Raw genomic sequence first — 144,179 nt, 5'->3', positions numbered from 1 at the left:
TATGTACCTAGGGGGGATAATATGGGGTACCAAGGGTGGTACCCAAGGTAATAATGTAATAATGGGATGGGCCATAGTAATAAATAAGGTGGTTAACCCATGTCATGTAAGGGACCACAAGTAGTTAATAATAATGTAATGGGCTCATGGTATTAGTAGATGGTATAAGGAAACCATGGTAATGGTACATGGTATTGTATGTATGAGGCCTATATAAAGGCTAGTGACTCCACACATGAAGAGGAAGAGAATTATTATTGTATGAACAGGCATATGGCTTGTGGAGTGTTCTCCTTCCTTAAGGAGTGAATGTATGGTGTTGCCCTACCTTAAGGGTTTGATAATAAAGTGAATCATTTCTATCTATATTCAGATCTTGTTATTTCTTGGGTTATTTTGCATTATCTTGTATTTTTGTATCAGATCTGGGTTAGATATACAACAATTGGTATCAGAGCTCTTTCTTGGGCAAACGGTGGGAGAATTTTTTTTCATTTTTGCAGGGATTTTTGGGTGGCGAAATTGCAGATCAGATATGTATGTTTTGGTGCCAGATATACAGAATCTAATTGCAGATCTGTATTCTTGGTGAAAAAATAGCCGATTTCAAAAAAAAAATCGGTTGAATCGGAGTCCGGATGAAGAAGATATCGCTGATTTAAAAATCAGTGGGGTTGTAGACAATTTTCAGGGCAGCGATTTTGCGGCGCAGATCTAGAAGTCCTGGTGCCAGATTTGCAAGATATAATTGTAGATCTGGAATCTTTGTGAAAAAACACATGATTTCAAAAAAAAAATCAGTCGAATCGGAGTCCGGATGAGGGAGATATCGCTAAATTAAAATCAGCTCTTCTTGCAGAAATTTTGGGTGACGGCGGGAGAGTAGCAGCGCAGATCTGAAATTTCAAGTGCCTGGATCAAGATTTCTACCACATGGGTAGATGCAGAGAGGTTGTTCCATTTCTAAAAACAGGTTATAATAGATATTCTGAGCAATATTGACGGATCTGTGACCATTTAAAATTTTCGCCAATTCTTTTTGTGATGGCGGGCCACGATTTGAGTTTGGGGGACTTATATGACTTTGATGGCTCTCACCCAGCCAAATGGCTAGCACAAATGGAGAAATGTTTTAGTGTGTATCACATCAGGGATCGGCTGAAAATGGGACAACTGTACTTGGACAATGAAAGACGACAATGGTGGCAAGAGCATCAACGTTCCAATGGAAGGTTTGTGACTTGGGATGCCTTCAAAAAAGCTCTTCTAGAGCGCTTTGAACGTAAATCAAATCTTGTGGATAAGCACACACAGACAGACACACAGCCTAGCAAAGCTTTTATTTTTACAGAAAAGAAGGAAACCAAGGAACCAAAAGAGTTATTTTTGGCTGGTATCTCTGTATTGCAGGTTCATGGATTGATTCAGAAGGAGAAAATCATTGTGTCTATCAATCCGAGTTGCAAACAAAATCTTATAAATGTCAACTTGGCAAAGAAATTGCAAGTCCCAGCAAAACAAATTGAACATACAAAGGTTGATGATAAGGATGTTCAAATCTATAAGGATTTGAAGCTTTCTATGGATAAGTATGCATTTCATGGTGATTTTTATGCTTCAGATATGGATAACATGGATGTTGTTTTGGGATACCCTTGGATGGAATCCGTGGGTACTATCAATATTAATGTGCAGAAGAAATTCCTGAAGCTATGGTATAAAAAGAAGAAAATTACATTACAGGATATTTCCATCCATAAACATGTAGAGCACATGGAGGTTGAAGCAGAAGATGTTCAAGGGACTGACATATCAGATGATGAGCCTTTGATGATCGATAATCAAACACAAACAGAGGCTGCAGAAGAAAAGGTTACAGGTGATGATACATCAGAGGAGGGCTCAGTGGTTGAAGTCATATTGAAAAAGAAGACACCACAGCAGGCACCACAGCAGGGTGAAGTCAAGCAAAAGCCATCGTGGGTTAAAACTTCAACATATCATCACCCACATCACCCCGCAAGACAACCATCATGGAAACCAAGTAGTCACATGATGGATATAAAGGAGAGAAGATCCACCCACAACACATCAACACAGAAGAGCTGCCACGGTCAAATTCCATCTCAAGTGAGCGAGGCACCAGCGAGATCGAAGGTTCACCTTTCTCTTGGATGGCTAGATGCACGTGCATGGTATCAGTGGACTACTCTTTTGAGTAGATCTTATTATTTATGTTCTTCCCATGTTTCGGGGACGAAACATGTTTAAGGGGGTGGAATGTTATGTACCTAGGGGGGATAATATGGGGTACCAAGGGTGGTACCCAAGGTAATAATGTAATAATGGGATGGGCCATAGTAATAAATAAGGTGGTTAACCCATGTCATGTAAGGGACCACAAGTAGTTAATAATAATGTAATGGGCTCATGGTATTAGTAGATGGTATAAGGAAACCATGGTAATGGTACATGGTATTGTATGTATGAGGCCTATATAAAGGCTAGTGACTCCACACATGAAGAGGAAGAGAATTATTATTGTATGAACAGGCATATGGCTTGTGGAGTGTTCTCCTTCCTTAAGGAGTGAATGTATGGTGTTGCCCTACCTTAAGGGTTTGATAATAAAGTGAATCATTTCTATCTATATTCAGATCTTGTTATTTCTTGGGTTATTTTGCATTATCTTGTATTTTTGTATCAGATCTGGGTTAGATATACAACATGAAATGAGGTGCTCAACTCAATAATTACCAAGAACTATTGAGCTCCAAAAACTTTGTTCATATGCTTAATTTGATCTAGATTAAGCTCATTGACTTGATCAAGCCACTAAATCCACTTCATGAAGGATATTCTTCACTTTAACCATTATTTGGAAGATCAATAACCTTTTTTTTCCTTTACATGATTAGTTCCAAACAAGACAAGCCAGAAAAACAAATAAACACCCACTGTGTGTGAGGAATGCAGAGAAAAACTCACTTTAGGTCACAATCACTGACACAACACTAGCTGATCTCGACTGGAGCCCTCAGTCACATGCATAAGCTAGCTTCCTAGAGATTGGAGCCTTTAAGCCACTCCCACAAGCCTGCATCGCTACAACTGTGGCAGGGGATAAGAAAACTAAAACTAATTCAGGCCAGATCGCTTCCAAAAATCTTAGACACCTTCATCAACTCCAAAACACACCTCCAAATATCTATGACAAGTATACAACTGATGACATAGGCCAATACTATCTGTGACAAGTTAATGACATGTAGGCACTAGTATGTCGAAATCCTCATCAGTACCAAGACCTCTAGCTCCTCACGCAGCAATAACAACATGTCCAAACACCTCTAGCTCCTGTAGCAACAAATCTAGCACCTGTAGTAGCATCTCCAACACATGCAACAACAAGATCAATTCATCCAACTACCTCCAATCATCCAACTACCTCCAACTCTAGTAGAGGTACCTCTAACACATGTACCAACACATACAATGCTTCCAACACATGTAGAAGCATATGCAAGACCTGTAGACAATCCAACCACCTATCATAACAATACAACCACCTATCGAACAACATATTCAACCAACACAACATGTCTTGAATCCATCTCTACTTAGCCTCCAATTACTGCACTAGGTCATGTCATAAGTATGTTCACATCATTTCCAACCAAAAAGATCAATAATCCAAACACTCATATCACAACATGAGTACCAAATTCATCATTAGGTAGACATAAGACATATGACGAACAACACCAAGACCATATTGACATTAATGCCAACACCAAAATGCCAATAATTTCCCCCTTTGGAATTAATGTCAACCTCAATCAGATCTCTAACATCTGAGGACAATCTCCATACACTCTCCAATTTTGAAGCTACAATACTCCAAATTCTCTCCCCCTTTGATATAAATGGGAAAGGGCCATATCAACACTGAAAATAATGCCAATAATGTGTTATATGAGAGAATCACTCACCCTATCATACTCAACGCCATATAGATGCAAAATAACAAGTCTCTCCTACAAAATAAGCATGTGAAACAAGAAACTTTGTTGCCAACACCTCTAGGAAAATATCATGCAATATTCGAAAATTGAACATGCTCCCCCTAAGCATGTAATGCAGCTGCAAACACACTCTCTTTGCTGTTGAAGCAACACATCCTCTTCATTGTAATAAGCCTCCTTTCCAAGTGCAAGATACTACTCCTCATGAAACATGACTCTAACTGACTTTGATCAATGATTTACAATGAAGTACAATACATATACAATGTTTCATGGAGAATATACATAGTTGTGACAAGTACATAGGACTAACATATGACTCCATTATAACAAACCTGTCTCCAACCAATTACTCTAATGACCCAATTTTATATCATGCACCCGATGTAGTGGGGCTAAATCAATGATATACAAAATAGAACACGACTTGGACTTCCAATGTCCCATACATGGTTGATTCGACACATGTTACAACACATACTAGACACTATGGGTCCCTCTATGACAAATGCACCCAATAGATGAAACAATTATAATACATATATTTTTTAATCACACAAAAATTTGCGCTCCTCTATGCATCCCAATATAGTAATATAACATGAATACATGGAACCAATACAATGATGTATGCTCCATATATAAGCACCAATAAAAATGCAATATTTGGCTTCCGCAACAAATATATGTTCTCCATGAGAAATGATATAATATTTCGATGTGTAGAAGCAATAATAGAAGAACTAACAACATCATATGCTAGTGCATGTTCACTCAACACCTTGGCCATCACCATCTCAATAATGAATATCCTGCAACGATAATCATGATAACCACAAGCAACCACACCGTGCTCCACATGTGCATAAAAACCAAAATCAACTGATAGCAGCAAGATAACAATATTTCATAGAAGTAGCATTAAATACATATCCTTAACATGACAAAGCATCCATGAGTCTCATCAATATAGTAGCATCAACATAATCGCTGAGCAAAAAATGAACAAAGAACAACACCATCACTAGCATCATACGAATCAATATGCATTGTATCCAAGAATCATCAATAAGGAACTATGCATCAATAGTAGCAGTATAAAATTTAGCAATATAGCACCATTAGTAGAATATAATCATCAAAATTCAGCCATCCATATGAAAATCATATCAATAGCATCATGAATCATACCTTTAGAAGAATAAGACATGAGTCACCATGAGTGCACTTCTAGACGATTCCAACTCCAATTTACAACTAGCTAATCTTGATAACATCTATGTAAATATGATAAAACATGTCATAACTAAGGTCTAGAAATGAGAATAGTAGTAGCATGCCAATTTTTCCATTCAACCATACCATCTCTTCCAACTAGTAATGTTTGGCATTAGCAATAAAAATCATCTTGCATCAAATCAACATCAAGCATATGCACAACAAGCTACTCAATAGAAACACAATTCCAACACTCTCCAAGTTCATTTGGAAGCACAAATTCTCCCCTTGAATGTGTGATCCTCCATCACACGTAAACGATGTGCATAAAAACAACTACATGGCTGTCATGACATCAGGAATATCAATAGGAACCAAACATGAAAATTCTCCAAGCCTAACAATAATGCATATAAGTTTGATCTGAAATGATAACAAACTGAGAATAAGAATAGATTAGAAATGAATCAATACTTTAAACCTATTGAACTCTCCCTAAACACATGCATCTTTAAAAAATGCATATTTTTCTTCATTAACACTTTCCGATATGGTTGCACAATTAAAGATTTGCATGCAACTCAAACTGTAACCATATGCTCCCCCTTAGACCATGCGGGCCTTAGTTTTTTATGGGAGTTCCTTGTTGTTCTTTTCTCCTCCAAACTTTCATCTGTTGATCCTTCTTCTTCTTATGTGGTTGGCCTTGAATATTCTCGTATATTTGGTTGGATTTTTACTGTAACACATGGGAAACTTGAAATCCTTGGACTTATGACCAATTTTGTCACACACAAAACATATAATGTGACCAAGGAAACAAGGAATATTTTGATATCTTCTGTTGATCTGAATTATATTGATTCAGATCTTGGGGGCAAGCCCCCAAGCTCTAAAAAATTGAAATGGATCTTGGGGGGGGGGGAGGGGGGGGGGGGAGATCTGAAAAATTGAAATACCAGAAGAAAATAGGAGAGCACACATTAAACAAAACCACCAAGAAACTTTGTATTAAAATAGAGAATAATTGTAAAAGCTACATTGTGGTGGACAATATGTCCTTTTACAAAATGTGACTTGTTACTTATATCATTTTTTTTGTTACAATACCATAAGTAAATTCTATGCAAGCTCCCTCATAAATATTAAAAGTGTGTTTAGGATCATCTCAAATTAACCAAAATGTGAGGAATTATGTGTCAAGTATTGAGTGTCTTTTATGAGAAATTTATGAGATTAATTAGCTATTTAAAACACATATACAACAAGTAAATTATAGAGAAATAAAACACAACTAACTCATAAACACAAGGCTGATAAAGGAGTTCACCCCTCTTGGGCTACATCTCCTTGGAATTGTTCAATGGCTAGGCCCTCTTTTGATTAATGGTCAATTCGATTATTACATGAACCTGCAATTATCCAATGGCTTTGCAACCTACTCCGTTGGATTCAGAAGACCCAAAAACCCCAAAAATGACTCTCCAAGCTCTGCAATTGGACTTTAGCTGATCTAGGCTTGACCTCCTCTTCTGGTGGCCCTATACTTCCTTAAACTTCAACGTAGAAAAATCATGTACAAAAATGCCTTTCTACCTCTGCAAATTGTTCCATTGTGTTCAGAGCATCCAAATAATATAGGAATGACTCTTTCTGAGCCAAAATTGGTCGAATAATGAAGAAGTTATGGCCTCTTCAGTTTGCCCTAGGAAAACTCCACCAAAACTGGAGAAACTCCAGTTAACCCCGCCAAATTTGGAGTGGTGCTAGATTTAGTGAACTTGCAAAAACTGCCGCTAGCACACTCCACATTAGCACTGGTCATATGGTGCCCATGGAACCAGGGTTGGTCCCCTTGGACTGGCCCCTTACCTCCAACCTTCGGCGCTTTAAAATTTAAATAGAAAGTGAGCCCACCATATGTTAAGTAACATGGTGGTGGTATAGTGGTAATGCGTTGGGCTTGTGTGGTTGAGTTCGTGAGTTTGATTCCCCAGCTTGCCAAAACAACATTTTACCCACCCTTTGAAAGGGCACAAGGCGACCTTCGAGCTTGCCATGTGTCAGACTCTCATTGGTCCACCTACATGCCTTTGACCAATCCGATGTTGAAACTTGTCACATCCCAATTGAGCCACCAGTGGGAATATTCTTGGAATATTCCCTAAAATATTCTAAGGAATATTCCCTAGAATATTCCAAGGAATATTCCTTAGAATATTATTTTTACTGAGTCGGTTGTATGGATGCTTAGTTAGCATCCCAGTCAGCTTGTACCTAGAATTTGCCTGTTTGATAAAACGATTAGAATGCGGTATCTTTCTCATACGAGCTCCGTTTTGAGTGAAATGAGTTGCATTGGGATCGTATTATTGAGATGGATGCGGTTTTTCAGGTTTTGAGTGATTCTGAGCACTTTGATTTTTGAGCAAATTTTTGCCCCTAATCCAAATTCCAATCACTCCTTCCCACTGACAGGATTTTGGACCCACAAAAGCTGGTTATCTGATGAGAGTTGAATACTCTTCTCCTTTCCAAGTTCTATCCATTTATTCTACTTTAAAAATCTCCATGACATCCATTGGGGTTCATTGACATGTCTTGCCTTGGAAATGGCTTGGCACTTCAACGAATGTTCTCCTTTTGCTGCTAACCCAATGCAAGACTTGTTGGGTGTTTGCTGATTAAACACCCTGTTGTACCAAAGTGATCCCTTGGTGCTTGGAAAGCTGACTGATGGCCTTCCCACTGAGAATCATGTTCCTCCTTTGCAACACATGCATTCGATGCAAGCTTCTCCTTGGAAACCACTTTTCCAAGTTAATCCCATCTGAGTGAACTACAACAATGAGTTCCAATATCAGTAATAACAAGAAAATAAATGACCATTATTTTACCTCCACGGTTCCAAATTCCACATCTGGAAGAATGCATTCGCCATCTCTTTCGCTTCTTAGCGTCAACACATCAAATGGTCTACAATGGATGCAATTTTTTTCTTAGCACATTTGTCCACTTTCACTTCTTGATTCCATCATCCTCCAGTATTAACATGATGCTCATGTCATGATTTGAGAATGAAGGCTAACCATGAGCCTCTTTCTCAAGCGTAGACCTTCCAAAATCCCGCGATGTTTTGTCACAAGAAACACCATTAACCTTGAAAAACGCTCATGCAAGAATATAACTTGACGACCTCTTCCTTTTGCTTCTTCAAAGAAACAAATGTCACATCATGTGAACATCGCCATGTACTCTTAAATCTTGGTGTATAAACCATCGACTAAACAAAAGTTGACAAAACATGCTTCTTCAAACAACTGACTTTCAAATCAAGCAAAAGCATGTACAACAACTTGACGATTTACAACAAGAATTTCACATTCTCATGAAACAATTCGTCACATCTCCCTTTCATGTTTGGAGACAAAATTAGCTCTTCCAAGTCGATATAACATACATGTAACAATCAATCGACGACACAAGCCTACACTCATGCATGTGCAAATGATCAACATTCTCAAGTTGACAACATAAATGTTAACAAAGCAATCAACCAACACAAGTCAATCACTCGTGCATGTTCAAGCACAATGAAACTATAAAAATTCCATTGTTCACACACACAAACTCTCATGCATGTATAACAATTCTTAACTCTCTCACAAGTACAAGAATCCCATTGGTATGTACGAGTACTTAAATAGTTGAAATGACCAAATTTGTTGCAATAAAGTGAGTCAACATACTCCACTTTCGAACACCATCCTGGTGTAAACATGCAAGTTCAAAAATGCAACATGCATGAAAATTTGTAGTTGCAAATTTCCATATTTGCTGCATCTAAGTGAGTCAACATAACTCTACCTTTCCAACATCTTGCTTCATGCAATATGCAACATACTTTCAGGAGAAATGAAATGTATCGAAATAACAAGGAAATGCATCAATAAGGCAAGATTTGCATCAATTATCAAAAGAAATGCAAGGCCTTAATTGGTTAAGAAATCTAACCATCTCTTTTCAAACCATCTCAATGGCACTTCTTCCAGCTACACTTCATCATGTGTATCATCCTGACCCACATCAATTATGAAATCATCTTTTCCATTCTTGCCAAAATCTCTCTCCACCTTCTTCAAATGTCATGGATGAATTTTTGGATGCAAAGTCCAACACTTGTCTACAAGATGACCCTGCTTATGGAAATGAGCGCAAAATAATTGCATCTTCTTTTCAACATGGTTTCCATTATCCAATGGACCTTTGGCTTCCTGTCTCTTTTGTTTCTAAAGATTCCTGTGTACGGCTATCATCTTCCAACACCTCGAAACAATGTGGTTATTCAAACCACAAAAGGAACATGTAAATTTTCTCCAAATCTTATGTGAAGATTTATCATGTTTATCATAATCAAAAGAAACTTGATTAAAGTAAGATTTATACCTTGCACATTCACCTTTGTCGCCTTCTTGAGGAGGTGAATTTGATGAGGTAGTGGGTCTCTTTGGAATAACAACAATGGTTTCAATGACCTTAGAGCTTTCAACATCCTCTTATTTGCCATTTCCACCAGTTGCATGCTTATGAGCATCTTCTTGCAAAGTGGGTATAAAACTTTTGCATTCCTCATGAACACAAACTTCAAAAGCTTGAGGTAATGAAAATGTAATGAAATTCCTTCTTGGAACACCTTTATGTGCCTCCTTGTATTTGGAGCATTCTCCATCATGTTTTCCATAACCAAGACCCAAATACCTAGGCCTTTCCTCAACAACAATTGGCTTAACTATGCCTTGTGCATGGTTGCCTAACCCTTTACCTTCATAGCCCATCTTCATCAATAACTTGGACCCTATTCCTCTAGTGTGCCTTTCAAAAGCACCAAAACATTCATTTTGAGAGGAAATTGAAGATAAAATTGAATTGCATACCTCATTTTCATGCACATACTTGGCTAGGGTTTCTTTGGCATCATGGAGTTGAATCTCCATCTCATGCATCTTTTCAAAAAGTTCTTTCTTCTCCTCCATGGCCATCAACTCCTCTTGAGGTATAGTGTTCTCCTTCCTATCTTCATTCATCTATTGCACCATATCTCTCATGATGATAAGCTTTTGAAACATCTCTAAATCAAAGAGTCTTGCTAAGGAAGATGGATTAGAAACATCACTTGTTGAAGCTTCCATCACACTTGTAATGCATCAAAAAGCTTCACAAAGCTTCAAAAAGTTTCTCAACAAAGAATTATCTTCTTTCTTTAGCTTACACACATAAACTTGCAAATAGTTAAAATCTCCTTGCACAAATACAAAACCAATAGCTAATTTTATAGCTAACCCCGACAAACCATCTCAAGGTTAAAATGAGCTAACAATGCTTTGATACCAACTTGATCTGAATGTTGGGAAAACTTGTTAATGCTATGCAAGCTCCCTCATCAGTATTAAAAATGTGTTTAGGATCGTCTCAAATTAACCAAAATGTGAGGAATTATGTGTCAAGTATTGAGTGTCTTTTATGAGAAATTTATGAGATTAATTAGTTGTTTAAAACACATATACAACAAGTAAATTGTAGAGAAATAAAACAAAACAAACTCATAAACAACTAATTAATCTCTAAGTTCACCTCCACTGGGCTACATCTCCTTGGACTTGATTCAATGGCTAGGCCCTCTTTGGATTAATGGTAAATTCTCTGATTACATGCACCTACAGTTCTCTAATGGCTTTGCAACCTATTCCATTGGATTCAAAAGACCCAAAAACCACAAAAATGACTCTCCAAGCTCTGTAATTGGACTTCGGTTGATCTAGGCTTGACCTCCTAGTAGAAATTTTGAATAATAAACACTTATTCACAGAGATTATCTCGATTATACACTATCGCGGAATACATGCATAATACATAACCTCCTCTACGTTGATCATCAATTTAGCAGCATTAAAATCAATGAAACATCAATCGCATGCACACATTAACACAGTATGTAACCCGGGGAAAGCTTACAGCTGAAAACCCCACACTATCTATATATTATAATGATTGAGAACATGTAACAATACATAGTACAATACTCCTCACAAGTACTCAGTACTATCTCCACCTGTTACACACAAAACTAGCTCAGTTTCGAACAAGTCACAGGTTTAAATCTTCTCCGCTGCTTTGCCTGCCTCCACTCCACAATCCAAAGTGAAAATCACGTGAGCACAGGCTACAATTACCTTGGTATTGGCCCACACTGCGCAGTCCTCATTGGCATAACTCAATCCATGCATGTGCAAATCTCATGCACAACTGATAGTCACAACTCACCCTTTTACTTACCTCTAACACCTGTCTCTGTTGAACTGTCCATGCACTGAGTTAACTGATGTATTCTTTAGTGTCTTTATGAGTTAATAATTAGTGAATTAATTAACAATCAATTCACACAACTCATCACTAGTGTATTCTTTAGTTAGACTAAATACAACTAGTTCAACTAAGTCAAATTGAACACAACTCCACATCCAACTCCACAGAACTCACATGCATGAGTTCTAACTGAAGTCCTCCATGTAATAACTCAACTAACGCATAAGAAAACACGTTATTCCTTTTGTTAGCTGCATGTGCCACATCCGTAGCTCGAACTGAAGTGCTCCAAGAGAATAAGATAGTGTTTAGAGTCCAAATATTACTAAGGGCTAATAATATTTGACTGTTTCTATTTTTAGCCTGGCAGTCTAAAAATAGACTCTGATCACTCCGCTATGAACCAAAAATAGAAGTCCATCTATTTTTCCCAACATGACCAATCATCCATAAAAAGCATCCTGCAACTCATAGACCATGATCCATATGTCTAAAAATAGCCATAGTCTAAAAATAGACTGTGCACCAAAAATAGCCTGCGGGCCCACTTAGTGAAGGCGACTCCTTTCCACTAAGCTCCATCATCTTGTTGCATTTTCAACACTCCTCTCCTAGTGGCCCTGGGCTTCCTTAAACTTAAATGTAGAAAAATCTCATACATAAGTTCCTTTCTACTTCTACAACCCGTTCCATTATGTTCATATCATCCAAATCATCTAGGAATGACTCTTTCTGAGCCAAAATTGGTCGAATAATGAAGAAGTTATGGTCCCTTTAGTTTTCCCTAGGAAAAATCCACCAAAAATGGAGAAACTCCAGTTAACCCCACCAAATTTGGAGTGGTACTGGATTTAGCGGAACTTCCAAAACCACCACCAACTTCCACTAGCATCCTCCGCATCAGCGCTAGTCATATGGTGCCCATGGAACCGGGGCTGGCCCCTTACCTCCAACCTTCGCCGCTTTAAAATTTAAATAGAAATGCGCCCACCATATGTTAAGTAACATGGTGGCAGTATAGTGGTAACCTGTTGGGCTTGTGTGGGCAAGGTCACAAGTTCAATTCCCTGGCCTGCCAAAAAAATATGTTACCCAACCTTTGAGAGTTCCTGACTAACAATAAGCCAAATAAATCTCCTATAATATCCTACCAATCCCATGAATGATCTAACCTCATCTACATTCCTTAGAGTTGGTCACTCATTTATGGCTTTGATCTTATCAAGATCGACCGATACGCCTTCCTTGGAGATGATGTGCCCCAAGTAGTGTACCTGTGACTGGAAGAAGTCACACTTACAATATTTGCATAGAGTTTATGTTCTCAACAATTGTAGCACAACCGTGAGTTGTTGTTCATGTTCTTCTTCTATTTTTGGACAAACCAATATTTCATCGACGAATATAATGACCAAATTGTCAAATTATGGTCGTAACACCCCATTCATCAAGCACATGAACATGTCAGGAGTGTTAGTAAGCTCAAAGGGTACCAATACAAATTCATAGTGTCCATGCCTTGTTCTAAAAACAGTCTTGTGAATGTCCCCTTCCTTGATTCCAACTTGATGGCAGCTTGACCTCAAGTCAATTTTGGAGAAGATTGCTATTCCACTTAGGTGGTCAAAAAGATCATCAATCCTGGGTAATGGGTACCTATTCTTTATGGTTACCTTGTTCATTTTTTTGTAATCAATGCATAATATCCAGGTTCCATCTTTCTTCTTCACAGACAATACTAGTGCTCCCCAAGGAGTCATAATTGGCCTTATATATCCTTTGTCAAGCATCTCCTTCAGCTACAGTTTTAGCTCAATCAACTCTAGGATTCTCATTCTATACGAAGCCTTAGATGTTGGTTTTGCTCCAGGTATCATCTCGATAAAGAAATCTCTCTCTCTATGAGGAGGCAGTCCAGGAACCTCTGATGGAAAGACATTCGCATACCATTGTGAAACATGATACCTTTGGAGTAACTCGGCTTCCTCATATTCTGTTGCTCCATCAGCTCACTCATTCTTGGAAACTTGTACTCCAAACAACATACACCCCTTCCTATTGTTGCATTTGGCTTGCATATTAGTTGTTAGCTCTGCTACAACTTCAGTGTTTAAAGGTTAAATTTAGGTTTGGTGGCTGGTTTGTGCCGAGAAATCAGCTCGCAGCAGTCGTTCCCCTTCTGCTCCTTCAAGTTTCCTTATACCCTCTTAACCCCTCAGTCTCTGTTTTTCTTCTGATAACTTCAAATCCTTTGTAAACCCACTTTCCCTTTCATCCCGCTCATATTTCCTAACCCCCCCCCGCTATCTCTATTTATTCCAAAACCGCGCATAAACCTGTTTGCTTTAACTCCCGGGCGCCAAGATCATACTACCTTGTAGCCCCTTTTCCTTAGTCCCCGGGCGCTTAAGTCATGTAATCGCGCCCATATAACCCTCCATCGCTTCTTTAATTGCGGCCGTTGATCATCCTGATCCAATGGTCCCCGTTGCCCCAGCCCGCGCATTAAACCTCGTGCTTATCCCCTGTCATTTGGCCGTTCATTGCGAGATCAACGATGGACGTTTCCCCCGATCGCGCCACTTGCGCGCGCGTTAACCCGCGGGGGCGGCGGTTTTCGTCCACCACGCGGCGCTTTCTTATTGGATCGCTGCCCGTTATATGGAAACCGCCTTGCGCTGATAGGTGGTGCGGGGAATACCGCTCGCCGCGCAAAACCATCGTCCCCGCCATTTAAACTTCACGCACCTTCTGATCCCGATCGTCGTCGGATCTGCCCGCCTGCGATCCAACGGCTGACGATTGTCTTCACCTGTCCGCCTCCCGATAGCTCCTCCCGATGTGATCTCCATCGTTGATCTACGCGATCCAATGGCTGAGCTTTATTCTTGCCCTGTGCATGCTTCCGCCATGAAATCTCAACTCCTTTTGACTGTCTCAAGCCCACGAAGGACATCAACCATCAATTATCTGTACCCGACACATTCAATCTGCAACCAAATGCATTTAAAGAAGAGCATGGCCGAGAGGAAAATGGACGACCTCGGGCAGATAACAACATTTATCAGTTATGGGTTTGTATCAGTCAGTACTCCACCTGATCAGAGGAGGACTGCAGAGCACCAGAAAAGGTCGATTTTGTCCATTAAAATCAGCAGTGTGCAGCAGAGACCATATCTAATTGTAAATGTGGTTGGTGGTCCATTAAGACACCTCCACGCATAGGTTAGCAGAGATTTTTTGTATTCAACCTCCATATATACTCAGAAGATAGAATGTAATAGGTTGATGAATGTTATTTTGTTGTAAGCTTCAACTTCTGGAGACTGTAACTACTGTAATACCTGCAGCGTTTGGTCTTCATTTTCAGCTAATGCAAGCTTCTTTTGTTGTTAATTGCTCACTGTCCACTTCTTCTTCTTTGTTCCAGGTTGTGCCTGTTATGCATTTATTCATGTGTTGTGGATGTTTAGCATTAGAGGGGTTGTCATCCCACCTCTGTGTTTGAATCTAGCATGTATCATTGAATTTGTATGCAGGTTTATGTTATTTTAATGCCAGAGAGCTGTCATCGTGTCTGCGTATTAGGAAACAGATTTACAGACCTTTTAACTGGTTACAGCTGGCCATCATAGGGTCCTATGCATCTACTGGTGTGATCTGTATTCTCCATCATCACATTTTATTTAAAACTTTGAGTAATTGGTGGTCTAAAGCCTTGTAGTCTGGGGGTGTTCACCCATGTCTGGGGTTAAGCATAGTAGAAGTGGTTATCTGGCTTGAATATGCATCATTTCTTTCATTCATCCACCATTTATCCAACATTTTGTTGAGTTTGTAATGTTCTCGAGCATCTCTGATATACAACCTAGGAGAGTTTCTTGGGGTGATAACATTAATTGGCGTCGTTGCCGGGGAGAGGAGAATTGAAGCTCAGCTTCCCTGGGAGAACAACACAGTTCAATCTTTGATGATAGACAAGGTTTGAACACAGTTTTTGGTTGTAATCATCTATCTGGTGACTCCATTGGAGGAAGACCAACCTTTGGCGACTCCACATTGCAGTTCTGGCGCAGTTGGTGAGGCATGTTCAGAGATATCTTCAGAAATCATCAGCTGAACCATTGCCTGATCCTGAGAAGATCATTCAGCAGAAGAAAATATCGCAGTAAGGAGCATCAGGATCAGGTAAGCCTTGGAATTTTTATGTATCTCTGCTAGTGTAGAAATACCTTCAGAGATTCATACAGCTCCTTGTTATTCATTTCCCTTCGGATTCCAGTTCAAAGAAAAAGCATCCATGTTGTCCATCATATTCCTCTATTTCTGTCATTCTTTTCATTGATTCATTCCACTCAGTCCACCAGTATCCCTTTCGTATACCTCAGTCATGGCAGGCCAGCAAGCCCTCACAAAGATAGAAAGAATAGTTGCTACTAGGTATGGACCCCTGGTCTTGCTTGTCCCTTTGAATGTCATGCCTGCAAGAGATTATCAAGAATTTATGCCAAAGTTTACTGGTGCAGAAGGAGTAACAGCTGAAGAGCATTTAGAGTCCTTTTACAGCTATGCTGATAACTTGGATATCAATGAAGAGGATGTCTGGATGAGGGTTTTTGTCCAAAGCCTAGATGGGGAAGCTAGAAAATGGTTCAGAAATTTACCCCCTAGGTCTATAGCAGACATTGAGGCCCTAGATGATGTATTTTTAAAGCACTGGGGAAATAATAAAGATCTGCTCTTTTATCATGATGAATTTGGGAACTTGCAGAGAGAATATGGTGAGCTGATGTCTGATTTCAACAAAAGATTCAACCTTTTGTACAGTAGAATGCCAGCTAAAGTAAGGCCCACCCCTTCTTCTGTTATGATCACTTATGCTCAGGCCTTCGATTCTCAATTCTGCCTACTGTTAAGAGAAAGAAGATGCACTTCTTTGGTTGATATGCAAAATGCAACCTTTGAAGTAGAAGCAAATATCATTGCTGCAAGAGCACTCAAAGGTGATGCTGAAAGGAGAAGACAGGGAAGTGAATCCTCATCATCCTCAAAGCCTGAGATCGATGAATTAGCTAGGATGATTGATTTTTTGGACTCTGAAGTTTCCAAAATAAAGGCTAAGCAGTTTTCTGAAGAAGCAGGTGTTCCTTGTGACTTTTCTCTTCCAAAGCCAAATCCACATAGAGGAGCACATAAACATTTGCAGATTTTTCAAAGAACTAAAGTTGCAAATGAAGATAAAGGGGTGAAAACCCTTTTACAAAATATAGTCATGGAAGAAGAGCAGCTTGAAGAAGAGGAGGAAGTCCATGGTTTGGAAGGTGCTCCTTTCCTAACCAGAGCTGCATATGAAGAAGCATTATCAAGAGGCACTGCTTGTCAGTTTGTTGTGCCTGTAGAACAACAAGCTTATCAACAGCAGCAATCAGTAGAAGGCACCTTCATCTTCCAAGAATCTGTGCTCGATGATATCTCACCTTCACATGGCTATGCAGATCTGCCAATTTTCCAACCTGCTTTTGTCCCCAGTCCAGTGAATTTTCCAACCTGCTTTTGTCCCCAGTCCAGTGATCAATAAGGGATAAGAAAGCTCCCCATCATCTTTTGCCTCTCTGCCTGCTCAAGTAAAAATCCCTCAAAGTTGTCACTTAAACATTGAGGCAGAAAAAAATTCAATGCTCAAGGCTGAAACTGATCAACTCAGTCTTGATATTCTGAATCCTGCTCAGATGGCCTCCACACAGAATGAAGGGGCAGCTTTTCAGATGGCAGAGGAAGAGGATGATAGTTTTGGGACTCTTCCTTGGATGAGCATTGTTCAAAGAAAAATTCAGGAGCAGATAATGTTTCTGTGTCCCCTACAAATGAACATATTGGTGCCCAGTCCAGTGATCAATAAGGGAGAAGAAAGCTCCCCATCATCTTTTGCCTCTCTGCCTGCTCAAGTAAAAATCCCTCAAAGTTGTCACTTAAACATTGAGGCAGAAAAAAATTCAATGCTCAAGGCTGAAACTGATCATCTCAGTCTTGATATTCTGAATCCTGCTCAGATGGCCTCCACACAGAATGAAGGGGCAGCTTTTCAGATGGCAGAGGAAGAGGATGTATAGTTTTGGGACTCTTCCTTGGATGAGCATTGTTCAAAGAAAAATTCAGGAGCAGATAATGTTTCTGTGTCCCCTACAAATGAACATATTGGTGCCCAGTCCAGTGATCAATAAGGGAGAAGAAAGCTCCCCATCATCTTTTGCCTCTCTGCCTGCTGAAGTAAAAATCCCTCAAAGTTGTCACTTAAACATTGAGGCATAAAAAAATTCAATGCTCAAGGCTGAAACTGATCATCTCAGTCTTGATATTCTGAATCCTGCTCAGATGGCCTCCACACAGAATGAAGGGGCAGCTTTTCAGATGGCAGAGGAAGAGGATGTATAGTTTTGGGACTCTTCCTTGGATGAGCATTGTTCAAAGAAAAATTCAGGAGCAGATAATGTTTCTGTGTCCCCTACAAATGAACATATTGGTGCACCCTTCATATTAATTGTGCAGGCCTTAGATGATAAAGATAAGTACACAGCAGCAATGATTATTCAGCAGGTGTACAAAGGCTCATATGAAAAACATCCAAGGAGGAGAATACACAGAGGGGAAATGAAATTTGATCAATATCTACCTCTTAAGCTCAAATGTCCTAAATTGTTTGAGGTAGATGATCAAATCAATCATGTTTTGTAGCTCTATGATGAAGGGGCCGAGAGCAGGAGAAACAATTTTGATGGCCTATCAGTTGGCCAATTTTTGAGTAATTGTGTTGATTGTAAGCGGTTTCTTTTTCAGGTTTTAGTGTAGACTTGGTTTGACTCCATGCCCAATGGATACTAGGACATGTTTTGGAAGTTGGTTTTGTATGAAGGCATTGGTCTGTAGTTCTTGAGACCTCACAGGGAGGATCTCATCCCCAAAAGGAGCCAGTTTTAGCTCTGCTACAGCTTCAGTGTTTAAATATTAAATTCAGGTTTGGTGGCTGGTTTGTGCCGAGAAAGCAGCTCGCAGCATTCGTTCCCCTTCTGCTCCTTCAAGTTTCCTTATACCCTCTTAACCCCTCAGTCTCTGTTTTTCTTCTGTTAACTTCAAATCCTTTGTAAACCCACTTTCCCTTTCACCCCGCTCATATTTCCTAACCCCCCCGCTATCTCTATTTATTCCAAAACCACGCATAAACCCGTTTTCTTTAACTCTCGGGTGCCAAGATCATACTGCCTTGTAGCCCCTTTTCCTTAGTCCCCGGGCGCTTAACTCATGTAATCGCGCCCATATAACCCTCCGTAGCTTCTTTAATCGCGACCGTTGATCGTCCTGATCTAACGGTCCCCGTCGCCCCAGCCCGCACGTTAAACCTCGCGCTTGTCCCCTGTCATCTAGCCATTCTTCGCGAGATTAACGGTGGATGCTTCCCCCGATCGCGCCACTTGCGCGCGCGTTAACCTGCGGGGGCGGCGGTTTTCGTCCGCCACACGGCGCTTTCTTATTGGATCGTTGCCTGTTATACAGAAACTGCCTTGGGCCGATAAGCAGTGCGAGGAATACCGCCCGCCACGCAAAACCGTCGTCCCCGCCATTTAAACTTCGCGCACCTTCCGATTCCGATCGCCGTCGGATCTGCCCGCCCGCGATCCGACGACTAACAATTGTCTTCGCTTGTCTGCCTCCCGATAGCTCCTCCTGATGTGATCTCCGTCGTTGATCTAAGCGATCCAACGACTTAGCTTTATTCTCGCCCTGTGCATGCTTCCACCATGAAATCTCAACTCCTTTTGACTCTCTCAAGCCCACGAAGGACATCAACCATAAATTATCTGTACCTGGCACATTCAATCTGCAACCAACTACATTTAAAGAAGAGCATGGCCGAGAGGAAAATGGACGACCTCGGGCAGATAACAGCGTTTATCAGTTATGGGTTTGTATCAGTTAGTAATCCACCTGATCAGAGGAGGACTACAAAGCACCAAAAAAGGTCGATTTTGTCCATTAAAGTCAGCAGTGTGCAACACAGACCATATCTAATTGTAAATGTGGTTGGTGCTCCATTAAGACACCTCCACGCATAGGTTAGCAGAGATTTTTTGTATTCAACCTCCATATATACTCAGAAGATAGAATGTAATAGGTTGATGAATGTTATTTTGTTGTAAGCTTCAACTTCTGGAGACTGTAACTACTGTGATACCTGTAGCGTCTGGTCTTCATTTTCAGCTAATGCAAGCTTCTTTTGCTGTTAATTGCTCACTGTCCACTTCTTCTTCTTTGTTCCAGGCTGTGCCTGTTATGCATGTATTCATGTGTTGTGGATGTTTAGCATTAGAGGGGTTGTCCTTCCACCTCTGTGTTTGAATCTAGCATGTATCATTGAATTTGTATGCAGGTTTCTGTTATTTTAATGCCAGAGAGCTGTCATCCTGTCTGCGTATTAGGAAACAGATTTACAGACCTTTTAACTGGTTGTAGCTGGCCATCACAGGGTCCTATGCATCTGTTGGTGTGATCAGTATTCTCCATCATCACATTTTATTTAAAACTGTGAGTAATTGGTGGTCTAAAGCCTTGTAGTTTGGGGGTGTTCACCCATTTCTGGGGTTAAGCATAGTAGAAGTGGTTATATGGCTTGAATATGCAGCATTTCTTTCATTCATCCACCATTTATCCAAAATTTTGTTGAGTTTGTAATGTTCCCGAGCATCTTTGATATACAACCATGGAGAGTTTCTCGGGGTGATAACAGTAGTAATCAACCTCACCGATATAGGATTTTTCTTTCCTTGCAACACTATTTTCATTCCTTGCTCATCCAAGAATTCTATTTCCTTTTCATAATAGTCTACCTTGGTTCGTTTTACGTACAACCAGTCCATACCTATCAATATTTCATACCCACCCAATGGAAGCACATTCAAGTGCGTTGTTGTGAGAATGACACTAAGTTCAAATGCACATGACTTCACCCAATGGTTGATTCTTCTCCTAGTCCCCATTTCTAATTGAACCAGCCAAGGTTCCCTATGAAATTACTTATCCAATCCACACTTTTTGACAAGTTATGGCTTTACATAGCTATAACTAGAACCTAGATCAATAAAAATAGAAACATCTATCTCTTGTAGCTTACCTTCCATCTCAATTATGGATGCCTGGTGATATGCTTTGTGGTTTTCCAATGTTGCATAAACCCTTGGCATACTCCGGGATGCTTTGCCCACCGTGATTTCCTCCTTAGCACTGTAGATTTTGGGTTCAAGCTCCTATTTATGTGGACAATCCCTTCTCCTATGGTTCCATCCATTGGTCCAACAGTTGAGTGGTTCTCAACCTTCAATCTTGGGTGGTGCTGATGTTTGTTGTTGTACATTTCACTTAATGGCAACACTAGCCTTCTATTGAGACTGTATTGTATAAGCTGGGTATCTCCTCTCTTTTCCTTTTGGGTTCTTCCTAGACCAATTCGTATTTTTTCTAGTGATGCTTTTAGCTAGCCAATTATTCCTAATCACAGGCCTAGGCCTTGCTTTCTCATAGCAATGCTCTAATTTCTTGATCGCGTCCTTCTGAGTCCAGGGTTAAAAAAAATCAATTTTCTCTCTGAGTACCATAGGAAACCCACTGATGAACCTCTAAATTTTAACTTTCTTATCCTTAAGATATGGGACATACCTCAATAGTCCCAAAAACTTGGTGACATATTCATCACTAGTCATCTGACCCATTTTGAGTTCATAGAATTCTTTTTCCTTATTGTCATAGTAGCATTTAGAGAGGTATTGCTCTCTAAAAATATTCTCAAACCCTTCCCATGTCAACTCCTTCTCAATTATGGCTCTTGTATTCTTCAGGTCCTCCCACCAGATGTCGAATTTTCATTTTAAGTTATAAGATGCGACTCCGGATTTCATATTCTTAGAGTAGTCATGTATTCTAAAGAAATTCTTCATCCCTAGTAACCATGCTTTAGCATCCTCTACATTCTTCACATCCCAATCAAATGTGGGTGGATTTTCCTTTTTAAATTCTTCATCCCTTTCCTTGCTCTTTGATCGATGATGGTGGCGAGAGTGATGATGTCTCCGGGTAGTAGAACTAGACAGTTTTCTCGAGTAAGGCACTTGCGTTCTAGCCCTTCTTCCTGGAGTACTCAAAAGTTCTCCCCTTGGCACAATGTCCTCACTTCCCTAGTTAAGCCTCTTTCTGGATCTGCTACCATCTGCTTTGTTGGTGTTTTCTTCTGACTCACAGAGGCTTTTCTGTCTCTATGATTGGTCCTCATTTCAAATTTCCTTTGTCTCTACTAGTCTGAGAGACTCTACAAGATGATTGTGTTATTCTCAACCTGCCTTTCTTGGGCTCTTACCAGCCTCTCATTATCAACATTAAATCTCCTCACCTCATATTGAATACTTCTCAAGGTGTCCATCTAATATAGGGGGTGATTTCCTGCCCCTTTCCAAATTGATCTCTCTTCTTCATTGATTTTGACTTCATCACTTCCATGTTGGGACTGATCAGAACTATATTCAACCATTCTGGTCCTCATCACTATATCTTTTCTATGTTATGCTACTTGTGATGTGTTGTCAATCACACACATTGTTAGACATTTTAAAACAACATTTAAACACAAAATTGAGATCATGAGTTTGCATTCATAGATTGTCATGGGGGTTCCCGTGGTAACAAAAAAACCATGTTAACATACATGCCATTTAAAAATCACATGCAATAATCATTCGATCGTGCAATTAGTACTTAACTAATGATAGCAAAGTATTCATAGACATAACTCTTGCTCCCATCAAGTCGTTATTCATCAGCTAACTTATCTTAGCATAATTTCAATAACTATCAACAAGCACAATCTAGACTGACTCAGTACCCTACCATTACTTCAAAAAACTTCCTCACTTGCCTGTGACGAAGCCCATCCAATCCAGTTATTGAATGTGGATGATTTGATACCACTTTATAATGTAATCGTCCCCTTATTTATATATTGGAGGAATGGGACAAAATATTACTACTGATAGTACCTTCTTGTTTTTTCGTTGAATTATTTAGGTGCGGCTCCAGGACCTTCAGGATGTATTGAATTTCCAAGTCGAGATCCCCTCGGAACCTAAACTATCAACAGCAATAAACCCTCTCCCACTAATGCCCTGTTGTTTTGATGTGGGTCCAGCCACCCAACCTCCATCCATCCCAATTCCCGGTTCTCCAGATATTTCTTCCACAATGGTTATGGGCTTCTAGTGTTCCAGGGTGTCACGTAATTGTCCACGTACTATCCACCAGTGTCCTTGTGGCCCCTCCATCTGATCACTTTCGAGTAACCACCCCTAAGGTACAAAGAAATATACGTCAACTAGGGTGTCATCAACTAACAGTCCTTAGTCCCTGGGATTCCCCGAAACATTCTACCATCTGCATTTATGGGGTTTCCAACCTCTGGGGTCTAACCATTTCTCGGGTGACATCATCCACACCACGTGTTGACCTGTGAGAGTTCCACATGCCAACTATAATTGGTTTCTTTGGGTGTTCAAAACTCACAACTGTTTGCCACGTGTCCTTCAAAATGTTATGTTGATCTCATCTCCACTCTAGCAATAAGTCACCACGCGTTCAGGCCATAGAGAGTGAAGAATCCCTTGGCGACTGGACTCACACTTGGTTCTCAAGTAGGAAATGCCCTTGAACACAAAACCATATAAGAAATTGTTCACACAATTCCCTGGGGCTCCAACCTTTCGGGCTTCCACGTTGACCACCTTTGGCACCTTCTTCACGTGATGGATTCATGTGAAGGAAGGAACCTTCATTGTCGTCTCTCGATAGAATACTAATTCCATTTACTGTTAAGCCTTGACTCTCGTTTAAATTATCATCCATGCTTCAGGTGCTATGGCATTTTCTACCCCATCATTTTGACCAATTACATGAAGGGAATTTTGTTCCACCAATCAGAAGCCTCCTTTGACTAGGGTTTTTAACCGCCAAAGGATAAGGTTAACCCACTTTTTCTATAATTTCATGGCCTCATTCCTATGAATCTATTACAATGCTTTCCTCCTAGTTCCCACCATGACTTGGTCAAGCAATCTTGACTCTACATTGTGTAGTGTCTTAGGCGAAGAGCTCTGCAGGCTCCCCAACTACAAGCTCCACCGCCGCACAGGCTTCTTCAAACTAGCCTTGCCAACCATGGTTCATCCTCATGAATTTGGTATACTACCACTTGTGCTTCATGGTTCTATAACGATACCCTTGGTTTCCTAGGGTGATCTACGATGTTATCCCTCTTGAGCTTGAGTGATCGACTCTCCAACAATTTCCTGGCCCGCGAGTCTTCCCTTCCCACGAGGAGGGAATGCCACCCTGGGAGGCATAGGCACTCCTACATGGATTACCTGCGATGGGCTTGGCGAAGACTCCTGAGAGGTTCCCACCTCTCCTGCCACACATCGATGGTACTTGGTCCTGTGTCGGGCCCGCAAACAACTCCATGCCAATACATAGAGCCATTAAGTGCCTCGACAACCACCTTAAGATGCCAACAACAACTATCTAGCCTACTGAGAATGCAAGGCTGAAGGGAATTCAGGTAAATCTGGTGGCTCAACTAATACCAAGTAAAAATCCCCTTTGACATTAATCCAATGCTTGTCGTGTAACATAGCAACTCGTAACTTATCAAAAAAATGACACGCAAGTGAATATAGAACTTGCCATGCAAAGTGTATTCCATGAAATCTTATATTAATAAAAATGGTCTTAGAACCCACTATTCTTTGAGTGTTAATCTATTCTCTCATGGCTCAGCCATGATTTCTAACAATCTTTGTCTCTTTCTTAATAAGTTAATTAAGTGATTCTTTCTTCACTATTTAGCATGTATATAATTCTAGACTCAACACAACATTGTGGCTCAGTCTCTATTGTCATGCAGTTTATTATGCATCTTATGAATCAATATTCAGTGCTTACCATTAATAATCGTTAGATACATTTTTATTTCATCTTTCACACATAGGAATCTGTACATTCAACACACATATATACATATCAATAATTTATTCCCATTGGGAGGTACCACATAAGCAAGCATAAGTGACACAATACAGTCCCAAAACCCTAAACCATTATTCACGACATAGAAACATGATCCATCAGAAGATAAACAACATAAAAGACACTTATATTTAAACGTACATGGAAACTCGGTTTGGGACAAGGACTCTCCACCCAACCATAGATAGTTGCAACCACACTTACTTACAATAGTCACCCGTTGCCAGATTCCAGAGTCTAGGGGGGTTGCTTGCTTAAGGGATTATCAAACAAACTGCCACTAATTCTGGGACTCTAGAGGACTTTCTTCCTACTTCCCACCAACTGAAAACTACTTTATTATTCAATGCTGCGAGTCCAGAGGTTCCCAACCTCACCCCCAAGTGTACACACCGTAATTCACCCCCTTCTAGGGAGTCCAAAATCTATTGTACCATCAGGGTGGTAACTGCACGTCTTCATTCTTGTCTTCCTCCACTCTTGCTTCAGGATGGTCTCTTCCCAAGCTGTTATAGGGATCCAAAGTCTGTTATCTCAACCCACAACCTCCAAGGGACCCAAACTATTACAGGGCTTTAGATATTCCTTCCCAACCCATAGTTCGCATGGACCCAAGCTGTTACAAGGTTCCAGAGAACTTTGCCTCAACCCACAGCCTCCAGGGACCCAAGATTTTACAAGGCTCCAGGGATTCTATCTCAACCAATAGCCTCCAGGGACCCCAAGCTGTTATAGGGCTCCAAAGACTAGCCACTCCACCCACAACCTTGAGGGATCGAGAGCCAATCCCTTTCTCTTCTCTTCTCTTCTCTTTACTGTTGCTTGTGAGAAGCTCCTACTGAATCTCTTTTTCGCTACCATTTCTCTTATATTCCCCATCATCATCGTGCACTCCCCCTTTATTCCGCGTCCAAAAAATTTTCTTGGCCTCTTCCTCAGCCACCATTATTGTTGCGTCCTTCTTGGCCTGCAGTGCATAGTCTCTCCATAAAAGTTCCTATCCTTTTTCTGGCAGTTTTTCCCAAGCAACATGGGCCTGCATATGTCCTCTTATAGTTCATTTAATTTCAATATATCCCTCATCATTTCATGCATCAACCATCCTCTAATGGTTGTCCTACATTTTTAGGTTTCTCCTTTGCACAAGAAACTAGAATGTCCCAAGCAAGCGACTTCCTCCCAACTTTGGAATATGTGTCCCTTGACTCAGTCCCCTTTTTTCTGATTTCACTTTGTTGCATAATGTTTAGAATATAGTGTGTACAAGGACCTAGATGTGGCCGTCACATGCACATTATCTGGACAATTGAAAAATAAAATGTTTGACTTGCTTTTGTTAATCACCATACTGGAAGCGTCCATGAAAACTTGTAATAATTTTTCCACTCTTTTTGCCTCTCGCCATGTAGTAAGTGAAAATAATATGACATCATCAAAAAATTGTTGATGTGAGATGGGAAAGTCTTTACCATATAAATGAAGACCATGAATAAAACTCGTTCCAGTAGCTTTGGAGAACAACCAACATAAACCTTCCATTGCTAGGATTAAAAGAAAGGGTGATAAAGTGTCCCCTTCCTAAGCCCTCGAGAAGGTTGGAATGTGAACAATGACACACCATTTATGAGTATGGAGATAAAATTTGATGAGACCAGAGACCCTATCCAAACTATCCACTTCTCAGAGAAACCAAAGGCTTGTAGGACATAATATAAGTATTTCCAACTGAGCCTATCATATGCCTTCGAAAGGTCTAATTTTATGATCATACTAGGACATTTGGATTGTCGTAAGGAGTGTATAATTTCCTACACAACAATAATACCATTTGTTATCTGTCTCCCTTGCACGAAATTGGTTTTATTTGGAGAAAATAGAAGAGGTAGGATTAGCTTCAGTCTATTGACTATGACAAAGAGAAATCGATCTAAATCCATCTGGGTTATTAGATTGACCTGTTTTTGGTGCCAATGTGAAAAAAGTTTCATTTATTGCCATAAATACCAATCCTGCTCATCTTGATTCCTCCACTAACTCGTGGATTTCTTCCCCAAAGAATCCCAACATGCCTGAGAGAAGTCATTTGTGAACCCGTGTGGACCTGGAGCCTTGTTCTTTCGCATATTTGGTATTGGAAATTCTACCTCTGAAAAGGAAATTGATCTCTTCAATGCTATATTTTTTTCCTCCATTATAATGATTGGAATGTGTTGTATCACTGTTTCTATAAAATGGTTTCTCCTATTATTGTTTTATGTATATAAATCCTGAAAATAGGTTACAAGTTCCTGCTCTATCTCTTTGTGTTGTAGTTTTCTTTCTCCATCTTGACCCTTGAGAGAGAAGATCAGATTATGTTAACGACGTTGAGTAATGACATTATGAAATAATTTAGCATTGCATTTTCCCTCTTTCAACCACTATATTCTGGACTTCTATTTCCAAAGAATATCTTCTTGTTTTCTTCGTTTCTCTAGATTTTGTAGAGTGATTGCCTCTTCATTCAACAACTCTTCAGATCTACCCTCTAGGATAATACTTGTATGTCTATCATTTTCCTCTCCAAGGCTATTTTTTCCCTAAAGATGTTCCCAAAAATCTGCTTGTTCCAACATTTAACCCTGTATTTTATGGCTTTTAATTTCAGGTTAAAAGTATTCATGTAGTTCTCACCTTGAATATTAAATCCCAACCACCACTACTGCATTAGTTCTACCAAATTTGTGTCCTTCAACCAGAAACCTTCAAAACAAAATGGCCTATTGAGAGGGGCTACCTTCAGGTCCATATTGAGCCTTATGGGCTAGTGGTCGGATCCCATGTATGGAAATATTGATGCTTCCAGGAAAATATCTCTTTGTATAATTTGCTCAGATACCAGAGAATGATCTAAATGAAAAGCTATTTGGTTTTCCCCTCTGTGACGATTATTCCAGGTGGAGGTCCCACTATTTGTATTTATATCTACAAGATGAAGGCCCTCTATGTACTAATAAAATGATGCCAAAGCCTGATCCAACTTACTGAAACCTCCTTTCTTTTCTTGGAAGGATCTAATGAGGTTGAAATCCCCTCCTACAACCCAGAGGTTGTTGTCTATCAATTTTTTTGTTTTTTCATTTTTTCTAGAAAATTTGACTTCTCTTTAACATTTGAGGGTCTATACATTGCCGACAATACCACTTCTTCTTTGGTACTAATATATATTCTGTAAGGATTCGTTCTGAAGCTAAATAATCACTAAAGATTACCTCCTTGGGATTCCACCAAACTGCTAAATCGCCTACATTTCCTCTAGCATCCACCAACATTTGTTGGCATCCTTTCCAACATATATCTGCTATTTGTGACATTTTGTCTCCTCCTAGTTTGGTTTCTTGTAGTAAAATAATAACTAGTTTATCTTTCTAAATTTGTTCTCTTAGATATCTATGTATACCTTTACTCTGGATTCCTCTAACACTCCATGATAGGATCCTCATGATGATGGATTATGAGGGATCAACGAGCTCTCAGTCGGGGCAAGGGGTTGGTTCATGATTTTCCTCGCTTCTTTATTGGGTTTACTCACTTCATTTTCATCTCGTGTGAGATCCTTCAGAAGAATCTCTTTTCCTTTATCTTTGGAATTATGGAAAGAGTATGCTATTGGGTCCTCAATTAAGTTTCTTTTCTTTGTTTTCCAAGCTAAATAAGCTTTGGAATATGATTCTTGTGCTTCAGGGGATAACACGTCCAAGTCCTATTGTGCCCATTCATGTACCATAAAAACTAACTTTCTTTCTTCCTCCGATAAATTTGTCTCATCTTGAAACAACAAATCAGTGGCCTCCTCCACAAAACTAGGAAGGGAATATAAGTCAAAATCCTTTGTCGGGTTCTCATCCTCTAATTTTCTTTTTATACGGGCTGAAAGCATGATATATTGTTTTTTGTTTTAGCCAAAAAGGCTTGACTTTCAATTAGTTTTGAAATTTCTAATTAAATTTTATAAAGTTCATTAAAGTATTGAAAAAAATAAGTATTAAATTAAATATTTTGAAAATAAAAAATAAAATTTGAAATTTTTTAAATTTAAATTTCTATTTTCTGATTGGTTCATTTACATGAAATGACTAATTTCACAGTGTTTAAAATTGAACTGTCAAAAAAATATTATTTAAAAAACAAAAAGTAAAAAAAATTTGTATGGAACCAAGTGCCATAACATTTAATAAATAGTACACCTGTCAAATCTAAATATTTATGAAAATAAATTGTCATTGTATAGAGTGCCAAACCAAGTGTTATAACATCTAATAAGGAGTACACCTATCAAATCAAAATATCTATACTTAGTAATTTATTTTTACATCTCACCTTTTTAATATTTATTTTTACTATATATTTTAGTAATAAAAATGTGCAAGGCAATAAATATAGACATTCATATTATATTATATTATTTTTAATTTGGGAGTTCTTAATTTTTTAATTAATAATTGGATAATGAATTAATATAAAATAAATAACCACATATTTTTTAGTTACAATATTTATTTAAATTAATTTATTTGCATAAAATATTTAGATTTCTTTTTAAATATAATTTATTTATTTTTTATGTTTTTTATATGAAAAATATTGATGTTGCATTTCAAAATTTATATATTTTTAATTTTTAATAATTTCTTTAGGTAATAATAATTTAATTTTTAAGAGATATAAATATGATATTATATGTAAGGTTATTTTAAATTGTACTTTATCATTACTTTGTAGCATATTTTATATGTACATGGTTTTAGAGGTTTTTAACTCTATAAACATTTTAATTAATCTAAATTAGCTATCAATTACATGGTTTTGAAGCTTTTAAACTCTAAACATTTAAATTAATATAAATTAGCTACCAATTACTCAGTTACACGATTTTGGAGGTTTAACTCTAAAGGTTTAAATCAATTTAAATTAGCTATCAATTACTTTTTACATAAAAAGCAGGGATTAAACATCAACACTGCATATTACACTTGTTAGAATATTGTTCTCAACTATGATTTCTGAAATTGAAAGTGAATATAAATGTTATTTATTATTATGTTTTTTATCTGACAATATAATAATAATAATAATAATAATAATAATAATTATTATTATTATTATTATTATTATTATTAAAATTAAGTGGTGTTGTTGGGAAAAATGTATTTATTTTCTTTATTTAATTTTTATATATGATGTGAGCTTATAATGAGTATATCTTTGTAATAATTATATATATATATATATATATATATATATATATATATATATATATATATATATATTTAAATAATTATTTATTAAAATTAAATTATAAAAAATTGCTTGAGTGAATGTAGATTTTTTATATTTAAATAATTATTTATTAATTATATTTTTCTTATATTTAAATAACCATTTATTAATATTAAATTATAAAGAGGTGTTTTAAGTAAATGTAGATTTTCATAATTATTCATATCATTAAAAATAAACTTCGCAAAATTCAAGACATGTTTTCAAATATTTTGAGATTAATGGTTCACTTCTGTTACAAAGAGAATTTGGAAAGCATGTAAAAAAGTAACCAATGTTCTCTCTTGGTATTGAAATGATTAAAATGATTTGAATTTGTTAACCTTGCAATATATATTATTAACTTAATAAGATTAGTTAAGGAAGAAATTTTAGTGGAAGACACATTTACAAGGACAAGGATATTTTTTTTTCTCGTTAAAACTATTCTATTATATACATAAACAGAAAACAGTTACATCATTTCAAGACAGAAAGAACCAGTTGCCTGTAATGGCAGCTTGGAACAGCTGAGACTGCAATGTCCGAGGACTTAACCAGACCAAAAATAAACCAGCCCTCGCAGGGGCGCCAGCAGAACATCAGATTAATCCCGCGCAGGGGAAACAGACACTTCCCAACCATAGAAAAAGATCCCGGTACCCAAGACCCAAACATAGACAGTATGCCATCATAACATAAACATAAAGACCAAAACATAATCAAAACAGCGAGAGAGGCCGAAAGTCCTAACAGATGTGCCGCAGAGACCTGGAACGAAGGTGCCGCTATTCGTCAGGTTCCTCCTCAACCACCCGGCACCACCCGTATTCCTCCACCTCCACTGCAGTGGGAGCGGTTTCCATGTTGACGTCTTCTCCTTTGTTGATCATCGCCTCCTGAGCCAGAGGGCGATTTGAGACATTCTCTGGTTCTGCAGCAGGCGTCTTCATGACTTTCTCTGAGCCGTCAGCTGGCTGCTTCCCCCGACTGTCTTGAGTATCGCTGCCATCCGGGGAGTCTTCGATGAAGAGAACCGACACATGGGCACTGATCCGGGGGCAGTTCAAAGAACTGTTGAAATTGAAAATGGTAGAGCCGAAGGCGGGCGAGGAAGCAGAATCAGGAGCACTTGAGTCTAGGAATTGACTTGACTGAAGGGGGTTGGCTTCAAGGGTACGATGGCAATTGCAATGGCAGCAATGGGGATAGGTAACATCTACAGGAGGGCGCGAAGACCCTCCACGGGAGGTGCCTCGACGGCTGAGCATTCGCTGTCGAGGCCTAACCATAATTGCAGGGTCCAAATGGATAATGCGCAGCGCGAAATTGAGTATCAAACCAGTCCCGGGGATACCACAAACAGACGACGAATTGGCCCAGACGGAAAGACAGCCGCTTGGAGCTGCTCGCAGCTCCAGAGGTTGCATAAACATACCCTGAGGAAGAACCATGAACAGACCATGAACCGGCGTAGTGAGACCCCACCATTGCTTTTATCATAACTGCCTCCACCTCGAAACCCGTCCGCCATTACTGCAACCTCCATGCGAGCCGAAGAGCCGGACAGAGCATTTAAGCTCTTCTGGTAAATATCAAACAGACCACTCCCGCGCGGCCGAAGACAGGCCTGCGCCCATGTGTTTTCCTTGCGACGACGCATGGCTGGCATGTGGCCACATTTAAACGCGCGTCCCATCCGTGCTATCACCCGCATCCGGGGGAGCCGCATCTCTTTGGACCAGACGAGTGCATTCCTGTGCCTGATCATGATTCGATATAATATCCAGTTTTCCTGTGAGTAGAGTATTCTCATTTTCCACCCCTATATTGGCCAGGAGGTCAGCGACCTTGTTGCCTTCCCTTTTTATGTGATTGAAGGTGATGGCCCTGTTACTGTGGAGCGCTTGTTCTATGGCTTCCAGTCTCGCTTCGAGCCTCCAACTGGTGGCTATTTTCCTTGCATGAGATCCATTTAGGAGATGCTTGGCCATATTTATAAGGATCTGGGAGTCTCCTTCCACTTCCAGGGGTTGGAAGTTGTGTTTCCATGCGAGAAGGAGTCCTTGCCAGAGTCCCTCTAACTCAGCCGAGTTATTGGTATCCCACCCAATGTTCCCAAAGTAGAGCAGCAGGGGTGTGCCTTCGTGATTCCTTAAAATTCCGCCAAAGCCTGCAATTCCAGGATTTCCTTTTGAGGCACCATCAAAGTTGAGCTTGAAGGTATGCTTTGGAGGGGCAGTCCAGGAGACCTTTTTTAGGTTGCTGCCATTAGAAGGGCTGTTATTGTGAGATCCCTGAGGAAGATGCATTTGCCAGTTTTCTAAAATGGCTTTCTCATTGTCTAGAGTCGGAAAGTCCTCCTCAGTCCATGAGCGGAGCATCAGCGTCTCTTTGAGATTCCCACAAAGCGTACTCCAGATACTATCTATCGGGGAGCGTTGATCTTTGAATATGCGTTTGTTCCTTTCCTTCCATATGCTCCATAGGAGGAACCCGGGGATTATGTTCCATAAATGGTTGAGAATTTCACTTTTGTAAGGATTCTGTTGCCAATGACGTAAAGAGTTGGTGATGTCGTCCTCAAGTCTGCATCTTCTTTGACATCTGAAGCTTGCCTTTTCCCATAGCTGATTGGCTAAGGGGCAGGAGTCCAGGAGGTGTTGGAGAGTTTCCTCATGGGAATTGCAATTAAAACAAATGGAGGGGCCATGAAAATTTCTGCGCCTGAGTTTATCCCATGTGAGGATTCTCTGATGTCCTACCAACCAAAGGAAGTAGGAGACTTTGGGCCAAGATCCGAAACCCCAGATTTTGCTCCAAATTGGTTCAGGGGGAGCAGGGTTATTGCATATGATTTTTTAGGCCTCAGATGTGGTGAAGGCACCTTTAGGCTGGTACCCCCATCGTAGAATGTCTCTGCCTTCGTCATGTCTGATGCTTCTTTTTCGTAGCTCCTTTTCCAGCTCCTCAGCGATTTGGTGATTTTCATTTGCGATTAACTGGTTACCCTGTTTCCATTTCCTGAAGCCTTGCTCTGTCTCTTGAGTCCAATATTGCCGAATCTTTTCTTGCTGTTGTTCCTCCCTAATGAAGTTCGGAGGTGGATTAAGAATGCGGCTGAGCTGTGGCATTTGGTTCCAGGCATCTGTCCAGAATCGTGCAGTTCTGCCATTTCTTACCTCATAAAAACTATGATGCTGTATCAATTGGAAGTGTTGTTTGGCCGCATTCCAAATTAGCGAGCATTTTTCATTGGGAGTGAACCTGATGAGCTCCTCCTGGGGTCTGTGATTGGCGTATTTGGCCGTCCAAATTGTGGCCCAAGGTTTTTCTGGGTTAGAGAGCCATTGCCACCAGATTTTTGCGCTCATGATGGCGTTGCTATGCGCGGGGTCTCTCAGGCCAATGCCCCCTTTTTCTTTGGGCGTGCATACAGTGGTCCATTTTACCAGGGCCCATTTGCAGTTTGTTGCCGTGTTTCCCCAGAGGAATCCTCGCTGAAGATCCCTAATTCTTTTTAGAACCCATTTTGGCGCCGCTAGGATTGAGAATAAGTAGAGCGGCATTGCCTGAAGAACTGACTTTATGAGCACTACACGACTGGCCAAGTTCAGAGCTCTGTGCGTCCAGAGGTTGAGACGGGATTCGAGCTTCTCAATGAGAGTACGCCAGGAGGAGTGCTTGATGGCTGAGGCAGAAAGGGGGGCTCCAAGGTATTTAGAGGGGAGAGTTGCAATGGGGAATCCCAGGATTCGAGCAACAACAGTCTTAACGACAGGAGGGGTGTGAAAGAAAAAGATCTGCGATTTGGAGCTATTGATGCTGGTTCTGGAGGCTTCAGAGAAGTCATTGAGCAGGGCTTTAAAGCAGGAGGCTTCCTGGACAGAAGGGTAGCCAAAGAGCATGGTGTCATCAACAAACTGCTGATGAGATATAGCTGGGGAGTGGTGAATGGAGAGACCTTTGAGCTGTTGAGAGAGGAGGGCTTGTTTAATGTGACGACCCAGGCCTTCAGCCATTAAAACAAAGAGGAAGGGGGAGAGGGGATCACCTTGCCTGATTCCACGGGAGGGTTTGAAGGGGCGAGAAGGGATCCCGTTCACGAGAATGGAGAAGAAAGAGGAGGAGATAAGACTCATGATCCAACGGATCCACATGGGACAGAATCCAAAGGCAATTAGCATTTGCTGAATGTAAGTCCAACTGAGCTTATCAAAAGCCTTAGAAAGATCAAGCTTTAGAATCATACCTACCTGATTGGACTGCTTGAGGGAGTGTATGATCTCATGCGAGAGGATAATGCCATCCATGATCTGTCTCCCTTCCACATATCCAGATTGTTCCAGAGAGATGAGCAGTGGCAAGAGGGGCTTTAACCTGTTGGCGATAACTTTGGAGATGACTTTGTATATGACGTTGCAAAGAGCAATCGGCCTGAATTTGTCCGGGGTGATTGAATCCGCCTCTTTTGGTATAAGGGCAATGAAAGTTGAATTGAGTGAGGGAAGCAGCCAATGAAGAGCTCTCGATTCCTCTACAACTTGCCAGACCTCCAATTTTATCAGCTCCCAGAAAGTGTGAAAGAAAGTTGTGGTGAAGCCGTCCGGGCCAGGGGCTTTTCCTTCCTTGAGCTGGGACATGGCCGTATCCACCTCCTGAGTAAGTATAGGGCGGAGGAGAAGTTCATTATGTTCCTCCGTGATTAACTTTGGCACATTATGTGTAATTCTATCTATTGCAGGTCGCCTGTCTGCATCGGGCTCTAGATGAACTTGCTTGAAGTGATTAAGGAACTCCTCCTCAATTTCCTCATGTTGTTCTGCTTTTGCCCCTCCTTGTTTTTGAATGAAAGGGATGTTGTTGTGCATTCTTCGTTGAACAGTGGTTCGGTGGAAGAATTTGGTGTTTCGTTCGCCCTCTTTCAGCCATCTGATCCTGGACTTTTTCTTCCAATATATCTCCTCCTGCTTTCTCCTCTCCTCCAGCTGGTTGTGGATGCACTGCTCCTGCTCCAGGGTCCCCTCAGTGTGACCCCCTGTGCTTATTTTTTGCTGGAGTTCCGCCATTTCCTTATTTAAGTCATGTTGCGCCTTAAAGATGTTTCCAAAGGTCTCACTGTTCCAACGCTTTAGATGGTATTTTAAATATTTGAGTTTCTGTTGGAACTGGAACATCTTGGAGCCTTCTGGCGGAGTGAAGGTTGTCCAAGTTGTTTTGACAAAGTCTTTGAAAGATGGATGGGTGAGCCAGAACTCTTCGAAGCGAAAGGGTCTTCTGGTGGAGTTTCCTGGTCGTTGCCACTGGAGGGCAATTGGCCAGTGATCCGAGCCTGAGTGGGGAAGAATGGCAGCTGTTATGTCTCCTCCTAAGTGAACCGAATTATCTGATATGAGGAAACGATCCAGTTTGGAAGCGATTTGATGCTTTCCTGCTCTTCGATTGCTCCAAGTGAAAGTGCCATTGCAAAAATGCAAATCTATAAGAGAGGTGTTCTGGATGAAGTCTTTGAAATGGGTGTTTTCCTGTTCCAATCTAGTTCTTCCCCCAATCTTTTCCTCCAACTTAGTGATCATGTTAAAATCCCCTCCAATAATCCATAGTGGATGCCTCCTATTGTTATTCAGAGCTTCTATGGTGTTGAGAAGAGCTATTTTGTTTCCTGCTTCCTGCGGGAAATAGACATTTGAGAGGTTTCCATGAATATTGGTGCCTAAAATGTGGAAGGCAGCCTGGATGAGATGATGAGAAGCATGGAAATCTGAGAGAGTAAGCGCTTGTGTGTTCCATGCAATGGCAAGCCCCCCTGATGTGCCAGATGCATCCACTGCCACCGATTGACAACCTGGCCATGCTTTAGAGAGGATACTGCCTAGTGTAGAGCTGTTACACTTGGTTTCCTGGAGAAAGCATAGTTGCGGCTTTTCCATTTTTATCATATTTTTTAACATTCTGAGTTTTCCTGGGCTGTTGAGCCCCCTTAGGTTCCATGAAATGAGCTTCATGATTCACTATTAATAGAGGGTTTATAGTACTTCGTCAATTTAGCATACCTGCCTGAGTCCACCAGGATTTTCCCTATCGCTATTGTTCGCTGGAGATCAGTTCTTCTTCCCCTCTTTTTGGAGTCTTTTGGGGGAAGGCCTCCATCCCATTGACTTCCTGGCTGGATGCCTAGTTTTTGCTGCTGATAAGCCCTAGAGATGACCACTTCTAGTTTGTTGAGTTGAAGCTCTGGGATATTGTCGTAAGCCTTCATTTTGCATGCTAATTCTAGTTCTAAAATGTCTAGTCCGTGCAGATCTATACTTTTTGGTTCTTCATCCATCTGTTGCACTTGGCTATTTCCTTCAGTGGAAATATCTAAGCTTTGGAGGGGATCTGGAGTTCCATCTACGTCCATTTCATTGTCTTTTTCTGCAGGTTCCTTTCGACCTTCCTTGGGGTTCGCTAGTGTAACTTTGGGGGTTTGATGTTCAGAGGGGGAGGCTGAAGGAGGAGGCTGGGAGGAGGAGGAAGGGGGTGCAGAGCTGGGCTTGGAGAACGGGATTTTCTCTTCCGAGGTCTGAGCTAGAATTTCAAAGTTGTTCCTTAAAGCAGGGCTGGGGGCATTGTCTTGCTGGGGCTTTTTCCCGGTTGAAGGTTTTTTGTGCGCTCGTTTGCGGCTAGGAGCTTTGGTGAAGCCATCATGGGTCAAGGAGTTTGAGGGTTCAGGAGCATTAGCTTTGGCATTTAGGGGACAGTCCCTGAATAGATGCCCGAGAGCGTGGCATTTTCGGCAACGAAAAGGGACATGTTCATAATCCAAGGGTTGAATCCATTCATTGTCACGGTGAGAGAGACTTACCGATTCTGGCAGGGCTTTGTCCAGGCGCATAAAGACGCAGATGCGAGCATAGGATGTGTATCTGCACATTTTTGTTTCTTCTGCCGCTTTTATGTATTCCCCTAATCCATTTCCTATGTCTTTGAGAATATCTTCATCCCAGTACTCATCTGGAAGTGAGTACATTCTGATCCAGACTGGCGCCCAGGTGAGGTCTTCCTTGTCCGGATTAAATCTGGCTATCCATTCCCTTAAATACAGACCAGCTGAGTTGAAAAAGTAAGGCCCTTCACCCAGGATTCTGTATTTGTCTTCAAGGCAAAAGAAAATCGCAGTAAAGAACCCTTTCGGCCCTAGCTGCAGAGTCACGTCTCCTTTGGGTTTCCACTTCGCTGCAATCCAACCATATAGGGCTTTTTCTGTCGGCCAGAACCCTATAAATTTCCCGATGAGGGCATGATCCCTCATGTATTGGATTCGTTCTTCAATCTTCTGTCCCGGTAGCTCTATTCTGGGTCGTTCGGTTGCTATTGGTTTGCATGTAGTCGAAGAGACCTTCGGAACTTCCTCTGGTTTGTCCTTTCTTCCCGGTGTGACGCGGGTCTTGTCCCCCTGACTGCCTGTCTCATTGTGCCCATATCGTTGCAGGTTCTCCTTGTTTATCACTTCCTCATCAACAAAACCAAACACAATCGTCCGTTCAAGTCCTTGTTGTGAGGTGTTTGCTTTGGGGGAGGGCGTTGACGCCCCCCCCTGGGGTGAGTCCATTGCCCTACGATAGAACCCTGAACTGCTTAGTCGAAACAGAGCTAGAGGTCAGGTCCGTGATGGTAACCTGATCTGTGCAGACTGCGTCGTCTGAGTTGTGATCAGAACCCTAGCAGTCGAGCCCTCCGTCTCTGATCTCTTGAATCAATCCCCAAGGACAAGGATATCAAATAATGGAAAACTTGGCTTTTTATTTAAACTATTACAAAAGTTAACTTCTTTATTGGCCACAACCACAACTAGAACAGTCATCAAAAAAACACTTCAAATTGTGACCAGAACATATCCTGAGAACCCAAAGGTGTTTTATTTCATGTAATCTGTTTGGACTTGCTTTGTATTGCAAATAAGTTTAATATTTGCACTCCCAGGTCCATTTGGTTTATGTTGACTTGTCCAATGTAGTTTATAAGTTCAATATTTGTGCTTCTGAGTCCTTTTGGCTGGATTGGTCATAATGATAAGACACACTTATGGGATATAAAGCTAAAAAAGTATATACATATAAAATTATTCAAAAAGTATATACATATAAAATTATTCATTATTTCTACGTATTAAAGTATTTTATAGAAATGAAACTATACATTTTGCTTAAAATGTAGTTTAATTTTTTTTTGGAAAAACTAGAACTACCAAAATTAAAAGCAAAGTGAGTTCCTTCTTAAAAAAAATATAATCCTTTATCAATTGGACAATTTACAAAAATTAATTACCAAAAATAAGATTTATAAATCATTTATATTTATTATTATGAATTTATATTTTTTCACCGTGATAAATTGGGAATTTACTGAAATAATTTGAGTGAGGTTCAAATTAGATTTAGTGATTACCACTATATATTTTTAACTTAACTTATTTAGCTTTCTATATAACTATACTTAGTAGTTTTCCCATATTTTCAAACAAATTAATAAAAAAAAAAAATTCAAATGAAATGAAAGACCATTCAAACCATTAACATGATATATTGTAAGTAAAGATCATGCCCTACCTCTCATCCTTTACAGTATTAATAGTTTCTCTCTCTAATGCTAATCCTTGTGATTACAATAAACACTAAAATCTATGCACAAAATTTTTCCATTATACAAAAATTACAATCAATACACTGCATACCAATGTTGTAGCGAACAACTTACTTGGAAATTATTGACTTTACAACAACTAAAATCTATGTAATATAATGAAATTAATGCCTGAAGCATAAATGCACTAAACCAACTTGACTCATTATACAAACACTGAAATCAATGCACTACACAAGAACAATGCAACAAACAACTTAGCCCATTATAGAAGCATTGAAATCATTGTTGGCATCCATTGTATAACATTGAAATCAATGTTAGAATCTTTTGTATAACACTGAAATCAATGCACCATCAATTTTATCCATTATACATCTTGAACGTCAACCACACAAGCCTCATTATAGGGTTTTAGGTTTTAAATTGCTCCTTTCATTGTTTCTTAAGTTAATGCATTGTATCATCACTAAAATCAATGCACTAATCAATAAGAGCAATGGAAAGGAAAGATTGGAAACCATTATGGGAATCTTCATTGGAAGATTAATGGCCTAAGATTCTTCCACCTTCACAGGGGTGATCTATGTAGAGATGTTATCAACTACAAAGCTACTATTGTCTCCATCATTGTCCTTGATGATGAAGGTAATATTACCAGTAAACCTTATGCTACCCGACTCCTTTACCATACTTTCAAAAAATTCACCATGTTAATCATTGAGCTAAGAGGTTCATTCTCATGGGTAATTTCGTTTGTGTTCAATGTCAAGTTGAAATCTGCCCCTTTTAAAATAAAAACAAAATATTCTTCAAATTAAAAAAAAAATATGTTGGCTATTATCAAAATAAAAAAAACAAAGATACATATTTGGCTAGTTTTACTTAAAAGTATTATTAAACATAGTCTCACTCTAACTATGTTTGCTTTATTGGTTATTGATATTACAACGCAATACAAAGGAGATGAGGTAAAAATATTTCACTTATTCTCAGTTGTAAATAAAATATTTCCATGTCCATAAACAAAAACAAAAAAAGGTTGATATTATTTATATTTTCATATTTCAATTGGATACATAAATAAATCATTTTCATATCCATGTTAGCTAATTTATTTTAATATATCAACTTTAGAAAAAGCATAAACATATATGTATATATGAACCACAATAAAATATTTCAATGTGTAAAGAGAAGAAGTGTAGAAATTCCTTGTAGATTAAAACTGTAGATTTTAATATGCTAAAACAATTGACTTGAATCTACAAAACTCATCAATGGAAACAATAAACGATCGATGAATTCACGAAGCATAAAAAAGAAAGAATTCAATCACACATAACACAATAATTTTCTAGGGAAAGCCACAGCTAAAAACCCCCGCTATCTGTATATTGCATTAATAAAAAATATGAGAAGATTACAATGCTTTGCTCAAGCTTGAACAACCTCTGCACTATCTCACTTCTTCACAAACCAGCTCAAGCTAATACTTATCCAATTCTGCTGCCTGCCAAGCTCCTATTTCCTTGTGCAGTTTCCTATGGAATTAGCCCATATTTAATTCGGAAATTCCACAAATATGAATTGTGAAATCCTCATAGGCCTTCCTCTGATTTCATGCATCACCTATACAATTTAGATGATTATACAACGGATAGTACATTGTCTCAGAACACTAATCTCAACTGGGTATTTAATGATCTGACATGCATTAGTTAACTATGAGTGAATCTTCAGTTACTAGTTGATCATTGCTGGTTACACCCCACTACTATAGGTTACACCCTAGTACTGGATCTCCCAATAAGTCCTCCATCAGTTGGAACTAGTTTAACTGAATTTAACTAAGTTAAATTGAATTAAATAATTACAACTCAAAATAAACTCAATGAGGGATCCTAAAAAGTATGATACACTCTACATGACTCTAGTTATACTACCAAATCGAATTAACTAAGCCAACTAAGTCAAATTAACTTAGTTAACTATTACAAGTTGTCATGAGATGTGGAATTACAATTTAATTCCTAAATTAATTCAAGGACAAAATTAAATTAGGATTTTCTTGTTGCATTTTCAACACTCCCTCTCAACAAGAAAGGGATTATCTACTACCATGATCCTTCCTCTGTGGAACTCCAATTTGCATCTTGGCAATGCCTTTGTCAAAATATCAACATCCTACTCCTCTGCAGGAATGTACTCTAGCAACATGATTCTCCTCCACAAACAATCTTGTATATGGTGATACTTGATGTCGATATGCTTGGACCGATCATGAAAAACTGGATTCTCAGAGAGTTTGATACAACTATGATTGTCATAGTAAGTTGTTGTAGGATCCATCTGCTAGCCAAATAACTCAACAAGAATATTCCTCATCCAGATAGCCTCACAAGATGATTGACTAGCAGCCATGTACTCTGCTTCTACTGAACTAAGTGCAACTGATCTCTGCTTCCTACTATACCAAGAAACTATTGTTGACCCAATATTGAAGATTCCCTTGATGTTCTCTTCATGTCGAATGGACTCCCTGCCCAATCTGCATCTGTGAAGCCTTGAAGCTTCACTCCCTCTGTTTGTTTGTACCAAAGACCAAACTGAGTGGTGCCTCTGAGGTATCTCAACACATGTTTAGTTGTCTTCCAATAAATTTTGGTTGGCTTAACCATGGCTTGACTAAGCTGGTTAACTGAAAAACACATGTTTGGTCGTGTGTTCACTAAATACATAAGTGAACCCACAAGATGTCTATAAATAGTAGCCTCCACTACTTCACCTGAAGTAACATATTCCTTCCTCCAATTACCTGCTAGAGGAGTCTCCATGGGTTTGTTTCTCTCCATGTGGAACTTCTTCAGTATCTCGTTGGCATACTTTCCCTGAGAGACAAACAATTCCCCATCTCCTTGCCATACTTCCATACCAAGAAAGTAATGCATGAGCCCCAGGTCCTTCATCTCGAATTCTCTTGCAAGATCCTCTTTGCAAGATTTTATCAGATTCTCATCACCTTTTAGAATTAAATCATAGACATATAATACTATAATCAACATTTTACCCTTACCCACAATATGGTAAAGGTTCACATCTGCCTCACTTTTGGTGAACCCCAACCCAGTGAGATAGTTGTCAATCCTTGTGTACCAGGCACGCGGTGCTTATTTTAGTCCATATAGTGCTCGCTTGAGTCTGCACACATGCATATCTCTATTGAAGATCTCAAATCCTTCCGGTTTCTCAATATAAACCTCTTCCTCAATCATGCCATTGAGGAATGTTGTCTTCACATCCATCTAATGTATCTTCCACCCCATTTGTGGTGACAGTGCTAGAATAGATATGATTGAACAGTACCTTGCTACTGGAGAAAAGATCTCCTCATAATCAATTACCTCCACCTGAGAGAATCCTCTAGCCACAAATCTAGCCTTGTGATTCTCCACACTCCCATATGTTGCTTTCTTTACCTTGTAAATTCATCTGGAACTCACCACTGACTTATCTGCTGGTCTTGTGACCACTTCCCAAACACTGTTTCTAATAATGGATTCATACTCCTAAACCATGGCATCAATCCATACTGGTTTCTACACTGCTTCCTCAAATGAGGATGACTCAACCTGTACACTCTCGCTCATTAGAGCCATGTAGATAGTGTATCGATCTTGTGACCTCATCTTCCTGTGTTGTGATGTGGGTGCTACCATATTCTCTCTTGCATCATGATCAAACTGTCAGCCTCTCTGGTGTGCCTCCTTCAATCTTTGGAAGTATCTACGTGAGTGGGTACTTCCACTCTCTACTCCTTTGCATGTGGCTACTCCACATCATCCCGAGGTTCCTCCTTTGGAGCTAAAATATCCTCATCTGCATGTAACTAAAGCTCCCTCTCAAGGGAACATCTCATGGCCTTCTCTTCATCAAACTTCACATCTCTACGAACCACTGTCATCCTGTTGGATGGAAGGTACACTCGATAATTGTGAGGTGTATTAGTGTACCCCACAAATATGCCCAACTCAGTTGTTGGCTCTAGCTTTTTCCATGCATCCTTGGTAACATGACAGTAGATTGATGAACCAAAGATCCTGAAGTGTGCCACATCTGGTTTCTTACCTGAAAAAGCTTCTTCTGGTGTACTCATCCCGAGAATTTGATGAGGGATTATGTTATGCAAATAAATAGTTGTGTTGCATGTTCTAGCCCACAAGTGCAATGGTATGCCCTAATCATGTAACAATGCATGTGCCGCTCCCACAATACTTTTTTTATTCCTTTTAACCACCACATTATGTTGTGGGTTATGAGGAGCTATTAACTCCCACCGAACACCTTCTGATGCACAGAAGTTCTTGAATTCATTTGACACATATTTTCCACCGTTATCACTTTTGAGAGTTTTAACTTTCTTGCTAGTATATTTCTCGAAAATTCCTTTAAATTGACAAAATTTAGCGAATGTCTGATCTTTCTTCCACATGAAGAAATCTAGCACTTAAGAAAAAAATCATCAACAAATATTACATAATACCTGTGCTTGGTCATGGATGTTGTCGAGAACGGTCCACACACATCTGAGTGAAATCAATCAAGGTTTGCTTGCACTCAACTGTATTTATCATGAAAGGAAGCTTTGGTGTAATTTCCTAATGTACACCCTTTTCATGTGTCTCTCTTCTCTAGTGTACCCTTGGGAACTCCTGTAAAAATTCGCTACATGACCTTCAAAGCTCCATGGTGCAAGTGACCCAATCTTCTATGCCACAACTCACCAATGTCTCGACTCTGCACCTTCTCTACCTTTTTGCTCAAAGCAACACAGTCTTCTACATCCAATTGGTAGAGGTTCTTCACCCAAAACCTGATCCATTTCACTTGTCAAGAGGCTATGTGACGAAGGAAATCCTTTCCCTTGCTAAATATTGCATCATAGCCACGGTCCTCCAACATGGCAACTGAAACCAAATTCTTCTTCAAACCTGGAACATACATGACATATTTTAATGTGAGAGGAGAACCAGACCCCCTTTGAAAGGTAGTAGTACCGATATTAGTCACGTTATACCTCCCATCATCTCCCATCTCGATGTGCATTGATAGGTCCTTCTCCTCCAAGTCACTGAAGAACTCTTTATTTCCAGTCATATCGAATGAGGCTCCACTATCTAGGTACCACATACTACCCATCACCAATGTCACCATGAAAGTGATGAGGGTGAAATGCAGTTCGAATTGTGAAGCAAGAGCTTCGCTTGCCGCTCCCCCCAAGGGCTTATTACCAACCTTCTCGTGCAAACACTTTGTGGCATAGTGTCCCAGTTCGCGACAATGAAAACATTTAATCTTCAACATGTCCTTCTTGATGCCTTGATCAAAATCTGATTTGGAATGGGATGAATTTCCCTTCCCTTTCTTTGCACATTTCTCCTCATCATCATGCTTGGATGAGGATCCATCTCTGGTGTTCCTCCAAATCTCTTCTTGTACCAGGTCGGACCACAATATCTCTCAATTTGGTAGCTTATCCCTCCCATTAACTGAGTCCTGGTAGTTATGCCAACTCTTGGGAAGTTTTAGAAGTGTTAGGCTTACCAAATGGTCTTCAACAAATATAACACCAACACTTCCAAGCTCATCCCGACATTAGGTGAACTTGGTCAAGTACTTCGGTATTGTGTCGCCCTTCTCCATCTTAATATTTTTGAGCTTGTCCTTTAGTGCCAACTTCCTTTGGTCATTTCTATTTTGAAATAGATCCGTTAAGGCCTTCCACATTGCAAATGGAGTTTCCTTACCATGGAGGTTCGAGACAATATGATCTTCAACTCCTTCTAGGATAATTCTTCTCACCTTTGCCACACAATTTCTCCACTTTTCCAGATCTTGAGCATCAACTGGCTTAGAAATATATTTGTCTACGAATTTCTTAAGCCCGTTGCCTTTCAACACTGCCTCTATCTTATCCTTCCAAGCAATATAGTTCGAACTAGCCTCAAGGGCATATTTGAGTCTCAATATGTAGAATGACATCCTCGTGGCTCTAAAGTATGATGCTTCAAATTCGATTTCTCCGACAAAAGACAAACTCGTATTCTCCTCTTCTATAGTGATTCTAGCTCTAATGCCATGTAGAAATTCCTTGTAGATTAAAAAATACACATTGTAATATGCTAAAAAATTGACTTGAATCTACTCTACTCATAAGCAAAAACAATAAATGATCGATGAAATCACAAAGCATAAAAGAGAGAATTCAATCACACATAACACAATAATTTTTTGGGGAAATCCACAACTAAAACCCCTGCTAGCTCAATATTGCATTAATCAGAAAATATGAGAAGATTACAATGCTTTGCTGAAGATTACTATATCAATCTATCTCACTGCTTCACAAACCACCTCAAGCTAATACTTGGCCAATTCTGTTGCCTCCCAAGCTCTTATATCCTTGCATAGCTTCCTAGGAAATTAACCCATATTTAATGGGGAAATTCCACAAATATGAATTGCACAATCCTCATAGACCTTCCTCTGATTGCATGCACCACCTGTACAATTTGGATGATTATAAAATTGATACTACATTGTCCCTAAACTCCAATCTCAACTGGGTTTTTCTCTGATCTGACATGCATGAGTTAATTATGAGTGAATATTCAGTTTACTGGTTGATCACTGCTGGTTAGACCCCACTACTGCAAGTTACACCCCACTACTGGATCTCCCACTAATTCCTCCATCACTTGGAACTAGTTTAACTGAATTTAACTCGGTTAAACTGAATTAAATAATTACTACTCAAAATAAACTCAACTAAGGATCCTAAAAAATAGGATACACTCTACATTACTCTAGTTAGACTCCCAACGCGAATTAACTAAGCCAACTAAGTCAAATTAACTTAATTAACTATTACAAGTTATCATGAGATGTGGAATTACAATTTAATTCCTAATTTAATTCAAGGACAAAATTAAATTAGGATTTTCTTCTTTTATTTTCAACAAGAAGTAATTGAAAGCAAAAAAATTCAATTCCTTCCTTATAATATTAATAAGAGGGATATGTGTAATTAATTCAATTCTCAATATAAAATTAATATGACTTTTAAAAGAGTGGGTGTTTGAAATCACTACATTTTTTTCTTGGATAGAAAGCGATTAGGTAGTACAAACCATGGTTAAAACATTGATAAAATCACTCTATGTTGCATAAAGAAGGAAGGAATCACGATAAGAAGACCTACACTATAATTAGGTCCTTTCCTATATAATAAAAATTGTTGGGTACTTAGTTTGTTGTGCGACGAGAGTGTACAGGAGACAAGTTTCAGACTTTGAACTAGGGTTATGTCCTGGTCGTTGCTATGGCAGCGTCAGGAAGGGGGTTCGAAAGCCCCCTCCTTCCAAAAAATTGTTGCTGGGAAAGGAAAGGAGAAAGATTCCTCGTTCTTCAACAAACTCACCACATATAACATCTTCAAGAAGCCCTTAGCCAATCACTCAGGAGAGGAAGGGGTAGGCAAAAGCAATGACAATCAGTCAAACTCTTAGCATGTACGCTCTAGTGGAAAAGCTCGAACTTAGCCACAAGAAACCAAACCCTGCAAGCCCAAAACTAAGAAAATACCAACATTAGAGATAAAATACCTAGATGTTGCGACATACAGAGATTACATGTAGGAGAACGCAATCATTTGTAAATTTATGGGCTATTGGTTTGCGGAGAAATCCATAAGTTGGTGCATCCAAGATAAATGCGCTCGAAAGGAGAGATTAGACTTTAGCAAGGTTCTAAGGGGTTCTTCACAACGATTTTTGATCTATTGGAGGAAAATGATCATTTATTTAAGGGAGGTCCATACTTTTTCAACTCAATTAGCCTCTATATGAGATATCAGAAAGAGAATTTCACCCCAGAGAAGGAGGATTTCACAAGGGTCCTAGTATGGATTTGGATTTACTCCTTGCCCAAAGACTATTGATCTCCCTCTATCCTCAAAGGAATTAGAGACAAAATACGAGAATACATCAAGATGTTTGAAGGAACCAAATCAAAGAACTATGTTTCATAAGCTCACATTTGTGTTTACCTGGATGTTTCAGGTGCCCTCCCAGAAGCCATCAAACTTTTGTTTAGGGATGAAGTTTGGCTCCAAACTATAGACTATGAGCACATACCCTTCAGATGTTATAAATGCAATGAACATGGGAACCTCTTCTAGTACCACATATAGAATATCTCCCAGTTCACCAACCCTAAAACTCAAAAGAAGTCGGATGAACCAGGCTTCACAAGAGTAGCTCACAGGAAAAAAAATTGAAATCCCCAAGGGAAACAAGCTTCAACGTCCCAAATCAATAGGAAAAAATTCAAAGTGCTAAGTGAGGATCAAGAGGGTCAAGAAAAGGAGGAAAATGAAACAGAAGGAGGCACAAATGACCAAACACCACCCCCTCAAAGGAGTAAAGAACAAGAAACAAACCCCAAAAAAATCCTCAATAACTTCAGATAGGGAACTAGAGACATAGAGATGGATCAAGAATGAAACAACAACATAGAAGAGGAGGAGGCAATAGAAGAGGTTCTAGGAGACATGGATCTCAACAAAATTGAAAACGTTTAGGAAAAACGAGGACTGACAACCATCTTGGAAGAGTACATTCAAAAAATAGAGGTATCATACCTTTACCAAGAAGAGCTTAAGCAAGAAACAACAAAGATAGAGTTCAGAGGCCTTAATAACATATGCATCAAATCCAATATCCCAACAGATCAATACAATCAGAAAGGAGGGAGAACGAAAAGAGGCAAAGAGCCCACCAGTCAAATACTGCAACAGTTTAGAGCTATATTGATCAACAAAGGAAAGGTAAAGAGCCTAACCCTAACTCAAAAATATTCTCAATGAATTTGATCTCACAGAATATTAGAGGTCTAAATGAAACCACCAAAATAAGTTTTCTCAAGTAGAAAATAATGGAAAGTAAATGAGAGATAGTGTCTATTCATGAAACAAAGGTAGGAATATAGGATATACTTTCTCTTCAAAAGTAGTGTTGGAAAGGCTATAATTGCATTACAAATGTTGCCAGAGGCACAAAAGGTGAGCAGCTAGTAATATGGAATGAAAACTTATTGGATCTTAAAACATCCATAACCACTCAAAACTCTTTAACTACAGTCTTTCCACCTATTGGATCTCCAAAAACTATGTATTACTAATGTCTATGGACCACATAGAGATGATGACAAAATCAACATGTTGAACACACTAAGGAAAATCCATGAAGATCTGTATTTCTCCCACAAAATTATTAGTGGTGACTTCAACATGAACCTCAATCTCTCTGAGGAAAAAGGGGGTATCAGAAGATTGGATAGAGATGTGGAGGCATTTTAGAAAGGTTTTAGAGCTTATGGAAATGATGGATGTGCAAAATACCAATGGAATCTACACCTAGAATAAAAAAAGAGGCGGTGAAAGAAAAATTTCCTCTCGCCTCGATCAATTCCTAATATCAGAATCCATACTCCTTGCAACCACAGAGATGGATGGAAGAATATTACCTCATGCTCGTTCAGATCACTGGCCCATTTTATTAAAGATCCATCTCTTATGTGCTCCTAATAACAAACCCTTCAGGTTTAAAGCTTTTTGGTTCGACCACCCAAATATATAAGAAAAAATGGAGTGGTGGAAAAAGGTGCTCCCCCTAAGAGGATCCCAAATCTCATACTTTATGCTTCTGTGATTCATGATATATTTTAGATCTTCTGGAAAAATCACATTGAGAACAAAGGGTCGATGCGTTTTGAACCTAAATCAAGGTTCATCCTGGTCCTGATGATGAATCTTGATTTGGGTTCGAAATGCGTCGACCCCAAAGGATCCCAAATTTTTAGATTCCAGCATCAACTAAAGCATCTCAAAACTCGAATCAAAGAGTGAAACAAGAAGTCTTTGGAAACATATTCAAGGAAAAAAGGACCTTGAAAGGCATATGGAAGAACTTCAACAAATCATCATCCAAAATTGCATCATAGAGAAAATGAAGAAAAAGGAAACAAATTTGTAATGAAAATGGGAAGAAAGGGAAAAACAAGAAGAGAAACTGTGGAAAAAAAAAATATAGGATCCAATGGTAAAAATATGGGGAATGCAACACCAAGTTCTTCCATAAATCCATGATCCAACACAGAAAAACAAACATTATCCTCTCCCTCATGAAAGAAAATGGAGAGGTGATATGCTCCCATGAGGATATATCTGAAGAACTGAATACCTTCTTTGGGAACCTCCTTGTTGAGCCCAACATGGATAGGACTCCTGCAATCCTAGAAATAGTTAAAAACATTCCCACCATTTTGGATCAAGATCATAACACAATGATGCTCAAAGAAGTCACTGAGAAAGAAGTAGAAGAGGTTGTCATGTTAATGCCCTTAGGCAAGGCTCCTGGACTAGGTGCCTTCACCACCAATTTTTTCAAATATTGTTGGCCAATAATAAAGGAAGAATTCCATGATCTTGTAGAAGATTTAAGGAGAAACGAAACGGTATTGGGTGACCTTAATGTAACCTTCTTAACTCTTATTCTAAAGGAATAGGGACCGAACACCCCAAAAAGGTATTTTCCTATAGCTCTTTCTAATGTCATATACAAGATCATCTCCAAATTTATAGCCAACCGACTCAAACTGTTGCTTCCTCTCTTGGTTTCTCCTAGTCGATTAGGATATGTTAAAGAAAGGCAAATATTGGACAACATAATTCTAGCCCATGAAACTATACACTCTCTCCAAACCTTTAGGAAACCTGAGATGTTAATGCAACTTGATATGTCAAAAGCAATTGATAGAATAAGCTGACAGTATATGAGGGAAGTCCTCAAAGCCTTCGACTTCCACCAGGATTGGATTGATTAGATCATGGCCCTAGTATCAAGTTCCTTCTTTTCCATTCTTCTTAATGGATATCCCACCCAACCCTTTATTCCATATTGTGGGATCAGGCAAGGAGGCCCACTATCGTCTTTCCTTTTTATTCTCATGGTTGATGGTTTGGGAAGAATGATTTCAACAACAAGGGAAAATAAGCAATTATCAGGCCTCAATCTTCATGACACTCCTTTTGCTTCAAACCATCAATAGTTCATGGATGACACACTCCTTATGGTCATCACAACTATTGCTAAAGCTAGAACTTTCAAGCACATCCTTAACCTCTTTTTTGAAGCCTTAGGAACTGTTAGGGTCCTATAATTTATAGGATCTCAAGGTAATTGAGTATTGTATCTCGGGAATCTTATGTTTTAAATACTTGTCAATTTTCCAATGATTTCCAAATAAAAGAAAAAGAATTAAAAATGAAAAGAGGGTATAAATAAGAAAAAGAGAAAAACAAAAAATATTGAAAAAAGAAGAAAAGATTGAACCCCACCAAAAGAAAGAAAAGTAAAAAAGGAATAATACTGAAAGTGTTGCAAGTCTAAATGCCACTACTCATAGATAGTTTTGCTTCATTACTGAAAAATAAAAAGTTGTGTGTAGCTTGTTCAAAATGCCACAATCTCTATCTTTTAGTTTAATCATACAGTGTAATCGTGATTAAACTCTAAATTTCTATAAATTAAGTTAGAAAATAAAGGCTTACCCAACCGTTTAATCTGGGTAGGTCACTAGTTAGGTAGAAAATGACATTGATCCAACTGTTTAATCTGGATCGATAAAAGAAATAAGGGATAGGTTAGGTAGCTTTTCATTCTGTATAAAAGAAAATAAAGTGGGTCTGCTAGTGTAAGTGCACCATAGAGGAAAGAATAAAAAATGCTAGTTTAGTCATGGGTAGGTAGATTTGATCATTTTTGCAAATATATGTATATTTAATTTTTATCCTAAGTTTAAGGATATGGTGAAAGGAAAATATGTGCGCTATGGTTAAAATCTTTCATATGTTTCATATTCCATTAATCCTACGTCGGGAAAGCTAGAATCAAAAGGCACAAGCGGACAAAGTTCTTTGTCGTTTATGGTTAAAGTACAACGACATTGAAGGCCTTAGGATCCGTTCCCACTCTTGATCAACAGACCTCATCGGCTTTCGGCCCCCCTCTCCATCCTGCCTTTACCGCCGGGGGGGGAGAGGGGGGTCCGAAAAGCAGTTTCTCCCTCTGATCCCCATCCCCTATGTGTCGCATCCTCATGATTTTGCACCCCCCCCCCCCCCCCCACCAAAACCATAAACCACCCGCTACCCCCTTTGGAAACCACTTTTCCCTCATCCATTCTACCACACCCCACCACGTTTCCTCCACCACTCTTCGCTCGCCACATGGCATACCATTGGCCTATTAAATTCTTTCCCAACCAAAACGACTGTTCTGCATTAAATTCAATTTCTCCTGGGTAATCGTTTATGCCTAATGGTCCTGCATTATTTCAACAGGGCGATTCACTGCAACATTTAAAACTTGTTGAACCCATGATCCAAGTTGACTCAACTCCCAGATTTAACCAAGATATTTTACTTTCGTGATGTGATTAGAATTGCAATTAAAAAAGCATAATTGAACATATGCGTGTTGTAAAGAAGAAGGAACGTGACAATCATCAGCAACATAAAACTCAAGACGTTGATAACAGAGTTCATCTAGGAGGGACTACGTCTCTGGGCCCCGGTGTCAAGATGGTGTAGGCCGCTACATTAAGTGTTGTCAATAGTGATGATGTACATAAGAGGTGACGTCACTATCATACAAAGAAAATGCCCTCACGCAGGAGTGGCTCCAAGAGATGTTCCACTACAGGAACTCTCAATCAAAAGGACTCCTATCAGTATGACATAAACTCATGCATGATGATAATGAACATCCCACCAACATGGCATAAAAGGGATCTCAATACAAACATACATCCCGACACATGAGTATCCCATCAATATAACAACAAAGGGATCTCAAACAAAACATGACGGATCATGACAACAAGTACATCTCATAGATGATTCTGCATCACATCAAGCAAGAATCATGAAACAAGTAAGAAAATAGGATCCCACATCAAACATCAAACAAGGATCTATGCAACACCATGCATCTCATAGCAAAAATAAGTACATGAACACACTGCATGTACCTCACATCTTGGGGCCATCTGAAGAAAAGGATGTCAAACTGCCGAAGCTGGCCATCCCATCAAACTTGTGGCATCGGCTCTCATGGAAATCACTGCTCGCACATGAATTCTAACACCTGCACTCCACTTTGAAAAGTGGCTGAAATATGAAATGAGAAAATGGAAAATCTGAATGCACTATCATATTTATAGTGCCAAATAGTGCAAAATCGATTGTCAAATTTATGAATTCTGAGAAAGTGAGAATCTAGGGCTTAAGGAATCATTTAGATACCCCCTAGATTCCTCAAAGATTCCCTCCTTCAAGTCCTCTGCAAATCGGCTACTCAGATCAGGAAACTGATTGCACCATCGGGTTCGTGTCGCTGAGAGGTGTAAGATCGACATAAAATTTGTCCAATTTGGACACTGCAAAAACTTCACCCTATTGAGAATTTCGCCCAATCATCGTTTCGCCTGCCTCTTCTCTAGGCTCATGGTTCTACCTGCAAATAAATTAATTATAAATTCTACCTCGGTTTCTGTGCACGCTCCTTGCTCCTCCATGCTACCTGGCACACTGACAAATGAGGTTTTTATATAATGTTTTTGGGCGGAGTTTGTCTAGTCAATTTAACGTCTTAAATTGCTCTACATAAATTATCAATCTGGGTATCGTAAACTGATGAAGTGTGGTGCACTATATGTGCTTAGTTAACCTTTCTCTTACTTCGTTGTTTTATAGTTTATGTTTGTTTTTGGGGTTTTGTTCTTGTTGGTTTTCTAAAGTGTTTAATGCAAATGGAAATCCTATTCTAAGGTCTTAAGAATACTTTTAAAGGACAAGTATGGATAAAGATTTCAAGACAAGGCCTATGTCCCTAATGGTAACTTCCAAAACTTAGCACTTCAAAAGAACTTAAAACATGTTATTGATGGAGTTAGTATTTAAACAAAATTGTGAATATACAACTAGTTCAATTAAAATAAAATGCAATAACCAAACAATGAGCTAATGACTATGAGACCCAGTATCCTTGCTGCTTCAGCAAAAGGACAAGATGATTCTATCATGTCATTAGTTCAATCAAAATAAAATGCAATAACCAAACAATGAGCTAGTGACTATGAGACCCAGTATCCTTGCTGCTTCAGCAAAAGGACAAGATGATTCTATCATGTCATTCATTATTCATTAAAAGGCTATGTGCATCACTAATCTACAATCAACTTGAAAGCAATTTATGTACAACTAATATACATGAGAAAAATGTAAAACAACAGTAATCAAAACAACTTTGTTATGTACAGCTAATATACATGAGAAAAATTAAATGCAAAATTAAATGACAACTATACAAGGCAGGGGCCCTCTACCACCTATGAAATCAAAGCAAAATTAAACACACTTGCATGAATTAAAATTGCATGAATGAAAAATCTAATCTATCAAAATTGAAAGCAATCAAATAACATAATGAAATCAAAGCAATATTTACAAAATGAAATCTACTCTACCTTACATTCTAATATGCTTCATGACATCTACTTCACATCTCCTTCCATGTTGAGAACATCAAAGCTTTATTCAATTTCTTCAAAAGTACAAAGTACAACAAAGTTCTCCAAAGCTTTCAAAAGCCATCAAGGAAGAAATACAAACTTAAGAACTAGGGACTAAAAAGACTAACAAATGAAGGAGAGAGATCTCCTATTTATACAAAAAGATGAGAGCCATCTCATTAATGAGAATCCATGAATCTCTCCCTCTACCTCTAGAGTCCTAATCAAAATAGGAACTGATAAGACACATGTCTTCTTAGAGTTACAATACAATTAGGAGATGTGACATATATCCTCATGATCCCATGATTCTTTCCAACCAAATTCGAATTTAGCCTTAGAGTGCCACATAAGGGTCTTCTAGAAGTCTCCTTTCAACCTACACATGTCAACAACCTCAACCCATTTGTTAGGTATAAGCATATGCACATTATTTTATAATTTTTAACCACAAATTCACTTAAAAGGCTTAGAAATAATAAAGATTGGAAAAACATAAAAGTGGCCCAATGATAATGAAAGTGGGATGAATGTGGTGACATAGTAGTGAAATGGAGGTGAAATGGAGGTGATATAATGGACATAATAGTGAAAGTGTAATGGAAATGAATGACATTTTCAAGACTCAACATACCCCCCAACTGAAGCTATTGCATGTCCTCATGCAATATATATTACACTAACTCTTTTGATCCTTGAGCTTTGGCTTAACTTTGCATGATATCATTTGATAACTTCATATTTCTGCAAAGTGTTTCACTTGAATTGCAACATGGTTGGTTCTTGTGTTACAACCATTTTTTTTTTTTTGCCTTCTATTTTGATATTTGAACTTTGCATAATGATATTTTGATTATTGTTGCAAAGTATATCTTTATTGGATTGCATGATGGTTGGTTCTTGTGTGACAACCATGATTTTGTTTGTATCCAATTTGTCCTTTAAGCACTTTTTCAAAAGCCATTGTATCCTCATAATATCAATGTAATAATTAATATATGTTGGAAGTATGTGAGCTCCTGAATATGATATGGACATGGCAAGATATGAATATGAATGTATTCCCCCCCCCCCCCGAACTGATGGTATTGGCAATTTTATGAAATGAGGAAGAGAAATGTTTTTCCAACAATTATCATTCTAGCTTTTTATGGAATTCTATGATCAAAAGTTAGAAAATGACGTACCTTCACTTAGCCTTTGGAATGGATGAGTTGTATGTGTGGTGGCTGAAAATTTCTGATCATATTCTTCTTCAAGTGGCTTGAACAAGAGGAGTCATGGATAGAGAGATAAGATGACTTTTTATTGCTTCTACTAAAACTTGCTGAATCTGCTCCAAAATGCTGAAAATAATAGTCTTCATGTCTTCAAAACTCATTGGCACAATTCCTACTATGTGAAAAGATGTTCTGATGTCGAACATAGTAGGAAATTGTTGGCTTAGTGGCCATTAATGGATGCCACTAGTCAACACGAGAACTCTCACCATTGATGACAATGAGAGTCAAGATGCCCAAACACATCTTGCTAGGTAAGAATGAATTTGCTGATGTCGAGTCACCTAGAAGATCTAACGAACAAGGGACATTAATGTATTTCCATTGTTTGTCAGCATGAGGAATTTTCATTAAGGCATGCAAGCCTCAAGGTGTTTTTACAAAGAACTTAGAATCAAAGGATTATGGACTCAATAATTTGCATTGAAGCAAGGCTTATTTGCTGAATGAAAATGACAAAAAATGGAAAATGGCAACGGAGAGCAGAAATGGAAATGGGCAATAAGCATATGAATGAGCCTCTTGCTTTTATTTGTGGGTTATGAATGGACAAAAAGAGATGGAAAGTGTATGTGAATGTAAATGGAAAATACGGAGGAAAATGAGATGAATGGTTTATTATGAAGTATAGATGTGATGGAGACAATAGTATCTGAAAGTTTTTCAAGTGTTTGGATCTGATTTTGCATCAGCATATTTCCTCTTTGTTGCTGATCATCCTCTTATGAAATAAATTGGTCTCTTAGAGAGACACCATTCTCTTGTAGTCATTTGTCCTTCCTCCTGGAACCTGCAAAAAACTAATACTTCTTCTGCAATGGAATGTAAGATTATCAAAGGAGAGAGGTGATCAATCTCTCTAGTTATGATATTTACACACAAAACTAAGAATTTGTATTAATGAAACAAGTTCTCAAAGGAAAAATCAAAAGAATTTATACCTGCTTTGAAATTGGTGCCCAAGTTGAATGTTGCTTCTTTCCAGCAATTTATTTCATTATTTGCCATTTCAAACTCTAATGATAGATTTCTCATTGTATAGATCTTGTTGAGATCTTTCCAATGCTAGTTAAATCATCAAAATCTGATTTTGTATGAGAAAGATAGGCTGATTTGAACAATGAGGTTTTTCTGGCTGCGGAATTGGAGAACAGCTGCGGAATGTGCACAGTTCTGTAGCTAAAAATCTTGGATACAAAGTTAGCCATTCATCTTTCATCATCAATCCAAAATTAATCAATACCTTCAGAAAAGTGAGAAAATAACTTGTTCATTTCATTGATTCAAAATTATTATTTTTTCTTGACATGCAGCGACTCAGTGTGGCGACTTAGTGATAACACACAATTTGACTTCCCTTTGACCGGGGTCTTTTTCATCAAATTTGATCGAATGAATAGGACACCATCCATGTACCAACATTCCCCCAGCTACCCATGTGACTTGTTTTGCTTGATGACACCTGCAACCTAGAGTTTAACAAAACAGTTGCGGAAAGCTGGGCTAGCTGCGGAAAGTTATGCTAGCTGCGGAAAGTTGGGCTAGCTGCGGAAAGTGGATGTGTGTGTGGAAGAGAAAAAAAAAATGTGGAGGAGTGAAGGCTGTAACAAATTGCTGGCCAACCTCAATAGATACTTCATATCCAACAAGAACATGCAATCTGAATGGACCTATTGGCATTCCAAAGCTTGTGATGACTTTGTCTAAAATATCTACACCAAGAATTGCCAACATATGAGCCGATTGAGTGTATGTAAAGAACATTCGACTGACAGCAAAGCCGATGAAATTTCCCACAACTATAGGGAGATCAATCGTAGATGTATTCGAGGCCAAGATGCTGTGAAGAGCAGATAGAAAAACAATGCAGAGTTTTTGGCTAAAAATAGGGTCAGACTGTCAAGCACGTCGTACACAAAACATGCTAATGAAGACAAGATCCCTGAGTATTAGCACTGTGCCGATATTTTAGCAAGAAAAACATCGAGTCATAGGAATAGCTGTTGGAGAAGTGTCGTATTTGATTATGTTATTGTTAAATGGGCAGACGGGTGGCGGAAAACGTATTACTTCAAACAACCAAAACGTGTCGTGTTTGAATTGTTCTCTGTTCATTTAATAAATAAAAAAAATTTCATATTCAGTGACACGGTGAATGATCTGGCTGCCAAGGAGATTGGACCTGAGCGGATTTCTCTTCCTCAGGCACGTGGAATTAATCACACATTCAAACTATCAGTTAATTAACTCAATTTCCGTTGCTTGGACATGGGACCATTTTTGATGGTCATGTTTCCCGCTCGACAATTGATGTAAGCATCTGCAGTAGCTAACCAAGGCCTTCCCAAAATGAGAGGATATCTAGTAAGCTTGGCCTTTGGTTGCAGAACCAGGAAGTCTGCAGGGTATTCCCAAGAATCAATGGAGACCATGACATCCTCCACAATCCCTTCGGGAGTCATGGTGGAGCGATCTGCTAATTGCAGTACTGTCGAGGTCTTCCTCAAGGAACCCTGAAGATTGAGTTTAAGCATGGTATCCCTGGTCATCACATTGATGGCCGCCCCCAGATCAATCAAGGTGTGGGGGATAATGGTGCCATTGATGTGAACATCTACTACAGGACTTCCAGGATCTAGGTACTTTGGGCAGATGACTTGTCCTAGCATAAGGTCAGACAGTTGTCCTATGACATTGATAGTTGAGGCATCTTTCTTCCGTCTGCCTGGGTGTTTGAAACACTTCTCCTTAACCAGCTTGTTATATATGGGCACATCCTTGATGGCTTGGAGAAGTGGGATTTTTACACACAACTTCTTGAGCTCACCCAAAAGCTCATCTTCTTCTAGGTTAGGTTGTGTGGTGGCTGTTAGTCTCTCAGGAAAGGGTGGAATAGGCTTTGGTTCACTCTCCTGATGGTCTTCCTCATCCTCTGGGGGAGGAGGCTGGCGATCTGGAAGAGTCTTTCCAGATCTAAGGTTGATCTCCTGGATCTCCACAGCATAGGTAGGGCATGAGGTTTCCCCAGTGTATACCTGCTGGGCCTGTCTATTGTTGGGGTTCGGGTTCGGTTGAGCAGGCATTTGAGGTTGCCTTGGAGGAGCAGGAGGTAATGGTTGAGGTTGCACTGGTGGTGGAGGCAAAATGGCAGGAGGAGTGTTGTATTGGGGCCTCCACCCCGACTGTGGTGCATTCCACTGAGGCTGTGGCTGGGTATGTGAGTGATATGGATGAGAAGTAGGTTGAGTGGGGTACTGAGGTGGATAAGACCATGGAGGAGGCATGGACCATGAAGGATGAGCAGGGGGACCCCAGGAAGGCATAGGAGTTGACTGGTTGGGGTTGTAATAAGCTTGAGATGCCCCTTGCCTCCCCTGCTGGTAAGGTCTAGATCCTTGTGGCCTCCTTTGGTTGAGGTAATAGAGAGGCTTTGTGGGAGCTTCGGTCCCTTGGTACATGGCTTTAAACCCTGGTAAGGTTGGACACTGATTTGTGGGATGGTCCTCCTCACAAACGAAACACACTTCAACCGAATGCAATGGACATTCGTTCTTAGGGTGCCTCCTTGTGCACCTAGGACAGAAGACAGCCAAGGCTCTCTCAACCTCTTCTTTCTTTTGCTGAATCCTGAATGTATCAAGCTGCATGGCAATGGTTTGTCTCACCTCACTCTTAAGATCTTCTAATTGGTTTGCAAGCTCATGTTTGGAGAAAGGGACACTAGTTGAGAGGTGGTTTCCTCTACCTCGTTTCCGAGCTGCCCTGGAGTGGTTTCTAAATACAGTCTTGATGTCCTCATAAGGCAGTTGGTAAATGTCCCCCCCAGCTAACATGTGAAGGGTATCTAAGAGGTATTCAGGGACTCCTCGGAGTAGGACCAACTTGAGGGATTCAGGGTCAAGCGTGCACCTGGCCCGCTTATAGCTTAGTTGGAACCTCTCCTCATAATCCTCTAAGGACTCATCATTTCCCATGGACATACGAAAGATTTCCCCCTTTGTCTCCTTGGACCTACAGTAATCTCGGTACTTGGTGTTGAAGGCTTGCTGCATTTGAGCCCAAGTGGTGATACTATTCCCAGGTAAGCCCATGAACCAGCGTAGTGCTGCATCCTTGAGAGTGGAAGGGAAAAGTTTCAACTTTTGCTCATCTTCAGTATAGTCTTAGGTTCTACAAAGGACAGCAAACTCAAACAGGAAGGTATCTGGATCTTCAGTGGTCAACCCATGGAAGTGAGGTAAGGCGGAGGGGCTAATGTTTTTCATTTTCATCTCTCCATTGGTCTCTCGGATGGGGAAGGCACCTTCTATTCTCTCATCTTCTCTTCTATTGTCAGCCATAGCTTCCGATGGATTGGTCTCTAACTCTTCTTCTACTATAGGGTCTTTGGATATCTCAGGTTGTTCACCTATAGGTTCCTCTGGGTCACTGTCACCAAAGAAGAGAGAAGGGTGACTCAGTGATGTGGTGGGGGTGTTTGGTAGGAATTTGCCTGATCTATCTCGGTTCCTACGAGGCATGAAATGGAAAAGACTTTCTTTTTCTTTTTGCTTGCTTTTGCTTTGCTTTTCTTTTGGTACCTGCAAAACTGAGACAGATTGATCTACAACTAACTATGAAAGATGCAAAATTAACTGAAAGCAGGAAAGAACTAATCTACTTTGCTCAAATGAAATTGCAGGAAGGAAATGCTAATCTATGAAAGCAAGAAATGCTAGTCTATGAAAGCAGGAAATGCTAATCTATTAAAGCAGGAAATGCTAATCTATGAAAGCAGGAAATGCTATGCTACTTTTGCAGAATGGAAATGAAGTAAACTACTAGCAGAAGGCAAGAGTAAGAAAGTAGAAGAAAAGCAACAATTACTAATACTCTGACGCTTCCCCGGCAACGGCGCCAAAAAGATGGTGAGCTCCAGTATTGTAGCAATAATGCTACAACTCCTGGGGCTTCCTGTCTCTTAATTTTATCAACTCGGTAGTTCGTACAAACTTGGAAGCGACAGTGCTGTATGCACAAGTACTAGCTCTTGTCGCAGCTGTCACTTGGTCAGCTGGCACAAGTCCGCTAGGGCTCAAGCCAACTTCTATAGGCTCACAGAAGAAGCTTTATCAATGATGGATGAAAGCTAGCTCAAAGAAGACTAATCTACTTGGCAAAAATGAACTGAAAGCAAATCAAAACATGGGAACCCTAGGAAACCCTAATTTAACTAGTCTAACCTCTATGATGCAAAGAATGTGAAGGAAACTTCTACCAATGATGCCATTACCTCTAATAAGTGAAAATGCATGAATCTAATCTACTTGCATCTTAAAAGACATGTTTTTGTATTTTTTCTTTAAGTGGATGGAGTGATTGTGATTTTGTGCTTATTAGGGTTTGGTTGTGCCAATGTGATGCGGACGGAAGGAAAGCTTGGGAAAGGTTGGGAAGGCTAGGAGAGGTCCCCAGAGATCCTTAGCATCAGTCCACAGAGGTTCCTCACGTTCAAAGGCTCGGAAACCGAGTGAGTGGCCTCCTACAGGATGTCTGCAGGGGATTCTACAGGAAACGCAGGGGTTTCTACAGGAAGTCTACAAATTGCTACAGGATGGCCTACCGTGGGTGTTTGAAGTGATGGAGGAGTGATGGAATGGTAGGGGGAGATGTGTAAGGTAGGGATAAGGCTGGTGATGGCTCAGGAGTGGAGAAGTAGGTTGGAGAACGAGTGTATGAGGTGGGTTGATGGATGGAAGGGTATAACAACGAAACGTCTAAAGGATGGAGTTACGTGAGGAGTGGAGGAGTTTAGGAGATCATAGAGCGGAGCAGAGGTCGAGGATGTGGTTGTATGCGTGATCAAGACGAAGAAGGAGGTAATATAATGATGGAAAGCAGTGTAAATGAAACAAATGGCTTATGACTGTCACCAAGATGAAAATTCATTAACCTAAACTACCTGAACTCAATGAACAGCAAGATAAAACGTGTAGAGGAATGTGCATGAAGCGGTGATGAAGGTGTATGGTGCAAGAGTGAAGTGCATGGAAAGATCTATCATAAACGAGACTATGTTGCAGCATGTATAACGTGAAGAACTGCGTATTTTTGTGGCTGGTATAGGCTACACTCCAATCTCCAAATAGAGATGGCAGTGGAGACTTCCTCAACCTTTTTTTGCTGGAGCTCCAATGTATTATCAACCTGCTAATCTAACTAAACAACCGAAAGCAATTCAACCATAAACTAGTCCTATCTATGCTCATGAAAACGACTAAATTACCAAACTGTGAATTCGAATTGCATGTGAAAATAACCAAACTCAAAGTGCTGGAACGAAATGCAATCACATTACAACACTGAGGAGATCTATTGCTCTCAGGTTGGGCCCTAACCTGAGAGCTATAGCTCCTTGAGAAAACTCAGAACTAGATCAAAATCTGCCTTCTTTATTCATAATCTGATGTCATGCCAAATTGGCTTACAAAAAGGAACAAAGACCGAGCTGTGCTCAAGAATTACAATAGTAATGCGAAAGTTTCAACAACCTAACAAAGGCTACGGCCTCCATACTTATGCAAAACGATCATCCAACAGGTGTCCTTGATTTTAGGAGCTCGGCTGTCCAACTGAAGTTTAACTTGCTGATCCTGTAGGACAGTCATAATTGTTGTTCCTGTAGAACAGTTCTAACTGTTGTTCCTGTAGAACAGCTGGCTGCTTCTAAGCTCGGTGGGGACATGGATTGGAGCTCGGAGCTATGGTGGGAATCACGAGGAGGGTCCCAAGACTGTGGACATCCTCGCCTAAAAACCAGTAGTGCCACCTCATTGTCTCCTTTTCACGTGGTCTTTTCTCCCTTTTGATGCAAAAACCTGAGATCATAATGCATTAGTCACGTAGATAAAGTGTCTACCCTTCTTCCTACAAACAACACGAATAAACTAAGAAATGCATGCATAAGCAGTAAAAAGTGAATGGTTTGAGCAAAACAAGTAGGCCAAATGAGCCCAAATTATACCAAAAATTGGGGCTCATCATCACCTCTCTGTAGATGTGAAACCCTTCTTTTCTGTTTACCTCTTCCCATTGTTGACTGTTATCTTCCTTTGTATTTCCTTCAGTCAATCCTAGCAATAGTGGTGGGCTGAGTTTAAGGCCAATCCAGCTGGCCTGGAGGCTTTGCATGGAATTTTTGTAAAGGTCAACCCTTGCCAAAGCTTCTCTCATCCGGATGGGGGTATGGTACTCTCGGATTTTCAAGTTTTGGGCCATGGTATTCCATCTGCGTGCACAAGCCTGGGCAGCACTTTCTCCCAATCAACCTTTCCATGTCTTCAAAGTGAGCTATGGCCTGGGCTTGTTGGTCCATAAACCTCAAAGAAGCTGTGGGATCCGTAGCCAACTGTTGGTGGGTTGAGATGAGTGCCACCGGGTCCTCTAGTTCTGGCCTAATGAACAGTGGTTCGCTCACTTCTCGGTTCATGACCGATTTTGCTTCAGCTGCTCTTTGATCTTCATTGTTTAACCATGAGGCGAGGGCCATCAATTGCATATCACCCAAGGCAATGTTGGGATCCCATGAGACTTCATTAGGAAAAGCCAAGTTGTGGAGGTAAAACTCTGCCAATTTGGCTTTGTCTTCTGCCGAACTAGCAGTGCATAATTCAGAAAATTGTTGTGGGTTTTGGATGTGTGCAATACCTCTTTGGTCCAAGGTGTTTATTTGAAACTGAAGCCATTGATCATTTAAAAACAATCCATAGGATTTTGCGGGCGTTCTGCACTGAATTGCTTCCATGGCCCAACTGGCCATGCAGGCCAATTGTGCTTCCTTTTGTTGCAGCTGTTCCTTTAAGGCTTGCACTTCAATTCTTGTCTGCTGTTCTGCCTCCTGTAGAAGTGTCATTGGCTCTTCAGGACTGGTGGTCAGCTCCTTTTTTCCTTCTTGTTCATTTGTGATGTCCTTGGAGGATGTTCCTGCCTTTGCCTTTAGTTCTTGTAGCTGCAATCGTAACTTCTGATTTTCTTCCTGTAGAAGTGCCTGCTGGCAACTAGCCACATGTTTAGCCATGGTGAATTCACTCCTGACCTCTCTGAGTTGATCCTGTAGAGGGCCTATGTCTGCCACACCCTTTGATTTGGCGATCTGCATCCATGTGTGGGAACGGACTCTTTCTTTCTCTAGTTCAAAAAATAGAGGCACGGTGAATTTCTGCGGTATGATTTTGCCCGCCTCTAAAAAGGTGTAATATGAATTCAGATTGGGCGAAGGGATAGGTTCTGGTATGTGTTCTCTTGCTATCTTTTCAGGCAGTTCTGCTTCACCCTCCCTTGGTGATGAGGGTCCTTCTCCTTCCCTCTTTTCTGTTTCCTGTAGCCGGGCCAGAGTATCCTGTAGAACGTTTTCTGCTTCCTGTAGCTGAGTTTTTTCTAACTTTTCCTGCCATGTATTTTTCTTTGGACTCCCCTTCTCGTAGGTGACTGTGACCTTGGAGGGTGACTTTTCTTTGGGAGAAGTGGGTGTATCTTTGATGACGATCGGGCTGCTGGATTGGGCCTGTGGCTTGCCCGTCTTTATCCTAACACTTCTCCGAGCCTTAAAGTACAGAGGAGTCTCCCTCTTCCTCTTGTCTTTTGGCTTAGGTGGCGTATTGAGGCCAGCTAATACAGCTGCTGCCTCCCGTGCCAGAATATCCACCTCCTTTTCTTTGGTTTTTACCTTTTTGGGGCTTCCTGTAGAAGCCTGTTTCTGCAATTTCGGGCTTCCTGTAGAAGCCTTTTCCTTCAGCACTTTTGGGCTTCCTGTAGAAGACCCTTTCTTGACCGGTTTTGGGCTCCCTGTAGGAGCCTTTCCCTTTAGCAGCTTTGGGCTTCCTGTAGGAGCCTTCTCTTGAGTCTTTGGGCTTCCTGTAGAAGCCTGTGTCTTTGTTTCCGGACTTCCTGTAGAAGTCTGTTCCTTAGTGATTTTCGGGCTTCCTGTAGAAGCCTGCTTCTGTTTTCCTGTAGACACAGGTGTCTCCACTTCCGCTTGCTGGCCTGCTTGAGTTTTGCTTCTTGCTTTGGGTGCAAGTGCTGTTGAGGTACTTGGGCTGACGTGGGCCGCCTCTGCTTTGTCCATTCTGCTCTTCATCCTCTTTTCCCTTGCTGACAGAATAGGTGTGCCACCCTTTTCTTTGTCCTTCTTTTCCTCAGCCACTGCTTCCTTGTCTTCGGCCACTGCTTCGTGTTCCTCACTGCTAGAGGAACCCGTTTCTTCGATCAACATTGTAATATCCCCATCTTTGGTCAAATTGCGGAAGGATTCCCATGAGAGGGGGACCTTATATGAGTGCAATGCATCTTCCACAAGCAGCTTTATTAACCCATGGTGGGCTATCTGATCAGGTATGCCCTCTCTTAGCTTGGTAGCACACTCCATTAGGGACTGCAGGAGATAATAAGGGATGCTCAGTTTTTGCTTTACAGGGAGGTCAATTCGGTGCCTCAACTCAGCGAGTAACCAAAAGTGATATGCATACACGATGCTGAACCGGCCTTCACAAGTAATATATTTCATGATTTGCAAACTGACTTCATTCCAAGGTGGTGATAGGCTCGTTCTTCTCACCCCATTTTTATCCTCCGAGAATTCTTCCTCAGGTGGAAAGAATTCCTTCTTTGCCTGCTGACTCAGCTTTCTCTCCTCTTTATCCCACGGCAGACCCATGGGAAGTTCTGTGATCCGACTGATATGTTCTGGGGTGAGTTTGAGGCTTAGACCTCTGAAGCTTACTGTGGCCAGTGTCTGGGATTTAGGCTTCAAAGCCTGCAAGAATTCCTCAGCTACTTCATCATCGTAGCCCTCCAGCTTATCACAAAAAGGCATCCATTGTGCTCTGGTGAAGAGCTCTACCACTGCCGGGTTTCTCCTTAATTTGGTGGAATCTGTGGGTTCCCACCTGATAAATCCGCCCGGCATGATGAACACGGGGGTTTTGACTAAAGGTGACAAATGCAAAGGAGAGTCGGTCTATTTTAGGCAGAGCATGCATACAATTCACAAAACACAGTCTAATTATACTGCTATCCTGTAGAAGCGATAGTATAGGCACAGCAATCCGATATTTTTATGACCAGACTGTGAATAATGATCTTGCCACCTTTGAAAGCCAATTGCAGAAGGAGTTTCAGGGTTACCTTTTTCTGCCACCTTTTCTTACGTGAGGAATTCACCTTCCTGTAGAACTGCGTTCCTGTAGAAACTGCTTCCTGTAGGACTGCGTTCCTGTAGAAACTATTCCTGTAGGAGCAGTGTGCAAACTTCGGGGAGGACTGTAGTTGGCCAGCGGTCGAGATGTGCTTCACCGGCGTTCTGGTAGCCGAAAGCTCGGCATATCAACGTGCAGAGGAAATCAGAAGAGCCACTCGAGTTTTGAAGTGGAGGTTGATGAATACATGCGCATAATCTAGCCGATTAGATTTTGAATCAGCGCAGCTCGTGGCGCGGGGGGTGAGTTGTCCCCGCCGGACCGTTGGGCGACGTCACCCATCATTCGCCTGCATATTCACTCACTGCCGCATTCATTCCCACAGATCTGCCGCCACCCTTTTCGGTTAAACTCGTTTCTCGGTTGACGGGACTATCCTCACGTGCGTGCTGCGTATTTGCTTTGTCGTGGCTGCCACCCAAGCATCCGACTATACCATAATTGGCCGACGTGGCCAGTCAACTGGCCATACGGCCGCTCAACCATTCATTTCTACGCCATGCAAACAAATCAAAGTAATACTCATGCGATTTGGTGGAAGGAAGGGTTGAGACACTTACCTGCGCGTGGCTGCACACGATTTTTCGGTTTTTGGACGACGGGGAGCGGATCTACCTGCTGCATGCGGCTTACACAGTCCTGGAGGCTCATGGTTATAGGATGCTGGCGATGGAGTGGATGCTCTGGTTGCCTGCGCTCGTGTTTTTCTTGCAGAGGGCGGTGCTGTGAATGGTATCCACTCATGCAAGTTTGACTGTTATAGGATTCCCGCAGGGTGCCTTGTAACAATCTCGCCTCCTTGGGTGCATGCTGCACGACGATGGATAGAATCTTCTAATCACGCTCCCGAAGCTTCTGATGCTCGACATGGATGTGGTATGAGCTCCCGGTGCTTGTTTTTCTTTGACAAATGGCTTTACCACGAGAACTCATTGATCTGGTTTGCTGGTGCAGGGATCTTGGTTGCATGGCGACGAGGATGGTGGAGAAAGGTAACAGCAATGTTTAGGGGTGCCAACAGTGGCATGCATGCATCCTACCCATTCCTCAGCCGCTAGATCTCCGTTTGAAACAAATTTTTGGCCGTCCCAAACTTCTACAGGAAGTTTCCTGTAGACACAGAGCTTCCTGTAGAAAGTTCGGCCTTCCTGTAGAAAGTCTGCACTTTCCTGTAGAAAATCCGCGTCTTCCTGTAGAAAGACTGTGCCTTCCTGTAGAAGATTCAAACCATGATAAAATTGCACATACCTTGAAAGACATGGGTGCTCTTGGAGGAGGTACTGATGAGGTTCCTTGACAGCATGATAAGGACCCTTGGCTGTGATTGGAGAGGCTTCTTCTCCTCCATAGAACATCTTCAACCTGCATGCAATTTTCATATTGTGCTTATTATTTTTTTCTTTTTTCTTTTTTTTTTTTTTTTGGAAAGATAACAGGGGCGCTCCCAAAGAGGTTTTCACCATTGCTACCTGCCCTGAGCGCCTCAGAGAGGTTTTCACTCAAGGATCTTTTTCAACCTTTTCTCTTTTTTTTTTTTTTTTTTTTTGAAAAAGCAATAGGAGCGCCTCAATGAGGTTTTCACCCCTACTACCTGCCTTGGGCGCCTCAGAGAGGTTTTCACCCAAGGATCTTTATCTCTTTCTTTCTTTTTTCTTTTTTTTTTTTTTTTTTTTTTTTTTTTTTTTTTTTTCTTCAGATCTTCTTTCAGGGTGTGCCAGAGGCAGAGGCAGAACCCTTCTCTATGACCAATACAGATTTCTCCATAGTTTTGATAAACTCTTGTCTTGAGAGAGGTCTCCTGTAGATCTTCAATCGATGCCCATTGACAAGCATGGGAATGGCTTCCTCATCAATGGTTCGAATGAGGACAGATCCATTGTCATGGCATTTCTCCACTGTATATGGTCCTAGCCATCTGGTTCTCAGCTTCCCCTTGAAATCTTTGTATCTGGAATCATACAACAAAGCCCAATCTCCCGGCTGAAATTGCTTGTCATGGAGATGTTGGTCATGCCACACCTTCCTCTGAAGTTGAACCACTTCTGAGTGAAGGAGGGCCTGCATGCGGTGCTCGTCCAGGCCATTTAGCTGCAGCAACCTTTCTTGTTGTGCATGGCTGAGATCTAGGTCCAGCTGAGCTGCCATCCTCAAAGTGTTATACTCAAACTCAATGGACATCAAAGCTTTCTTCCCATAGACCAGCTCATAAGGTGTGAAGCCGGTGGTGGTCTTCCAAGTGGTGTTGTAAGCCCATGTGGCCTCAACCAGGCGATCTGCCCAATCTTTTCTGCTACTGCTCACCACTTTGGTCAAGATCCCTTCTAATGCTCTATTGGTGACTTCCACCTGCCCATTTGCTTGAGGATGATAGGGAGTGGAAGTCCTATGCTTGATCTTGTGATGAGCTAGGAGATCTTCAACCAGGTTGGAGGTGAACTGGCTCCCTTGGTCGGTGACCAGCTCTCTTGGATAGCCAAACTTATAGAAGATGTTCTCTCTTAGGAACTTGGCCACCTTCTCTTCTGTTGCTGCTTTGATTGCTTTGGTCTCTGCCCACTTTGTCAAATAGTCAGTACACACAATGATGTAGGATCTTTGCCTCGAAGAGGGATTGATTGGACCCACAAAGTCCATGCCCCACTTCTCAAATGGCTCAAGAGTCACTTGAGGTTGGAGAGGCATCTCATCCCTTTGGGTTGGTTTCCCCATTCTTTGGCATTGGTCACACTGACTGACATATCTTCTGACATCTTGATGAAGTGTGGGCCAATAGTAGCCTGCCTGCAGGATCTTGAAGGCAGTTCTCTTTGCTGCAAAATGCCCTCCACAAGGCCCATCATGACAAGTGAGGAGGATATCAAAGACTTCCTCCTCCCTTACACAATGCCTTAAGATCTGATCGGGGCCCATCTTGAACAGATTGCCCCCGATCCAAGTGAATGAGGCACTTTTTCTGATGATTCTGCTCTTCTCTCTGGAAGATAGGTGTGGAGGGAACTGTGCTGAAACAAGATAGTTTGCTATATCAGCAAACCATGGAGAGAGTACTGAGATAGAAAACAGATGATCATCAGGCATCTGGTCATCCACCGTCCCATCTTCATCTGCAGACAAATCCAATCTAGACAAGAAGTCAGCAACAACATTTTCTCTACCTGGTTTATCAACAATGGTTAGATCAAACTGCTGCAATAAAAGTAACCATCTAATGATACGAGCATTCACATCTGGTTTATTCATTAAATATCTAATAGCTGCATGGTCAGTATGTACAAAGGTCTGGTAACCAGTAATATAATGTCGGAACTTGTTCAATGCATGGACCACAGCCAAGAATTCCTTCTCGGTTACAGTGTAATTCAGCTCAGCTTTGGACAAGTTTTTGCTAACAAAGTAAATGGCATATGGAAGTTTCTGCTCAACTTGTCCTAAAGCTGCACCTATGGCTTTGTTCGAGGCATCAGTGTGGATGTGGAAAGGTAGGGCCCAGTTTGGACCTCTCAAGATTGGTGCTGACACCAACTTGTCCTTTAACTCATTCAAACTCTTCTGACAATCGTCAGTCCACTTAAACTCCACATCTTTTGCCAACAGACCAAACAATGGCGAGGCTAGCTTGCTGAAGTCTTTAATGAATCTCCGGTAGTATCCTGCTAATCCTAAGAAACTCCGGACATCCCTTACCTTTTGAGGAGGTGGAACCCTCTTGATGAGAGCAATTTTGTTAGGATCCACCTGCAATCCTTGAGAAGAAATGGTATGGCCTAGCACGGTCCCTTCAGTCATCAGGAATTCACATTTTTCAGGACTGAGGGATAGGTTCATCTCGGTGCATTTGGTTAGGACTTTCCCCAGGTTGGACAATGCTTCCTGGAAGTTGGCCCCATATGGAGTAAAGTCATCCATGTATATTTCCACTGCATCATGGACCAGCTCCGAGAAGATGCTTAAGACAGCTCTCTGAAAGGTAGCAGGAGCATTGCATAGCCAAAAGGGAAGGACTCAATAGGCAAAGGTACCCCAAGGACAAGTGAAGGTGGTCTTATCTTGGTCTTCCGGGCTGATTTGGATTTGATTGTACCCGCTAAACCCATCCAGGAAATAGAAGAACTTCTTTCCTGCCAGTCCATCCAACACTTGATCTATGAAAGGTAGAGGGAAATGGTCTTTCTTGGTAGCTTTGTTCAGCTCACGGTAATCCACACAGATTCTCCACTTCCCATTCTTCTTGGGAACCAACACTAGAGGGGACACCCATTCACTATCTGAGATGGGGTAGATGAATCCGGCATCCAACAGTTTCTGCAATTCTTCCTTGACAATGTCTTTAAGGGCTGGATTCATTCTCCTCTGAGGTTGCCTAACCGGTTTACAGTCCTCTTTGATATATATGTGATGAGTACAGACCGAAGGATGGACTCCTTTCATTTCCTTATAGCTCCAAGCAAAAGCATCTAGGTGGTTGGCCAACAGACTACACAGCTCCTTTTCCTGGGAAGGAGATAGGGAGGAGCTGATTTTCAATGCTCTCTCAGGGCCAAACTCCACATTCTTAACTCTGGGAGTGACAGGGTTGGTTGTACAAAGATCCACTAAGGTGCTAGCTTGGGCATCCTCCACCAATTTTTCTAAGGGTAGTGCACTGGTAGGTGGGTTTTGGATCAAGTTCTCGATCAAGTCATCCTCGGTTGGGGGGTTTCTTCTAGTGGTATCTAGGGTACACAGAGGTGCTGAATACACCTCGTATTCTTCTCCTTCCTCCAACCAGAGTGGTAAGTCATGCTCTAAAGAGCGTTGGGCAGGAGGGTATAGGACTAGTTGCTTGGACATGGGACCATTTTTGATGGTCATGTTTCCCGCCCGACAACTGATGTAAGCATCTGCAGTAGCTAACCAAGGCCTTCCCAAAATGAGAGGATATCCAGTAAGCTTGGCCTTTGGTTGCAGAACCAGGAAGTCTGCAGGGTATTCCCAAGAATCAATGGAGACCATGACATCCTCCACAATCCCTTCAGGAGTCACGGTGGAGCGATCTGCTAATTGCAGTATTGTCGAGGTCTTCCTCAAGGAACCCTGAAGATTGAGTTTAAGCATGGTATCCCTGGTCATCACATTGATGGCCGCCCCCAGATCAATCAAGTTGTGGGGGATAATGGTGCCATTGATGTGAACATCTACTACAGGACTTCCAGGATCTAGGTACTTTGGGCAGATGACTTGTCCTAGCATAAGGTCAGACAGTTGTCCTATGTCATTGATAGTTGAGGCATCTTTCTTCCGTCTGCCTGGGTGTTTGAAACACTTCTCCTTAACCAGCTTGTTATATATGGGCACATCCTTGATGGCTTGGAGAAGTGGGATTTTTACACACAACTGCTTGAGCTCACCCAAAAGCTCATCTTCTTCTAGGTTAGGTTGTGTGGTGGCTGTTAGTCTCTCAGGAAAGGGTGGAATAGGCTTTGGTTCACTCTCCTGATGGTCTTCCTCATCCTCTGGGGGAGGAGGCTGGCGATCGGGAAGAGTCTTTCCAGATCTAAGGTTGATCTCCTGGATCTCCACAGCATAGGTAGGGCATGAGGTTTCCCCAGTATATACCTGTTGGGCCTGTCTATTGTTGGGGTTCGGGTTCGGTTGAGCAGGCATTTGAGGTTGCCTTAGAGGAGCAGGAGGTAATGGTTGAGGTTGCACTGGTGGTGGAGGCAAAATGGCAGGAGGAGTGTTGTATTGGGGCCTCCACCCTGACTGTGGTGCATTCCACTGAGGCTGTGGCTGGGTATGTGAGTGATATGGATGAGAAGTAGGTTGAGTGGGGTACTGAGGTGGATAAGACCATGGAGGAGGCATGGACCATGAAGGATGAGCAGGGGGACCCCAGGAAGGCATAGGAGTTGACTGGTTGGGGTTGTAATAAGCTTGAGATGCCCCTTGCATCCCCTGCTGGTAAGGTCTAGATCCTTGTGGCCTCCTTTGGTTGAGGTAATAGAGAGGCTTTGTGGGAGCTTTGGTCCCTTGGTACATGGATTTAAACCCTGGTAAGGTTGGACACTGATTTGTGGGATGGTCCTCCTCACAAACGAAACACACTTCAACCGAATGCAATGGACATTCGTTCTTAGGGTGCCTCCTTGTGCACCTAGGACAGAAGACAGCCAAGGCTCTCTCAACCTCTTCTTTCTTTTGCTGAATCCTAAATGTATCAAGCTGCATGGCAATGGTTTGTCTCACCTCACTCTTAAGATCTTCTAATTGGTTTGCAAGCTCATGTTTGGAGAAAGGGACACTAGTTGATAGGTGGTTTCCTCTACCTCATTTCCGAGCTGCCCTGGAGTGGTTTCTAAATACAGTCTTGATGTCCTCATAAGGCAGTTGGTAAATGTCCCCCCCAGCTAACATGTGAAGGGTATGTAAGAGGTCTTCAGGGACTCCTCGGAGTAGGACCAACTTGAGGGATTCAGGGTCAAGTGTGCACCTGGCCCGCTTATAGCTTAGTTGGAACCTCTCCTCATAATCCTCTAAGGACTCATCATTTCCCATGGACATCCGAAAGATTTCCCCCTTTGTCTCCTTGGACCTACAGTAATCCCGGTACTTGGTGTTGAAGGCTTGCTGCATTTGAGCCCAAGTGGTGATACTATTCCCAGGTAAGCCCATGAACCAGCGTAGTGCTGCATCCTTGAGAGTGGAAGGGAAAAGTTTCAACTTTTGCTCATCTTCAGTATAGTCATAGGTTCTACAAAGGACAGCAAACTCAAACAAGAAGGTATCTAGATCTTCAGTGGTCAACCCATGGAAGTGAGGTAAGGCGGAGGGGCTAATGTTTTTCATTTTCATCTCTCCATTGGTCTCTCGGATGGGGAAGGCACCTTCTATTCTCTCATCTTCTCTTCTATTGTCAGCCATAGCTTTCGATGGATTGGTCTCTAACTCTTCTTCTACTATAGGGTCTTTGGATATCTCAGGTTGTTCACCTATAGGTTCCTCTGGGTCACTGTCACCAAAGAAGAGAGAAGGGTGACTCAGTGATGTGGTGGGGGTGTTTGGTAGGAATTTGCCTGATCTATCTCGGTTCCTATGAGGCATGAAATGGAAAATACTTTCTTTTTCTTTTTGCTTGCTTTTTCTTTGCTTTTCTTTTGGTACCTGCAAAACTGAGACAGATTGATCTACAACTAACTATGAAAGATGCAAAATTAACTGAAAGCAGGAAAAAACTAATCTACTTTGCTCAAATGAAATTGCAGGAAAGAAATGCTAATCTATGAAAGCAAGAAATGCTAGTCTATGAAAGCAGGAAATGTTAATCTATGAAAGCAGGAAATGCTAATCTATGAAAGCAGGAAATGCTATGCTACTTTTGCAGAATGGAAATGAAGTAAACTACTAGCAGAAGGCAAGAGTAAGAAAGTAGAAGAAAAGCAACAATTACTAATACTCTGACGCTTCCCCGGCAACGGCGCCAAAAAGATGGTGAGCTCCAGTATTGTAGCAATAATGCTACAACTCCTGGGGCTTCCTGTCTCTTAATTTTATCAACCCGGTAGTTCGTACAAACTTGGAAGCGACGGTGTTGTATGCACAAGTACTAGCTCTTGTCGCAGCTGTCACTTGGTCAGCTGGCACAAGTCCGCTAGGGCTCAAGCCAACTTCTATAGGCTCACAGAAGAAGCTTTATCAATGATGGACGAAAGCTAGCTCAAAGAAGACTAATCTACTTGGCAAAAATGAACTGAAAGCAAATCAAAACATGGAACCCTAGGAAACCCTAATTTAACTAGTCTAACCTCTATGATGCAAAGAATGTGAAGGAAACTTCTACCAATGATGCCATTACCTCTAATAAGTGAAAATGCATGAATCTAATCTACTTGCATCTTAAAAGACATGTTTTTGTATTTTTTCTTTAAGTGGATGGAGTGATTGTGATTTTGTGCTTATTAGGGTTTGGTTGTGCCAATGTGATGCGGACAGAAGGAAAGCTTGGGAAAGGTTGGGAAGGCTAGGAGAGGTCCCCAGAGATTCTTAGCATCAGTCCACAGAGGTTCCTCACGTTCAGAGGCTCAGCAACCGAGTGAGTGGCCTCCTACAGGATGTCTGCAGGGGATTCTACAGGAAACGCAGGGGTTTCTACAGGAAGTCTACAAATTGCTACAGGATGGCCTACCGTGGGTGTTTGAAGTGATGGAGGAGTGATGGAATGGTAGGGGGAGATGTGTAAGGTAGGGATAAGGCTGGTGATGGCTCAAGAGTGGAGAAGTAGGTTGGAGAACGAGTGTATGAAGTGGGTTGATGGATGGAAGGGTATAACAACGAAATGTCTAAAGGATGGAGTTACGTGAGGAGTGGAGGAGTTTAGGAGATAACAGAGCGGAGCAGAGGTCGAGGATGTGGTTGTATGCGTGATCAAGACGAAGAAGGAGGTAATAGAATGATGGAAAGCAGTGTAAATGAAACAAATGGCTTATGACTGTCACCAAGATGAAAATTCATTAACCTAAACTACCTGAACTCAATGAACAGCAAGATAAAGCGTGTAGAGGAATGTGCATGAAGTGGTGATGAAGGTGTATGGTGCAAGAGTGAAGTGCATGGAAAGATCTATTATAAACGAGACTATGTTGCAGCATGTATAACGTGAAGAACTGCGTATTTTTGTGGCTGGTATAGGCTACACTCCAATTTCCAAATAGAGATGGCAGTGGAGACTTCCTCAACCTTTTTGCTGGAGCTCCAATGTATTATCAACCTGCTAATCTAACTAAACAACCGAAAGCAATTCAACCATAAACTAGTCCTATCTATGCTCATGAAAACGACTAAATTACCAAACTGTGAATTCGAATTGCATGTGAAAATAACCAAACTCAAAGTGCTGGAACGAAATGCAATCACATTACAACACTGAGGAGATCTATTGCTCTCAGGTTGGGCCCTAACCTGAGAGCTATAGCTCCTTGAGAAAACTCAGAACTAGATCAAAATCTGCCTTCTTTATTCATAATCTGATGTCATGCCAAATTGGCTTACAAAAAGGAACAAAGACCGAGCTGTGCTCAAGAATTACAATAGTAATGCGAAAGTTTCAACAACCTATCATAGGCTACGGCCTCCATACTTATGCAAAACGATCATCCAACAGGTGTCCTTGATTTTAGGAGCTCGGCTGTCCAACTGAAGTTTAACTTGTTGATCCTGTAGGACAGTCATAATTGCTGTTCCTGTAGAACAGTTCTAACTGCTGTTCCTGTAGAACAGCTGGCTGCTTCTAAGCTCGGTGGGGAGATGGATTGGAGCTCGGAGCTATGGTGGGAATCACGAGGAGGGTCCCAAGACTGTGGACATCCTCGCCTAAAAACCAGCAGTGCCACCTCATTGTCTCCTTGTCTCCTTTTCACGTGGTCTTTTCTCCCTTTTGATGCAAAAACCTGAGATCATAATGCATTAGTCACGTAGATAAAGTGTCTACCCTTCTTCCTACAAACAACACGAATAAACTAAGAAATGCATGCATAAGCAGTAAAAAGTGAATGGTTTGAGCAAAACAAGTAGGCCAAATGGCCCAAATTATACCAAAAATTGGGGCTCATCAGCTTGCTCAATACGTTCCCGTTCATCAACCCTGTTAGGCTTGTGATCTTTAGACAGAGGGATAGAGTTGAAGAATTGGGGCGACTGATAGGAGGAGCAGGAATAGGCTTTATCTCTGCAACCGTCACAGGTCACCCGATCACTTACCCTCACAATTGGTATATGAATAATGAAATCCTTCTGAGATGAATGTAGTTGCTGATTTGAAGGCATTCATTGAAGAGGGAAGGTAGCTACAGAAATTTCCAATCCAACCATAGGAAACACACACTAATGAAGGATACATTATTTGAAGAATCGTGAAGCCATTTCATAAAGAAAAGTGGGAGTACAGATATCTATAAGTTGAACCTTTAGAATCCTTGTCTTTGTTTGTCCATTAGCCCTTACTCAATTGCTCCTTATTGATGTTTGTAGATGCTCCATGTACATGTCTTCATCGCATATGCTTAGTCATACCTGCATTTTCATTTTATTGCACTAACATCTTGACTGTAAATTTGAAAAGCAGAGTGGTGGCTGCGGAAACTGTTTCTGGCTGCGGAAACTGATTCCAGCTGCGGAAACTTGGCACAGCAACCATTTAGCTAAATAGAGATAGTTAGGCAATCTTAATGGAAATGATCATGGGGAAATAACTTTTATTGATGAAATGGATGGTATGGAGTGAAAATGGAAATGAAATGAAGTTTGTTTTGTCTCCTATTTTTTTTCTTTTTTACATAATAATTCTTTTTCTGATCCTCCAAATCACACAAAGTGCAAGATGAGAGCATACTCAAGAATCATTAACTTCTTTTTTTTTTTTTACATAACAATCATTTTTCTGATCCTCCAGATCACACAAAGTGCAGGAGGAGAGCATACTCAATAATTGTTAATTTTTTTTTAGATGTAAGAAATAAGGTCTCCTAATTACACTTCCCCGGCAACGGCGCCAAAATGTCTAGTCAATTTAACGTCTTAAATTGCTCTACATAAATTATCAATCCGGGTATCGTAAACTGATGAAGTGTGGTGCACTATATGTGCTTAGTTAACCTTTCTCTTACTTCGTTGTTTTATAGTTTATGTTTGTTTTTGGGGTTTTGTTCTTGTTGGTTTTCTAAAGTATTTAATGCAAATGGAAATCCTATTCTAAGGTCTTAAGAATACTTTTAAAGGACAAGTATGGATAAAGATTTCAAGACAAGGCCTATGTCCCTAATGGTAACTTCTAAAACTTAGCACTTCAAAAGAATTTAAAACATGTTATTGATGGAGTTAGTATTTAAACAAAAGTGTGAATATACAACTAGTTCAATCAAAATAAAATGCAATAACCAAACAATGAGCTAATGACTATGAGACCCAGTATCCTTGCTGCTTCAGCAAAAGGACAAGATGATTCTATCATGTCATTAGTTCAATCAAAATAAAATGCAATAACCAAATAATGAGATAGTGACTATGAGACCCAGTATCCTTGCTGCTTCAGCAAAAGGACAAGATGATTCTATCATGTCATTCATTAGTCATTAAAAGACTATGTGCATCACTAATCTACAATCAACTTGAAAGCAATTTATGTACAGCTAATATACATGAGAAAAATGTAAAACAACAGTAATCAAAACAACTTTGTTATGTACAGCTAATATACATGAGAAAAATAAAATGCAAAATTAAATGACAACTATACAAGGCAGGGGCCCTCTACCACCTATGAAATCAAAGCAAAATTAAACACACTTGCATGAATTAAAATTGCATGAATGAAAAATCTAATCTATCAAACTTGAAAGCAATTAAATAACATAATGAAATCAAAGCAATATTTACAAAATGAAATCTACTCTACCTTACATTCTACAAAGCAATATTTACAAAATGAAATCTACTCTACCTTACATTCTAATATGCTTCATGACATCTACTTCACATCTCCTTCCATGTTGAGAACATCAAAGCTTTATTCAATTTCTTCAAAAGTACAAAGTACAACAAAGTTCTCCAAAGCTTTCAAAAGCCATCAAGGAAGAACTACAAACTTAAGAACTAGGGACTAAAAAGACTAACAAATGAAGGAGAGAGATCTCCTATATATACAAAACGATGAGAGCCATCTCATTAATGAGAATCCATGAATCTCTCCCTCTACCTCTAGAGTCCTAATCAAAATAGGAACTGATAAGACACATGTCTTCTTAGAGTTACAATACAATTAGGAGATGTGACACATATCCTCATGATCCCATGATTCTTTCCAACCAAATTCGAATTTAGCCTTAGAGTGCCACATAAGGGTCTTCTAGAAGTCTCCTTTCAACCTACACATGTCAACAACCTCAACCCATTTGTTAGGTATAAGCATATGCACATTATTTTCTAATTTTTAACCACAAATTCACTTAAAAGGCTTAGAAATAATAAAGATTGGAAAAACATAAAGGTGGCCCAATGATAATGAAAGTGAGATGAATGTGGTGACATAGTAGTGAAAAGGAGGTGAAATGGAGGTGATATAATGGACATAATAGTGAAAGTGTAATGGAAATGAATGACATTTTCAAGACTCAACAGAGTTGTCAACCAAACTTCGTTTGGTCAAATGGCAATAATAGAAATTAGTTGTAGAGGGGTCGAGTGGTCAAACCACGCCCCTCCCAACTTAATAATTTATAGTTTTTTTTTAAACAAACTGAGCGCATATTTTTTTATACGGTTGGGAACGCATTTAATGTGGTGCGTTTGTTTTATGTTTCATTGCATTAAAGTTTGTTGGGCCACCCGTGGTGCGGGCTGGCCACGTGGCCGGGCAGGTTTGATTCCTACCGGCCTATTGATATGTATACGGCATGTGTTTAAAGGCTGGGGACGTGGTCCGGGTCCACTGGAGGTGGCACGCCCATCGCCCAATATATATATGATACAATGCGTATGTGGGTTGGAGGTTGGAGGTTTGGTGGGGGTCCTAGCCCATCGATCCACTTTTTTTTTAAATAATTTTTTGTTATGTTATTTGGGGTGGCAGGGATGGTGGCCCACCACCTCATTTATAATTTTATTTTTGTTTTTATTTATAATATGGCACTTTTTTAAATTTTTTCTAACATAAGGGTTATAAGACAAATTAAAGAGGCAACAATTCCGCCCACTTTCGGGAGCTAGGTTTCATGCCCCGGGGTTTAAAAAATGCCCTATTATAAATAAAAATAATAATGTTTTCTCCTTGACATTCCAAGCCCCAGAATTTTCCAGAAGGTGTCAAGCTTGCTATGTCCCTGCCCAAAGAGTTGTCATTGCCCCTACAAGTGACATTCTCTTCACAATTACAACCCAATCCATTGACCAAATGATGTTGGCCCCCACTGTGGAAAATATTGCTCATTTCTCCCTAAAAGCCCTCACCCAGCTTTATCAAAAGGTGGATTTTGCCACCAGAGTTAGAATATTTGAGATTTTGTTGCCAGATAATGCCCAATTACCGAAAAAGAATCCTCCATATCCTTCTTCCATTGTCCCTGATTAGGCCAAGCAAATTGTATCCATGATTTCCTACATTTTAGGCTATTATTCTGATCACTGGGTAGATGAGTCCATTTTAGGATTCCTATCCATATTTTCCAAAGACATCAAGCCTTCCTTGGTGTTCAATTTCAGTCAATTCTTGGCTGATAGTATTCATGAACAGTTCATAAAATTTCCTACAGAACAGGTGTTCAATTACACCTTAATTTTGATTTATATATTCCTCTATTATCAGGCAAACAAATTCATTTTTGCCTTGCAGAAGCTTGATGATGCAGGAAACCAACAGCCAATAATCTTTTGGACCTCATTGGTCATGAGATAACAACAAGAATTCACCTATAAGCAATTCATTAAAGATTTTGTTCATCTAGCCATGAACATTCTGAACAGTGTAGTGTAGCCCAGGATCAGTGAGGAAATCAAGAGAATTCTGCACTTGACAGATCAGGCAAACGCTGGGGTTTGGTATCTATACCAAAATTACACAGAAATTAGGGTGTATGGTCATGAATTGGCACCCTATAAACTCCCCAAGTACCTCCCACTGAGGATTTTTTCCCTGGAGTATATCATATAGATGTTGAATTCGGATGACATCCACTTTGTAGTGGCCAAGAAGAAGTCACAGTTCAGAATAAAGGCACAGGTGGGCCCGTTTGTGTGCAACACAAGGACAACAGGTGAAGAAGCAGATAGGATACTTAAAGAAATGAAGTTCATTCTAAGCTTTACATGGTCTTATGACCCCTTTGGCATCGTTACAAAGTTCAGAGTAGAGAACAAAAATACTCCTTACATTCATACTTCAAGGCCAAAAATAGAGCAGTATGCCAATAAGCTAGAGTGGACAAAAAATACCTTATAGGAAGTTGAAGAACAACTTGTTTCTACTTCTAGTTTGCAGACTCCTATTCCTTAGGAAAAATCCAGAAAAAGACAGAGGGAGGAAGGATCATCATCAACAACTAGGATCATCATCAACAACTAGGAGTGAAGCTAAGAATTTCAGGATCAACTACGGGAAGAGAGAAAAGTTAACTCCTAGAGTAGAATTGGACAAAGAAACTGAAGAGCAGGCAACCATCATCATCACAAGTTCACCACCTGCAACTACTAAATTCACAACATCTCCTACCGCACCTTCATCTTCACAAGGTCACAAGGAAACTGAGCTAGAATCACAAAATGTCCAAACGAAAAAAGTGAAGACAATTTTTGACAGGTATAGGGAGATTAAGCTCAGAAATGAGATTTTGAAAAATAATACCTATAACAAATTCTGGAAGCAGACCTCTAGCTCACAGAGTAGGTTGTTGTCAGTCTTTGACATAGAGCATGGAAAAATGCAAATGTCCTTTCTTGAGGCCCATATTCCACAGCCAAAATCAGCAACAAACTACAATAGCACTACCTTTGAATTCAACACAAAGGACGTACATCCCACTGATCAAATGCAGATGCACAAGAAAACAGGTGAAATGATATCCTCCACTTTGACTAACACTGCTATGTCACTTTCTAAATTGCAGGTTTCTTTTGCAAATGTCCAGTCACAGTTGAAAATGGAGAAAGTGTCCTCCTTAGCCAAAGATAACAGGATCAAGTCTTTGGAAGACTTGGTGATTAAGATAGGGTATGACCCTAAAGATGTCAATGTTGTTGAGGATATTATTAAAAAGAAGAACCTGGACATTCTAGCCTTAAGAAAGCAGCTCAAGCTACCAGCCACAGAGGATCCAATGACCAAGGATATTGAAGAAGGTGAACCACATAAAGAAGATATGATGAAATTGATCATAGAACAAAATTTACAGATTAGGCATATGGAAGTAGATATGGAGAAAATCATAAAGGAGAAGGAAGACAGTCTGAAGATGGCCATTGTCCCCTTGGACGCCATACCTATTTCTCAGCTTCCATTAACAAGGCAACCACTGCAGCCACTTCTTCCACTCAAAATGTGAGTGTTGAACAAGTAACAAAGACACTAGAGAACATGTCGCTCCACTCAAAGGCGATTGAAACTTTGCATGGCCAACTCAAGGCTCTAGAAGTGAAAAAGGCCAAAGCAGAAGCAGCTTGGATTACTGAAATGTAGAAATCCCAAAGATTGTTGGAGAAGTTGCAGAAGGTAGATAGAGACACTTCAATTGGCTAGAGCTTGGCCCAAGCCAAGGAAACCATTTGGATGAATATCCTAGACTCTATGTGTTATCACCAAAATAGGACCCTGATAGGCTGCTGATCAGACTATCTCAGTGTAACTATTTCAAACCAATCTTTTAGCTAAGGCTTAGCCTCCTCAGCCTGAGAGGGCTCTCTCAAAGGGTTAATGATTTAGATTAAAGATATGAATAGATGGCTAACTCTATGGTTTGTAATTGTATATGTTTATAGGTTGAAAGATGAAGGCTTGCTACCATTGGGCTATGGAGTCAAAGTATGTTTCAGTACCACAGCAAGATCAGCTTAACATGAAGTCAGGGCATTCAGCATTTGAATATTCAGAACATACACTCATATGTAACCACACAGTTTATAGATGCATACAGGAAATCAGAGCACATTCAGTGAATTCTGAGTGATTATACATCCATACCACTGTAAACAAAACTAAGGAAAGGACAACATTACACATTCTGAATATAAGAAATCCTTCATGAATCCTGAGTAGTGAAGCCAAAGCATTCTACCTAGCATGGAAGTCAAGGCATTATAGAGTTCAAGTGTAGAAATGACAATACAAAACAGTGAAACATAGTAAGTTTATCTATGAAGGAAGTCAGAGCATCAGTGATGAGTTCTGAGTATCATAAGTAAACACCACTACAATGTAAGTATTGGAAGATTCCATCATAACAAGAACATACAAGAACTCTTCATGAATCTTGAGTTGTCTAAGTAGAAATCTGCATTAGGTTAAAAATATACACAGTCTGCACATAGAGCAGCAGCTGAGCCAAAAAGTCACCAACCCCTTGTACATCAGCTCTTCTGCTATATATAAAGCATTTAAAATTAGGATTCCATCATCCCTCATCAAGAAAATTCGAATTTTCCATCAGTGACACCTATTCTAACCATAAAACAAACCATTAATTAGAACTAGCTGTTAACTAGGAGTGCTAGTGACCTAATACAACTAGGAGTGTAACTCATTATTATGATTACAACAAACTTATCTAAACATTTAAAACATTCTTTGACACCTAACACTCCATGAATTCGAATTTGATGAAGCGTCCCACGTGGTCACCCAACTGTTGATGACAAACCCTAGACAAACCCTAGAAATTAGGGAACATGTTTCCCTGTTTTTAGGATTAGATACTTGAAAATTGGCACGTGGGACAGAGCCTTTATCTCTTCATCCATGACACATTTTACGAAACTGAAGGAGGTTTTTGTAGCTAATGTTGTCCAGAAAAAAAACCTCTCCTGGTTTTTTAAAACAATTCTCCAGTTGTCCAGAAACTGTCCTTGAAAAACACGTGTCAAACAGGAAACTGTCCCTTGCTCTGTTCTGGCTGAAAAATAGGTCTTGGGACAGAGGTCATAACTTCTCGTAAAAAATTTATTTAGAAAAACGGAAGGAGGTTTTTGTGAAACAATCTGTGCTTAACAAACACCTCTCTTGGTTTTTTGAAACATCTTTTCTACCGCCCAGAATGAGTCTTTGAAAAACAGGTGTAAAACAGGAGATGAAAAACTGCACCTACAGCAGTTTCGTAGCGCAACTTTGGTCATTCATTTCTCCCATATCAGAATGGATTTGAAGAAACTGAAAGAGGTTTTTGTAATTGAACATGTTAGGAATAAAAGCCTCTTTCATTTTGCAAAATTGAGTTCTCAGCTGCTCTAGAAAGCTTCTGGAAGTTAACTAGTAAAACAGTTTTTTCTGCTGAAACAGGCTGCTACAGGGGTTTCGTAGCGCTATGAAAACACTGATTTCGTAGCGCGAAACAGGATTTTTACACTGTCTGCGCTACGAAAAACGTGGATTTGTAGCTAGTTTCAAAATTTCTCCGAAATTATGTGAGATATGTCTTCTAAACACATGGTGAGGCTTCTAGGACATGGAATGAGGCTATCAAACTTTATTTGAAGATGGACATGAGACTCTAACCCTATGACTTAGACTCTAAAACATAAAAATGACTTGACCATGACTTGACCATGACTGATACAAGAATTGAGAAACCATGTAAGTTGTCCAAACTTTTTAAGGAAGTTTTACAGTGATAACAGTGGCTCCACTAGGGATAGTGTGCCCTTGTGGTACATTAAGAACCTGTAGCTCCAGTGCCGCTATCCATCCTCTAGAAGAAAACTTTGAACTTCTGCCCAATTTGCTCCTCAAGCCTTTAATTATTTCTGAATGAAGAATTCCAACTGCACCTACTGAAACAGATGCTCAGTCAACCTACCCTGAGCTTATTTGCACATTCCTACCTACCCTATCAGCTGCAAGCTCCACTTGTAGCTCAAGCAACATGATATTTCCAATAAAGCCAATCAATTGTCCTTTCTGATATTGGAGGCTCTTGACTGCATTCAACCTCAAAATAACCATGGTAGTGAGATGACCAAATCAACTTATAATGTATATGATCTTCATAATGCAAATGAAATTGAAATGCTGATGTGCAAAACTTTGCCATGTATTCATTTATAGGGTCAAAGAAAACATGGTTATTTTGATAATCATCATAACATTCTATCTCTTTAAACAACTGATCCTTAGCCACACAAAATTCCTTTGATGTGCTATCCAACTGCCTTTCTGCATGATTCCCATAGACAATGTAATTTTCCTCACTAATGTGATCATTCTTTGAAGTAATCTGCTGCAAGGAATTACATAAATGATCAACCGCTTTCTCTACCTGAGGATTATAAAAAATTTCTTCCAGTATTTCTTCTTGTTGTGTATAATCATTTTTATCTTCATTATGATTCGAAGACTGAGAATATTGCTGCATCTCTTCATTCATATCAAAGGATGAAACATGGTTTTCACAAGTAAACCCCTGCTGCTCTTCATGCTGCGTTTCATGGGATGTTATACTTTCTTCTTGGTGCTGAAATGCATTGTTATGAAGAGCCTCTAAAATTTCTTCATCCATAAATTCATCATCATCATAACAATCCTCCAAATATTGAATAAAACTCATAGAATGTTTACAACAATCTTTGACCAGCAATAAGGAGGGATGACATTCTTTATACATGTCATAGAACACATCATGGAAATCAGCAAGAGAATATAATGAACCATTTTCCAAACTTTTATACCAAGACCATGCTTTTCCTTCTAAAGTGGTCATAAACATCCTCATGAGACAATCCTCAGGAAAGTGAACCTTAAGACTGCGTACATGCATATGAAACCTAACCAAATGAAGAGCAGCATTGTCTTTCTTTTCATCTTTGAATATCGGAAGATCCTCTAACCAATCAACCTTTGGCATAGGATTTGGAAAACCAGGGATATGAGACCGATTCATAGGAGCATACCTGGCATTCATTCTTGCAGTGGAACTCATCTTGGAACTTCATCAAGCTACTGATCTTCTAGCAGTGGAGTCACCTTCCAATTTCTTATTCGATGTGTGGAGTCGCCAAGGTAGTTTTGCAGCCTCAAAAAGATGTCTGAGCTCCTGCTACCTTCAGAAGTTCAGCCATTGATTTCGGGAATGAATAATCTTCAGACTCCTGGCAGACGCACCAAAATGTTATCACCAAAATAGGACCCTGATAGGCTACTGATCAGACTATCTCAGTGTAACTATTTCAAACCAATCTTTTAGCTAAGGCTTAGCCTCCTCAGCCTGAGAGGGCTCTCTCAAAGGGTTAATGATTTAGATTAAAGATATGAATAGATGGCTAACTCTATGGTTTGTAATTGTATATGTTTATAGGTTGAAAGATGAAGGCTTGCTACCATTGGGCTATGGAGTCAAAGTATGTTTCAGTACCACAGCAAGATCAGCTTAACATGAAGTCAGGGCATTCAACATTTGAATATTCAGAACATACACTCATATGTAACCACACAATTTATAGATGCATACAGGAAATCAGAGCACATTCAGTGAATTCTGAGTGATTATACATCCATACCACTGTAAACAAAACTAAGGAAATGACAACATTACACATTTTGAATATAAGAAATCCTTCATGAATCCTGAGTAGTGAAGCCAAAGCATTCTACCTAGCATGGAAGTCAAGGCATTATAGAGTTCAAGTGTAGCAATGACAATACAAAACAGTGAAACATAGTAAGTTTATCTATGAAGGAAGTCAAAGCATCAGTGATGAGTTCTGAGTATCATAAGTAAACACCACTGCAATGTAAGTATTGGAAGATGCCATCATAACAAGAACATACAAGAACTCTTCATGAATCTTGAGTTGTCTAAGTAGAAATCTGCATTAGGTTAAAAATATACACAGTCTGCACATAGAGCAGCAGCTAAGCCAAAAAGTCTCCAACCCCTTGTACATCAGCTCTTATGCTATATATAAAGCATTTACAATTAGGATTCCATCATCCCTCATCAAGAGAATTCGAATTTGCCATCAGTGACACCTATTCTAACCATAAAACAAACCATTAATTAGAACTAGCTGTTAACTAGGAGTGCTAGTGACCTAATACAACTAGGAGTGTAACTCATTATTATGATTACAACAAACTTATCTAAACATTTAAAACATTATTTGACACCTAACACTCCATGAATTCGAATTTGATGAAGCCTCCCACGTGGTCACCCAACTGCTGATGACAAACCCTAGAAATTAGGGAACATGTTTCCCTGTTTTTAGGATTAGATACTTGAAAACTGGCACGTGGGACAGAGCCTTTATCTCTTCATCCATGACACATTTTACGAAACTGAAGGAGGTTTTTGTATCCCATGTTGTCCAGAACAAAAACCTCTCCTGGTTTTTTAAAACATTTCTCCAGCTGTCCAGAAACTGTCCTTGAAAAACACGTGTCAAACAGGAAACTGTCCCTTGCTCTGTTCTGGCTGAAAAATAGGTCTTGGGACAGAGGTCATAACTTCTCGTAAAAAATGTATTTAGAAAAACTGAAGGAGGTTTTTTTGAACCAATCCGTGCTTAACAAAAACCTCTCTTGTTTTTTTGAAACATCTTTTCTACCGCCCAGAATGAGTCTTTGAAAAACAGGTGTAAAACAGGAGATGAAAAACTGCACCTACAGCAGTTTCGTAGCGCAACTTTGGTCCTTCATTTCTCCCATATCAGAATGGATTTGAAGAAACTGAAAGAGGTTTTTGTAATTAAACATGTTAGGAAGAAAAGACTCTTTCATTTTTCAAAATTGAGTTCTCAACTACTCTAGAAATCTTCTGGAAGTTAACTAGTAAAACAGTTTTTTCTGCTGAAACAGGCTGCTACAGGGGTTTCGTAGCGCTATGAAAACACTGATTTCGTAGCGCGAAAAAAGATTTTTACACTATCTGCGCTACGAAAACGTGGATTTGTAGCTAGTTTCAAAATTTCTCCGAAATTATGTGAGATATGTCTTCTAAACACATGGTGAGGCTTCTAGGACATGGAATGAGGCTATCAAACTTTATTTGAAGATGGACATGAGACTCTAACCCTATGACTTAGACTCTAAAACATAAAAATTACTTGACCATGACTTGACCATGACTGATACAAGAATTGAGAAACCATGTAAGTTTTCCAAACTTTTTAAGGAAGTTTTACAGTGATAACACTATGAATGAGATTTTGCCTTCTATCCAAATCATATTTGAGCAGAATGAACTGATAAAGAAGCCTACACTGTCTTTCCTGCACCAAAGTGTAAGTGATCGAGATTCTCGATTTGTTTGGAATTTTTGGTCAAATTTGTGGGAGATGAAGGACACTAAGTTGAAGAAGAGCACAACATTTCATCCATAAACAGATGGAAAAACCGAGGTGGTCAACAGGACAGTCATTCATCTTATTAGAGGATATTGCAGTAAACATCCCAAGTTATGGGATGAACAATTATATTACATACAACATGCATACAATAGGGAAAAGAATTCTTCCACAAACACATCGTCATTTGAGGCATGTTTTGGGTAATTGCCAATATCACCATTGGAATTCATCTCTGAGAAATATGTCACCATCGATGGTCACAGTGACATCGATAAGGCAAGGAATATCATAGAGCAAATTCAGTTGATACATCATACAATGCAGGAACAACTTGAAAGAAATCAAAGAAGCTACAAGGCAAGGCATTGCAAACACCATGTCGATCACAAATTTCAAGTTGGATATGAAGTTTGGTTATATATTGGCAAAGACAGACTTCAAGGGGAAGGTAAAAAGCTTAAGCCAATCCGTTATGGTCCTTTTAAAATTGGGGAAAAGATTGGTAACAATGCATTGAAGCTAGATTTGCCTCCTTATATGCAAATATACTCTGTTGTTAATGTTGAAAATTTGAGATTGTTTGAGCCTCCTTTGATTGATGATCAAGGAGAGCATGTTCAGATGCCATCAAAAGATGATTTATCGCCAAAATATATTGATGAAATTCAGCAGGATCTCATAGTTGACAGAAGAACTAGAACTTCAAAGAGAGGGAATGTCGAATACCTTAGAGTGAGACTCAAGGGATAAAATCCTTCTAAAGACAAATGGTTGCAGATCAAGAAGGTGAGTGAGTTGTACCCTCACCTACTGAAAAATTTATAGTATATTTTGGGGCCCAAAAGTCTTCTAGTGGGGAGGAATGATTAGGTGCTCAGTATTTTGCTCAAAAATCAAAGTTCTCAGAATGGCTCGAAACCTGAATGACCACGTCTGTCTCAGAAAAAAGATCCCAATGCAACTTGTTTCACTGAAAAAAGTTTGTATGAGGAAGATATTGAGTTTTGTCTACTTTGCTAAACATAAGAAATCTAAAAAAAAATGCACAGTCACTGCACAGTCAGTAGTTCATACTGCTGATGTGGTAGGTGACTGTGCAATGTCAATGGTGGTCAATGCTCAATCATGGTTTACCAAGTGGCATATTTTTATTGGTTCACAAGTGCAGTGATGTGGCAGGGGTTGATTGGTTAAAGGTGGTCCAATGAGGAGGGGACAAGTGGAAAGCCCGGAGGCCACCATGTGTCCCTCCCCAAAGGACCGGTTATGGCGCAGTGTGACAAAATTTATGGCAAGCCAGGGGGGGTTCGAACCCGGGACTTTCTCCACGTAAACTACTTTCCATACCACTACACTGTTGGTTGTTTCTTAACCGTAATGTTGTTCGCATATATTTAAAGTTTCATGTGTTCATGGTTGGGGGTTAGGAGGGCCAACCCTCCCATGTGAACACCCCGGTGGTAACATCAAACCATTATCCAAATGGCGGGCAGCGCAACAAAACATAACCATAAAAATCCAAAATGTTTCATGTGACCTCGCCTCCTTGTAATCATCAAGCCAACCATTTGGAAACCGTGTGGATTAAAAACCATAACCATTCACAGTTATCGCATTATGTGACCACTACCCATATCTGGAAGCTGACAGTTAGCTAACCGCGCGATATTTGTGCACTAATCCATAGTTAACCTCCAACTAATCATGCTTATCTTTAATTAATCCTCCATTTAACTATAGATTAAGTTGGTGGCATGTTTAGCGGATCTGATAAATTCGGAGGTTCCACCAATTTTAGCAGAGCTAACTGGAGTTCCTCTAGTTTTGGAGGAGGTTTTCTAGGAGAAAACCATTTTGGTCATAATTGGAGAAAAATTCAACCAAATGGAGCTCAGGAAAATCTGTTCCTAGCTAATTTGGACATTATGAACACATTGAAGCAGGTTTCAGGAGAAGCAGAGCATTGTTAAAAACAATTTTTTTCCATATTGAGCTAATACAGAGGCCCAAGCCATAGAAGCTGGACCAAGGAGATGTAGCCCAGGAGGGGTGAAATCCTTCATCAAAACATTGTGTTAAGTGTTCATGTTGATGGTTTGATGTAATTTCATTGTGGCTATTCAACACTTGTTTTTCATGCTATTTTTCTCATGAATGTCACATTAAACTTGATAAAATTTACTTGTTTACATCCACAAACCACCTAAGGAAACCTATGCACAAGAAGCAATGGACAAGCATTTGTTTATAAATCTAAAATTGAAATTAACACAACGAAACTAAAATTCAATAAAAAATCACATATGTATCATTTTTATTCCATCAATCATTGAAATGCTTCCCAATTTTGATTTGTAGTGGATTTTATCCAATCATCATTTTCCTTCCATTGCCTACACTCTATCGCTTGATGAGAATTCTTCCAATAGTTAGAAACCTTTAGAGCTCCTTGAGATTGCGTAAATTGTTTGATTTGATATAACTATCTATTTCCATCCAAAGTTGGTAGCTGTTTCCACGATTCCTCCCAAAATTATGTGGTCTTCCCTCCTTTTACCTCCCAAAAAGCATGCTCTCATACAAGAATTTTGCAATCCTCCACCTAATTTCAAATAATCGAACCCTTGATATAGCCCTTGAATCTTAATATTTCTTCCTGTGTAGAATTTGGCATATACTTTTGGATCCATATTTGCTTCCATAATTGTGAGTTGCCCTTAACCTAAAGCCACCATAACTTCATGGCATATGCTAGGCTGACAAGTTGAGGATCTCGAATACCCAGTCCTCTTGACTGTTTGGGTGTGATCAATTTATTCTAGCTCAACAAGGCCCACTTTCTGATTTTTATGAACCTCTCCATAGAAAATTTGTCCAAATAGATCTTAATTGTTGAGAGACTATGATTGGAATGGGAATTACTGAGAGCTGATAGTTGGGAAGAGCATGTAATATCGCTTTGATTAATACTAACCGACTAGGAAAGTTAAGTGTTCTAAAGGCCCAATTCCTTAATTTGCGTCTAGTCTTCTCAATGATACCTTGCCATGTCATAGCTTTGTTGTGGTGTAAGACCAAGGGCACTCCTAGATATTTGGAAGGCATGTGGCCTCTCTTAAAACCAAGATTTGTTTTGCACTATAATGTACTTGACCCCTTATTTCTACATTGGAGGAATGAGGTAAAATATTACTACACAAAATTCCTTTTTTTTTAATTGAATTCTTAAGGTGCGGCTCTGGGACCCTCTCGCTATCTCAACTCTTCAACTTGAGACTCCCCTCTTGAATCCATCCACCCGACTAACGTGTCATGTCTTTGGGATCCTCAGGATGTTTTGAATTTCCAAGTCGAGATCCCCCTGGAACCCGACCTATCGACAAAGGTCAACTCTCTCCCGCTAATGGCCTAACATGTTGGTGTGGGTCCGACCACTTAACCTCCATCCATCCCAATTCCCTGTTCTCCCAATATTGCTTCCATAATGGTTACGGGCTTTCATTGTTCCGAGGTATCACATAATCCTCCACGTACTATCCACTGGTGTCCCTATGGCCTCACAATCCTGCCACCTCCATTTGATCACTTTCGGGTAACGACCCCCATCGGATAGAGAAATAATTTTCAACCAGGGTGTCGTCAACTAACAGTCCCTAGTGCCTGATATTCCCTAGAAAATTCTTCCATCAATGTTTATGAGGTTTCCAACCTTTGGGGTCTAACAATTTCCCAGGTGACATCATACCGACATCATCCACACCATGTGTCGACTTGCGATAGGTATACACGTCAACTGTAAGTGGCTACTTTGGGTACCAATAACACCCAACTACTTTCCATGTGTCCTTTAAGACCTCGTACTGACGTTATTTCGACTCTGGAAATAAGTCGCCACATGTTTGAGTCACGGAGAGTGAATAATCCCTTAGCAACTGGACTCACACTTGGTTCTCACTTATGAAACAAAAACCTTCAAACCTGGGAGCATATAAGAAATTATTCACATAATTCCTTGCGGCTTTGACCTTCTAGGCTTACAGGGTGACCACCTCTAGTAGCTTCCCCACCTGACAGATTCGGGTGACGGAAGGAACCTCCTTCATCGTCTCTCAACAGAATCTTGATGCCATTTATCGTTAAGCCCCGGTTTTCATTTAAATTATCCTTCAGGCTTCAGGCGCTACAACCTTTTCTTCCCCATCATTCTGACCAATCATGTGACGAGAATATGGCTCCACCAATCAGAAGCCTCCTTTGAGTAGGGTTTTTGACTGCCAAAGGATAAGGTTAGCCCACATTTCCTATAAGTTCATGGCCTCATCCCTCTAAGTCCGTAAAAATGATTTCCTCCTCGTTCTCACCATGACTCAGTTAAGGGATCTTGACTCTGCATTGTGCAGTGTCTTAGTTAGAAAGCTCTGCAACCTCCTAAGCTACAAGCTTCATCGCCGCACAAGCTTCTTCGAACTAGCCTTGGCGACCATGGTTCATCCTTAGGAATCTATTAGACTTCTAATCATGCTTCATGGTTCCATAGCGGTGCCCTTGGTTTCCTAGGGAGATCTATGATGTTATCCCTATCAAGCTTGAGCAATCAATTCTCCAATGAGTTCCTGGACCACAAGTCTTCCCTTCCTACAGGGAGGGACACCCTAGGAGGCATAAGCACTCCTACATGAATTACCTACCATGGGCTTGGCGCAGACTCCTGAGAGGTTCCCACCTCTCCTACCACATGTTGACGGTACCTGGCCCTATTTCAGGCCTGCAAGTAAGTCCATGCTAATACGCAGAGCCATCAGGTGCCTCAGCAACCACCTTAAGACACTAACAAAAACTATCCAACCTAATAAGAATGCAAGGTTGAAGGACATTTAGGTAAAGCCAGTGGCTCAACAAATACCACGGGAAAATTCCCTTTGATGTTAATGCAGTGCTTGTCATGCAACACAACAACTTGTAACTTGTCAACAAATAACACACAAGTGAATACAGAACTTGCCATGTAGAGGGTCTTCCATGAAAAGGCTCTCTTCACCACACAATCTTCTTCGAACCAGCCTTGCCAACCATGGTTCATCCTTAGGAATCTGGTAGACTCCTAATCATGCTTCATGGTTCCATAGTGGTGCCCTTGGTTTCCTAGGGAGATCTACGACCTTATCCCTATCAAGCTTGAGAAATAAACTCTCCAACAAGTTCCCGACCCACAAGTCTTCCCTTCCCACGGGGAGGGACACCCTGGGAGGCATAAGCACTCCTGCATGAATTACCTACCATGGGTTTGCCGCAAACTCCTGAGAGGTTCCCACCTCTCCTACCACATGCTGATGGTACCCAGCCTTGTGTCGGGCCTGAAAATAACTCCATTCCGATGCGCAGAGCCATCAGGTGCCTCAGCAACCACCTTAAGATGCCAACAAAAACTATACAACCTGATAAGAATGCAAGGTTGAAGGAAATTTAGGTAAAGATGGTGGCTTAACTGATACCATGGGAAAATCCCCTTTGATGTTAATGTAGTGCTTTTCATGCAACATAGCAACTTGTAACTTGTGAACAAATGACGCACAAGCGAATACAAACCCTGCCATGTAGAGGGTCTTCCATGAAATATTATATGAATAAAAAGGTCTCAGAACCCACTATTCTTCGATTGTCAATCTAATCTCTCATGGCGCAACCATGATTTTAAACGAGTTGTATTTGCTTATGAATAAGTTATTTAAGTGTTACTTTCTGCACTATTAAGCATGTATATAAGTCTAGACTCAACACAACATTGTGGCTTGGTATCTATTCTCATGCAATTTATTATGCCTCTTATGAATCAATATTCGGTGCCTACCATTAACAATCGTTAGACACATTTTTCTTTCAACTTTTAGACACAGGAATATATACATTCAACAAACATATATACATGTATAGATATCAATAATGTATTCCCATGGGGAGGTACCACATAAGAAATCATAAGTGACACAATACAGTCCCAAAATCCTAAACCATTATTCATGACACATCAACATGATGCATCAGAAGATAAGAAACATAAACAAATATGTATCTTTGAAGGCACATGGAAACTGGGTATGGAACAAGGACTCTCCACCCAATCATAGACAGTTTTAGCCACACTTACTTACAGCCATCACCTCGAGCCATATTCCAGAATCTGGGGGGATTTCTTGCTTTAGGGACTAGCACACAAACTACCACTGATTCTAGGACTCTAGATGACTTCCTTCCTCCATCCAACAAAATTAAATCTACTTTCTTGGTCGATACTGGGAGTCCATGCGTGACCTCACCCCCAAGTGCTCACATAGTGATTCACTCCCTTCTAGGGAGTCCAAAATCCATTGTACCATCAGGGTGGTCACCGCAAGTCTTCATTCTTGTCTTCCTCCATTTCTTCTTTAGGATGGTATCTTCCCAAGCTATTATAGGGCTCCATTGTCTGTTATCTCAACCCATAGCCACCACCAGAACCAAGCTATTATAGGATCTAGATATTCCATCCCAACCCATAGCCTCTGGAGACCCAAGCTGTTACATGGATCCAGAGACCTTCGTCTCAACCCAAACCCTCTAGGGACCCAAATTTGTTACAGGGCTCTAGGGATTCTATCTCAACCAATAGCATCTAGGGATCCAAAGTTGCTATAGGGCTCTAGAGACTAGCCACTCCACACACAGCCTCCTAATCTCGAGAGCCAATCCCCTTCTCTTCTCTTCTCTTTAATGTTGTTTATGGGAATCTCCTGCTCAATCTCTTTTTCACTACCACTTCTCATCCATTCCCCTTCCTACTCATGTGATCTCAATTTCTTCCGCGTCCAGCTTTTTTTATTGGCCTCTTCCTCGACCACTATTATTGTTGCGTCCTTCCTATCCTCCATTGCATAGTCTCTCCATAAAAGTTCTTGTCCTTTTTCTAGTGGTTGTTTTCCAAGCAACATGGGCCTACATACATCCTCTTGCAATTCATTTAATTTCAAGATCTCCCTCATTAGTTCATGCATCATCCAACCTTTAATGGTTGTCTTACATTTTCAAGTTTTTTTTTTACACAAGAAACCACAACATCCCAAGAAAGCGACTTCCTCCCGGCTCTAGAATTCATGTCCCTTGACTCAGTCTCCTTCTTTCTGATTTCACTTTGTTGCATAATATTTACAATACATTTACAATGCATTGTGTACGAGAACCTGGACGTAGGTTTTAACCCCATACAGAAATTACCTGTATACGAATTCTAAAACATAGAAAATAAACAATGCGAGAGCATAACACATAAAACACATATACATAGAGATTTTCCCCTGGGTCCCAAAACTAGGACTATTAGCTTGATTTTTCATTATTTTCCTTTCAATGTTACAATACATTTTTATGCATGTTGAAGCATCCAATACCATGGACCGAAAACCATCGCATCCAAAACCATGGACTGAAAACCATCACGTCCAAAACCATGGATCAAAAACCATCGCGTCCAAAACCATGAGCGAAAACCATGCACAAAACCATAGGTAGGTATGCCCAACCTAATATAGGGTCCAAAAAAAATTTCCCGGGGCGCTGCCCCACACCCCGTAGAGGGGAGCTACCTGCCCCCTTGAAACCCCCTAGATAGGGGGGTTGCCGCCCCCCCATGACCCCCCGCTACGCAATCGACACAACAAAGGGGGGCCTCTGCGCCCCCTCTAACCTCCTAGTTAACTACGTAGGTTAGTCGTGGAAAGAATATAACACAACCCAACATTCTCCCACTTGTTGTTTTCTTTCCACAGGGGGCCACAAGAGAACTTAGCCATTTATCCAGCCCTGCAACACCCATTGTTTCTCTACACCAAGAGAACTTCTCAGAGCTCACAGATTTTTTCAATGCATCTGCAGTATTCTTCAAAGTGTCCACCTTTACTAGCAACACCTTTTTGTCTTCTATCATGTCCCTCACAAAGTGATACTGAACATCAATGTGCTTTGTCTTTGAATGATAAGCAGGGTTCTTTGCCAAGAAAAGTGCACTTTGGCTGTCACATTCTATCCTTATAGCTCCCTGTACTAACCCCATACTTGAACACAATCTCTTCAACCAAAATGCTTCCTTGCTTGCATGAGTGGCTGCCATGTATTCTGCTTCTATAGTTGATAGTGCCACTACATATTGTTTCTTACTCATCCAAATGACTGCACCTCCAAATAGGTTAAACTCATATCCACTTGTAGATCTTCTCTGATCCAGATCTCCAGCCCATTCTGCATCAACAAAGCCACGAATATCCAACATTCCATCCAATCCTGGTCTTCCTTGGTAGCACAAGCCATAATCACTAGTGCCACGCAAATACCTGAAAAACCGCTTCAATGTTGTCTTGTGCTCCTTCCCTGGTTTTGACATCAACCTGCTCAATACTCCAACTACATGTGCAATGTCTGGTCTAGTACAGGCCATCGCATACATCAGGCTACCGACTGCACTTGCATATGGAACACGAGATATGTCCTCTTCCTCTTCTTGTGTCTTGGGACACTGTTCAATAGATCAATTTACACCTACAGGAATAGGAATCTTCACCGGTTTACTATCCTGCATATCAAACCTCTGCAATATTGTCTCGACATACTTCCTCTGGTTTAACTTGAGCTTCCTCTTTGCCCGATCTCTTTTAATTTCGATGTCCAAAATATAGTTTGCAGCACCAAGATATTTCATGTCGAATTTGGAGGACAATTGGGTCTTCAAATCCTGGATAATTTCTTTGTCATTTCCAACCAACAACATATCATCCACATACAAGACCAGATAAATAACATGGTCACCAATTAATTTAAAGTACACACAATGATCTGCTTTGTTTATGGTGAAGCCAAGTCCCTGTATAAATGTATCAAATTTCTGATACCACATCCTTGGTGACTGTTTTGACCCATACAGAGACTTCTTTAACTTGTGTACTAGTTCTTTATTACCCTTCACCACAAAGACTTCAGGTTGCTTCATGTAGATCTCCTCTTCCAGATCCCCGTGAAGAAATTTTGTCTTCACATCCATCTGTTCTACCTCAAAATCAAAAGCCGCAGCAACAGATAAAAAATAATCTAATAGAAGCTACCATGGCAACATGAGAAAAAATATCACCAAAACCAATTCTCGGCACCTCGAAATAACCTTTTTCTACCCACCGAGCTTTGTATTTCTCCACCTTTCCTTCTGCATTTGTCTTCTTCTTGAACACCCATTTGCTGCCAATGGGTTTCCTTCCAGCTGGCAACTCCACCAGATCCCATGCCTCATTTTTGTGCAAAGATGCCATTTCATCAACCATGGTCTCTTTCCATAGTTTTCCATCCTCTGAATCTACTGCTTCCTTCATAGTTCTGGGATCATCATCAGTAATAGATAAAGAAAAATTTGAACAAAAAGCAGATGGACTATACCTTTCTGGCTGCCTTCTTTCTCGAACTGATCTTCTCACAACCGGAATTTGTGGCTCTTCATCTTCTGATTCCTCTTCTGTTGTAGAGTTTGATTCTTCCTCTTTTAGCTCAAACTCTATCTTCTCAAGTTCCTTTGATGGGACTTCATGTTTAATTACATTTTTCACCTCTCCAAACACCACATCTCAATTGTACACAACCTTCCTTATTACTAGGTTCCAAAGCTTATAACCCTTTAAACCATCCTTATACCCAATAAAGATGCACTTTTCAGATTTACTATCCAACTTTTTTTTTTCTCCTTTGGAACATGTACATATGCATCACATCCAAATACCCTCAGATGTGAAAGAGATGGTTTCTTACTAGTTCATACCTCTTGTGGAGTCTTATCCTCCAGCGCTGATGAAGGTGATTTGTTGACCAAGTAACATGTTGTCTCCACTACCTCTGCCTAGAATTCCTGTCCTAACTTGACACCATTGAGCATGCTTCTTGCCCTTTCCATCAACGTATTGTTCATTCTTTCTGCAACTCCATTTTGGTGAGGTGTGTATGGAGTAGTCTTCTGTCGTGCTATACTACACTTCTTACAGAATTCTTCAAATTCCTTGCTGCAAAACTCTCCACCATTATCTGTCCTCAGCACCTGTCTGGTTTTCCACCAAAGCCTTAAATTCTTTAAACCTATCAAAGACTTTAGATTTCTTCTTGAGGAAATATATCCATGTATTCCTTGAGAAGTGATATATAAATGATACATAGGACACAAACTTATCCAGTGATGGAACCTTCACAGGTCCAAACACATCACTGTGCACAAGCTCTAATATCTGTTTCGCCCTCTTACCACCAGAGGGGAAACTCACCCGATTCTGCTTCCCATATACACAATTTTCACAGAAATCAAAATCCAGAGAGCTATTACTCATACCTTCTACCATACCTTTACCATGAAGTATTCGAAGGCCCTTCTCTCCAATATGTCTAAGCCTTTGATTCCACAGCATGGTCTTCTCTCCAGAGACCACTAGATTTTCTGCTCCACTTTCAGGAACCACATAACTATTGCACCCATCAACAACAGTGCTACCTTGCATCTTGTACAAAGTTCCAATCCGAACTCCCCTCATTAATACCAGTGCTCCCCAAACCATCTTGTAGGTATCTTTCTCGAACACTGTTTTTACACCTACATCATCCAACTTGCTTACATAAATTAGATTTCTGGCCAATGCAGGAATATGCAGAACACCCGGAAGTGTTCTGACCCTTCCACCTTGCAACTTAAACTTTACTTTTCCACGACCAATGATTCTAGCCTTCCTATCATCCCCTAAGAAGACATCACCACCATCGTATTTCTCATACTCACAGAACCACTCTCTATGGGGAGTGAAGTGAAAAGATGCACCTGAGTCAATCAACCATGCCTCATGATCTACGTGTGTACTTGAAGAAGCCAAGTACACATCCCCACCTTCATCTGAGGTGGTTTTCGCCTCTGCAGAAGGATTATCATCAAATCCATTTCCTTTCTCGGGAGCTTTAGATTTGCAATCCCTTTTGTAGTGCCCTTCCTTTCCGCATTTCCAGCACACCACCTTTACAGGCTTTCCTAGAGATTTAGATCTCCCTCTAGATTTAGATCTCCCACTCGATGACTTATTTTTGTTTCTGTTCTAGGACTGTCCTCGTACAGACAAGGCATCACCATTCTTGCTCTCCATATTTTCCGTCTCATCTCCTCCGTCAACAAGGATGAGACTATTTCATCAAATTGTAAGGCAGTTGCATTGCTACCTGTTGCAATAACCAGACTATCCCACGAATCTGGTAGAGAACACAACAAATTAATGCACTTATCTTCATCTAGAATTTTAAAATCAAAAAATAATAACTCACTTACCATAGTATTAAATGAGTTCAGATGCTCTGTCACCAAGTCTCCATCTTTCATCCTTAGGTTCTATAGTTTTTTCCGTAGGAACAGTTTATTCACCAGAGACTTAGATTGGTACAAAGTCCCTAACTTGTCCCCACAAAGCCTTCGTCGTATCTTCCCCTGATACATTCAGCAATATTGAATATGAGACAGACAATCATATTGTGTTCTTTGCCTTCCGATCCAACTTCTTCCATTCTTCATCGGACACTCCCGTTGGTTTAGTTCCCAAATCTACCACAATCCACTGATCTTTATCCATCAACAGATCCTCCATCTTGAGTTTCCACAAATCAAAAATCTGACCATTAAATTTCTCGATCTCTATCTTTCTACTACTCGCCAAATTCTTTCACCACCAGACCCGTAGATCTCCCACTAAACAAGGTCTACCACAAGCCCGAGTGAAACCCCTCAGCAGCAAAGGCATCCCCTTGAAGCCAAAACAGCTCTGATACCAAATGTAGGTTTTAACCCGTACAAAAATTACCTGCATACGAATTCTAAAACATAGAAAATAAACAATGCGAGAGCATAACACATAAAACACATATACACAGAGATTTTCCCCTAGATCCCAAAACTGGGACTACCAGCTTGATTTTTCATTATTTTCCTTTCAATTTTACAATAGATATTTATACATGCTAAAGCATCCAATACCATGGACCGAAAACCATCGTGTCCAAAACCATGGACCGAAAACCATCGTGTCCAAAACCATGTGCGAAAACCATGCACAAAGCCATAGGTAGGTCTGCCCAACCCAACACTGGATGGCGCTGTCATAGTCCCCTCCACCTTGATGGAACACTACCCTCAATGTTCACTTTTCCATGTACAAAATAGGATCAAAATGTAACACATATTGTTTTTATGGAGATTTATACACAACTATGTACAATATTTACAGTTATACATACTTTCTTTAAACCTCAAACAGGAAAGGATAATCAACTTTCATGGTATCAACCATTTCCCACGTAGCCTCCTCTGGTCCAAAGTGATTCCACTATACCTTGACTTGCTCTATAGCTCAGTTCCCGAGCATGAGACTCCTCTGGTTTAGAAGGAACATTGGCTCTAATTGGAATTCTCCATTTGGTTACACCTGTAGCATAGAAAAATCAATCACATGATTAAAATATTGTACATACTTTTTAAGTAAAGAAACATGAAAAACATCATGAACTCTAACTGATGGAGGTAACTCCAGTCTATATGCTACTGGTCCTATCCTTTCAAGTATTTCAAATGGCTCATAGTACCATGGTGCCATCCTGGCACATATCCCCATCCTTAGGGAACTTCTTTTAGGCTTAACCCTCAAATAATCGTTTTCTACAACTTGGAACTCCTTGTGAATCATATGCTTATCTGTGTGGATTTTTTGTCTATCCTGTACCACATCATCTTGAAACATCTCCAAATCAAAGAGTCTTGCTAAGGAAGATGGATTAGAAACATCACTTGTTGAAGCTTCCATCACACTTGTAATGCATCAAAAAGCTTCTCAACAAAGAAGCATATTATTTCTTCAGCTTACACACATAAACTTGCACACAGTTAAATTCTCCTTGCACAAATACAAAACCAATAACTAATTTTATAGCTAACCTCGAAAAACCATCTCAAGGTTAAAATGAGCTAACAGTGCTCTGTTACCAACTTGATCTGAATGTTGGGAAAACTTGTTAATGCTATGTAAACTCCCTCATCAGTATTAAAAATGGTAGTCACTAGATCTAATTTGAACCATTCCTAAATGTCCTTTAACCTTGCATTCTTATCAAGTTGTATAGTTGTTGTTGGTGTCTTAAGGTGGTTGTTGAGGCACCTGATGTCTCTGCGCATCGGCATGGAGTTATTTGCAGGCCTGACACAGGGCCAGGTACTGTTAGTGCGTGTTAGGAGAGGTGGGAACCTCTCAGGAGTTTGCGCCAAGCCCATGGTAGGTAATTCATGCAGGAGTGCTTATGCCTCCCAGGGTATCCCTCCTCGTAGGAAGGGAGGACTTGTGGGTCGGGAACTCGTTGGAGAGTTGATTACTCAAGCTTCATAGGGATAACGTCGTAGATCTCCCTAGGAAACAAAGGGCACCGCTATGGAATCAGGAAGCATGATTAAGAGTCTACCAGATTCCTAAGGATGAACCTTGGTCGGCAAGGTTGGTTCAAAGAAGCTTGTGCTGCGATGAGACCCTTTTTATTCATATAATATTTCATGGAAGACCCTCTACATGGCAAGGTTTGTATTCACTTGTGTGTCATTTGTTGACAAGTTACAAGTTGTTGTGTTGCATGACAAGCACTGCATTAATATCAAATGGAATTTTCTCGTGGTATCAGTTGAGCCACTAGCTTTACCTAAATGTCCTTCAACCTTGCATTATTATTAGGCTAGATAGCTATTGTTGGTGTCTTAAGGTGGTTGTTGAGGCATCTGATGGCTCCGCGCATTGGTATGGAGTTATTTGCAGGCATGACACAGGGTAGGTACCGTCAACGTGTGGTAGGAGAGGTGGGAACCTCTCAGGAGTCTGTGCCAAGCCCATGGTAGGTAATTCATGCAGGAGTGCTTATGCCTCCCAGGGTGTCCCTCCCCATAGGAAGGGAAGACTCGTGGGTTGGGAACTCGTTGGAGAGTTGATTTCTCAAGCTTGATAGGGATAATGTCATATATCTCCCTAGGAAACCAAGGGCATCACTATGGAACCATGAAGCATGATTAGGAGTCTACCAGATTCCTAAGGATGAACCATGGTTGGAAAGGCTGGTTCAAAGAAGCTTGTGCATCGATGAAGCTTGTATTCAGGGAGGCTATAGAGCTCTCTGTCTAAGACACTGCACGATGCAGAGTCAGGATCCCTTAACCGAGTCATGGTGAGAATGAGGAGGAAATCCTTTTTACGGACTCAGAGGGATGAGGCCATGAACTTATAGGAAATGTGGGCTAACCTTATCCTTTAGTGGTCAAAAACCCTAGTCAAAGGAGGCTTCTGATTGGTGGAACCAGATTCTCTTCACATGATTGGTCATAATGATGGGGAAGAAAAGGTTGTAGCACATGAAGCCCGAAGGATAATTAAAATGAGAATCAGGGCTTAACGATAAATGGCATTAGGATTCTATTGAGAGATGATGATGGAGGTTCCTTTTGTCACCTGAATCTGTTAGGCGGGGAAGCTACCAGAGGTGGTCACCCTTGAAGCCGAGAAGGTCAGAGCCGCAGGGAATTGTGTGAACAATTTCTTATAGGGTTCCAGGTTTGAGGGTTTTTGTTTTGTAATTGAGAACCAAGTGCGAGTCCAGTTTCTAAGGGATTATTCACTCTTTATGACTCAAACATGTGGCGACTTATTGCCGAAGTCGAGATAACGTGAGCACAAGGTCTTGAAGGACACATGGAAAGCAGTTGGGTGTTTTTGGTACCCCAAGGAACCACTTACAGTTGACACATAGACCTATCGCAAGTCGACACGTGGTGTGGATGATGTCAGTATGATGTCACCTGGGAAATGGTTAGACCCCAGAGGTTGGAAACCTCGTAAACACTGATGAAATAATTTTTTGGGGAATATCAGGCACTAGGGACTGTTAGTTGACGACACCCTAGTTGACAGTTATTTCTTTATCCCATGGGGGTCGTTACCCGGAAGTGATCAAATGGAGGTGGCAGGATTGTGAGGCCACAGGGACACTATTAGATAGCACGTGGAGGATTATGTGATACCCCAGAACAATGAAAGCCCGTAACCATTGTGGAAGCAATATTGGAAGAACATGGAATTGGGATGGATGGAGGTTGGGTGGCTGGACCCACACCAATACAGTAGGCCATTAGTGGGAGAGGGCTGACCTTTATCGATAGGTCGGGTTCCAGGGGGATCTCAACTTGGAAATTCAATACGTCCCGAGGATCCCGGAAACATGACACATTAGTCAGGTGGATGGATTCAAGAGGGGAGAGTTGATACAGTGAGAGGGTCCCAAAGCCGCACCTTAAGAATTCAATAAAAAAATAGGAATTATGTGTAGTAATATTTTACCCCATTCCTCCAATGTAGAAAGAAGGGGTCAAGTACATTACAATGCAAAAAAAATTGATTATAAATCTTGGTTTTAAGAGAGGCCACATGCCTTCCAAATATCTAGGAGTTCCCTTGGTCTTACACCACGACAAAGCTATGACATGGCAAGGTCTCATTAAGAAGACTAAACACAAATTAAGGAATTGAGCCTTTAGAACACTTAACTTTCCCAGTCGGTTAGTATTAGTCAAAGCGATATTGCAGGCTCTTCCCAACTATCAGCTCTTAGTAATGCCCGTTCCAATCATAGTCTCTCAACAATTAAGATCTATTTGGACAAATTTTCTATGGAGAGGTTCATAAAAATCAGAAAGTGGGCCTTCTTGGGCTGGAATAAACTGATCACACCCAAACAGTCAAGAGGACTGGGTATTCGATATCCTCAACTTGTCAGCCAAGCATATGCCATGAATTTATGGTGGCTTTAGGTTTAGGGCGACTCACAATTATGGAAGCAAATCTGGATCCAAAAGTATATGCCAAGTTCAACACAGGAAGAAAGATTAAGATTCAAGGGCTATATCAAGGGTTCGACTACTTGAAATTAGGTGCAAGATTATAGAAGTCTTGTACGAGAGCATACTTTTTGGGAGGTAAAAGGAGGGAATACCACACAATTTTGGGAGGAATTGTGGTAGCAACTCCCAACATTCGATGGAAATGGACAGTGATATCAAATCAAACAATTTACACAATCTCAAGGAGCTCTAAAGGTTTCTAACTATTGGAAGAATTCTCATCAAGTGATGGAGTGGGGCAATGGAAGGAAAATGATGATTGGATAAAATACACTACGAATCAAAATTGGAAACCATTTCAATGATTGATGGATAAAAAAAGGATACATTTGTGATCTTTTATTGAATGCTAGTTTTGTTGTGTTAATTTCGATTTCATATTTATAAAAAAATGCTTGTTCATTGCTTCTTGTGCATAGGTTTCCTTAGGTGGTTTGTGAATGTAAACAGGTAAATTTTATCAAGTTTAATGTGACATTCATGAGAAAAATAGAATGAAAAACAAGTACTGGACAACCACAATGAAAAGTACAACAAACCATCAACATGAACAATTAACATAATGTTTTGATGAACAAGTTCACCCATCCTGGGCTACATCTCCTTGGTCCAACTTCCATGGCTTGGGCCTCTGTATTAGCTCAACACATAATTTTATTTTTTTTTTACAATGCTCTACTTCTCATGAAACCTACTTCAATGTGTTCAAAATGTCCAAATTAGCTAGGAACACCCTTTCCTGAGCTCCATTTGGTCAAATTTTGCTCCAGTTATGACCAAAACAGTTTTCTCCTAGAAAACCTCCTCCAAAACTAGAGGAACTCCAGTTACCTCTGCTAAAATTGGTGGAACCTCCAAATTTATCAGATCCGCTAAACATGGCACCGACTTAATCTGTAGTTAACTCGAGGATTAATTAAATATAAGCATGATTAGTTGGAGGTTAACTTTAGATTAGCACGCAAATACCGCGCGGTTAGCTAACTGTCAGCCTCCATATATGGGTAGTGGTCACATAATGTGATAACTATGAACGGTTATGGTCTTTAATCTGCACAGTTTCCAAATGGTTGGCTCGACGGTTACGCAGAGGCGAGGTCACACGAAACATTTTGGAGCTTTACGGTTATGGTTTGTTGCGTTGCCCGCTGTTTGGATAACGATTTGGTGTTACCGTCGGGGTGTTCACATGGGAGGGTTGGCCCTCCTAACCCCCAACCACGAACACATGAAACTTTAAATATATGTGAACAACATTACGGTTAAGAAACAACTGGTGGTGTAGTGGTATGGCATGTAGTTTACGTGGAGCAGGTCTCAGGTTTGACCGCCCCCCCCCCCGACTTGCCATAAATTTTGTCACACTACGCCATAATCGATCCTTTGGGGAGGGACATGTGTTGGCCTCCGGACTTTCCACTTGTCCCCTCCTCATTGGACCACCTTCAACCAATCAACCTCTGCCACATCAATGCACTTGTGAACCAATAAAAACATGCCACTTGGTGAACCATGATTGAGCATTGACCACCATTGACCTTGCACAGTCACCTACCACATCAGCAGTATGGACTGCTGACTGTGCATTTTTTTTAATTTCTTATGTTTGGCAAAGCGGACAGAACTCAATATCTTCCTCATATGAACTCAGTTGTCAGTGAAACGAGTTGCGTTGGGATTTTTTTAATGAGACGGACGCAATCGTTTAGGTTTTGAGCCATTCTAAGAAGAGCTAAATACTGAGCACCTAATCATTCCTCCCCACTAAAATCCTTTTGGACCCAAAACGATACTATCAATTGTTCAGTAGGTGAGGGTACAACTCCCTCACCTTCTTGATCTACAACCATTTGGCTTTAGAATGAATTTGTCCCTTGAGTCTCACTCTAATGTATTCGACATTCCCTCTCTTTGAAGTTCTGGTTCTTCTGTCAAGTATGAGATCCTGCTGAAGTTCATCAAGATATTCTGGCGAGAAATCATCTATTGATGGTAGTTGAACATGCTCTCCTTGATCATCAATCAAACGAGGCTCAAACAATCTCAAATTCTCAACATTAACAATAGAGTATATTTGCATATAAGGAGGCAAATCTAGCTTAAATGCACTGTTACCAATCTTTTCCAGAATTTTAAAAGGACCATAATAGATTGGCTTAAGCTTTTTACCTTCCCCTTGAAGTCTCTCTTTGCTAATATATAACCAAACTTCGTCTCCAACTCGAAATTTGTGATTGAAACGGTGTTTGTAATGCCTTGCCTTGTAGTTTTTTTTACTTCTTTCAAGATGTTCCTGCACTGTATGATGTATCAACTGAATTTTCTCTATGAACTTCCTTTCCTTATCGATGTCACCGTGACCATCGACGGTGACATCTTTCTCAAAGATGAAGTCCAATGGCGATCTTGGAAATTACCCAAAAAATGCCTCAAATGGTGATGTGTTTGTGGAAGAATGCTTTGCCCTATTGTATGCATGTTGTATGTAATGCAACTATTCATCCCACAACTTGGGATGTTTACTGCAATATCCTCTAAGAAGATGAATGGTTGTTCTGTTGACCACCTCGGTTTGTCCATCTGTTTGCAGATGAAAGGTTGTACTCTTCTTCAATTTAGTGTCCATCATGTCCCACAAATTTGACCAAAAATTCCCAACAAATCGAGAATCTCGATCACTTTCAATGGAAGTAGGAAGACCAAAATGAACCCAAATGTTTTGGAAGAGATACTCTCCCATGGATGTGAAGGTACCAGAAGTGGAGTGTACAATCCTAGTTTTCTATTGCTAGTTTTACTTGTTGCACACAACGAACATCCTCTTATAAAATGAGATACATTATCAAACATGCGTGGCCAATAACAATACCTTTGGAGATTCGCTATTGTCTTGCCTACATGAAAGTGTCCAACAATCACTGAAGTGTGCGCCTCCCTTATGATATTATTTCTTTCTCCCTGTGGAATACATAACTTTCCCAAGTGATACAACAAATTGTTATGTACATGGTAATCCAACTCTTCAATTTGGTTTCCTTTACTCAAGCTTGCATACACTTCTTGAGAGTCATTATCATATGCATATTTCTCAATGTAACTTTAATGCAAAATAGAATTATGCTTGAGTAAAATAGATGAATTTACAATAGGTCTTGAAAGCATATCAGCTACCTTATTATACTGTCCCTTTTTGTACTTGATAACCAAATGAAACTGTTGTAGAAAACCCATCCATCTGAAGTTTCGTGACTGCTGCAACTTTGACTGTGAGTGTAAGTACTGCAATGGTTGATGGTCAGTATTGATAATGGTTTCCTTCCCCATCAAATAGTGTTTCCCATTTTTGACACTTTGTACCAATGCGTAAAGTTATTTGTCATAAGTGGGATAGTTCACAACTCCATTAAAAATTTCAGAATGAAATGAAATAGGCTTTCCATGCTGCATAAGAACTGCTCCCATGGCGTAATCACTAGCATCCGTTAGAATCTCAAATGGTTGTCTAAGATCCGGAAGAGCCAATACCGGTGTTGAACTGATCTTTTGTTTCAAAGAATCAAATTCTTTCTGTTATACATTCCCCCAATGGAAGACTTTCTTGACACTAGTCAATGCATTTAATGGTGTTGCAATGGAAGAAAAATTAGCAATAAATTTCCTCCAATATTGTGTTGCCCCTAAAAAGCTTCTTACCTCTGTAACTGTATTGGGCTTGGGAAAATTCAGAATGAACTCAACCTTAGAGGGGTCTATCTTCAACTCACTTCCTCCAACAATGTGTCCCAAATACACTAAAGAAGTCTTGCCAAATTCACACTTTGACATCTTTAAAAAAAATTGTTCTTTTCTCAAGACATCAAGTACTTTGTTTACATGCATGACATGTTCATCTCTAGATTTGTTGAATATGAGAATATCATCTAAGTAAAAAATGACAAATTCATCTAAAAATGGTCTCAATACATCATTCATAACTCTCATGAAAGTAGCTGGAGCATTTGTAAGACCGAAAGGCATAACAAGCCACTCAAACAATCCTTGTTTAGTTTTAAATGCGGTTTTCCAAATGTCCTCTTTAGCTATTCTAACTTGATGATAACCACTTCGTAAATCTAACTTAGTGAAATACTTTGCATACCTCAAATGATCAAGAAAATCATCAATTCTTGGGAGTGGATAACAATTATTTACTGTGACTTTGTTCAGCACATGGAAATCCACACACATGTGCCAAGTCCTGTCCTTCTTTGGCACCAAGACAATGGGCGAACCACATGGAGAAGTAGATGGGAATATGATACCTTTGTTCAAAAATTCTTGAATTTTCTTCTTGATTTCCATACTCTCCATAATCGACATGCGATACATGCCAATGTTTGGAAGTGGAACATCTTGCTGCAACTATATCTCATGCTGAATTCCCCTCTTGGGAGGTAACCCCTTTGGTTCCTGAAACATCTCGCCATGCTTGCTTACCACATCAAAAAAATCAGATTTTAATTTGTCATCACAACCTTCAAAAGATTCATAATCAATATCATTCTTTTTCTTGATCATGAGAAGCACAAAATTTTTACTTGCATTTACTAGTCTCTTCATCTGCCCTGCATTAACCAAAGAAATGTTTAGCTTTTTGCGATGGGATCTCAAAATGTACTCCACCCCATTCTTGAGCAATAATTATTTGTTCTCATGGTGATAAAATATTTGTATCATACAAATAAGGACTACCCAAAATGATTCTTGATATGTCAAGTGGAACAACATCTAACTCAACTTCATCAATGAACTTTTCAGCAATGGAGAAATTGAATAAGCACTTCCTTGTAACCTGTAAATTTGCATTATTGACTATCCAACCCAATGGATATGGCTTATGATGAGGTACAATTTCAAGGTTAAGCTTTTTTACCAAGTCTTCTGAAATTAAGTTTTATTATGACCCACTATCAAATAATGCATCAATCTTTGTATGATTTGAAATTATCCTTACATGGAACAGTTCTATTCTTGATTCTTGATTTGGAATGTTATTGTGACTATGTGAGGAACTAGTACTTGAAACAACTTCTTTCCTTTTGTGACCATGGCTGAAATCTTGGTCTCATCACGAGAATCTGATCCAAGATCCTGTTGTGTTGTAGCGATCGTCTTTTGTTTTGCCTTATTTTTTGTTTCTTAGGCCTTAGTTCCGGATGTAATTTCCAACAATGGGCTTCATCATGCCCAGCTTTGGAACAATGTCGACATATGGTTTTCTCCCCTTCTTTCTTCACACTTGCATTCTTCTTTCCCTTCCATTTTCCTCCCTTCACTTTCTCCTTACACTTGAATGATTTATTCTTACTACCCTCTTCCTGAATGTTCTTTCCCCTTGCTTCAAGGTGCATGGCTTGCACACATACCTCATCCAAATTTCTTGGATTGAACATAAGGATAGTATGCTTTAAATAGGAATGAAAACCCCCAATATATTTCAACAGTGTATCTTGGGAATTCAAGTTTACTCCTAACAACAAAGCCCTCTTTCTAAACTCCTGTGTATATTCTTGGATTGTTTGGCCCTTGAGCTGCCTAAAATTTTTCCAACTCATAATGGATTTTTGCATATAGGCTAAAGGGTAAAACTATCTTTTGATTGTAGAAACAAATTCAACCTAAGAAATCGATATCTTATCATGAATTCGCATTTCCTCCTGAGTCTTTGCTTCCCACCAGACTAATGTTGCTCCTTCTAGCCTCAATGAAGCCAACTGGATCTTTATGTCACCTTCTTGAAGGTTATGAATTATGCAATATACCTTCAATTGTCGAATCTAATTGTCTAACTTTCCTGCATTCACTTCACCATTGTACATGGGAAGTTCAAACTCAATGTCCAATTTGAGTAAGGCAGTTTTTCCTTTTGGGCTTTGGGAATGAGTATGAGCCATTTTTGTGGTGGAAGTGGAAGATGTTGTTGTTTGAGATGTTGAGGATGATGAAGATGATGAGGAAGATGAAGATGGTGGAGATGGAGGTGGCTTTCCTCCATTACCCTTTGAATCCTTCTTATCATCTTTTTTATCTCCTGAGCTTCCCTCTCCATGTGGAGGCTTAGAACTCTCTCCAACCATTCTAGTGTTCCTCTCTTCATAGAGGACTCTAACCATGTCAGTCAAGTCATAGAAATATTTCTTGAATGCTTCCTCTTCTGAAAGACCTTCAATCTCTCTTGCTCCATACATGATGGCTTTGGATTCAAGCTCAGCTTCTGGTACTGCTTGTACCTCCTCAATCTCAATTGAAGGTAAAACTTGAGGTGTTTCAAGTGCAGCTGGAATTGGAAATTTAGGTGGAGATTGTGGCCTTGTGGCTCTCCTTCTTCTGGGCATTACCTCAGGAGTTGCAACCAATAGTTTCCCTTCTCCTCTCTGCAACTTTAACCTTGTAAGCATCACAATTTTGCAACCATTAAAACCCTACTTGCACAAAACTCAAGAAATCAAGCAAATAAACCTTTGCTTTGATACCAAATTGATTTGTTATTGAATGTTAGTTTTTATGTGCTAATTTCAATTTCATATTTAAAAAAATGCTTATCCATTGCTTCCTATGCATAGGTTTCCTTAGGTGGTTTGTGAATGAAAACAAGTAAATTTTATCAAGTTTAATGTGACATTCATGAGGAAAATAACATGAAAAACAAGTGCTGAACAACAACAATGAAAAATACAACAAACCATCAACATGAACACTTAACATAGTGTTTTGATGAAGGAGTTCACCCCTCCTGGGCTACATCTCCTTGGTCCAACTTCCATGGCTTGGGCCTCTATATTAGCTCAATATGGAAAAAAATGTTGTTTATAATGCTCTACTACTCCTAAAACTTGCTTCAATGTGTTCAGAATTTCCAAATTAGCTAGGAACACCTTTTCTTGGCTCCATTTGGTCAAATTTTGCTCCAGTTATGACCAAAACTGTTTTCTCCTAGAAAATCTCCTCCAAAACTAGAGGAACTTTAGTTAGCTCCACTAAAATTGGTGGAACCTCTGAATTTATCGGATCTGCTAAACATGCCGCCAAATTAATCTGCAGTTAACTGGAGAATTAATTAAAGATAAGTGCAATTAGTTGGAGGTTAACTGTGGATTAGCGCACAAATACCGCACAATTAGCTAACTGCCGACCTCCGAATATAGCTAGTGGTCACATAATGCGATAATCGTGAATGGTTATGGTCTTTAATCCATGCAGTTTCCAAATGGTTGGCTCGAAGTTATGCGAAGGAGAGGTCACATGCAATGTTTTGGAGTTTTGCAGTTATGGTTTGTTGCGTTGTCCATTGTTTGGATAACTTTTTGATGTTATCGCTGGGGTGTTCAGATGGGAGGGTTGGCCCTCCCAACCCCCAACCACGAGCACACAAAACTTTAAATATGTGCTAACAACATTACGATTAAGAAACAACCGGTGGTGTAGTGGTATGGAATGTAGTTTACGTGGAGCAGGTCCCAGGTACGACCCCCCCTGCCCGACCTGTCATAAATTTTTTCACACTGCGACATAACCGGTCCTTTGGGGAGGGACACTGAGCATTGTGTCTACAAGAAGAAGATACCATATATCATATACTCATCACTTGTCCTCTTGCTATGAGATTGTGGACCTATGTTCAACAAATTTTTGGATGCACATTACCCCCTACCATGTACACTACATCGTGGTTAGAACAGTTGTATGAACGTAAGTACAAGAATTTGGTGGTTGCAAAGGCATTGCATATGAACGTAAGTACAAGAATTTGGTGGTTGCAAAGGCATTGCATATGGCGTTGGGTTTTACATGGTGGAATATATGGAAGGAACATAATGCAAGAATTTTTGAAGGGAGAGTCAGGAAAACATTGTCTCTTTAGGAAATGATTCTTAAAAACATTAGGGAAATAGTTCTCACTTCCATCCCTCCTTGGGAGGAAGAACAAACAAATGGACAGGAGGTTATTACACTGAAAAGACTTGAGATTTCATCTAAAATGTTGGTCTCTAGTAGTATTGAAACAATGTAAGAAAAGAAAAGGGTATCAATACTTTCATGCACCATCCTTCAAATTTTGTTCAGATAAGCTTTGACGAAGCTTCAAAAGGGAATCCCGGTCTAGTAGGGTGTGGGGGTATTATCAGGGATGCTTACTCAAGTCCACTACATTACTATGCATACTCATGTGGTTTATCAACAAACAACATCGCGAAATTTGAAGCACTGGAGAGAGGTTTTCACATAGCTTAGAGAGAAGGTTTCCACCTTATACAGGTGCATGGAGACTTGAAATTGGTCATACAAACAATCACTAAATTAATGCAAGGACATAAGATGGATACACTCATACATAGATGACATCTACAAGCAGTGGTGGGTAGCATAAAATTTATGTTGGACAACTTTGATTATGTCATACCAATACACATGGGATGGGAAGGCAATAAAGTAGCTGATGTGTTGGAAAATTGGAGTTGTAACAATGACCACGTAGCTTTGGATGAACCCTGGTCAGTGATGGAAAGGAAAAAGGAAGCTGAAGAGATAAAGAAATATATAATACAAAATAAATTAAGTTCAGGTGTCCCAATCCTTAATGGGGTTGTTCCCAAGCAAAATGATCCAACCTTAGCTCTGCCCCGACAACAAGCTCCGATGGCGAGTTTTTCTGGGCAGTGTAGTAATAATGAACATGCACAAAACCTGGGTGGCCTACAAGTTGGTAGGCCTCAAGGGTGGTGAACAGTATTACACCTGGTGGAACAGGATGGATTCGTGGCAAGTATGTATATTGTTTGGAGGTTTTCATATGTCGAACTTGGCGTGCCTTAAATTCCCACAACACGGTGCATCAATCCTTGTGTGTGGTATTATTTCGGGTCACTCCATCCTCTTTGTCAGTTCGAAGATGACTCGTTGTACACATGGAGGATTTGATGCCTCTACATTTCTATTTGACAACTAAGGAATGCTCATTAATGAGAAAATAATGGCTCATAGTCTCCCAAGGAAACCAGGTGGTTGCATTTGCTACATCTAGCTAGAAAAGGACTCGTTTGTTCTCTCTCTCTCACATCTGGGTTGTCATATATTTGCATGGCAAAGGTACTAGGGTGGCGGAGAGGTTGGATTCCAAAAACGATCTCAGGAATCTCTCTAGAATTACAACAGTGACAGTCTCTGACGATTTTGGTTCAGGGACATACCTCTTTTAGTTCGTGAGCCACAAGGTGGAGGTATTGTTTACTGTTCTCATTTTTCTTTTGTCCAATTCGGGTCTTTGGTGTGCTCCATTCTTGTGGGGAGATTGTTGATTAATTGAGTAATCTGCAAGTCCCCATTTTACCCATGGTGGTTTTATAGTCCAGTATGTGTCTTGTTCTGGTCGAAACACTCCTTTATTATAAGTCTCAGGTCATTATTGTTTGGGTTATTTACTTCAATACTACATGTTGGGTGGACAGGGGTTCTCATTCTAGCTAAAGGTAAAAAAAATTAGTGTGAGTTGAAGGACTTTCTTTTACTACCACTTGATAATTGACAGTCTACTGTTTCATATTACAGTTGTTATTTCTTCGTTAGGTCAATGTTTTTTGTACCCTTTCTCCACAATTCTGGGTTTGGTCCCTCCTTTGAAGCCATTGCAGTCTTCCCCTCGATGGATCCTGATAACTTGGACCCAATAGGAATCTCCTTTCCTTGTCCAGTCCTAGTTTGTGGAGTTTGGTACTTAGGTACCTTCTCCATATGGTTTTAAAAGGGTACTCCATCATTGCATAAACTCACATTGAAAATTCTTTTTGTTGCACTCACGTCTCATTTGTCACTTTTGTTTCTCATGGTATTGTTTTGTTTGTAAGTGCTCTATAGAGAAGCATTCAACCACATTCTATGGCGTCTTGTTTTGTAGGATTTTTATTCTCATGGCACCAAGGTTACATGCTTCAAGTCATAGGGGTGGAACCTTGGGGTCCTCTTCCTCGTGACACAGGAGGTTATTTGGTTGGGAATCTATTGCCACCTTTTTTGATGCGACACCTTTGGAGGTACGCAAAGAAATTATTTAGTTATAGGCCAAGGAATTTGGTGATCGAGCCTAATTTTCAGACACGTAAATTGGAGGTAGTAGCCTCAAATGGATTCCATATCCGGGTAAGTTTCGCTTGCAAAGGATCCATTTCCTACATTCCATTACTCATCACCATCAAATGGAAACTCTACTCAGTATGGTCATAAGAGATAAGTAGGTAGACAACTACAAACTTTTTGCAGGTCAAGAAGACATCAAGAACATCCTCAGGGGCATTTACTCATAACTATCAAATGGAAACTCTACTCAATATGGTCATAAGAGATAAGTAGGTAGACAACTACAAACTTTTTGCAGGTCAAGAAGACATCAAGCACATCCTCAGGGAAATTAGATATAACTTGGATGACATAGTTGTTCGATTGTCCAACATTGAATGTTATATAGTTTCAAATTTAGACACTGAGTCAAACAAGCACCGAGAAGGACCTGGGGTCATCAATGCACTAGCACAAGCATTTCCTCAAGCCAACTCCACAACCTCAACTTCAATTATAATTTAAGGCTAAGAAGTCCCAACATAATTCAACATGTTGGCTTTGGAAGAAAACAATTTCTCTTGGTTATGGACATTCTGTCTCCTTTGTTACATAATTTTGTATGGTTAACAATTCACTGCTCATGTTTAGTTTGTCAGCATCAGTATGGTTTAAGTTTTTGGGTAGTATGTATGGCTAATTACAAAAGTGTTTTTGGTAGTTGACTGGCTAGTTTTCAAAAGCCAACTCTTTGTTTCTATATCCTCCTGCTTTCCATAGTTGAGTCAAGTCCAATCATAGTGAAGTTTTAGCAAACATGAAGCAAATTCTAGATATGTAAATTTTGAAACATGTAAACTTTTTTGCTATTAATAAAAATCTACATGAATTTACCAAAAAAATATTTATATCCACTTTTCTATTATATAGAAAATAACATATTTAAAATCAAATTATTAAACATTTTTTCTTATATCAAAAATAAAATAAAATTAATATAATTAATTTTTTTATAAAATCTAAAAAATTACTATTTAAATATATTGGTTTTCACAATTTATCATAATTATAATAATATCAAAACTTTTAATATTAACGTATGTTATTTTTCAATTAATTTTCAATAACCTTTTAAAAAACAAAATATTTCAAAATTTTGTGAGCTTTTTCTATTTCTAATGATCGCTTGGATTTCTAACCTTACTATATTAAACAGATCTAATTAATAAAATTAACATATCTAAGAGTCTTGCAACATAGTCAAATCAATTCAATTTTTAAATAGAAACAAATATTTATTAAAATTCTTTTAATTTAAAATTAATTATAAAAAATGTTATTGTCTTTTTTATTTAAAATATTTAAATAAATTTTAAAAATTATAAATAATTTATTTTGAAAAAGTTGTTTTTAAAAAATATACATTTTCTACTCCCTAATTTATATATATTTTATTTATTAAATAGAAAATAAAAATATAAGTCAAAGAAGAATAAAATAAAAAATAAATCAATTTTATATTTTTTATTAAAATAAATAAATAAAGCCTTCCTTGTTCTTTGATTAGTTAAGATTATGTGTTTTATCTTAAGAGTTACTTATTTATATCTAAAAGAGCATAGAAGATGTAAAGCTTTGTTTCTTGTTTAACCAAAAAAAATATATAGTAATTTAATGTATATTTTGAATCAGTGATCGGAGAATCCACAGTTTGAACATCTTTATACCAACGTTTCAAATCCCAAGTGGGATCCATCATCAGGGTTGAAGAATGATAAAGCAAGAAGAGCAAAAAACCCTAATAAATACTAATGAGGAAGAATAAAGAGGAACAAAGAGTTGGCTCTAATTTTTAATTTTATTTTATTATTTTTAATTTTTATATATTTTATTTTAATTTTATTCATCTTAATTATTATAAATAATTAATTTTTATAATAAATTAATTGTTATAAATAAATAATTTATTTAATATTAATAATATATTTTATTGTTATACATATTAATTATTATAAATAATTAATATTTACAATAAATTAATTGTTATAAATAATTAATAATAATCATATTTTCTTGTTATTCATATTAATTATTAATTATTAAACATAATAATATTTATAAATAATATATTAATTAATAAAATTAATATGAAACTGAAACAATAGTAATCAATTATTATATAATAAACAATTAATTAATATTGTATAATAAATACTAAATTTTTATTGTATATTAATAATTAAGTATAATAATAATTATTTAATAATATACTAATTAATATATTAATATAATTATTATATAAAGTAAATAATACAAATGATATTAGTAAATTTAAATGACTAGGATAATAGGTAACAAATATAATAATTAACAAATTAATAGGTTTAAGTCATATTAACTAATTAATATAATAATCAAATTATTAATTAATAATTATTAATTAATAATATTAATTAATAATTATAGTTAACTAATATAATAATTCAAAAATCAATCAGATAATATTAGCATAATAATTGTTATTAATTCATTATTCTTATATAATGATGATTAAAAATATTATAATAATTAATATATTAATTAATGTATTAATTATAATTATTAAATAAATTAAATTATAGGAGATTAGTATCTATAGATGACTAGTAAAATAATAATTAACTAAATAATATTTTTAATCATAATAATTAATTAATATATTAATACAAATTAATAATTAATATTTATAGCTAATTAAAAATTCAAATTTTTAATTAAAATAATAGCTAATAGAATTAATACAATAATAATATAAGACTAATCAATTGTTATCTAATAATTAATTAATACTTAATATAAAATGAAAATTAAATAAATAATATAATAATTAATTAATATAATAATTAATATATTAATTAATATAATAATTATTAAATAAAATAAAATAAATTTTTATTTAATATATTTAAATTATATTAGTAATTATAAATAGTTAATATTTATATTTAACTAATATAAAATATTAATTAAATTATTATTAAAGTCTAATGATGTAAAAATAGAATAAGAAAAGGAAAGGAGAGGGGACAACATACCAGAGGGATACATTACCTGGGGATGGGATGGCGACTTCCAATTTCTTTTATTAATTAATATATTATTTATAAATATTATTATGTTTAATAATTAATAATTAATATGAATAACAAGAAAATATGATTATTATTAATTATTTATAACAATTAATTTATTGTAAATATTAATTATTTATAATAATTAATATGTATAACAATAAAATATATTATTAATATTAAATAAATTATTTATTTATAACAATTAATTTATTATAAAAATTAATTATTTATAATAATTAAGATGAATAAAATTAAAATAAAATATATAAAAATTAAAAATAATAAAATTAAATTAAAATTAGAGCCGACTCTTTGTTCCTCCTTATTCTTCCTCATTAGTATTTATTAGGGTTTTTTGCTCTTCTTGCTTCATCATTCTTCAACCCTGATGATGGATCCCACTTGGGATTTGAAACGTTGGTATAAAGATGTTCAAACTGTAGATTCTCCGATCACTGATTCAAAAAACACAAGCCACAGATCTCTTAAATCCAAAATTTAATGTATAATTTAATAATGATGTCAAATTATATATATGTATATATATTAAGTTTTAACTTTAAAATTATATTATGATTATTTTAAAAAACAACGCCCAGATAACATAGAAAATTAAACCAGTTATATCTAAAAATGTCTATTAAAAACTCTCAAACATATTTTGTTAACTTTTAATAAAAATATTTTTTAAATAAATAATTAAAATTTAATAGAAAAATCAATATGATAACAAAGTGATACATTTGACCGCACACGAAAAACGACTCTTTCGATCATTAAGCATAGTAAGATTTTGTACCTTTACACCTATAAAATGTAATAATTTAAGTAAATGTGGTATGAACGATCTCGAAGCCGAAGGTAATAATATAATAATATAAGGTAAATGTGGTAACTCACTGTGCTCAAACGCAAGTTGCACTCGTGGGTGACTTGGGCATCACGCTAAGTGTGGGTCAACCCGTGGTCAAGCGCGCCCTTTACATTTTCGAAAGGTTTTACAGCTCCAAGTTGCGGCCCTTGGATGGGAGGAAGGACTAGGATGGATTTTAATTTTATATATATATATATATATATTTATTTATTTATTTATTGAGTTGAAAGGTTTATTTTGTAATTAAGTATGATGTGTAAATATGTTTGTTTATTATAAAATTGAAATTTTGTTCATGTTTTGTGGAATAAAAATTTTAAAAAATTAAATAATTATATAAAATATTAAAATAATGTTTGTTCATAAAAAAATTGTAAATAAATAAATTAAATTTTTTTATGTTTATGTTACATCTGTATTTAAGATAAATCTATACTAGTATATATATTTTGTGAATAAAAATTCATAAAAAAATAAACAAATAAATGAGTTGTTTTTCGGCATTGTAGATGTAAGGAAACAGGTTAACGGCCCAAGACCCAGAGGCATCTGGTAGAGTGATAGCCTACTCTCTTACAGACCACCAGCGAGTTATTAAAGGTGGCATGATTTTCCTTGATAACAGTGATGCGTACACTCCCACAGTTGCGGATAGCAACCAGAGATGGTTGTCCTCACTGTTGGTTTGTCCACTGAATTTGATGGGTTTTTCCACCTTTAGCGAAAAAAGAAGAAGAAAAAGACGACTATGGCCTCCATATCCGTGTTGTTCCCCCCTCTTAATGGGGATTTCTTGGTGATGTCATATTCGTCGAAAAAGTAGGCGCGACCGACCACAGGTCGATTCACACAGAGGTTGTTGGCCAACTCACCCATTGCTTCATGGTGTTGTTTCATTTGGTCTCCTTGGAGCTCTTCTTCTCGTAGACCAAGTGACCCTCTACTGCCCGCAGCGTATCGGACCGCTGGGTCCGCAAGAAGAAAAGCTCCAAGGAAGAGAAAATAAGACAACACCCTGAAGCAATGGGTGAGTTGGCCAACAACCCTCCATGGAATCGACCACACCCTTATTATTTGTTAATTTCTTTTTATTAATCATTTTTCTATTTATCATTATAATTTAACCATTTGTAAGATATTTTAACATTTCTCCCATCCTTTTGCTGGGATTTATAAACAATATTTATCCATTTTCCATAGCTACATGAATAATTTTTATTTTTAAGTAATTCATTTCTCTATATTTATTTTTTATTTAACTTGTTGAATTTATTGTTTACTGGCATGAATTTATGAATATATTTGCATATCTTGTTCGAGTTTTTCTTGGATCCTGGAGGAAGTCTTTCTACGGCTTTTTTCTGTGCAAGTCAACTGGCCTCTTCAACCATTTCAGATCTGCGCATCCACTTTGGCGATGTCGGGCAGTTTTTTCCGCAGAGTTTGCTTCTGAGGATCTGCGGAAATGGCTTTGATTTAGAATTACGGCTCCCACGTTTTGTTCTGCGGCTCTTCTGTCGCTGATCTGCGGTTCTTCTGCCGCTGATTTGCCGCGGCTGGGTTTTGATCGACTATTTTCTCTGCCACGGTAACCTCTTCAGCAGGACTGGAAACAAGCATTGGTTGAGATCCATAGATCTGTCTATGGGCTATACAATCAAAATAGGCTAAGGGTTTCGCTGGGTTTTAGATCTAATCTTGTGCGGCTAGATCTAGATCTAGATCTAATTGCAGCTAGGTTTTAGATCTAATCTTCTGCGGCTAGATCTAGATCTAATCTTTATCTTCTGCATTTTTTTTCTGTGGCTAAGTTCTACGGGCAAGGAGAATATGGCTCCCAGCTTCGCGAAAATAGTTGCTGGCTCATTTCCGTTCGCTTCTGGAGGGCAAGCTCCTGCCCATATCGTCAGTGAAGCCCCAGCTCCCACCGTCCAGGTGGTCCAGGCCTCACTCGATGAGGCTTTGAAGTTTTCCGAAAGTGCCCTAATCTGTCGGTTCAATGGTTTTTGGCCGCGGCTGACGGCTCTCCACAATTGGATCTCGGAGGTATGGAAGCCTATCATTTCTAATGAAATTAATATCTACCCCTGTGCTAGGGGTTTCTTTATAGTAGATTTTGAAAATCCTGAAAGAAAACAATGTATTCTAGATTCCGACCCTTGGTTTTGGAAAAAATCAGGCCTATTCATGAAACCATGGAATCCATCATTCGATCTGTCAACAGCAGTCATAACCTCAGCACCAGTTTGGGTGAGATTGCCAAGTCTACCCTTGCATCTCTGGAACCTCTCCTCGCTAAAAGCCATTGGAAATGCAATTGGGGAATTTTACTGCAGGTGCCCAGAAACAGAGGAATATGCCAGAACCACCTATGCACGCATCTGTGTGGAAATGGACTTCAGCGCCGGATTCCCAGCTGAAATAAACCTAACAAGTAAAGACTATGTGTGGAACCAGAAACTCGATTATGAAAGTGTCCTCTTCAGATGTCGATCTTGCTTTGAGACAGGCCATCTAGCCAAAAATTGCCCAAAAGCCTCTGAGAAAAATTTTGCTAGAAAAAACCACCACAGATCTACATGGTGGGAAGGAGCACAAAAAGAACACTACACTGTCATCAAAGAAGAATACTCTAGAGAAAACTCTGAATCACAAGAAATCGGGCAAGAAAGAAACAACTCTCAAGACAAGCAGGGAGAAAGCCCCGCCCAACAAAAAAAAAGTGAACTCGACAACCCCTCAAGCATCAACAGTGATGAGGATTCGAATACCGCACAAAATAAATCTTCATTTAACAGCAAAGCAGATCTCCTAGACCAAACTTCTTCTCCGACTACCTTCAAAAGGACGAACACAATGGATCGCGAAGCTAAGACACCAATGTCCCAAGAACCAGAAGAGATGAAGGAGATGCAAGATAAAGGAAGTTGGAAGACTGTAGAGAAAAAAAAGAAAGTTACAGCACCAATCTCACCAAGAAAGACGAGGAGCCAGATAATTAAAAACTAAGAAAATTATAGGTCCGATAGACCAATTTGGTCTCAGTGGACGTTAACCATCATCATCATCATCATCATCATAAAGAAACAAGGTTGTATAGCTAGCATTCCCTACCACTTATTTTAATAAAATATTTTAATGTCATGATGTATTGTATGTACTCCAAACAATAATAAAATTGTAAAATGAGTGATACGAATATTTGTTTAACCTTTTTTTATTAATCATTTAAATATAATTAAATATTATTTTGGTAGATAAAGGTTATATTTAATATATATATATATCTATATATATATATATATATATATATATATATATATAATTGACATTGAAGAAAATGATAACAAGTTAATAACTATTTATGTAATATTGAATGATGACAACTTTTTTATATAATTTTCATGTGATAGTACACATGTCATGTCATTAGAGTATATAATGAAAGTTGTACAAATTGTATACATGTTATTTTTACATTTTTTTTCAAATTTACATTTTTAAAATTATTTTTTGTAAATTAATCAATAAAACCCATAAAAATTGTCTATTCAATACTTTACATCACCAGAAAATGAAATTTTTGAATTTAATTACAAACCATTTGTGTTTATGGTACATAGTAATTAATATATAATGTTATTTTTCAACTTATTTATATTTATTGTACATAGTAATTAATGATATAGTGCATAGTAATTGATAAAAAAGCACACAAAAGTCAATTCTTGCCATCATTACACAATAAGAGGGGAGACATTTTAATCAATCATATACAAGATAAATAGAAATTTTTTATTTAAAAATAATAAATTTAATTTCATAACGTTAGACTTTTGGATAAATTTTAAATTGTTTAGTCAAAGAAAAACTAATAATATTACCAATAGTATAATAATGTATATTTAATCAAAATTTAATATTATTATGAATAAAAAATATGATTATTTAAAATACTTTTATATTTAGATATTTATGTCACAATTGTGTTTGGAAATCTTATTATCATCCTAAAAGACATTTTTTGGGAGGCCATCAATGAATCACGGGTGGAAAATCTTAAACCATGTCCCAATTTTGACGTGTAAATTTTAAATTATGTCATATTATCAAACTAAATGCAAATTTATTAAAAATAGAGATTGACGCAAAAAAATTAAAATTAAAATTATAATGTATAAATAATTTTTTATTTGGTACAATGTTAGGTAGACTAAACAAACCCTCCCCATTCCATGATCGTGGGGTGACATGGGTACAAGACACCATATGCCTCTCTAAATAGTTTCCTCAAGTATTTACAAGGTAAGTTATACATGTTGACTTGTATTTTAATTTATATAATATTTGAGATTGATTTTAGGTTGTAAATTAGTTTAAATTTAATTTTGGATTTACTAAGTATTAGAGGAATCAATTCGCTTTTTATTTTAATATAGGTTTGTATCTAAAGATATTTGATCTTTTTAAGTATTTGGTAGATCGAGAGTTAAGATGGATCTAGGTTAGTTTAATTTCCCCTTTAAATAGGGTATGTTCCACATGAATACCATGGGTCAATATCATGGGTTTTCATAAAAGTAGAGTTCAAAAACCATTGATAACTTGACCAAGTCAAGATTATTTTAACTACACAATACAAAATTAATAAAAATAATAATAATACTATAAATTTTTTATTTTTATTATTTTTATTCTAACATAATGTTATTTTTATTTTATTTGGACTAACTCAAAATGTTTACAAGACATCACAACATTTCTATCATATTAAACTAAAAAACACCTCTCAATACAACAAAATTTGAAAAAATAAATACAAAATCTATACTCAAATAATTAAAATTAAAATTAAAAAAATTATACAATATACTTCCATTGTTGTTTAAGGTCTATTTTAAGAATAATTAAAATAAAAAACTATGATATATTTCAATTTTTTTGTTTTAAACTTCCTCAACTTAAATTTATTTAATCATATTCCAATTCAATTTAAAAAATGGTGTAGATGACATTAATTTAATTGTAAATATATTTAGGTAATTAATTTTATTATGTATTAATATTCAATTAATTATATTTTAAATATATATTTTAACCAATTTCATATTCTATATAAATTTTCTAAATATAATTAACTGAAAAATTATTATAAAAATAATTACTATTCATGATTTTTATAATATTCAATTTAGTTTTTAATTTTTATTTTATAATAAAATTAAATTTAAAAAATAAAATTATTGCTTATTTTTAAGATCACTTGACAATGTTGGGGAAGGCTAGAGGGGAGAGGCTTTATTTAATCCCAACGAAAATATTGTGGTGCAATTCATATGGGTTTTGGTCATGTGATAAACAATCAAGCCAAGTTTCTTGCTCTGTGGAAAGGTATGTAAATTGCTTTGGCAAGGAATGTCACCAATCGTTTGGTCTTCGGTGATTCAATGATTATTATTTGCGAGATGATCAAGGCTAGGATGGAGTCATGCTCATTTCTCCCTTCGATTCTCCAGAGGATTATTTTTCTTTCCTCTCAATTCGAGCGATTGGAAATTTTTCATGTTTATAGGCATCTAAACTCATTGGCTAATGCTTTGGAAAAGAAAGGCTCCACTGTGGGTTAAGGCAGATTAGAGATGGATCATGGAAACATCAAAACCATCCATATGCCTTAGTTATGATGAGAGTTCCAACATGATTACGTTCTCATTTAAATTTTGATACATATGGAAATTTGTTTCATTGTGGGGATGGGACATTTGCCTCCCGTTTAGCTTAGTCTCTGGCTTGTGTTATAAGGCTAAGCGACATCATGATCTGGAGGTTTTTTGTTTTTCGGCGTTGGTCTCCTATGGTTTCCACCTATTGTCCCATGGATCCTATTATGTGTCAAGTACCCCAACCTCTCCATAGCTTAAAGAAGTAGAAGCATTTAAGTCATGTTTGGTGGGAGTGGTTGGAAATCAATATGGAAATGGAGCTTCATTCTTCGAGTAGTGGGATGGAGTTAATAATGTCATCTTGTGCTTTAAATCATTAGTCTATTCATCACCCTCCAGAGGATTTTGGGTTGGATATGGAAAATTTTCTCAGTCTGGTTCGTGGTAGTGTTTCAATTTTGATTATATAGTGGTATAGGTGGTTCTTCAAAAAATTCATGGGAAACCTTTCCTTGTTGGTCTTAGGGAATGGGTTGATATTGTTGGTGTTTTTGTGAGGCAGGTTCATCATCTCTTCCTTGCAATGGCAGGTCCTTCCTCACCTCCAAAGAGACTTGATGTTGGTTCATTGTTTGATACATTTCTGGACTCAGTTAAGGCGTTGTGATTTGCCAGAAAACAACAGGACGAAATGGAAAAGAGACAATGACAATCTTCTAAGATCCTCTTGGAAGACAAGTTCCTCCAGCTTCTAATAATGAATTACATGAGGAAGTTATTACTCTCAGCTCTCAAGTTACTTCTTTGGAGAATTCTATGGCTGACGACACTCAGATCAATCTTGGAGGCATTGGCTCTACTAGAGTTTCTGATAAGAAAAATCCTTGTTGCTTGCGATGGAATGACAATCTTGGTGTTGGTCGCTACTGACGGGAGAATTTATGGTTGGGTCTATTGGCTTAGTTAAAACTTTTTGAAGTTATATGTTGCGTTGGAAATACCTTTTCATACTTGGGATCTTTTTTCGAGTCATAATTAGACATGTATTTAGCATAGGGAAGAAATTCAACTCCAGAGATAGCATTACTTTTGTATGGTCTGGTGAATATTTCCATTGTCAAAGAATAGAATGATCTTGTAAGGGTTCTGACCCATAATCCAATTTTATTAATACAAAACCCTTGTTTCTTTAAAAAAAAAATCAGATGAAAATGCTTTATTTATGAACTATTGATCATGCAAATTACAGTGGTATTTTTCGTTATTGAAATTTTATAAAAAATCAATGCCGACCTTTTTTTTTGCTTTACCTTATGTCATAATTTTGAAATCGTTAATGTATAAAATATTATTTTTTTCTATGGGATTGTGAATGTTTATCATATTATTAGTCTCTGCTAAAGGTTATGGGATTATAAAAATGATTTAACTATTGACTATTTACTATACATAAATTTTCCCCCAATGGGGGTGAGCAACCAACGATTCAAGTGGCCTCAGGGTATCCCCCCATATACCACGCGACAGACATGCTCTCAGCCATAAACAATATTAATTGATGGTGTGTCTGGACAAGGAAGCCTCTAGAGGCATTGGGTATACTTATTGCTCTCTTCAGGCAAACTTGGTATGGTTTTGTGAATTGGGAGATGAATAGAGGGAATAGGGAGGCAAGACACTGTAGTGGCTACCAAGGAGTCTCACTCTAGGAGCTGAATGGGTAGTGAAAAGTTGAGGAGGGTATTAATGTTGGAGTTTCATTACCGGGCAATTCTCAGGCGTTCATTTGGGATCCAGGCACACGACCTTCCTACACTAGAGGTCTCCTTCTCTGTCTAGGAATTGCAACTGCCAACGATGACTTCTGTAAGCATGAGTGGCCCCTATCCTGGGATCCACTCACTGACATTTAGGTATTCCTTCTATCTAGCTTATGGTTTTGAAATGGGTCATTTGTGTCAGTGGTGATAGGAACCTTGTTTTCTTCATGGGGGAATTAGTGTTCTATGCATTGGGCTCACCTGTTAAGGTTTGTATTGTGGTGCTCTAGTGTCGTAGAGTTGTTTTCAATTCCCTCTAGGTTGTGTTTCTTATCCTGTCAACTGTTTGTGTTATAGATTTGTTTTCAATTCCCTCTAGGTTGTGTTTTCAGTCAAGCTTTTACTATGTGTATTGTACTGGTGATGGTTAGAAGAATTGGATCAAGATCTTCTTCAAACAATATGTTTGGGAAATGCCCTATAACAGATGGTGGTTGATCATCATCTTCTTCAATATTGATTTCATCCTCCTCTGCATCATTTTGATCAAAGGTAGAATCAACAATGATTTCTTGTATAGTGTCCAACAAGCCTTCAACAGTAAGGCCTTCGTTCAGTGGAAAAGACTTGTTTTGAAATGGTTTCCTATAAGAATTTTTAAAATTTTCTTTGTTAGAAGTACCTTTTGCTAAATTAATTTCCAGATTTAGCAGTTTGTTGAGAGCCTTTTGAAGGCTTTCTAGATTAAAAGGAGAAGTTTCTTTCTTTTTGGAGGGTTGTTTTGATGTTTCATATTTTTACTGGAAGAAGAAGCCATGTCATCTTGTTTATTAGAATTGGGTTTTAAACTAAGGATATTGTTTTTTATGGACAAAGCTTCCTCAAAAGATGCTCACATAGTATCTTTCTGGGCTCTCTTCACCCACATGGAAATTTCGGTAGGCAAGGCTTTTACATATTAGGCAACAATCAAATTATGAGCAAGCACAAATTCAATAGGAATTTTATTTTTTAGTGAAAGGAACATAACAATGAAATATTTTACCTTCTCTATGCACTACAACAAAACAGGCAATTTGCGCCAGATTTAGCACCAGATTCTAGTGCATTTTTTTCTCAATTGGGCTGAGCAACCTGGCGCTAAATCTGGCTCTATTGTACAATTTTTAAAGCGTCCTTTTTTGCACCAATTTGCATCTTTTTTACGCCAAATTTTCCATCATTTTCTGCATCATATTTTGCACCAAGATTTTCATTTGGTTTTACAACAGGTTTTCCTTCTAGTTTTGTGCCTTTTTTTGCATCTATTTTTGCATCATTTTTTGCTTCCTCTTTTGTGGAATTCTTTGCTTCTATTTTTGTGTCATAATTTGCATCGATTTTTACACCATCTTTGACATCTTATTTAGCGCCTTTTTTTACATCCAATTTGTGCCAATTTTTGCATCTGGTCTTATGCCATCTTTTGCTTCTAATTTTGTACTTATTTTTACATCTATTTTTGTGCCAATTTTTCTGCCTTTTTTTACACCGTCTTTTCCATCCAATTTTGCACCATATGTTGAATCTGATTTAGTGCCAAATATCTCATGCATTTTTGCACCATTTTTTGCATCCACTTTTGCATTTTATTTATCTCCCTTTTTTGCATCCTATTTTGCACCATATTTTGTATTTAATTTTGCATCATTTGTTGCATCCAATTTAGCATCATTTTTAACACCATTTCTTGCATCCAATTTTTCATCCTTTTGAGCATCTAAATTTGCATCCTATGTTGAACCATATATTGCATCCACCTTTGCATCTCGTTTTGTGTCTATTGTTACGTTCACTTTTGAGCCATTTTTTCGTCTACTTTTGCATTTGTTTTTGCACCAAGTTTTGAATGATTTGTTGCATCATTTTACATCCAATGTTGCATCTCAATTTGCATCCAAAATTGAGCCATTTTTATGCCCATTTTTGCACCATTTTTTCTTCTTTTGTGTCCAATTTTGCACCATTTTTTATGTCCAAATTTGCATCCTTTTTGGTATCTAGTTTTTCATCATTTTTGGCTTCCAAATTTGCATCCTTTTTTCTGCCACATTTTGTGTCCACATTTGCATCTCATTTTGCACCTAGATTTTAGTTGGAATTTTCATCTAGTTATGCATCATCTTTGACATCCTTGGTTTCACCATTTTTTAGTCCCATTTTGCATCTTGTTTTGTGTCTTTTCTTACATCCTTTTTGCATCCTAATTTTACACCATTCTTTGCATCCTCATTTTGGTGTCCATTTTTGCATCCTTGTTTGCACCCAATTCGGTATCCTTTCATATGCCCTATTTTGTTCCCTTTTTTGTGTCTAGTGTTGCACCCTTTTTTAATTTTACTTTAAAAACCTTTTTGTGTCATTGTTTGCATATTGTTTTGATGGCTAGTTTAACATCCAATTCTACTCCCAATTTTTCATCCATGGTTAAATCCACTTTTGGCTTCTTGTTTAGAGTTTTACTTTTATTTCCATTTATGACCACCTCTATGGGTTCATTTTACTAAGTTCATTTACATAGTGAAATATATTAAATTTTCTAAATATCATTTTGCTGTAGGATTTAATGCATGGTTAGATGAAAACAAAACTCTCTCAGTTTATCTCAGAAACCTAGGACAAACCAATTAAGAGAAAGGTTGTTCTAAGGCTTAGGATTCTTAGTAGATCAAGATGTAGAGTATAGATTAAGAAAAAGAGAATGAATTCTTGTGAGTCCTCGCATGCAGGTCTTCTTGGAGTTTTTCGTATAGCCAAGAAGCGCTCCTAGCTAGCTCCAAAGCTTGGTCCTACACATAAGAGAGAGAATAAAGCAACCTTCACAACATAATATCTTAATAATCAAAACTATAAAAAAAACATATAAATATTATTGAATAAATAAATATAAACCAAAAACCCATGCATACATTAGTTAAATAGAAGAAGTAAAGAATGAATAGAAACATATGGAAGGAAGAACAACTGATCTATATGAATAAAGGAGTTGGAGGAAAGTTACAACAATCATATATAGTTGCAACATCACCTCCCCCAACTCATAGCTCCAAAACTCTCCCTCTCAAGATAGATCTCAAGAGCGTGACAATACAAAATTCCCATCATTTTTTCAATGGCCAAGCCTCTAATATATAGGAAAGTGGAGGCTATGAAGATTTCCAAAATTCCTCATTAGTTCAATTTGGGAAAAATCTTTTAGGTGAATAATGTTTCCTCATATAAAAAAGGAATTTTCCACTTTTTAGATGCTTTTGTGCTTAGGAAAAAGCTTCCCCGTGCTTTATGGCTCTTTCCCACTTTTGTATGCTTTTATTTTTTAGGAAAAACCTAAAGATGAGGATAAAGAGATTACATTCCACCATATGTTTCTGAAAGTGACCAAGAATGTCAAATTCAAATTCTAGTTTGCTTATGTTTTAGTTTTTTTTAAATATATATTTAGTTTTAGTATTTTTTTTTTCTAGAAAAATATATTTAGTTTTTGGTATATTTTTCTATAAGAAAAATTATATTTTGTTTTTATAAAAATGGATTTTAAACATTCCATTCATGCTAAATTTGTGATTTTATGATAGGAGTTTAAATTATATATAGTAAAGTAACTTAATGTCATGTGTCGTGTTGCTGAGATGGGTGTTATACATCTCTTTCTTGCTAAGTTATAGAATGTGCTTGGGTTTTCTTAATGCAATAAAACTAATTATGTTCTTCATGATATCTTGAAATGTTCATCTTGAACCAGGCTAATAAAACAATAAAGTTAAAATAGGTTTTCCTTTGTCCTTTATAGATCTTTGTCCCCATTAATCTTGGTCTTAATAGATTAATTGTCTTGTGGTGGCCTTGAGTGGTCACTTCCATTAGTTGCATGCTTTGTAGTTTTCAGTTAGTGACATTTTTTAGGCTTGATAATATGTTATTTAATTTATCAAAATGTGTTATTGTCCATATTATTGTTAAATATTAATATTAAATATGCTGATTTTTAAGCATGTTTTAGCAAAACTTTCCCAAAATGTTTATAGATTGTATTTTATAATGCAATGATTCTTTGCTTGATGAAATTGTTTTGGATATTTTTTTTAATGATTCATTGATTGATGAAATTGTTATGGATATTTTTTTTAGTATATTAAATTGTATGTGATAAAGTCAAAAATCACCTCTTTTTTAGATTTTCATTGATCAATTTCCCTTAAGGCCATCAAGTTCACCATTTGGTCCCAGGTTAAGGAAATATAGGAGTCATGAAGTGGAATTGTCCAAGCACTTAAATCTTGAGACATGTTTCTTTTTAGTCACTTTATACTTTCTTTCTATGTAAATTTTTGATGAAAATAGTCTTGGAACATGAGGGGCGTCAATAGTAAGCGAAAACAAACTCCTAAAAGAAAAAGGTATGCAAAGCACCCATAAATAATGTTGATATAAGAAGCAAAAATATTAAGTGAGGTCCAACCTCATATAATTAGAAAATGGGGGAGGAATTTCCAAGTAGTAGTGATTGATGCTTAGAGATACTTGGGTGGAATGGTTATTATTTGAAATGATTAAGACATCAAGGTTACCAATATGTTTACCTCTTTTCGCATTATGACAATACAATTTTAGTTAATTGACATTGAGGACTACTACCATGTATCCAATGTCTATGACTCCAATATCGCAAATGGAAAACCTCTATTTCTCAATTCTATTTCTTGCACAAGTAATTTATACTCCCCATCTCCATGGATTGTTGGGAGTGACTTCAATATTATAAGTGTCTCGAGGAAAAGAAAGAATGAATCGAAATGTTTAACAAGATATTTTGTAAGCTATACCATTAAAGCCACAAAGTAGTCTCCATTAAATTTGTCAAGAAATGAGTCTCCAACCCACACATGTGAATCAATGAGATGTAATACATGTGTGTGTGGTTACGAACTCAATACACCTCTATAATAACTCCACAAACTTATGTATTTCACTCTGTCACATAAATTGACAGTAGTGTGACATAAGTAAACCAAGAGTAGACATGAAAGCCTTAGGAAACAAACATTCCTTAGATCCTCAATTAGGTGCTTAAATGATGAAGTGAAAATGCAAGGAGAAAAGAAGAATTCATGATTTAACCATCACATACATGTGATCAAGTGTGACTAGGAGTGTATATATTCATATATTTTCCAAAGAGGGAGTGAATACATGAGTTACCATTTATTGGCCCTTATTTTTCTTTCTTTTTCATTTTCTTATATATATGACTTAGGGAATAAGGTTTTCATAAGTTTGGCACAACTCATAGATATAAGATTTACATGAATTTTCACTTCAACCTTAGAGTTTAGACTTAGATAAATCAATATAGTGTATGTTTAATGATTTTGGCTTTCACTTTTTTATTGTATTTCATCACAAATACAAAAGGGGAAATATTTTGCCACAAATCTATGAATGCTTAATCATAAAGTCGTCATGTGATGAAAACAAATTAATGATGTTATTCTCTACGAAAATGATGGGTATTCTTGAGAAAATATTATGCTTGTGGATGTTTCCTCCCTGGTTGAGAGGGAGTGAGGGTAGACACCATGTTATCCATGTGTCATGTACTATGGCTAGGATTAACAATCGTAAGCCTAGTAAAGGCACTAGTAGGGATAATGGTGGATTGGATAAACATCTGGGACCAATATTCTTTGAGAATTTGGACATTAACTAGGACTAATCGCCATAAGTCAAGTACATTAATCCAAGATAATAATGGTCATGAGGATTGACATTTTCTGGTGTCAAATATTATGATAGTGGATTAGGAAATGATCATGTGAGGACATACCTGGTAAAAATCTTGGTGGGGTAAGTGCCTTGAAAGGCAGTGGTGTCCAAATTTATGCCTCCCAACATTGTGCTCTGATCTAATGGAGAGATAAACTTGTTAGTCAAGGCCTTACTATTTTGAAAATTTTGGCTATGATGATGTAAATCATCATTGATGCTTATCAATCTAGATCCCTTCTTATATGAATATTTCAACTTGAGAGTACTTTTTTGTCTCATTATGAGTACCTCGCTAGTTTAGAGGGAGGGTCATCATCTTCATTATTGCCATCATCACCACCATCAATGTGATCATTATTGTCATCATTTCATTATCATCATAATCACCATTCATGTCTTCTTCATGATCATCATCATCATCATGATTTTGTATATTGTCGTCAATTGTTCATAATTATAGGTATCATAAGAAATATCACCAACCTTAGGACACATGATATATGAAAGAAAAATAACCACTTTACTTTTTAGAAATGATTGATGATCATCAACATCACTACCATTATCATCGTCATTATAATTGTCATCATCCCCATCATCATAACTAATATAAGTTTTATCATAATTTTTGTCCTCTTCATCATGAACATCATAATCATCATTCATGCCATTATTGTTCTTGATTATGACCAAGATGAAAATAATGATAATGATGATCAGATGATGATGACTTGGAAGATGACGCCAAAGATAATTATTATGATTTTTACCATGATAACATTTAAAAATTGGGAGGAATGGCGAAGGTCATTAGCATCATCATCATTGTCATTGTAACTCCCATCGTCTTTATCATCATTGCCATTATCATAACAATCGCAATTCATGTCATCGTCATCATCTTCATTATCATCATCGTTATAATTATTGACATTGTCATCAGTTGTTCATAATTTTCAATGTCATAAGAAATATAATCAATGCAAAAGATATGATGTGTGTTGGAAAATGGATGCAAAAGTAAACAAAAAAATGGGGGTAAAAATAGACGTAAATTTGGATGAAGAGTGGACACAACATAAGTAGATGCAAAACAAGACATAAAAATTGAACAAAAGTGGATGAAAAAGTAGATGCAATAGTTCATACAAACTTGAACACAAAATAGGACTCAAACATGGATGAAAAAGTGGAAGAAAACATGGGCACAATAGTAGGCATAAAACTTAGCATGAATTGTGGTGAAACAAATGTGGATACTCCAATGAATGTAAAAAAAAAGGGACACAAACTTGAATGCAAAAAGGAGGAAAACTTGGATGAAAAAGGGATGTAAACATGGGCCAAACATGGCTGCAATAGTGAACACAAATTAGTTGCAAAACTAGACAAATCAAAAGTGGATGTAAAAGTAAATTCGAAATGGGATGCAAAAAACATAAACAATATTTGATGCAAACTTGGACACAAAAGAGGATGCAAATATGGATGCAATAGTGGAAGAAAATGTGGGTTGCAATGATAGGCATAAGATATGGCACAAATAATAGCACAAAAAAGGTGGATGTAATAATAGACACAAAAAAATATGCAAACTTAGATGCAAGACAAGATGCTATAAGGGATGTAAAAGTGGATGCAAACACGGGTGCAACATGAGAAACAAAATTGGATGCAAAATATGGATGAAATGGAAGTACATGCAAAAGAAGATACAAAATGAGATGCAAAACCCAACACAAAAGTGGATGCAAAAATAGATGAAATATTTTATGCAAAAGAGGATGTGAAGATGGATGCAAAATTGGAAGCAAACGTGGGTACAACAGTATGTGCAAAACATGGAACAAATTTTGTCACAACAAAAGTAGATGTAATGATAGATGCAAAAAAAGAAGCAAATGAAGATGAAAAATAGGATGCAAAAAGGGATGTAAAAGTGGGTGTAAACATGGGTGCAACAATGGATGTAAAATAGCTTTTGCAACTTATTTGAAAGAGCAATTTTGTCCCAACAATTAGACTTGTAGCATAAAGAACATGGTTAATACATATGATTCGACCAAAAACTAGTTACTACCAAAATTCAACCAAAAAAAATATTACTGCATAAAAATAGAATTAAAAACAAAAAAAATAAAAACAAAAATTTCCCAAATTAAAAATAAATAAATGATAAACTTTTTTTTACCAAAATTTAGTGATTTTTTTAGTGCTAATACTAACATCACCATTACAACAACATATTTTTTTAGTGCTAATACTGCCATTACAACAAGATATAAGAGGGATATAATGCAAAAAGTTTAATAATAATATGTATGTAGAAGATGGTCTTCAGACTGGTGAATTCATGATAATCAATGGGACTACAGTCAAAATAATTGGATGTTATTTACTTTTTTACATAGATTGTCAAAATAATTGCATAAATCGATTTTTTTAAACCAAAATTTAACAAAAACTTTGCTAGTGCTAACATTAGAACCACCATTACAACAAGATATCTTTCTAGTGTTGACAACACCATTATAGTAAGATACCTCAAGAGAGACAGAAAATTTAAAAAGTATGATAGTAATATGTATCCAGAAGATGGTAGTGAAACTAGTAATTGTTCATTCTCATTATCATAATCATTGTCATCATCATCACCATCATCCTTGTCATCGTTATTGCCATCATTACATTATCATCATAATCACCATTCATGCCATCATCATCAGCTCCATCATCATCATCATTATGGACATTGTTTGCAATTGTTTATAATTATAGACGTTGTAAGAAATATCATCAACCCAAAAAATGTGATCAGTGCTAGAAAAGGGTTGTTTAGGACACATTGATATACGTAAGAGAAATAACAACTCTATTTTTGAGAGATGATCGATGATCATCATCATCACCACCATTATCATCGTCATTTTCATTTTTATCATCCCCATCATCATCATTAATGTAATTTCTATCAACATTGTTGTAATCATCATCATCATTCATGCCATTATTGTTTTTGATGATGACCTAGATGAAAATGATGATGATGACACCAAAGATAATGCTTATGATTATGACAATGACAACATCTAAAATTGGGAAGATTCGCCAAGGTCATTAGCGTCGTCATCATCATAATCATTGCCATCATCATCATTTTCATCATTGTCAATAAATTAAATCAAATTACAAATCCTTACAATATGACATTAGTATATAATCCTATGTGTTTGCAATCAATCTCTGCTTGCAGAAATGACCTCCTCCTTACAATTGTAGTACATAATAAAAAATAGCTTTTCCAAAAACAGATGAAAACACAGCAATATAGAGCATTCTTTCCCCAGGATTCCTCTCACCTACAACTCTAAATCCTCATTACAATAATTCTTTTAGGAATTCTAGAATTGCAAAGTAGAGAAGCCTTAATACATTCTACAATCTCCTATTTATAATTTTTACAAAAAGAATTCTGAATAGAAAAGTTGTTGAAGAGTAGTTCTGCTCAATCAATTTTCATTGGCCCAAAATCCAATTCCTCTATTGCTAGAGAATTCTCATTGATTTAAATCTTCATCTTCTCATCTCTTCAAACTGTTTCCCTGCAAAAACCAATCAAAATTTAATTAAATTGCAAATTAAAATTAAATAGAAAATCTGGAATAAAATATCTCCAATTTAAAACTTAATTACATAATTAAATAAAAAGAAATATGAGCTTTCTATTGATGCCTGTGAAGATTTAATTGGTCAAGGGGAACATAGATGAATGGATTTGCACTCAGTAGAAGTTGTGGGCAAATGAGAATGCATAAAATAAAACTCAGGAAATTAGTTTTTTTTTTTTTTTTTTTTTTTTTAATTCAGAGCTTGATCTTCTGCTGAATTTTAGACCCATTAAATGATCAAATCTAGTAATGAAACCACTTTAGAAATATTTTCCATGATTTTATCTATTCAATGAGTCATCATGGGCCTCATTTGGCCAAGTAAAACTCAATTTAGGAGCTTCTAAAGTTGGAGAATTAAAACTGTCAGAATTCTGGAAATTTTGTTGCCTAGGCTAAAAATGAAAATTTTAAATTAAAATCTAGTCTTAAATTAAATTTATTAATTAATGCTAATTAATCATAATTATAAACTTAAATTAATTAAAAACATAATTCAATTAATAAAAAAAAATAATTAGAAAATTAATTACAATATAATATCATATAATTATATTAATATTATAATTTAATTATATTAAAATTATAATAAAATATTATAATTAAAATATAATTATTATAATAAAAATATAATTAAATTATTTATTAAAAAAAAACATATTACTTACACTTTACACCATTAAACACCAAGCCTACACTATATACATTACATACAAACCCAGAGATGAGTCTTACACATGAGAGTTATGGAGAGTGAGAGATGAGTCTTATAGGTGAGAGTTAATGGAGAGTGAGTGAGGATGGTGAGGTGGAGGGATAAGGAGGTGAGGTGGAGTGATAAAGAGGAGAGGATGAGGTAGGGTGATGTAGGCGGAGGAATAAGGTGAAGTGGGAGTCATAAGGAGTTGACCAAAAGCTTTAGATTATAACCAAATAACTAATCGCATAAATTTCAAATCGACGATTACAAATTTTAAATGAGGTGCATAAAGATTTTGCGATAAATTTTATTTTGCATCATATTTTTATATCGCAATTTTTTATTTCAACATTTTTTGAATTAGGATTTTGGAAGGAAGGAGGTGATGTGTAGTGGGGCCTTTGTGGAATTAAAAATTCTACAAAATGAACTACAATCACTTTACAATTTTGAGGCATTGGGTTTGTGAATTTGTTTTAAAATAGGAAATTGGAATAAATTACCGAGATATCGAAAACACGCTTTTTAACTGTTCTACAATTTAGCTGAGTCATTTTGTAGAATTGTAAGTGAAAAATGAAAAAAATAGTAAAAATTAACTATGAGTTAATATTTACAATGAATGACTCTTTTAATTGCAAAAATTGAAATTCTACACATTTTATACATTTTTTAACCTTGGCGACATAAATTATCAAACTTCAAAGAAGTGCCATTTACAAATTGGTTAACCAAATGAGGTGAAACACGTATCGATGGAAAGCTTGCTAAAAGACGAGCTCAATGAAACAATCAAAATAGAAATCCAACGAAATTAAAATAAATGGAAAAATTGTAGGACACTTAACCTAATGAAAATCATAAAAGGTGTTTTAATAAAAAAATAATAGAAAGGGTCCCCATTATTTGAAGTAAATAAGTAAAAAATGGGGGGTGTTGGGTTTTCCTTACAACAGGGTATTAAAAAATTCGTTGATTATGTACTCTATTAATCACTGTACGATTATAGATTATGATTACCTGTAATGAGTTATTTGAGATTTGATTACTTTGCAAGCACATTGCTTGGTTATGATTAATAATTTTTTATTATTATAGTTATTGTGTGTGGTTGTGCGTAGTCACAGGCTTAAAAATGTTCAATAGTTTTTTTGTGTATTGTGGGAAGGCTACTCGCATGGTTTTTTTTAACTATTAAGAATTTAGTTTACATGATGTTTGTTAGCTATATTATAGACATTTAATCTCGTTCTAGTAATAATCAATTCATTTCATTGCTCTATTATTTCTATTTATGCTAGCATTTTCCATTCTTAATTTTTATGGTACCCACCTTTTGGAACAAGACAACTTCCCATCTATTTTATTTTCTTAAGTACTAAATTTTAAGAGTAGATTTATTCTAAACTTTGGGTTATATGTGATCCAATTTCGAGAACCTATCTTCCCTCTACAAATTAATTTGTATGGGTGGGATTGTTCCGAGCTAGCTAACCCATGTCGACTCTATCCTGGAACTAACCTTTGCCCAATGGTATTACACCTTTATATATAAAGAAAATAAGACATTGATTTCCATTCAACTATGTAGTCTCACATTGTACATAAAACTATAAAACATAAGGTTACTTACTGAAAACTCATTAACAACAAAAGGAAAAAAATAACAACTTAACAATCTTTCCACTTATCCATGTTCTCAAGTATGTCAAGTCTGCGACAAAATCATAAAATCTTCTACAGGAAAAGCATACCTTATAACCAACATGTAGAGACTTGCAGAAACTTCATATTACAATATATACAAATATTATTCTATGTTTTAGAATTCACAAATTAAAGTACTTACCTTTCTTAGCTCAGGATGCCAGGCAATTTACAGGGAAAAAAGACCACTCCTCCCAACAAATGAGAATAAAAATTACATCTAATTCTTCACCCGAGCCAATTTGTCACTCCGAGAATAGTTGGTTAAGAGACACCTAACAAAGTCTATTCAAAAGCATCAAGATTGTACAAGTCCAACCAATTAACTCACAGAATCACAAGTTTGTCTTAGGGATTCCATTGCCCCTAACCAACTCAAGAATATCCTAACTAGAAACGTCCTGCCTTCCTTCAACAACGTCTTGTTGCGGGTTCATAATATTACAACTTCCTTCTCCTCACTTGGAACTCTTCCAACCTGGTACCAAGTCTTCAAGGTTTCCTCAGGTTTTCTCCCCTCTCACCCTCTTGGCTCCCTTGTCCCAACAAAGATTATTTATCTCTAGGGAGAGGAATAATTGTCTTATAACTGTCTGGTGAGTGGAAACTTTTCATTTAGTGTCTTTTCCCCATAAATTCCATGGTTGGCCATAATTAACTTTTAAATAAAATCAAAATAAACTTTAAATATTTAAATTTTCCACTAGGCTTCCACATAGCCCATAGTTTACCAAGATACTATAATAAAACTAAATTAAATATTTACTTTTCACTGAGAGGTATTACATGCCCCCCCCCCCGCGAGAAAAACATTATCCTCTATGTTTCATAGCCTTCAAAACATAATGGAATATGCCTTACACATAAAATCATTGTTCTCATCTTCCTAGGTAGCCTCTCCCAGCTAAAGTGCTTCCACTTCACTTAACCTGGGTAAGCACTTGCTTTTGTAGCAATTTTTTCTCTATTTGAGAATGCGCAGACGTTCGACCAGGATTACTCCGTCCGGTTTGACCTACATTCACAATCATTATGGTAATTAGTTTTCATCAATCATTATTTAAGAATGTATATACATATTTTTTCAGTATTCATTACAAACACTATTAGTTGTTATTCATATCCTTGACAAGGGTCATCAACATGTGTCACAAACCAACAAGGGTCAATGAGCTGCGCTCAATAAGATCTATGCTAATCGACAAAGATCCCACCACGTGGTTCCACTATAAGTTTCATACCATAGAGGTATCCATTATGTTTGAACTGTTTTCTTAACAATAATAATATGTTCAGAAATCATTTAACGTTCCTTTCTTTTATGAGACTTTGTACTAAATAACATTATTATAAATTTATCTTAATTCAAATGTTACATACACACTGGTCATGCATGAATAGAGTTTAGGATAACTTCCTTTTCTTTCCATATTCAAGATGTCTATATTGTTGTTTACTTGTCCAAGTAGCTTAATTATGTCCATCTTTGATTGCTTTTCTATTTTCTTTCAATGCAACACCAAAAGTCCACTTTGTAGCATCCTCTCAATTTATTCCTCTTAGTCATGTTGCATTACAGGTGATGGATAAAACTTGTAGACAATTTTATTCCATGTGTAATCATGGAATTTCTCTCTTTTGCATTTGTATGTCTCTTATCCCACACTCCTATGCTAATATAGTATAGTGCTTTTCTTATATATCAGTTCTTAACATGTCATTCACTTCATTCAATCAACAAGTTTCTTTAATACATTTAGCCTATAAGATCCTGTGGATTGTTAAAATAAATAGTAATTTTAACTCAATATGGGAATAATTATTCATTTCACAGTAGTCATACTTGTTATCATCATCATTTTTAAGTTCAAGGGAGATTCCCTTACTTTGTCCCCATGATGGCTTGCAACTAAAGATATGTTGTTTAGACACCATCATAATTCCAAAATATCAAATATGCCACAACACAACATTACCAAGGTTTAGGACAATCAATTCAACTTACCATTTTCACGACAAGTATTACCTTTGCTCTTTGTTCAGGTGGACCTGGTCCCATCCACATTACTTATCCACCGATATTTCACATAGAAGTCTTAATTAGAATTCCATAATTCAATTAGTTTTTGGTCCATCCCTTTCCTTTTGTTCTTTTCCATTGCCATTGAGTCTTAAAAACACATGATAATATTAACGTAGTCAATATGATGACTTACGAACATAACTTGGAATAATATGGCATACTTAGAATCAATGAAATATGAAAATAAATTCATGTCACCAAATCTCACAATAATATTTCTCTAAATCCACCTAACTCATGAGTTCCTCTTAACTCTCTTCTTGGGCTTTACATCCTTTTTGTTCTGCAATTATTGATTAAGGTGTTTGGGAAATCCTTTTCCCTTTTTCCACCTTTTTTGCATGTTAACCTTATCAACAGATTATCATAGTGTGGTTATCTTAACATGGTAATTTTTTAAGAAAAAGTTCATTCTTAGCCAATCATTCAACCAAACTTTGTTTCTGTCTATAGAAGCCGTATTTGAGGTATTTATGCTGGGTAACATTGACTAGTGGCATGCTTCCCTTTCCATGTCAACAAACATAGGTAGCACTTTTGCTAATGTGCTATCAACATTATGTTTTTCTCAAATTTAAATTTTGTAAAAATAAGATGCCATATTCCTTAGTTATCTTACTCAGCTATTTGTTCATTTCTAATCATCATTTTACTTGAACCCACCATCCATTCTCCAAGGCAGGTTAAGACAACGAAGTTTTAGAAATATTTAATATACACGTTCATTGTCGTGTGTATCTTGTTGAAAATTTAACTAGTGTCGGTCTTCATAATTCTATTTGAGTCATGATGTAATATATTTGTCAAAAGAAAGAAAAATGAATTTATTTTGCAAAAGAAAGATTATTTATTGGCAAGGATTTCATGCTTTATTATTTTTTGTAGGTCAGAGCATTCATTGTACATTTCTAGGGTTTATGTCACGAGTCCTAGTCCATGTCATCCTGTAATAGACCCTTCTTGGGCTTTATTTGTCAAGAAAGAAAATTAATTTTGATGTAAATTGAGTCAAATAGGCCTCCACCAAGTCGGCCCCAAAGAAGACAAGTCAACCTCATTAAGGACAAGTCGGCCTAAACAAGAGCCTCAAACCACTTTATATTGGTAGCTACTTGACCTCATTTGGAAAATCAATCATGCAGTTCGATATACCTCATTTGGAAAATCAATCATGCAGTTCGATATACCTCATTTGGAAAATCAATCATGCAGTTCGATATGCAATTGAAGAAGGAAGGAAAAGGAGTGAAAAATAACTAGAAGAAGGAGAAAACCCTAGTGAAGGAGAAGGAGACACTTCTCAAGCAAAAAAAGAATAAATTATCTCTTTTCTAACACACATGTGAAGTTTATGAGTTACTACAAGAGGGCCAAAAATTGCAAACCTACAGTAGGTGTTAGCGCTTGAATTTGGCCTCAGGCTGAAAATGACAAAATTTAAGGCAACATCAAACCACTTAGCCTCGTAGCTAGCCCTACGGGGCAAGAGAGGGCTCTCTCCGGGTCTATCTCGGCGAAAGGTCTTCAAAGGGCGGAGATGACCAATTAAGAACACTGATTTTAGGCTAGTAAACTGATAGGGAAAGTTTGATTTTAATTTTTTAGAGTTTTGGTGGAAAACTGAGCACAGCAATTTTGGGTGCGGGGATGAGACACAGTTTTTGCAGAGGTCTTTTTGGGGCAAGGTAGGAGATTGTCTTGATGCCTTTGAATTACGTGAATGGATAGAAATGACTGGTGAGGAGCTAAAGAGAGCAAGAAAATTTCGAGAGTTCTCTTTAGACAGAGGAAAACATAGATATTAAGCAAACTTAAAGGCAGAGCATATAAATTATGAATTCTACCTTAACACTTCATTTACTTAATGTGCAGAAAAGAGAAATTGGAAAATGATACACATAACACACTTACAAGTACAAGAGAGAAGCACATCATCAACACAAATAACCACAGGAATCCCAAATAGTGCTGCAAAACCCTGGTCTTTCCTTTGCCAAAATTGCAGAGATATAAAGAGTAATACAGTCTAAGCTTATCCCTCAAGAGTCCAACCATGAAAATGACTAAGAAGATACATAATATAGGCAAGCTAACACATTTCCTTGCCTCTAGGGGTCGAGCTCATTATCCTAGGAGCTGTTTCAACCATTTCTAAACTGAGCACTACAATCTGGGAAATCAAAACAACTTGCCTCTATAAGCTAGGAAACCAATTCATTCATTAAATTTTTGACTTTTTATGAATGAATCTTCTAGAAGAGATAAATAAGTGCCATGACATCATAAAATTACATCAATTACATCAAGGAGGATTAAAAATCACTCCAAAAAGTCAAAACTAGTCAAATTTGCGTTTTGCTAAGCTGTAGGTGAAAATCTGGCAAATTTCCGTGATGCGTAGCGCTCCAATTCTCTACGCATAGCGCGCCTTTGAGCCAAATTTTGAGGCACTTCCCGGCATCCAAATGAGGCAAAAGTAGGCTTGTTGGAAAGGTCTGGATGTCTACTTTCCAACCCAAGTGGAATTTCTCAATGTTGTGGTCATTTGCCCCTCCAAAATTGCAATCTCCCAAGACTGCTTGCTGTGTGTCCAAAAAGTGGCAAAAAGTCATTTTTTGCATGTTTTTGGACCTTCTGAGGGCTCAAAACCTGATGAAATGTCTTGGAAATTGCTGAGCAAGTGTAATTTGTCATGAAAAATCCAAAAATGCTGAGTTTTTGAGAAATGGACTTGCCCATCTTCAGGGTAGCGCGCGGCGCGCTACGCGTTGAGAGCAAAAACCTGTGTGTGGCACAAAAAAGTCAAAATTGACCAAAATTGCTCAAAATTTCCTGAAATTTGAGCTAAAGGTGTGTCATTTAGTGCCATGCTCCTTCAAGGAAGCCTCAGGCAAAATATGAAGGGGATCGGGCCTTTTTCTCTGTTTTAGTGCCTTGGCCAGCCGTCCTTTGAGTACCTTCATTCTTGCTTTACAAAAATGCATTAGAGCCCAATAGTGATTCTTCATGTGTCGGAGCATGTCCTTTTCCCTGTTTGCCTTTGCTATCAACCTCTCTAAATGTGTGTTCACCTGAATGAGCATAGAGCTTTGCTCCTTAGGTGTCAAATCACCGGGTCTCTTGCGAGCCAAGTTCCAATCTTCTCGGATCCTCCGCAACTCATCAAGAGAGTGTTCATCCTCTAATTGCTTGTTGCGCTGCTCTAAATAAGTAATTGTCCAATTTTCCATCTCCAACTTTTGCCGCAACAAGTCATTTTCAGCCCTTAGTTTCTAGATGATCTCCTTTGACTCTAGGCTAGGAGAAATGATATCAAGGTCAACAACATCTATACCTGGAACACCTGATGGCCCCTCATCAATCTTGGGCTGCTTGCCTCTCTCTGGTACCTGTGCTGCTATCGAAAGCGAGGCCCCTTCCACCTGATGTGGAGATAACACTCGCTGTGCTGATGCAAATAAGGCCCTGTGGCCTCTCTGATATGTAATAAATGGAGGGGAGCTGACATGCTCGGGCTCTGGAATGTCAAATTGATGTGAAGGCCCTCCCTCATCACGGACAACCTCAGGAGGTGGCTGTGGCACTGTGAACAAGTCACGGGAAATGAAATCCTCCCATGGAATACCCTATTGTGCCAACTGATGCATGACCACAATCTTGATCAGTGCATAATGATAGATGCTCTTGTGTTGATGTGCTGGGCTCTTTCTTTGCACCAAGGGCACCATCCTCTCTATATTTCGGCACATGAAGAATGGAATGTTCACCATTCGTACACGTGTGAAATGCATCAACAAACATATATGGTACGAATATAAACATGAAAATCTACCCTCGCAAGTGAAATAGCGAATGATGATCCTCATCAAAGGTGCATACTCGTCTCTTAAGAATCTGAAGGGAAAAATAGCAGTTAGGTGCCTCATATATACAGGTTTAATATATGGCTCATAATGAAATCTGTCCAACTGCTGGCGCTTGTTCCACTCTTCTCCAATATTGGGTATCCCTGTTGCTTGAGCAACAATCTCGGGTGACAGTGTGAAGTCCACTCCTGCAAGATTCACATGCCCATTGTGCAAATGTAGGACAAACAAGCGGGCCAATTCCCTGTGGTGTTGCATTTGGGAGATTCTCTCGCAATATTCATAACATGATTGGTATCAGAAACATGTCACTGCAAGTGGACAAGCTTGTAGATAAGCCAAAGAGGTGGGCTCCTCCCTAACATGTTGACCACCTTTACCACCCCTGTGATGCCTCCTTGGCACCTCTACCTCTGGTGTTGATTCACGGTCATCACTTTGCTCATAATCTATTTCGGTTTCTGACATGGTTTTGGAGGCAAGTGACTGAAAAATAATGCTGACTGTGCACCCAATGAACTGTTGTTTTGACTTGTTTAAATGCTGAAAAGATTTTGAGAGAGAAGTAGTTTTGGTGGCTTGCTGGCGATTTCTTGAGCAAGAAACTCTACGCGTAGCGCGCCCAGCCTGATGCGTAGCGCGCCTCCAACGCGTAGCGCCTGAGTTAATTCGCACTAGAAAATGCGCGTTGATGCGTAGCGTGCCCCCAACGCATAGTGCACCGCTGCAATTACCCAATTCGCCCAATGAACCTTGAAATAGACTTGACAAGTATTCTCTTGAAGTGTTGAGAGGCAAATGAGCTACCAATGAGGAATGACATGCTTTTATAGGCCTCCTTTTAATTTTTACTTGCCCAAAACCCACTTTGTAATGTTTGAATGTTGACACTTTTTTGATTTAATTGGCTCTGACCTTTAATTTCATTTCTTTGAAAAATTGGTTGAAATGATGATTTCTTCTGAAAATTTTTGCAGGGATAGCTTCTGGGATACTTTGGCAAAGGAGACCAAGGCTGCACTTCAACATTTGAAGAATTTGAAATTTTGAGAATTTTTACAAAAATGAGATAATGACCTTGTTTTCAAAAACAGAGTTTTTGAGAACAAGGTAAAAATTTTGCTGTACAATGATAAGAAATGTTTAATGAAGGACATCCCTCTGGCCTGCTGGTCCTTAATAACCTCTCAAGAAAAAATTAGACTCAACCCTAGACCTAAGACCTTAAAACTTAAAGCAAGATGAATGACCCTTTGAGGACTTTATTTACCTGAACAAACCTGAACCAGCAGTGCCAAAAAAGAGGGGAATAACGGCACAAACTCCTTCCACCAAGATTATGGCATACCTAACGGAATGCAACATGATCACACTGATGGGACACCTAATCATGAAATGCAAAGAGCTTTGATCTCTCGTGGAAGGCTACTAGACCGACTCTAGCAGTAGGGACCAAAATTATGGAAGCTGGGGGCTGAAATTATAAGTTGTAGCCGGGTTGAAGTTCGTTGACTAAAAGTGACTCCTGGAATTTTGTTAATCATTTTTGAAGGCTGATTTTCTGGAGTGAGGGAATTATTTTGGTCTGGTCTAGGGTCTTGGATTGTCTCAATTTGATTTAAATCTACTAGTGCAAGAGTTTGACTGGGTTTTCCCCTTCATAGGGGTCTTAGCCCTAACTGAGTGTCTATATTCGATGTCATTGATCTTCATGTTCTAATTTGATGATTACTTGATGAAAATAAGATAAAAGAAGAACATAAAGAAAGTAATAAGAATACAACAATATCGCAAGTAATTATCAAAATAAGAAAATATTTCTACCTTTCTGATTTTCTAACATATCTCACACATATATACATATACATATATTCTTATGTTGTCCTTTTAAATTTATGATATTAGCCAAAAAATTTAAAGAAAAGGCATCAAACCAACAAGGAACAGGTTAGGAGTTCCCATCGTAATTTACAAATGAATCATATGGTCTTATATATATATATATATATATATATATATATATATATATATATATATATATATATATATAAGGGTGGTTCACGGACACTGTGTGACTGCTACATCCACGGGACAAATCCAAGCAGATCAACCTGAAGTGATCTACCCGCTGGCCAAACAAGTAGGGCCTAACCCTAAGGGTGTTGAGGAGATTTGACCCCGTGACCTCCCAACAGTGAGGTACTTAGCAATGGGAACTCGACCAACTGAGCTAACCCTTGGGGCTCATATATATATATATATATATATATATATATATATATATATATATATATATATATATATATAGCGTGCATTTATTGTTGGTCACCTTATTGTATCAACTTATCTCCAATCTTTAGATATCATAACTACAATTATCAGTCATTTCAATTAATCAAAATTCTATTGTCATCTTGTTTTCAACCATACCTAGCCTTCCCATTTGTGAGGCGGTCATAAAATAAACCATTTAGCAAATCATTATAGGATTTAGTATTGCGAGTCTTTAACTCACAAAATTATTGAGCCCTCTGTGTACACAAGGTACATGAATTTTCAAAAACTATCTGGATTCCTTTCCCATGTTTTAGGGCCATTTCACTCCTCAGAAAATTTTCATATTTTTTACTCTCGTCTTACTCACTTGATACTTGATAAATTTTGATGTAACACTGATATCTTTTTTGGATATCAACAACACTATTATGATGTGCTTCCATATCTATTTGTTGTTGGGTAATAGCCCTGATATAATTACAATGCTCCTTCCAACTTAAAAGTTTCAATTATATTATTTACATAGTATTTTTTAATGATTTTCTTGTTGGAAATAATACTGAGAGGGGGGGTGAATGAGTATTATCAAATTCTTTTCAATATATCTTCCTTATTTATACTTTGAATAATTCTTCAAATATTGATCATTACTTTGTATGTCAGTGTCATAAAATAATGAGCAGGAACAAGAAAAGCAAATAGTCACACAAA

This window comes from Pinus tabuliformis, chromosome X (genome assembly GCF_031772625.1).
Source record: "Pinus tabuliformis cultivar Carrire ecotype Pingquan chromosome X, CPIR1, whole genome shotgun sequence".
In the NCBI taxonomy this organism is placed as follows: Eukaryota; Viridiplantae; Streptophyta; class Pinopsida; order Pinales; family Pinaceae; genus Pinus; species Pinus tabuliformis.
The sequence above is the reverse complement of the archived record's forward strand: the minus strand, read 5'-3'. Positions refer to the sequence as shown.